This window comes from Vanessa atalanta, chromosome 6 (assembly GCF_905147765.1).
Source record: "Vanessa atalanta chromosome 6, ilVanAtal1.2, whole genome shotgun sequence".
Lineage (NCBI taxonomy): Eukaryota > Metazoa > Arthropoda > Insecta > Lepidoptera > Nymphalidae > Vanessa > Vanessa atalanta.
This window is the reverse complement of record NC_061876.1, coordinates 8,308,759-8,452,937: the sequence shown is the minus strand read 5'-3', so window position 1 is coordinate 8,452,937 and position 144,179 is coordinate 8,308,759. Positions and strand designations below refer to the sequence as shown.

Genomic DNA, 144,179 nt, shown 5'->3' with positions numbered 1-144,179 from the left:
CAAAAAAACAGTACAAGTGAAACAAAATTAAATGTAACTATATGTTTATTACATAAATCAAATATGATCACATTACTAGCGTTGCAGAGAAATTACTCGCATCACATCCGATGCTAATAGCAACCGGAATGACATCAGAAATGAAAATTATTTTTAATCACAACCAATTTACAGGCTGCGTGACGGGGGTAACCACTAGCTAACCACTGTTGCATAGGAAGCCGAGCGTGACATTAATTAAACGTTCCGCGACCGTACTTGTAACTGATCAAGAACTTACGTGACTTATTCATATGTCTGAGCACGTTGATTTAAACTCCGCAATCTTTGCAATCCCTTAATGTATAGCAATAGGAAGCTTCTCGTCTTTCGATAAATTATTAATGTTCCAATAATGTTACGTGAGAAGACGAGAGCAGTGTAAGTTTAACAAATCAAAAGATTATTTATTCAAGAAGGCTCCTAAGGGAATTGAATCGTCATGATACAGTGTTGAATTAAATGTAAAGATATCGCCGCCGGTGTGGATAGTAGATTCTATGGAAAAGAACCAGCAAGAAATTCAGTAGTTATTAAAAAGAACGGTGTAAATAGCTCCTTACACTTAAAGCTCTAAACGCGTAACCTAATGTTAAACAAAAGTAACGGTTACACTTACGGTAAATTTCACGTTTTATTCATGAAATCAATATATATATATATTTTCAATGAACACTAAGTAAATTTTAATGCTGATAAGCTACGATAAATGCTTTAACTACTGCATTCTTCGTTAGAAAGCTTAAAAATATTTGTCGAAATTATCTGTGTCCTTTGATGCAACTAAATTCCTAATGTAGGTAGGTACCTACTATGTTAAAAAATAATTTGATAAATATATATATATATAATGACCTAAGTTGAACTCGTTATCTAAAAAAATTGTAAAATAATTATTGTTTACTATAAGTTGTTTTTTTAAAACAAGTTCCAGAAAGCATAGGCCAAGGCAACATGTACCTTACCTATATTAATTTTAAAGTTAACATTTTTTATCATTTTATGATAACTGAGTCAATAATAACTATAGAATCAGATCAGAATAAAATTAAAAGGAAAATAGATTACTATTAATACTGTCCCAATTATAACGTCCCCCGTTCCTTATTTGATGATATCTTAGTTATTAAATGTGACATCTCAAGACGTAGATTTATAAAACTTATCTAAGTATAGCAGATAGGTACGCTCAGTACCTGCTTCTATTGTTTATCTAATTGTGTCGATGAATACAGACCATGACTTGATACTTATAAATTAAATGATATTATACCAGTTTTTAATTGGAGCGTGTAAGTGACTTCGATTCTAATTATCACGCAATTGATTTTGGTTATTTTTTAAATCATGGAAGTTGTAAATCTATGTACCGGAGGTAGCTTTGTATTTCTCGTTGTAATTTCAAGATTAAGTAGATTAGATTTTTTGGAATTATAGGTATTAGATATTATCAACTTCTCCTACCCACTAACATTATATAAGTAGGTACATATGATTGAATTGATATCCTCCTCAGTGATTCAGTCTCAGTGGTCACTGGCAAGAGAGGATTCCGAACTGCGTCGGTCATTATACTAAGTTCACAAACACAAAAAAAAAGTATATTTGCAAACACAATTGCAATCTATATTATTTTACTTTCATAATCCAATGAAAATTCCGCAGAAACTGGAATGAGTTGACGCGCAAGACCAACGGTTTTACCTACGTGTATTCTGATTCAGAATTTCTGAAGCACGGGAGTAGGTATTGCCTTTGCCCACTTCCAGACTACGGGCTGCTACTAGACAATCATTTAGTTATACTACGTAGAATAAAAAGTCTAAAGAGATAAGCTAATTTAATTTTATAACACTGTTTTTCATGTGGATTATTATTTTTAAGAACATTACCTACTTTTAGTTACCTTTCTAATTTAGCACGTCAATATGCGTTTTCCTTTTTCTCTCCCTTTATGAAATGTTCTGGAACGTCTAGTTATATTACAAAAGCATAATTTTATGACTTGTAAATTTAATTGTATGTATATATATTGGTAACTAAAGGTAATCAAAATTGGTAGGTACTATCTAAATCACGACAGATGAATGTTTTTGTAGGTACCTATCTACGTATATAGGTATGTACAATATGTCTAGGTATATGATAGCTATAAGACATTCATCTAAAAGGCTTTTACTATAAGTTATAATGTTAAATTACATACTAAAATGCTAATATTAACTATTTTTAGTAGGTACCTACCTAATTTTAAATAAAGATTTACCTATTTGATTTTCCGTTAATATCGGTAACCCTTCTCGTGTTCCATACCCTACTGTAGGTAGGCAGGTAGAGGGAGACAGATGCATCAACGATCGTCAAACTTTCTTTTCGTTCCAAACTGAATTATTATTTTGATTACATTTAATTTGCATATGGGCGGCGGAGTGTTCGCCGCGGGCCAGCGCCGCCCGGCGTCGTTAAGACCCCTGTACTTTTCTGTAATGTTTTCGCCATTTTCAACAAAATTCCGCACAAATCATATAATCTCTGACATTATCATCGTTATTTCGAGGAGAACCCGCAGTCCTCGTATTATCATAATAGGTCGACCGATGCTCAAATTCTTGATAACTACGAGTAATCAACATAGAATCTGCCCCGGCAGGTTTAATGGCTCGATGTCTTCAATTATTGGTAATACCAGGTCTTTAAACGATTTGAGGAAGCTGACTGGCGGGTTCGTAGAGATGATGAGCCCGCTTACGTGTTCTAAGGTCACAGTCTTTACGAACAATTTAATATAATTTTAGTTATTTCTTAATGTAAGAATTATGTCGGTATCATTCATGTTAAAATATGCGAAGATTGTATTTAAAATGTGATAACCGAGTCATGGGGACTACTGTTCGGCGCACGCGCATTGGCGCCATGTGCTCCAATCGGCGGCCGCCGTCACGCCCACTCTATAAAGTTTATGCATGCTCGGATCATTCATCCTATTTACCCCTTTTTTGTAAAACCACACATGACACATATATCAGATCACGGTAATCTACTCAATACTTATTTTATACTTTTTTTCTAATACGTAATCATTAATCTTCAAATTTAGCATAGGTACTTACGTCTCAATTTCGATATGCTCGAGGAAAAAAATAAAAAAAAGTAAAGTAAGTACAAAGAAATAACAAACACACTTTTGCAATATTGCAGACTAATAATTAGAAAATTTGTTCGTTCATGTGAAATGTCCACGTCGCCCATGGAAAATATATGTACCTACCTCGTATTAATAATTATATATAAGTATTAATAAAAATGTTTCATTTTCGAAACAAATAGCTGAATAGCTAGTAGGTAGATATCTTATATATCTATCTTTAATATTTATTAAATAGCGTCTACAAAATTATCTTTTGTATCATATAATTTGACAATGGATTATACAAAGACCATCATGCTTCCTTGCTTTGATATCAGGTTCGACCGAAATGATTTTTCGGTCTATAGGACAGTAGGTATAGGCACGTATCGTATTAATTTGATTTTCTATAAGATCAACCTTCATGCTAGGGTAATATCGTAAAATGATCTTCGGATGCTAATTTGTTAAGAAAAAATAAGTATGGTACTTATGCCTCAAATGCAACATCCGTCTTTGTTTGGTAGGTACAATACTACTTACATTTGTTCCTGCTTCATTACCAAATTGTAGGGCCCCTCGATGAATTGTAATTTGAAACTATTAGGATAAGTAAGATCGTATATTATATAGACTTATAATTCTATACCTATGTAATTGCTTAACACTGATAGAGCAAACAATTAGGACCCTTTTTTGCCTAGGTATGAACCTAGTATTTAATCTTTGTTTGGTATACTTAGGCATTTACTATAGTTGATATTTAACATTATATTTATAGTCGAAATATAATGGGTACCTTTTATATGTTTCCTAAAACGAAAAGCAATGCGGACATCGAAGACAATTGGGACGGCGCTGTCGGCTATATCTCGACTGATATTTTCAACGGTTTCGATATGCGAGATTGTCCATCTAATGACATAATCGGAGCCCGCGGCGTGACGGTCCATGCTCTGATAACTGTGATCGGAGCTGGCGGAAAGCAGGGACCAGTCAGTGTTGCAAATCAATTCGATCCTCCGGGCACCGTCTAAGCACACCTGACTATTTTGAAAACCGTTTGATATCGATTTTGTTTTGATGTCAATAACACGCCAATTACTTTATAAGTACTTAACTATAGCATTTAAGAGTAATCTGTGACTAGTTTAATGACGTGTTTCATGATTTGCCTACTTTGGATTTTCACATAATTAGAAGGGAAATCGACTTTTAAAGCTGAATAATATTTCCTATTTTTCAATTTTGACAACTGTAATGAATATATCTTACGATAAATTCTTCTAACATTTTGCAGTGAATGGTCTTGCTTGATAAATTTAATAGTTAGGTATTATGTCGTCACATAATATAGGTCCTTATAGTTGGTACATTTAGTAATAAGTAACGTCAAGTTATCAAGGAAACGTATATTAATTTTAATAAGAGAATATGGAAAACTTAGTATTAGATAATAACTTATTATTGTTTTAATATCTTCATAAAACAACTTAGTACCTATAACGTTTACGTTTTATGGTATTAGTAGGACAGTTTATTACCACCACAGCATTCGATCATTTACCATCAGTTGGTGTGACGATACCGATAGAGAAATATTAACCATTACATCGCAAATGCGCCACCATTTTGGCAACTAAGGTGTGACCACCTTGCCACTGCAGTTACACTGGCTTACCCGAAAACCAAACAACCGAAACCAAACAATACTAAGTATTGCTTTATAGTGGAGGAATAGAAGAGAGGGTGGTACCTGGGTAGGTAATCGCCTGGGAAGGGTAAAATGATCTATCTATTACAAGTCCCATCTACTGTCTTTTCTAAGTTAGCGTCGGTAAATAAAAGTTTTTTAACATTGACATTTTCACTTTTAAGTTTACTTTAAATTCGTACATATTTTAAATGAATAAATATTATTTAAACCAAATAGAGAACAATAACAAAAGTTATAACAACATACTTGAACATGATACCTGTGTACCTACTTTTTGCTAATTAATTATTTTGAATGACGACCATATTACAGACACCCTTCGAATTTGCATAGTGTATTCCTATTTAATCATTAATTTGTAAAATACAACATGCGCAAATACAAAACCAATAATACCAGGCTACAGTTAAAATAAAAATATGTCAGTCGTGAGAATTAGCCGTAATTACCGTTACAAATTATACCTTGGACACACAAATGTCACAACAGTGGTCTTTTGTTTATGAAAAATGCAAATTACGTATCCGTATGCATTTAACAATTCTTACTAGTGAGTGCATAGGAGCTACCATCGTGTAATATGCTGTAATGGCGTTTGATATTCCACGTAGCAATAGCTGGAGTTTTTATTGTCATAACCAGTGTTTTCTATGCATAATAGACTCGTCCGAGATTACAGAGCCAGTGCTTGCTGTATTTCCGTGGGACTTGTAACGGGAATGTATTAACAAAAGACGCGATTTGATTACAGTCTTCGTTGACATGCTATTTTACTGATAGAAAAATACTTAAAGTTATATTACAAGGCACGGAATTATCTTTTATATTACAAGGACAGTACATTGAAGTTATAGAGAACATATAAATAATTACGTCAGCAATTTTACTTCGGAAATATTCAGAACTAAATCACATAGCTACTAAGCAAATATCCTTAAAATTATTTCAACGCAATTTCGCGTATCATAAACGGCATATTAAAATTGTACTTTTGTAATAAGTTGGCTGTATTTTTTGCAGTATCATAAAATTGAATTGAATTGATCATATAATATTAATACCGAATTTCTGGAGATTAACTAACTGTCCACCAAAATTATTAGTATGGGATTAGGTACTTATAAGTAGATAATATTAGGTGGATATGATATTTTGTTTTTATATATATTTATAGCATATAACTCGGACGTAACGACTAAAGGATATACCTATAATATTAGATATATATTATAGTATGTAAAGTTAAACGATTCGAGTGTGTTTTTAACACACGTACCTATTTATTTATCTGGGCCTGCTAAAGATAACTTTTGTATAAAAGATTGCTTAAAGTTCAAGATGCAATGCAATCTAACATCATATTCGTAAAATCATTTCTGTCGACGACTATATTTCATAACTAACATTTTCCCCATACTTACTTCAAGTTTTAATGTAGACATAAATAAGGCAGTGTGTTGATAATCACTTACACTGTTTTTTGTTTTATAATAAATCAATAAATTTAGTTGTAAATTTAATATACCGTATGTTTCATTTGTAAATAAAAATAATACTTAATAGACGAATGCATCTCTTTTTAAACGTATTCTTCAAGAAATCAAAATCAAAATATACTATAGGTATAATATACAAGCAGGCTTTTACAAGCACTTTTGAATCATCATTTAACAAACTATTTAAAGTAAAGCTACCACCGGTTCGGAATATAGATTCTACCGAGAAGAACCGGCAAGAAACTTAGTAGTTACTCTTTTTCAATATCTAAAAATACAGTCATGTTAGTTAAGTACAATTATACATGTATGTTATGTCTCTTGTCTGGAAGTCAACAAGCATTAACTCCACACTTTTTTATCATCAATATAATCTTGTATCGAATAATATGTCTTCTTTATCAAACTTACCAATTCTCAGAAGTATAATTACTTAAAAATATCAATTCAAAAAGAGAACTTTTTTTAACTTATTATATCTAAAAATACGATAATACATATGATAGGATCGTAATAGGTTGTGGGTAGGATAATAGGCCTAATGTCCTTATGAAACGAGTCCTTTTGCTGATAATTACACGTTATAGAGACCGCATCATCGTAAATGCGACATTAAACTCTATTTTATTACTCTAAATTGACACAAATTTGTCAAAAAGAGCATCATTATCGAGATAGTTTTGGAATTAAATAGACGTTTATATTGCGACTGTTGTATGAAATGATATAATAAGGGAGACGGGATTCAGACGCCACCGAAAATTAAAGTATATTTTACTACATTACATTTGTTACTAAGCGTGTAGCTTTTATTTATCATTATAAAAAGATAACGCATATTATTCGATAAAAATATACCTAGGTATGATAAAATAGTGTACAATTAGTCCAACTCAAAGATTTTCAATCAGGATATAAAACATTTAATTGTAAGTACAAGTATTAAAAATATATTTAGATTAATAGATACTACCTAAATAATTATGTAAAATAAAAATTGTAAATAAATTCCGTAGAAATACGACGGAGAATGGTAGCTAGAATGTTAGCAGCATTTCTCCCTCGAATCGTCATTTTCTGGGCGAAAAATGAAAGAATGTCAGTAGAGACGACAAGACAAAGAACTACTACCTATTTCAAAGTGCAAGTTTTTAAGTGCACACGGCATAAATACAGATTATTCCTCTGCGGGTCCAGTTCTTAACATCGTTTTCATGATTTCAACGCATATTAAATCCAAGTAGCAAGAGATTAAGATTAATGTACATGACGATATGACGCCCTCCTCACCGATTTCGGCCTCGCCAGAAATTTTCAATGGAGATTAGCCTATCACTTTGTTTCACTTAGCCTATCACTTTGTTTTACCGTCACTTTGTTTGTCAACTATAGAACCAAATGTTCTAAATATTTTTCGACTCCATACTGTAATCGAGAATTACATTTAAAAAAACATTTACTTTATTGGACCCAGAATTAGTATTAAAGACCCCGCTATAAAAAAATATAGCCAAATTATGCATTGCACGTGCAAATAAGTTGAAAACATACTGTTTGGCTTTCAGGCAAGATATATTATACAAAATTGTGTTGTAGTCAAGTGACTTTGTATTTCAAATGTTGTAAAACAGTAACTACTGATTTTTTTGGCGGTTCTTCTCAGTAGAATTTACGTTCTGAACCGGTGGCGGCTAGCTTTACATATAATTCTATAAAATTCCAATTCAAAAGTGCTTGTAAAGACCTACTTGAATTAAGTATATTTTGATTTGATTTGAATTACAATGTAGAAAGTATAACAATGTTTTATACTAAGTATATGGTTATCGGTACTTATTTTATAAACAATTCCATTTGTCTTTGATAACTTTAATAGATTCAACTATACGTAAGGCTGCCTTTTAAGGCTAAGACTAAGGCTTTGTTATCGTTTGCCAACGTCCCGCTAATATAAAAAAAAAAACATATGGCACTTTCATCTTTTTGAATTTAGAATTCGAAAACAAAAGATTGTTTTCAGATTTTTTGAATAGTTTGATTGTATCGTCCATTCAAATGTGACATAATTTTAGTCATAATTTTCTACAATTTTCAAAGAAGATTATCTAGACTTTCAGCCAGACAGTGACGAGATTACTTCTGTGTTTAGTGATGCAGCACTATGTCTTAGGGCTGTAGTCTTCTGGTACTTAGTCAAGTAAGTAATCAACATTCTAGCCGCAGTGACAAGCAACGTGAGGGTCGTCCAAAGACCGCCATGACGGAAGAGAATATCGAAGCCGTGGAAACTAATCCTCGAAGATCGTCATGTGACGTACCGTGAAATTCAGGCATCCGTGGGCATTTCAGAGACGACTGTCCAAAAAATCCTGCAGGGAGAACTTGGCGTAAAAAAGTTGATCTCTCTTTGGATACCATATTTGCTTAATGACGACTAAACGACGAAAAAAACAGCCCGTGTTAGTTGGTGTCGCAAAACTCTGTAGCGATTCATCCGGGGAGAATCAAAGCATGTATATTATATGATTAGTGGTAACGAGTCTTGAATATATGCTTACGATCCAGATTCTAAGCAGCAGTCAACTGTTTGGATCTTCCAAGATGAGCCAAAACCCACCAAAGTAATACGCTCACGGAGCACTTAAAAAAAATGGTTACCTTGTTTGTGGCAAAGGGGGGTCATGTCGCCACTATTGTACTAAAAGATCGCAAGACGGTTACCGCTGATTGGTATTCCACTGTTTGTTTGCCACAAGTCATCGAATTACTTGTGGCAAACAAACGGTGCAACATGACAATGCAAATTCGTACACCGCCCGCATAACAAAGATGTTTTTGAGCACCCAAGTCTAACGATTTTTTTAACGTCCCCCAAAATTAAGCAAAGTCTTCGTGGTCAACGTTTCAGCTCACCCGAAGAAGCTGTGGACTTATAAGCTAATTTTGTATTATAAGCGTGACATTTTTGTCTTCGGCCCAATACTCGGCGTGGTTTACTAAAAAAAAAACACTCGTTTAATTAATAATGCGCTATGATAGGAAGTCAAGCCATTGTTTAATAGATAACAGGAATAAAAGTACGTTTTGTCTTTAGCTGTTATTTCTACGTAAAAAATTTGACTAATATTCAAATAGAGAATGCGGATATTCAATCATTATTATGGCAAACAAAATCAAAGGCAGGTATCGTAAGTACTTAGAAAGTTGACATTATCTGTCTTTTTAAAATAAAATTTATATTGAGCAAAGGTCTGTTAAAAATACTATTTTTACTACTGAAAGATTAGTGGAACTAGATAATCAACCACATTTAACAGATTGAACCCAGCATTGCATCAAATTACATATTTACCTACTTACAAATTTTCATTCGTCCAAAAGCATGAAATATTTTTTAAGAAATTTAATATATATAAGTATTTATATTTTTAGAATGTAATTTAAAAAAAAGGAACATCAAAGGAAGCAAATTAATTTATTGAAATATGTACTTCTATTACATTCTCGTAACATTTGAATTTATACTAAACGTTCTACTTATGGCAAATTTATAAAACTACATAAGATTTTAAGTTACGAGAGATTGCCTAAGCATTTGTTTTGTAATTTAAGGTGTTGTTTATCATAGTGTTTTTTGTTATTAGAACATTTTATTACAGTAGTACCTTAGCGGGTGTAAGTTTCTACTACTCGTCGGTAGATGGCGTACTTTATAAAACATGATTTTACATTTCATATATTTTATAGTATATAGGTAACGAAATCAATAACAAACTTTAAATACTAAACCACAAATGATTAAAATTTTACATTAATATTTGATATTTTTACCAGTGTACTTAATATTTATTACAGATATTTCTATGTATTTACTTCTATTACTATTTATATAAAACATGATTGTAGGTGCATTGAGTAAAAATCTATTCAATTGTAATTAAGTGTACTCATCGCAAATAATTAATTATAAAAATTGTAATAATTTCTTCGTGATCGAGTTTCGGCCTCAGCGAAATTAAGGACTAGCCAGCTTCGCAATAGATGTTACAGTGTCCGAGTCGGTACGACAACAGTACATACCTGTCGGCTTATCTATATTAAGAGAAATATAAACCTTCTATTTGCTATGTTTTGACGGCAATTCAATATGACATAAGATATGTTCATGCCTTTTGAAGCAAGGGAGCTTACAAAAGACTACTTACTCATTACTTACTAACTCCAGGTTGCTTGAGAAAATAGAAAATCAAAGGAAAAGTCTAGTATAAGCAATTATTTTTATTTATCGGTCTTACTAATAGTAGAGTCAGTTTTATTACAAAAAGTAAAATCGAATACAGTAAAATAATGGACTTTGCCAAAACACAAGAGCAACCCAACTGAATACCTAAATTTAATATTCCTCTTCGTCTAAAAAATAGTTGAATTATGCTTCGAACTCTAGTAAAATGTAACTGATGTTACTGATATAGTTCTTCAATTCTTCGTTTAGCTTGTTGTACGAATGCGGTAACAGTTTTTGTACTGATCACGTGCTGGCTGTGCGGCAGCTGAGGGGGCGGTCAGGGCGGCACCGACCCGCCTCGCAGATCGCTCGGGCACAGCCATGGTAAGCCCCTTAAGTATTAATTTGGTTACGCTTTTTATTATTACGGTTATTGTGTAATCCAAAATGTATCCGTGTTTTCAAAATATACAATTTTTTACTTATAAAGGTTGACGTATTACTTTAACAGTATGTTATACGTCAGATTATCGTAAATAAGAACATATACCTACATAGTTGATACGTAGATGATCATTCATTCAAACAATTATTAACTGGTCGACTTATATGATAATTCATCGTTTTTCCGCTGGAAATTAAACGGATTTCAATTTTTAATAAGAGTTAGTAGATATTTAGTATTTTATATGTCCTAAATCACATTCAGAGGATAAATCAAAAGCAATTATATTTTAACATCTAAGAACTGAGATGGTCTAGATTTTATGGCATGCAATTTTAACCGAAAATTGTGATTAATCGCTACAAAATTTTAACGTGCCTAATTTTTTTGATAAAATTATATCATAATTATTGGCGGATGAAAACATTTTGAGGAAACCTTCACATTCACTTGTACCTGTCAATTATAACCCTCATAGAAGTAGACTAGTGGAATTATATCAATACTTTCTCGTCGAAAGGAGACCATAGCTGAGAAGTTATTTTACAAGCTGTTATTTAGTCATTTACAGTCCTAAAACAGTTAGGTATATTATTAACATAATTTTAAAGACATATAACCGATCATAAAATATATCGCTGCTTAAAATAATATACGGCCAATATTTAGAAAGAGCATCAACCAACAATCGGTCGTAAGATGCTCGCAACAAAGTATTCGCAAAGTCATCGTGTAATACACGATGTTCAATCGTTCCCGCAATAAAACCGACGAAATTTTACAGCTCCATAAATAATGGTCAATATGTCGAGCAGTATTGTCGATGCTGACAAATTGCCCCTCTCGCTTGCCGCCGTATTGTCGACAACCGCCGCTAGATTCTTTTGTCATCGGCGAGCACAAAGCCGCGACATTACCCAATAGCCATTGTTTGTATCATTTTCACCTCTGGTAAGGAATGTTGCGAATAGCTTTTTATTGTGCCTCGCGGGTCAATGACAGTTTCTTTGATTTGATTAATGGTACATGTTTGACTTATAATTTTAAGCCCAGTGTAATATGAATTGTTATTTATAGGAGTTGGTTTAGTGTTCGCTTTGAATAGATCATGTTTAGTTCAAACATAACTGAAGATAAAAGCAAATAAGACTATTTTATAAGCTGTGAAAGAAACGCGTGTTTACCTGAGTGTGTGGTTTTTAGATTTGTTTTAATTTTCAACCAAAGTTTATACACTGTTGATATTTAATTATTTACTAAAGTATCTATATCATGTTATGTTTTTGCAGCACGTATTAAATATAGTGTCATAGAAATCGTTCATAGATATTCAAACTACCGATTTTACTTTATTAATTTCTACAGAATATTACTTAAGTATATGTAATTAGTATATTTATTATATTTCATTTCGCACAAGTTTTATTAAGTTATTTAATTGAAAATGAACTGAAGATTATTTATTTTAAGTTATTTAATTGTAAGAGTTAAAGAGGGTGTGAACCGTATCCCCGGCACTCCCTCAAAACTCGCACATATTTGCTTTAAAATCGAACTGCACAATGACATTATTGTGCCTTTACAAAAATAAATTACTGTGAAAATGAAATAAAAACTACGTCCCCTACTATTAAGTGATGATGTAGCGATACTGCGCGGACGCAAACGCGAAATATTTCGATGTTAGCTGAATTCGTTCAAATATTTATTACAAAATTGAATCTTAATACAATGGAATTAGAGGTTTAATTTTATTGCAAATATTAGTTGTATCGTTGCAATGAAATACAATATCTATAGTAAGCGTGACGGGTGAATGGAGCATAAAAAATACATAAATCAAAGTCAAAAAGGCATAGAGAATGGCCAGAGCGGCCGCGAGATGTTTGTCACCAGCTGTTAGATGCGTCGATGTCGATCCCCAACAATAATGAGGGTAATTTTGTCGCATTAGACGACTCGACAATTGATGTTTGGAGAAATCTTATTTTTGAATGTAATACTGATCACGACGCAGAATTATTATTAGCTGTATATTATTGATCCATTTTATATTTTCAAAGTTTTATTTTTTTATTATTAACGAACAATACATAGGTAGTCTTCGTTTCCGTAGGCTGATGGAGTATTCAAAAGAATATTCCATCATCATACGTGGAGGATACGAAGGCAAAATTACTGTAAACTAAATTAAATTTCGTCTGTTATTGCTGCCTCATGTCTCAGAATCGTTTGTCGTCGTTTACAGATAGTATCTTCTTATTTAAAACGATCATGGCTTAGGAAGAGTCTCGCTCGCATACCTACATTTCGCAAGAAATTCGGAGATCTGTGTGCCTAAAAACACTTCGATTGACGAAACCATCTTAGCCCGTTAATCTGATAAAAGCGTTGTGGGCAAAACAATGATAGCTGTAGATTTTTAGTTATTCTAGAAAATAGATGTTTGTGTGCTCATCATTCCCGGGTAACTTCAGTATTCGAGACATCAATACCATACCACAACAGTTGATCGCTTTAAATCTTTACTAGGTACCTACTTACCTTACGTTTATGTCTGTACAATCTATATTTTCTCTTTACGCTTAAACTGCTGAACCGAATTAGATGAAACTTGGCATGGAGATAGTTTGAGTCACGGGAAAGTAAAATGAGGGTCGACGGTTTGTTTGCTATAGGTAGATATGCAGGTAAAGCCGCAGGTTCAGCTTGTCTTCTATTTATCTATAATATTATATAAAGAATTCTTATTTCCTTTAGTCAGGCCACAATTTGAGAAAGACTTTACCGATTTCATTTTTTTTAAAGTTTTCTATTACTTTGTACATGGTTTTTACTTATAATAAAATGCGAAGGAAATTGGAAATTTTCAGAAAATAGATAATGAAAATAGGTACCACTCATCACGAGATCTGAAACTAAAATACTAAAGGTTCGATTGACTTGAAATTTAACAAGCTTACTCTTTTCGTAATGTAGATGCTCACTAATCAAAGATTGTTGGAAATTTTAACTTCAAGGAGAAGAAATGGGAGTAACTATGTATGAATTTCATCCTTACTTGCGGGGCGATAGGATAATATATATATCTGTAAAAGTCTAGACATTCTAAACGTCAAGGGAGACCATAAAATGAGATGAAATATAATAATATTAATATTATAATATTGTAATATCTGAGTATAATAGAAAAGAGGTCGGTGCGTTTCTTTCATAAGATAAATTAAGTATAACATTGCTTATTGATATTTTCTTATTTATTTGTATGTTTCCTTTGTGAACTTAGACAAAGAAATTAATATTATTATTATTTAAGAAATCTGCCAACAGTAACAGTTCGTTTAAATCCTGTTACTAAGCTTTCATCTTAACAGGTTTTTGATTTTTAAAATTTGAAAGTATATTATACGCTATTACACAAAGCATTATAATATATTTAACGTATTTATTAATGTACATAAAATCCTTCTTGCTGTGTAGGTAGATTTTATGCATTTTAGTGACACTTTTGGACGTAAAGACTGGATTATTTTATTTCTCATTTGTTGTGTTTTGTTGTACATAATTGTAATTGTTGTATTAAAAATCTACGATATGGAAAATTCCTATTTTAGAATGTAACGTTTTTTACCATTGTCAATGATTTTTTTATTTCTAGAAATTACTTTTTTTCAAGTAAATTTTTACAGTAAAGCATATAAAATAGTACCGAAAAACACTATAAAATACAAAAACATTATAAAATAAAACACAAGTAAATTCCATCAAATATACAAAATGTTTAGTTTAACATTGCGGTATAAAAGACATTTTAGTACGACATATGTGAATTCAACATTGATCACCGGAGTGTTGCGGTTGCGTACAGCGCCATCTGCCGCCTTAATTACTTCCTACGCTTTCAAAACGCTCCTACCTCAACTACCGGCTTTTGTTAGTGCACGTTTAATATTTTAAAAGGCAATTACGTAATAAAGAAATAAGAAAGTACACAACACAATGACAACGGGTAGAAAGTTAGCCGTTTTAGTTCCTGTCAAAATCAAACTGCCGTAAAATTGATAGTTTGCAACTAACCGCAATACAATTTGACATAAAATAATTATACATTAGACTTCAAACATAAATAAACGCATGAATGCAAATACAGTTTTAAATATTGCTATAATACAAAATATATATACTTAATTATAATGTAATTTGTAATATTACCTGGTAACGACGTTGTATACTTGCCTAATTCGTATTAGGTATGTTTATAAATTTTCTCTACAATAATAAGTAATAATATTATGTATAGCTGTTAATGTAATGTTTGAAAATATTTTAATAACAATAATTGTATTATTATAGTTGTTATTAAAATATTCTTAATTACTTAAATATTAGTTGATGCTATTCGCCACTAGGTGGCAGTTGTCGTCAAGTCTATAATCTGGATCGGGATTCGGGTGTTACTGATTACGAAAATAGTCACTAAAAAAATATTATTGTTTTTAAGAGTTTTTTTAAACAGTAGTTTGAATTTATTGTTATCTTTTTGTAATTATTATAACAATTTTATATATGCAGTAGGTACTTACTTGGAGTAGTTAATAATGGTTCAATCATTAATTCATTTACGTATACATATTTAGCGTGAGAACAAATAGTTATCCGTTGAATTAAATAAGCCGTGAATAATTATTTTAACATCCGTACTAATTATATCACACACCACGAGTGAGAAACCGCGATCAAGAGAAAAAACAATCACTATAATTAAATTTGAACAATTCAGTTCACCTGAAAACCAATTCAATATGTGTGTCCAAACATTTACGCAACGACGTGTTCGTCTCAACTCGAGCGATATAATTCAATTAATTTATTTCATCCACCAATTAATAGAACAACAGCGAAGCGACCGAGCGCTGAAAATGCATAACAAAATAAGACTATTTATTAATTTCTCTTTGTGAGTCGGCTTTGGAATAAGCCTGGGCGGTGCCGGGACACAATGGACGGGGACCTCTATTATATCGATAAAACAATAAGGGCTTTATTAAAAAGACATTCAATAAATTATTTTATTCATATTTTATTTGCAAACCGACTGGTTCGAATAAACAAACGTGTTCAATACAGCTTCGGTAGATAAATTTGATTATATTTCCCAAAAATTTTTTTTTTAAATATAGCTTCAATAATATTTACTAATTGTTTAAGAATATTTGGTGTGTTTGCTGTATAGTTTCCAACGGGAAAAGGAATAAACAAACCTTAAATTGATATCTACAGGTATTCAATGCGATTTGCTAATAAGTAGATCTGCACTACAAACAGCTCTTTGTGAATATGTGTATTTTTAATTTTACTTCCAGCTTCTAATGAATCTTCACCATCATTTAAAACGGCATTTGTTCTCGAATCCATAATGTAAAAAACAGATTATTTTCGACCTCGACCAATAAATAGCCTCTAAATTCAGCCAGTAAAAAATATTTATTTATCTTTTGTCGTCCTGTCAATCGAATGGTCTATATTATGTACACACCTATACATATACATATGTAAAGCTACAATCTTTAAAAGTCCAACTACTATTTCTTTTTTGTTGAGGAGGTTTGGATATAATTTATCTATGTTGCTATAATGCGGATCGGTGGATACTGGATACGCCTGTGACATATTTTCATCCGAGATTCAGAGGTTTCTTTTCTATGTTTTCCTTTGCCATCGAGCACAGGCCGAGCTCAGCTATATCTAAAAACAATTCTATAACAAGAAAAAACACTATTACACTTAAATACAAATCTTTACTTAATTTTACTTCCAAAGTTCCGATAACAGCTTCGTCGACATTCAAAGCGACATTTTGTCCATGATCCATAATGAATATCATAGATTTTATCCAAGCTCTAACCCAATGACATCGCCTCAATTCGATGTCAAATGTTGTTTATTTATCTTATGTCCTCTTGTAATTTAGTTCAATTTAATATTACTCTAGTATAAATACCTAATTGTATTATATTTGCCTTTTGATCTTTATTTGATTAAATCATTTGATTTCAGTTACAAATAACGAACAATAACTATAGTAATTTGAGTCCGTTTGCTTTACAAAGCAAAAATATACTTTTAAAGGGCGTGCACGAAACTCAAGCTAGCTATTTAAAGAATGTGCTAACAATTCACGTCGCGCGCCATCTGTCAGGAGCGGATTGAGACATTTTTGCGAAATACCGCTATAATTACATATTTCCGCATCCGGAAGCGCGTGCGCAGACGTCGCCATCACGCCCATCGTGCTTAGGAAGGAAATTCAATACTTTTTTTTACATTATGATGCTAAATGACCTCCGACGTATGGAAAAAACTTTATGCGATATTACCAGAATTAATGGCAAGTAATCAACACCTTCAGTAATAAATTACGTTAATTAATTGCTCCTTATCTTTAATTTTCACTTGTCTTCAACAAGAAAATATTTTACCTTTTTAAAGATACATACTTCCATGATGAACGACGTCGAATTAATTGCAAATGTTATAAATAGATAAAAAACTATTATGGCATTACAACGAGTAACATTATCATTATTATCAACTTTGTTAATTCAAAGTGTAATTAATTAAAATGATCATTAATTGAATTAATAAAAAAACATGACACCGTCTTTATCTTCATTGTAACTGTTTAATTAATATAGATGAAACTAATATATATTGTCTTCGCAATATTGTTTTTGTAAATATTGTACAAAAAGTCTAACTGCTTCGTCGGTCTAGTGACTAAAAATTTCTGAGTCTTCGTATAGAAATATTCTCAGTAACAGCCGGAAGTATAGTATCGAAGTACACTCCCGCGCCGCCGAAAGCACGGTACTGCGCTAGTAATCTTTCCACGTTTTGTGTCGCATTGGATTATGATAGTGAGGGAATAGAGTGAAGTGAGTGAGTGAGTGAAGTGAGTTTGTGCACACACTTGTGCATTATAATATATCTTGGGTCAGGTCTACTTTGAGATGCCGCCATGACCGAAATCAGTTTGAGTGACATCATCATAAAAAGAGCGACAAATCTCGTTTCAATAATTGCATGGACTAAGTACTTAATTTGTGCCCGGATTAAGGAGAAGGAAAAGTGGGATAGCAACGTAACAGCCTTCAAATGTTCAGTACTCTCGTTGAGGATAACGGTTTATTTCATCACGCTGTTCCACGGCCGGTTTTGTTTCTTTACGTTATTTTTCCTTACCTCCATAAAACAGTTTGGAGGTTTCATAATATCCGCAGAAATACCACAGGGTGTAGAAAGGCTTTCTGTCATGTAAAAACAGACGACTCGTAGTTCAACTTCGGTGTTCCGCCTTAAGGAATTAAATTATTTTGATTTTATTCTGACACAAAGCAGGTTTCCTCACGATAAGTATTTTCTTCTACTTGTTGCGGATTTAAACACTCGGTTATTAATGAAGACACAGTCGACCTACACCACTTGTTTGTGTACGAGAATTCAAGTTGATCGATTTTATAACTAAGTATGTGTGAGTCAAATCTTCAAAGTCAAAGATGAGGCTGGTAAGGTGTTATGTAGAGATGAGGAAATAAAAGAGCGATGGAAGATTTATTTTGAAAAGCTTATGAATGAAGAGAATGACTGGAATGGTATTCTCCAAGAGGCACAAGTAAATAAGGGATTAGTAAGAGAAATAAGCATGGATGAGATAATGACAGCAGTCAAAAGTATGAAAAATGGGAAGGCTTTGGGTCCAGATGACATACCAGTTGAAGTATGGAAGGTGTTAAAGACTGACGGATGTATGTGGTTGACTTTATTCTTCAATAAGTTGTTGCATGAAGAAACCATCCCTCAAGAATGGTGCAGTAGTTCGCTAGTGCCCATCTTCAAAAATAAAGGGGATATACAGGATTGCAACAACTATAGAGGGATAAAGCTCATGTCACATACTATGAAAATATGGGAGAAGGTAATAGAGAGAAGATTGCGAGAAGAGAGTGAAATTGCCCAAAATCAGTTTGGGTTTATGTCAGGTCGAGGGACAATGGACGCTATTTTTGCACTCCGCCAATTGTGCGAGAAGTACAGACGTGCTCACAAGAACCTGCACATGGTATTCATTGATCTCGAGAAAGCCTATGATAGGGTGCCTCGTGAAGTGTTATGGTGGGCATTGAAAGAGAAAGGTTTGCCTGGGAAGTATGTGGAGTTAGTCCGTGCTATGTACAGGGGATCCTGTACCTACGTCCGATCGTCTGCCGGCAACACTGACCAGTTCAGTGTGGCTGTAGGGTTGCACCAAGGGTCGGCTCTAAGTCCTTACCTCTTCCTGCTGATTATGGACGCTCTAACGGCGAACATACAGGAGGAGGCACCCTGGTGCATGCTTTTTGCCGACGACATTGTACTGGTTGGTGAAGATGGACCTGAGATCCAGAATAGATTGGAAGATTGGCAACAGAAACTGGAGAATGTTGGCTTGAAAATCAGTAGAACGAAGACTGAATACATGTTCTGCGATTTCGGCGGTCTCTCCGGTCCTGAAGCCATAGCGCTTGATGGCGTAGCCCTTCCAGTCTGTTCCGACTTCCGGTATCTCGGTTCACTCATTCAAGGCGATGGCGAAATAGATCGAACGGTAAAGCACAGGATTAACACAGGGTGGATGAAATGGCGGCAGGTTACGGGAACAATTTGTGACCCCCGTATTCCCCTTAGACTTAAGGGGAAGATCTATAAGACCATGATCAGACCTGCTATTCTATATGGATCAGAGTGTTGGGCTATAAAAGGGATGACTGAAAGACAATTGCATGTGGCGGAGATGAGAATGCTGAGAGCAATGTGTGGTGTTACGCGAATGGATAGAGTAAGGAATGAGTACGTAAGAGGAAGTTTGAAAGTGGCACCGGTAACCGAGAAGCTATCTGGAAACCGGCTGTCTTGGTATGGGCATGTTATGCGGAGGAATGAGGACCATGTTGTGAGAAAGGTTTTGAGTATGGATGTGGATGGATATAGAGGTAGGGGACGACCCAAGAAACGATGGATGGATTGTGTGAAAGACGATATGGTTAGAAAGAATGTTACTTGTGAGATGACGTCTGACAGAGAAGTATGGAAGAAGAAGACATGCTGCGCCGACCCCAAGTAAAATTGGGATAAGGGCAGGAGGATGATATGTGTGAGTCAAATCTTAGGACATTATTTTAAGACAGCTGCACGTAATTTAGCTTAGTTTATTAAATATTGATTCGTTCCGATTAAATAAAAAAATAACCTTATTTTAAAAGAAAATAATTTTATAAAAGATAATTTCGTCGTTATAACTCAAACTTACTTTCAGTATTATAGCTTAGAGTGATTAACGAGTTTGTAATATAAAGTTCAATAGCTTGTAAGTATTTTCATAATAGAGTTAGCAATTCTAAGACAAAACGGATATTCAATAACAGATATTCATCATAATAAAATAGAGGAATGCAGCGCTTGCTGAAAGGAATTCACATGACAATTTAAAGGTCTCGCGAAACTACCACGTTGCATAACTAAGAGATTTATTATAACCACGTGGAATGTTGGTTTTTGTCCCGACACACGACAGTCATTAACAGTTTGACACTAAGGAAATAAGTTTAACAGGGGCCTACAACACATACGTACTTTAACTTGAATAATAATAACCTCGAGTAGAGAATATTATTGGGTAGAATAAAATTTTAAATCTAGAACAAGAGCTTAATGTACTTATATTGTAATATATGTATCAAGTGGTGAGTGGTCGCCACCACCTATTGGCACTATAAAAATGGTTGTGCATTACACTGACTCACCCAACCTTCAAACTGTAACACAATAATACCAATTATTGTTGTATGGGGGTAGAAAATAATAAAATATAGGTTTGAAATATAAATTTTATATAAGACCATATTAATTTATGACGTGCTAAAAAATGTTACTTAGAAATTAGTGGATTGGGTTAAATTGAAGAACGATATGCCATTTACTCAAAATAGTTTTACTAAAAACCGGAGGCCGAATTCAAGTCTCTATGTTAAGTTTCTGCGTTGATAAAATCACTTAGTCAAAGTTATATAGAATGTATATTTAAAGAAATAAGTATAAACATTTAGTTACTAAATTGTTTCGTGTAACTAAAGTACTGTCGAGTTACATTGTCAGTGAAGTTTCAGCAAATAGCAAGGAAAAGCGTAACAATATTCAGTTCATCCGTCAGTTACCTTTGATTGGCAACAGTTGCCGACAAAGGCGAAATTTGCATCCACTTTGTCATTCAGGTCGTACGCCAACCTCATTCCTATTCCAAACCCAATGTTGCTATGGTAATGAGTTCGTTCGTTTACCAATTTCTTATTACGTCACATGTAGGTATACCGAATTCATTTTGTAACTAAATTAAAATATGCTTAAAATATTTATCTTAACATATAAGAAAAGTTAATTTTACTATCATACTAACCAGCGAATAGTCGTCACACTTGACTCGTCAATAGATTCAATTTAAAGCTAAAACTGCGATGCTCGGCTATTCGTATAATTAACTGTAAAATATACTAAAACCTTCTCTGAATCAGTATGTGGTAAATAGTTTTATGTATATTGCTTGAATAGTTTTTTTCAGTAAAGCATTACAAATAAAACATCTATTAGTATTTACATATAACAATTGATAAGTTATATTCACGATATGAAATGAAAAATAAATATTGAAATGTGTTAATAAATAATAATAATCTTTATTTATTTTTTTATTTAACCGCAAACGAATATGTGGTAGGCTAGAGTTAGGTAATAAATGACTAGTAGTATGACCGTCAACTGTTGTACTAACTAAATATTCATAATATCGCTACACGTAAAAGGATCTAATATTTATCATACTGTTGATAAATATTAGAAAACTAGTTGTCGTCCGCAGCTCTTTTCGCGTTTTTGTCTTTAAATATTAGGTATAATAAGGTAGCCTCTATTCCTCCTTAGGGTTCAAGCTTCGGTTCAACAGACTGACAGACAGAAAGAGTCACTACCGCATTTATAATATTAGTATTTAATCGCAATACGCCAAATAGATAGAACATAAATAATATATATACCTATCTATATATTAATTGTAAGGTCTTATGAAACATATAAATATTTTTTAATTTAAATCTAGGACAAAATATAAAGATTAGAGGTAAAATTATACTTTAAATAGGTAACCTGAATAAAGAAAGCAAAAGGTCGCAACAAAAGTATTTGCACAAAGCGACGCGATTGCTTTCAAACATCAAAAAGAGCAAAATGAAGCAGAAAGTAATAAAGTGACGCAATAGGAGATTGCTTTAATGTTTAAACCCCAAACGAGGGCTGATTGAAACGTTCCCCTCGCCGTCAAATGAGCCTGGTCTTCATTTTAGTCAATAGATGCGCTAATTTGCATCGTCCTTTGACAAAATTACGACTCAGAATTTGCTTACCATAATAAAGTCACGTTAACTGCTATAAACATACAGAGATTAAATGTTATTTCACAGATAGAATCAAAGGTTAAATTTGTCATGATATATAATTTACTTATATACAACGAGTTTACATTACAGAAAATTAATAATACTACTAGTCTAATGATGGAACATTCCCTTTTTTTTAATTAAAATTTATAATATTTTTACAGCCTCTAACCTCTTTATGAGACAGGCCTTTCACTTTAAGTTTTAGTTAAAAAAAAAAACATTCCTACTTATTTTAAACGAAGGACAAAATGAGCATTAAGAAATGTTAACAGTTAATGTTTATTTTTGTATATTGTGTATTGAGAGAAAGTAATTGAATATTAAAAACAGGTGTACAAAATCGAAAAATGCGTTTACATCAAAAATTCTTTATATAATTTGGCAGTCTTCAAGTTCGAGATAAGTGTTCGCGAAGGGGGACGCGTCGGCCCCGGGGCAATTTACTGTCATTATTTTATCACGTCACAAAAAGACGAGTGGGATTTGCGTCGGCGTATTTACAAATTTTAAATTTGCCAGACAGTGTGTGTGAAAACATGACGCCCCACGCTTTTATTGGAGTCGGCTCGAATTTATTAGCTAGTATTTGTTTTCGACTGGCGCACGGGGTATAGATAAATTGTTTGTTTTTCCGCTAACGCTTCGTCGCACTGTAATGTTTCATTTGAACGATATAAACTTTGAATGACAGAGAACATCCTTCTTGTGTATCATTTTATTGTAACAAAATTCTTAGATCTTTATTTGATGTGTAATGACGCTGTGATATTCAAATTACTGAGAAGATTTGGAGCTTCTCACAACACTCTGCTCATGAGGATTGGTGGCTACAACTGTACCAGATTTTAATCGGACTTTGATCTTCCTTTTTTTCTTAAGATTTAAGTGTTCTAGTCACTAGGCCCTCTCGGCTCAATCTCCGTAAAATTTTTAAATATAAATCAAGATATACTAATATTAGAGTATAAATGCGAAAGTAATTCTCTGTCTGTGTGTTGCTATTTCACGGACCAATCAGCGAACCGAATTTGATGAAGTTTTTTTATGAAGCAAGCTTGAATTGAAAAGAAAGGTATAGCTAGGCTTTTTTATGCATAACACGTGATGACCAACCCTTAAAACGCGAGCAACGCTGCGGGCGACGGTTAGTTGTGATATGAAATTTGAATTAAAAAAAATAGGTATGGCATGATAATAAGTAAATAAGATTAGGTTTGGCTAACGATTAAGTTGTTTTCCGACTATAAAAGGAGGTTGTATAGCAACGCAGGTTTCTTGTGATATAATCTGTGGTAAGGTAAAAAACTTAATGTTGTAAACAATTTACATTTGAAAGCCAACAATGCATAGCAAGACAGTGTAAAGGGTTGTTTTCATTTCCGTGATTAGTGCCGCCAAGTCGCTGCAGATTTATCATCTCTCAGAAAACGAGTGTCAAGTAGCGGTGGCGGATATGCCTTATGACGGAGCGCGCCACTAAATTATAACATTTAAACATGACAGCCCGTGTCACGCTTATATAGAACGAGTTTTAACGGGGATTTGCGTTTGGAGAATATTAAAATGAATGGACACTATATTTTACTTAAATTATTACAATTTAGAACTTTAATTCTGAACATTTTTATAAATGTAAATGTTTTAACGACTCTCAACACATAACACCTAAAACAATTAAGTGTTTTGTTAATTGGCTCGTGTAACTTTTTTAATAAATTAATGAAATAAAATTTAAGCGTTTATTAAAAACGTGTATTTACATTTTGAACAGCTGCAGTTATCTGATTGGGTGTGTTCAGATTTCTGCTTGTGCTACTATGCATGAGTTTTGCATGTGTTTAAATCGGATGATATAACCTCTTTTATTTTTATAGTCCATTATAGATACAAACTTAGTTTACACAGGCTTGACGAACTATTGTATAGTTTAAATGATTAAATACATGATTTTTCAAACGTTCTTTTATCCAGGTGACCCACGCTGAGTCTAGCTGGCGTAATTTTTAGTTATAGCATAACTCAAACCAACTGTAACTAAATTTAAAAACTGTGTAACTAATATAAGATCTGTGTTTGTAGTAAGAGTTTGTAAAGCCGAACATAATCCTTTGTTACTTGTAAGTAAATAGTACAAATAAATATCATCTTTCTATTATTAAGATTTTGTGATGACAGTGTTAGTTTTATAAAAGAAATTAATGACTGTAGACGAGATTTATTTTTACTATTATTGTTTCAGTGCTCAAAGATAAGGACCTATATTAAATATATTACATAAATAAGTTACGTTAATTATTTGAAAAATATATAAGCCTAATGTTAGTCCGATTAGTAGTAGGTAAATATATTAATTTATGACTAAAATGTATAATAGTAAATAGTTTCACTTCATAGGGTGGAATTGGTTTAAAATTAAATTACGAGATATAACCCATACATACTTAAAGCTCCATTTATTAGCTTTATATAAAAACCACTCAATCGATTTAAATGACACATACTATGGTTGTATTCGGGATATTGACCTAGAAAATAAGTAGATAGGTTTCATGCTAAGTGACTAGCAAATCTAGGTATATATTAGTAGACTCTTTATTCTGGAAAACTAAAAAGTTGGCGGGGAATTATATATATATTAATAGCAGGAACAAATTATATATAATATTAGCGAAAATGAATCGTTTATAAAAATCCAATATAAAACATTCTCAGGCTCAGTCTACGGTTTCGTTGTTCCGCCAATAGCAATATGTCACTGTAGTTGGGAAGTTCGTAGCTACTGTTTTATGAAGCATGCTGACAGTTGCAATGGATGTCTAGTAAAAAAAAAAAAAAACAAAATCATATGAAACGTTGAATTTTATGTTACATAGGCTATTATCGTAATTGATCGAATCCCTATTATTATTAAAATTATGCGAATATGAAAACGCTGGAACTTAAAATATTATTTGCAACAAAGCGAGTCCTTTTGAATATTGAGGAATGGCAGATTAATGTGTGTTCGAAGAAGTCGATATTACTTCTGAAGGGGGTCTAAAAGTTGTGATTTACTGCGACCGGGTTGCTGTTAAAAAGTTGTAAACTGCCTGTGTTTCCGTCGTTCTTTGCAACAATGTTTTGCCGTTTATTTTGCTATCACAACCATCCTAATTCTGTTTGAAATGCCTTTCTGATTTGCAATTATATTAAACGTTCCATTTTCAAATAGGATTTTATTTAAATTAATAAATTGATTCCATTAATTTGTATTGTTTGATAAATGGAAAAAATATTTTATATCGTTTTATTAAACGATGGATGCGTATTGCTTGCACATATAATGTACTAAGGCGGATATATAAATAATCATTTGGAAATATAACATTTAGGCATAAGTATGTATAATAATTGTTGTGAATTCATAATTGGTCAAACACCAATGATTTTTTATGGGTTTTAGACCTTTTCCTAAAAAGGAGAGATCATTCCAAAAATAGAAAATTTTCATGGCTATTGTGTTCCAAACGTCCCTGTATGAATAGTATATCGTCAAACATAAATATAGTATCGGAAGAAAGACGAAATAATTCGACACCAATATAATACACTTGTCTCTAAGCCCATACAGTTCTTTCAAAATTATAATTTTAAAGCATATTATTTACCTTAAGATCATTGCCAAGCTTCTTGTAAGTCCCTCATAATTATAACAAAAAATACGAAGAAGAGCATTTCTTTATGGCATTTTTAATTAGCAACAATATTCAGACTGGCAATTCGGTCAAAACGTCGATAGTTCTAAGAATAACATACACACATGGTTGGCGGCGTCTCTTTGCATCGAAGGCGCCAAAATTTACGATCCCTTATTAATCATGCTACTAAATTAGTGTAATATGACACTTCTCGGGATACTTTTACAACTAATATCTTAGTATAAAATGACCACGTCGTATTAAAATGACCATATTAAGAATATATTCTAATGGTTTTTATGATATTTAACGTAGATAAAATAAATCTATCTTAACTATTGGGTACACATAAGACCTAAAAGGATTTTAAATTTATTATAATGATTGGATTTATGAAAAAAAAAAATTAATTAGTCGACTAATACTCACGACTAATTTTGTAATAATCGTGTTGAAAGATTTTTTTTCTAGTACAAATAAAGTTTTATAAAGAGAAATATCAAACGTCATATCCGTACAAAATCCTTGTTCATGATAAACGTCCTAAGCAATTTACTAATATCTACACCTATAAATATTTCTGAACTACCTAAGTACTAAAACCCACCTGTCGTTATAATCTCCTTTGGAGTTCATTCCTTTTGATGTTCTGTTCCTTTACGTTAAGGTACACGAAGAGCTATAATATTTGAGGTATTGACTTTTACGCCACATGTAACACAAACCTCAAAGGCCAAAACGGATGAATCTTTAAGGTAAATGCTTGGAACATTACAACGCTTAAGCAATTGCGAGTTCCGCGGAACACCTGTTGAAACATAAACTTGCGTTGTGTTTAATCTATACCTACATTGTTTTGTGTTTAGATAAGTATTTATGCGTGTTTTTTTTATCCATTGCTGTTTCTATTATGTGTTTAAGATAAGTATGTATATAAAACCAAAATTGAATTAGCCGTGAAGCCATAATATCGTTTAACAGCATGTCAATGTCTCATGGTGGAGGAGGGGCGTTTCTTCTGTTGAGTTAGTATTTATTAACCTCTGTGAGAAAGTTATTCCATAAATGCAAGTTTCCTAATGATTTTTTCGTTATTGAAGTGGAAGCTGGTCTATATTTGAACCTGCGATTATTATTGACGTTTAGGATCTTAAATATGATTCATGCCTCTTTTTATATTGGCTACGTATGAGTAAATCCAAAGAGTTACTTTACGGTTGAGATGTGTTTCTGGTGTAATATTTATAATCCCTATTTGGTCACCGTTTATGAATGATAAGCAAATATTATTTTTATTACTTGTGAATTATATATATAATTGTTGAATTATATAAAATTTGCAAACCTTAAGCACAATATGTTATTGATAAAAAGCGATTGGAACACTAACAATAAGAACACTTAACGTAAAGCTGAGCACAATTTTACTGTTTATAAATCCTTAGAATAATTATTTATTATCGTGTAGTAGACTAGTGGCAGTTTTATAGTTAATTAGCCATTAATAATCTATCAAAGTTAAATCGGCGCCGATTGAAACTTGTTCTTTAGTTTGAACGTAATTGAGTACAAAATTATATCGTATTTAAAATATTAGTACAATCTCTATTTGTGTTTATCAATACTTAGAGTATTAGCTTTTGTGGCTTCACTTAATGGTCCGTGTGCTCCATCTGCCTTTTGTTTAATAATCTCAAAATAATAACAAAAAAATAATTGGTGAATTAAATTAATAGATTGTCAATTGTTTTTCGGTACAATACACAAATCGGTGGAAACGTTTGACGAATTACCAAGAATATTTGACTTTGTGCAAGCTTTGTGCAAGCCCGTCTGGGTAGGTACCACGCGTTCATCAGATATTCTACCGCCAAACATCAGTAGGTAGATACCTACTTAGTATATTTGTTGTTCCGGTTTGATAGGTGAGTGAGCTAGTGTAACAACATGCACAACGGGCTTAATATCTTAGTTCGCAAGATTGGTGGCGCATTGGCGATGTAAGGAATGTTAGCGCCAATGTCATAAGTTGGCCCATTTGCTCGTCCGTCTACATATACCATAAATAAAGCTTATTACTCAATATTACATATACATATATTTAATTGTATACTATGTAGTTGACTATTTAATTTAATTTAAGAAAAGCTTAACGTTCCTTACGTTTGAGTTCATTGTCAGATTGGTTCTAGTAGGATGTACATTTATTGTAGCTTCCCTTTAAATTTAATACTTAAATAATATTAGTTTTAATAATTTTATTACGGAATTATTTTATAAAGGAACAACACTGGTTTTTCTGGTCTGTAACAACTTTGTCGTCCTAGAAAGTACGGTATAAAACTTAAGTCAGGAAAATAGTCCCAAAGAATAACCAAATTAAATTAAAATAAATATAATCGGCGTTATTAAAATGTTTGTTACGATTGAAATACTAGAATGTATTATAAGCTTAACATCACAACAGCGAGTCTGTTCACTTGCCAAATATGCGAGGGCTGTCATGACTGGAATACGAAAGAGCCGATGGGAAGCAAAAGACACCCTCATGCTCAATCAGTTTACGAGTAATTCAGTTAGGGGTGATAAATCTGTGTTTAGTCGTGGGGAATGGGCTTTAATTTTATAACGAAACGACGTAATACCGTCCTACTTCATTTGATTACAAAGGTCAGTAAATTAATTTTGGTCTCCGATGTGTTTGTAAATTTCGTTAAAATGATCATTGTTTTAATTAAATATTTATTAAATTATATTGTTACTATGTTGGATCTGTGGGTAGAACGCGTGAATTGAAGATAGCGGGTTCGAATCGAAGCTAGCAATACTGAATTTTCATGTGCTGATTCATCTCGTCAAACCTGCATTTGTCAGGTAAAATTCTACCTCATGTCTATCCACCACCCCGTATCGTGGCGGAATAAGCCTCAAACGTCTCATCCTTCTCCTCAAGGGGAAAGGGCCCCTTAGCTCAGAAGTGGGACAATTACAGGCTTATTACAGGCTACTTACTTTTATAATTTTTGGTTATGAACGATGACAGTTTGACAAATGGTTGCATTTATCAGGTTCATAAGATTATTATACAGTATTTTTATATACGCAAGTAGATAATATATATTTAAACTTCATTACAATCGCTTACCATTACATAGTATAAAACAAAGTCGCTTACCGCTGTCTGTCCCTATGTATGCTTAGATCTTTAAAATAACACGGATACAACGGATTTTGATGCGGTTTTTTTAGTAGATAGATTGATTCCAGAGGAACGTCTATATGTATAATAAATGCACAATATAGTAGAGAAACACTGATCATTTTAGAGGTTTCTGAAGTGATGTCGTAAATAAACACATTTTTTGCTCTTACATTGCAATCGCTGGCTGAACCCTACGAGATAGATCAAAACAATGTACTGCAGTATTATAGGTACACCTTAAAAAGGTCTTAAAAAAACCATTTTTTATCCTTTAGTTTTTACGAGAAATAATGGCTTTTTTCGAAAACATTTTAAGCAATACAGCATTAATCCTTATCCGATAAAGTACCTTAAATACATTGTGCATTTAATATAGATTAATATGGCCCATTACAGCATGTAATTTAAATGAATATTTTCGAAGATATTACAGATTTAAAACGCAGGGACATAGCGGTTCGTATTGTCTAATAACTGAAAAACTGTGAACGTTGTAAGACATTCTGTAGTATATTTAGTATCAGCATTGCACCCGAGCGAAGCCGGAGCGGGTCACTAGTACGAAATCTATTTAAGTTCTGTGTCCATAATAATAAAGTCCACGTTCCTTTGTAATAATGAGGCATCGAGATCATTCAATTTAGAACTAAACAAATACTAGATTAAGCTCCCGACAAAAAGTTTACCATTCAAGCGAATAGAGATATCAATGGCGGTCGAGCGTCAGACCACCGTCGCGCGCGTCATTAATAAAGTAAGATTAAGCTAGGCCGCGACACGAGCGCCGTAATGGAGTCTGCGGCTTGCAGATGACTTCGGTTTACTCAGTTTTTCAAGCACGAGGTGATGCCCACCCGCGGAGGCGACACTTCCCCTCTCCTCATTATTTGTGGTTTCAATTCGCTTTTTACGATGAACGTCGCCCTCTTTGCGGCGTTCAATAAATTAAATTCAAACGACGTAATTACGTTCCAGTGTGAAATGGAAAGCGCCATTTTTCGAATGTCATAAGACTCAGTTTTAAATGTACCTTCATGATACTTACGATCATTCTTTAAAACGAATACACCGAATTTTTGATTAAAAACTGTAAATATCAGAAGCGTGTTTGTGTTGTGTCGTTATATTAAGTACTTAGTATCCAAGTAAATATAATTAACTGGGATCACTCTTTGTCATCAAAATTAGTTACGGTAATTTAATTAGAAACGTTTGAATACTTTAATACAATTATTATCCGGGTAATTTTGATTCTAATAATTAAAAATGTTAAAAATAAAAATATTTTTCTTATATATTTTATTTGATTCCTATTATAAGATTCAAATGATGACAAGAAAAAATACTAGTACCTAAAACTGTTTTTCCTCGTGCTTATTTTTAGTTTATACTTATTTCATCTCGTACTTAGCAGTGGAGCAATATATCGTAAATATATATTATTCTGTCTGTCCGTATTAAAGCAATATGGTAGAATCAACTTTAAATCTTCTCCTTCAAATGAGTAAAGGAGACCTATCACGAGCAATTTGTCAGTTAGGTACCGAAGATTGTACTGTATTTCGAAGAAATTGTAATTATAGAAACATAATTATCTAATAATTCTAATAATAACCCAAAGTTATATTTAAAAAGCATCAGTAGACTAAATACTGTTAGCAGAAACTCGTAACTCAACGGAACACGATTGTGAAATATCACAAATTGATACACGCCAATTGTGACATTGTTACTTCATAATTATAACGTTTAAAATAGCATATCATCGATAGTCGAGTTGCAACATTTCATAATTTCATCTCCTCTCAATGAAAACACCAGGTTATCGATATAAACAATTTCTTTGATATATTTTAAATATATAAATAGAAAATTTCTCGAGTGGCGATCAAGTAAGCGAATTATTCATACTCTTACAATTTACAACGAATTCGATTGTCATATTGGCTGTCCAATTCCTCATAATCACACACCTCACATTCATCGATCAACAGTGATTTTAATTCACAATAACATGTTACAAAAACAAAATAACGAGGTACAAACAAATGAATGACTGTTTTCAAAACTAAAATGTACCAGCTAAATGTTAATTATAAATTTGAATTTGGAATTCTTAATCAAGGAGGAGATGTTTTAGTTCAAAGTGGTCAGTACGACAAAACGCTAATTTTATATGTGAGGACCTAATATAACTTTTTTTTTTTTTTTTATGTTCTGTTTGACGTCATAATTTTTTCAACTAATGTAAGTAGGTAGTGTGTATAGATACACCATGTTCCTGTTTAGGACCAGCATAGCTATGTAATCGTTGGCTTAATAGTATTTAGTTCCTAGTTCATAAAGTATAAAAGAATTGATTAATTTTCTTGAAACATAAGTTACTGAAAATAAAGGTAAGTCTACCTAACACTAATATTACTTAGGTACATAGATGATTTCAACGCTGACTTTCAATTAACATTTTCTTTAAATTTTTCATGTATTGGAATATAGCTTTCTGTATTACAGATAGTACCTACCTACCTATTTTTTTTTATTCAAAAATTAATTTATAAAGCTAAAAATTATGTTCGCTTGAACGATTAAAGATGATTCGTTATAATGTAAAAAATATATGGTCAGGTACTTTTTATATCATGTTCATAAATAATTAACGAATTACTCAGATGATATAGGATGATTTTTTTTTTTTATATTTATAAAGTTGAACTTAGTTCTTCGTTGCAAATAAACAGTAATTGATAAAAAAAAAAATTTAAATATATATGTCGATTCTCGTCTGTCTAAATTTGAATGATATTGTTATTACTTTTTAAGTTCACTGATTTTAACTATTACGTTTACTATTCTAAAAATAAGGTTTATTAATAAATAAAAATGCAAATATCCACTCGGAAAATATATTCAATTTTTATAAAATCATATCAGGCAATTTTATTCGCACAATTTTGTACATATTATAACAAATATTAATTTACACATAAAACTATGAAGCTATGAGAATAGCAATTACATACCGAAGTTTTGTATGAAGTTCACATTCACAAACCAGTTTCATCGTTTCGAGTCGTTGGACGTTGATTCAACATAATATTGAATGCAAAAAAAAGTACACATCGTTCAATAAATTCATTCGCTTTGTTCTTTATTTAAAGATCGAAAATTATCAAACATTTAAAAAATTTCTACTATTAGGTAGGTATACATTTATCCACAAATATGAGCTAACGTTATTTTAGTTTGTATATTTCTTACGCATCCCATTTCTCATTCGTAAAATCTTACTGAAATATTGATATTACATATAAATTAAAACTTCTACTGTGTTTAAAACAAATGATAAATAAATATTGTGTTTATTTTTTTCTAATGTCATTTGTTGATTTGAGGTAATTATTATAGATATATCTTTACAATAAAAACAATTAATGAAATAAATTACAACTGCGATTTTGGACTAAGAGTGTGATTCTACTTAATCTATTTTACTATATAATATTTAGTTATTATATAATAGATAATATTTTATAATATCTATACTGTACACTTTCAAGTCTCACCACAAACACATAAACAATGTCGAGGCAGTGACACACTGCCGAGTCTTCATTTTTTTATTACAAATTCACTTTAATATACAGTGCTTGATATGTGCTATGTACAGACGAGAGCGGCGGCAGCGTCATGTTCTCGCGGCAGCGGTATCACAGGAGCGTTGAGGCGTGGTGCGGCACTGCGAGCGCCGCGCTCCCCCGTCACACTAGCGCCCCCGGCTTCACGTCTAATGGATGCTCGGGAGACCTACCGCCACCACCGGTCTCACCCTGACTGTTCTCTTCTGAATCTGAACAAGATTCAGAGCTGCCTTTTTTGCCACCGTTGTGCGTTTTCACGTGCTTTGCTAGATGGTCTGAACGCATAAAACGTTTATTGCATACCGGACACGCGAACCTCTTTTCGCCAGTGTGCGTTCTTAGGTGTCGCTGCAACTCATCAGAGCGTGTAAACCTTTTGCCGCAGAAAAGCCAGTTACAAACGAACGGTCTCTCGCCGGTATGCCAGCGCAAATGAGCTTTTAAGTGGGATGTTTTGCCATAAACTTTGCCACATCCTGGTATGTGGCAACTGTGTATGTTTTTCTTACGAAGATGAGCCCCAGCAGGACCGAGTCGCTCGGCTTCTTGGCAGTTGGGACAGTCACATGTAGCACGACCGGCATACCGCCTTTGTGATCGGGGTGATGGTGCTTGAGCCGGCGGCGCGGGCGAACCCGGACCGTGAAGACCGAAAGATCCTTGTGTGGGCAGCACTGATTTATAAGCGTCTTGTAATAGATGAGGTGCGGGAGGCAATAAGTGTGCTCCGCCGGACAGCGAATGTGTAAGTTGGGAATAATCTTGACCAGCATAATTTGCCATCTGTCCTCCGACGTCTAGCCATCCACTATGTACGTCCCACCACGTACTTCCAACCGCACCGACGCCCCCCATTTCTGCTGCCTTCAATGCGCCACTGCTACCACCACTTCCAACATTGAACGGCCAAGATTCATAGGGGTGTCTTGAATACATAGAACCGAGACTTGCACTTGATTCACTCTTTCCGAGCAGCTGATCGCCGGAGGACGGAAAGTAGAGCTCATTGCCATATGATGGTGCCGCAGCGCACGACGTGGGTGCCCGAGCATACGGCGCACAGGCCTGAGCCTGGGACCGCGGTGCGATACCAGCGCCAGGCGGAGAGTGGGTGCCAGGACTTTTCTTCCATGGATGGAAACCTTTGCCGACGGCTGCGTCGGCTAAAGGCGGAGGCGATTTACTTGAAAGCTTGTTACACTGAGCTGCAAGCATCGCCAAAGGCGTGCCGCGTAGACTCGGGTGCTCCTGCAAAGATAGACAATTAATAATTAATATCTTCGAATGAACACTTTATTGAGGTTTAATTAAGGAACGACTTTGAAACCGTGGGAAACGTCCGAGTCTGATTTATAGTCTAATATATATGGGACCTAATACAGTGGTGTTCAGGTCGAGCCCGAGGCGTTTAAAAACAATATAAATAAATTGTAAGGAGTTTATAGGTAGCGTATTTACAATTAGGCAGAGCGGTGACAGCTCCGAACCGCTACCGCTCGACGCCGCGGGACGTCGTAATTAATAAACGCTGTCTGCTGCGGTCGGTATTACTTCGGTCCCGATCTTATTATAATACATCGGTTTTGTTTTATTCCTCTCCTATGCAAAGGGCGCCAGCGAGAGGAGACAGAAATGTATGCGTAAATCACGAACAATCCTTTCGTCGGTATTCATTTCGCGTACAATAAAATGAACGGAGAAGAAACATCCGACCGGATATTTCACCCTAATATGAGACAAAGGCTCGATAAAAAAGCTTCATTGTACGCAATAATATAATCCGGGGATCACGAGTCGCCGGGACGGGGCGCGGGACCACGCCCATTACATTGTGATTGGCGCAGCTGTCGCCGCCATGTGCGCGGATTTACAACTGCTGAACTCGATCGAATTTTAGACTACTCATAGCAATCGGCGACACTACATCGTAGATTTGGAAATACTTAGACTCTTTCATAGGTCTGTTTTCATATTACATGGTTTTATGCACGATTTACACATTATAATGCCTAATTAAGGTCGTATATGGAGAATAACTCCCAATATCCGAATATCTGTAAGTATATTTTTTAACAGTGAGTCGGAACCAGGTCAAATAACTTAAGAATATTTTCCGTATATTTATAATTGCTAAAATAAAATAAAAATGTAAATGATAAAACCATTATAAGCTAAAGTTATAAAAAATCAGTGACACGATGCTTATTTAGATAAATTTAAATAATTTTTAATCATTTATTCAGACACAATCACCATATAGGTACCTATCTACATAACATAATTGCAACTTGAATGGCAGCGTATCGTTATATCTATTTATGAATGTTGATACAGTTTACCTACATGGTTTTCTATCGAACCTTACTATGTTTCATTTTAAAATTAAAATTACTTTATTATATTATAAGTTATGAAATAAAGGTTTCAATAAACTCAATAAATTATTACTTAAATAAAAAAATGCAACAAAATCACACTCACTATGACAAAGCCTTAATTTCATTCTTAATGAAAAACATTTGTTTTATTATATTTGATAACATATTTAATAATATATTATGAAGCATACTAATAATAAGACAATAGTAAAACGACTCTAAATACCTTGTATACTTTAAAAACTGGCAAAATTTTACATACATTTTATCATATTAACGTGATTCACACCGTTCTAGACAATAATTATGCGTATGCGTCGATTCGATGTGAGCAGTGAGATGACTGAAGTCATAATTACGCTAGAGATTATGCTCCATTTGGGCGCGGGTCGACCAGAATGATATAGGTAATTGGTCGTCAACTGACTCAACTAACCACAGATTGGATCAAAGCGTAGATGAGACCGAGCCGACACTCCGGCGCCATACGTCGCATTATAAACTTGATGGCCTTTTCCTTGTCAAAAATGACGGAGATCATTGTCATAAAAAACACGAACCGGAATAAAACGAAATCATCTTACGTGAGCACGAAATTGTAGTATCGGAACAGGTAAGCCGGTCAAAAATAATGTGCCTCTCGGAGAACGATACGTGGTGGAGTCGAGTGGGTTTTTTACTGACAGCCATAAGTATGTTCTGTATTATTTTGTAAATTTAATTATTAAGAAAATAAACACTGAATCTGATACTTTAAAGATCTCACTTCGGTGAATAATATAAAATATTGTAGGTACACGTTAACATAAGCTTACGTAATAATATAAGTCATAAAGTTATTTACAAAATTACCTATGTAGGTAGGTATGTAGAGTTTGTTAGTCAATTTCAACTGTTTACAACAATTTCAACAACGTCAAAACTGCTAAATGTGATCGACCGAAAATGACCTAGGAAGGTCGATAAAGGATTTATGATAACATTTTACTGACTTAAAAATAAAATATTGTATATGTATAAAAAAAACGTGGACTAGCTAGGTAATAATTACTATATAATTAATAAGTATTGAAATATTTAAAGTAAACATCTTTCAATATTATGTCACTGGCTTTTACAATTATAAAATATAATTTGCAGTTGTTTAATAAGAAAAATAATAAAGCAAATTATGTGGCTTGAAAGGTAGCCGGATGTTTTAAAGAGGCCAATAAATCGAATTACTAAATTGCGGGCAGGCTTCGCTATTAACTAGAAACGGGAGTTATTAAGTTAATCAATGCGTACTTAATACATCCTATATCGTATTTGTATACTTCTATAACTACATAATAACAGTACTTTGAACGACTGAAGACATTTTGTTTCTATTATATTATTTTAAGTGATCGAAATAATTATTGTTTTCATTGTAATTATATGTAATGTGAAGTATTATTTTTTTTAGTTCGTGTGATGCTCATATGATTTATATTTTACTATCCTTACCTATCTAACTTGTATTTAAAAAAAAAAACAATATAGAAGTAAACAGTTTCTTTTTTTTAAATTTGATGAACATGTTTATCGTACAGTTCTTTAAAAACACACAATCAAATAAAATGTATGCCAATAAAGTATTAGTGTCAATAAACAATCATTGTCATGTCATAACATCTCTGATTTATTTTCGTTGAACTTAAGTAGAGTTAAAGTGGTGAAATTGCAGGAAGCTAATTACCCGTTGCTTTACTTTGCTCAGACACTGAGGAAATATATATATTTTTTGTAATAGGTAGGTGGATGAGCCACTTGATAGTAAGTCACCGCTCATAGTCATTGGCACCTTAAGAAATATTGACCAATCCTTACATCGCCAATCCCTCACCATTGTTGGGAACTGAAATGTTATGTCCCTTGTGCCTGCAGTTACACTGTCTCACTCATCCTTCATATCGGAATACATAATACTAAGTATTGCTGTTTGGCGGTAGAATGCCTTATGAATGGATGGCACCTACTACTACTAGGTATTAAGTAACCTTTGAAGTCTTACTTTTCCACCACGCCGCACTAGTGCAGACTAATTAGTAACACATCTATCTTTATTAAAAAAAATAGTGGTTCGTATTTTTAAATTATATTTTTATTAGATTAGATATTATATATTATACCTTACTATAAAAACATTGCAACAAAAAAAAATCGTTTACGATTATAAATGAGTGTTTATTTATCACAAAAACATATAACAGCTTAACGCAATAAATAACTTTGAGAAAAAAATTATCGGAGCACATACGACGCTGGCGCGGTTCAGATTGGATAATTTTAAATTATCTACCAAAATTATGATGAACCGAAATGAATATTCAAGCGAAACGCTTAGCCCTCGACGTGTTATTAAGATGATCGTGAAGTCGTTACAGAGGAAATTGTATTTCATAAAATTCATAACTATACTTATGACCTAATATTTTTTCGACAACACGCCGTTGAATATAATGATACTAGTAATCGAGTGCTCACAACAAACTCGAATTGGATATTTATTACAAGAACACGTTATTTTAAATTCTTTGTTTATATAATCTGTGTAACATACATGGCAAGTCTGAATTACTGTATCTACCTACTTCTTTTTTTAAATGTATCGATGTCAAAATATTTGAAACTTTTAAATTCCATTTTCAATTATTAATGTCATACATAGATAAATAAAAATGAATTCCATTTTCAAAATTAACATAACAGAAACGCCATATTATAAAATAAATTAAAATGAATAATTTTTCCTTGACTTTAAATAGTTTCATTTTATAATCTTGTACTAACAACTATGACTCCTGTTCGATATCTGAACGTATAACGAAATAGCTCGAGTATAATTCAATGTCGATAATCCGAGAGCAAATTGCCGATGGCTAATTGCGCTATTATAGTATTATCCAGTTAATTCCGGGTGAAATCGTACGCTTCGGAGTTCCGCCGTCGCGGCGCTGTGATGGGAAATCACTGCTCATTTTACACGTTAAAGATTATATGTTTTTTTTTTTAATTTAGTAAGTTTATATATTTGCATAGCTATTTATTTGTCTGTGATTATATTTTTATTTAAATTGAAGTTTGCTTAACCTTAACCCAGGCCAAAGCGTACCTACTTATTGGGGGCCGCATCGCCGATAATGGTCAAGTCTTGGATATGATAGGAGAGGCTAGAAGGTAATTTAAAAATATTTTTTTGGGGCGAGGGGAGATCCCCAGAAAACTGCTTGCATCTGGAAGCTTGTTATACTAAAGACAAGACTGGTTATCCCTTTATTATGAAGGTTTAATGATAGATTTTTTTGATACTATGTCTATAGCGATGGAGGAGGGATCCTTTGGAAAGGGATAAGCGAACAAAATATAAATTTATTAAAAAAAATATAATCAGTTGGTTTTTCCGTATACTCAAATTTTATATAGATATACTGAAAAATGTTAAACAGATAAATGGCGAATGTCAAACACATAAAAACTTAAAATAATTTAAAACATTGCTATAATATTTTATTAATTAATATTAATAACATTACGGATTACTTACTTAAATTGTAAGTACGTTGCTTAGGATATATGAATACTTATTATTTTGTTTCCAATTAGAATATGACATCAAATTACGGAATTATTCGAAGCTCTTCTATAATAAACTGCCTAATTACGAGCAAGGATGACGGAAGGGGTACTATTCCGTCGCCAGTAATTCGACACATGAAGGGGATGTATTGATTAGATGTGCCATCCAGAATATCGTGTGGTAGATACGCTTTGTATTATTTGTATTTGATGATAGAAGTCCACTTCACAATCTCTGTTCATGGAATACTCAATAATAATATTTTTTATTATATAGTTATGTAGAATATATAATAATGGGATTAGTTTTTTATTCGTGAACAGGTCAGTATTCTTTGAGTAATTTCTAAATGGTATTAAATATAAAGATGAATTTCTTTAATTAACTATTCACTAACCTGGGTAAGGTAGTCATAAAAGCAAATATTCTGATGAAATACTATGTATTTTCATATAAAAAGTGAAAAAATAGTAAGGAATAAACTTAATTTTAAAAATAATAAGCATACAAAAATAGATCCTAGTTGTGTCATAAAAATGGTAACAATGAATATAAATAAAATAACTAATAGTAATATAACAACTCACTTCATGACTCAATGATACTCAGAAACGAATAAAAAAGTTATAAATCAACAAAAGATTATTTAAGGTTTGTTATTTCAGGATTCTTTGTAAAACTAGTAGTTTGGAATTAAGTAAAAGATAATGATAGCGAGGCATTATTTCGACATTAACCGACATCACACGCGAGCGACCGACTGTGAAATGCTGTCGCTGTAACGACTTACTACGTTTATTTGTTGAGTATAATATAATTGATAACAATATTTATTTCAAATATTTCATTTATTTCAATGATTATTATTAAGAATGGTATTTATTTTCAACGGTTTAATAATTAAGAACTGCTATTGCATTTGGCTATTAAGTCTATTTTTTATATTAATTTAAAATGAAATGAATTAATACAATTTTGTAAATAAATAAGACAGTTTAGTAATTTTTTTCGACAATTGTCTTATAGCCTTAAAGAAAATATACTGGTAGTTTTCAAAATGGTATTCAACTTTAAATCTAAAACATCTGTTGATGAAAAATATTAAATGAATAAATATATTCAATGTTGATATAGTTGCATAATATGGTTAGTGGTATTTTAAGGAAAAGATAAACTGTAATGATATCTACCTACGGACTATACCATTTAAAATGTAGAGCTAATTAAAAAAATGTATATTTATTGGATATATTCGACCAATCTGAAAATAAATTTTGCAAATTTAAAAATGGAATAGAACAAAGTCAAAGTTGAACATTGTCAATAGACCGTGACATTTTCAATCCGGACACAAAAACGAGACCCTCTGACGCATATGTCGTTTGAATTAATCACACATGCGCGTGAAAAGCGGACGTCACAAGTCGATAATTTCCATTTAAATAAATAATTTGTTGCGGCACAATTCGAGACCGCCATGTGGGCGCGTGAAGCGGTCTAATGACCATTATAACTAGCGTGGTTTCACGCCTTCACTCACCAGAGTAGTTTTAACAGACGTTAAAAATTGTACTATGTTTACAAAAAATATTTGTTCCAGCTAATGTAACTGTCATATAACGTATACCTGTATCATTTATAGTGTTTAAGCAATTATATTTTTAACATATTATTGTTTTTCTTAGTCATTGATATATTTAAATTACAATTTGAATTTTTAGGAAAATGATTATAGAATTTGTTTTCGGCTACAAAAAATATCTAGTAATATTTTGCGTGATGGAATCTGCTCCAAAATTCTAAAGTGTCGGCCGACCTTCACCGGCGGAGTGCAGATAATAGGAGCACCAATTTGATAAACCAGTTCTGACACTCGGTAAAAAACGAGCGACGAAATGGAAACAAGGGATCCCCGTCCATACTTCTTTGTTCTGTAACATCATATCATTGCTCGATATTCTTCACGAGAATTAGTTACGTTGTAAAAGTACAATACTATATAAATTTGACGATAAAAAATGAAATGATACGTAACAAGATTGATAAATCCGCAATTATAACTATGAGATTATGAGATATGAGATAGATATGATTACTTTATTAAAATGTTATTTATTAACGTCCAGAGTTCAGTCAATATTGCTGCGCCCGTGAATTAATTGTACCAGTATTTTTTTTTAATTTTACTGTCCTTTCGAAACGATGTTGATTATTTTTTTATCTTTTGCTGTATTCTAATAAAATTTAAATTCAATAATAATTAAAAACGATAAAAAGCATTTAATTCAAAACTGATTGGCCTTATATTAAAAGCAAAGATAAGTTCAAGGTTGATGCAAAATAATTCTTACAACATTGCGTGCGGTTCGACATCGCCTTCGGCCGAGTCTCTGCAGTTCCAAGAAAAGATCGTTAAACTCCATTTAAATTCACGTATTTTTTGGTAGCAAGATAATTCCAATAATTTTCACAGAAATTATAATAATTAGCTCCATTTATGATAGTAACAAACAAACAAACGAATAAAATGTTTCGAACACGTTGCCTGAGGCAATCTCAGTCACTATTGTAAGATCCGACTTATTTATGGCGGTTAATGTCTTACACTTGCACATATGCCGTTTAAATTCTGTATAACATCAGATACAACTTTGTCATTTAGGTACTTACCAACGTAAAAATGTTAAGAAACCGCAACGATACAAACATGGCAACTACAAAAGTAGGAATTTAACATGACATTTTACGCGATACAATAAAACATATGACGTTCATTATTTTAATTGATGTTTAAGTACAGTTAATTGTGTTTTATACAGTTTTGTTTTAATTAAAGCATTTTTAAAAAATAATTTGAGACGAATTACTGTTTCAAAAGCCTTCAGGGCCCAAACCAAATGGCAAAGACAATGATAATGATTTGTAAAGCCCATCAATAGACAGAATAATTGTCTCACAGTCATGTCTCATAATTTCAAACAATTATACTCGCTTCAAACAATATAAAATTCATAAATGTAGTAATTTTTTATCCATGTTTAATTAACGTTGTTTTTATCCATATATATATTTTTTCATTTTAATGGTCTTTTGATGAAGTTGATACGTGTCCGACAGACGATGTTTGAAATTGATATAACATTCTGATATCGAATAACGTAATAAAGTCGGTTAAAGAAGAACATAGTTCTTTGTAACAATAGCAATAATTAGGCAAGTAATAAAATAAAACACTATAATTTGCCGTCACGAACAAGAGTGCAACAGAACAATTGCGGCGCGCGGGTTAGAGAAGATAGCGAGCGATTACAAGGCGCTGAGTGTTCGATCGTCACGTACTTACAGAGCGGCGCAAGAACAAAGCGGTGATATTAAACAATGAAAGGCCACAAAAAGTCCCATAATTCAATTTGCATCCCGCTAGATGAATGTAATCGTCGACAAGAACTGTGAGTATCGGGGCTGTGGCCGCGGGCGAAGCTCCATGAGAACCGCTTTCGCCACTTTTCACACTTCTGCGAATCGATTAGATGATGCCTCTCCGTGACTCGACAAGATCGCTTCAAAGCTTAAACTATATTTTCTGGCGACTCGCTGTAACAAGGTTTATACGATGTTGCTTACATGTGGTGCATATTTAATTCTGTAGTCATGTATCGTTTGTATATCGGATATTGAGCATGTCGACACCGTCAAGGCGCGTCTGCGAGGTGACTCGCGCATTATTATGATAATGCGGGCGGAGTCGATGGTATCGCTCGCCGCTATCCGCTCTCATAACACAATTGAATTAGCATAGCGCAGTGTCGGCCGCAGCGGGCGGTCTAAGCCACGCGACCACCTAAGTACAACAGATTCGTTTCCATTTTGTGTTTCTAACTCTTATCGCAAACGCTCTCGATTAAATCAATACTAAACTATATAAAGTTATTAAAGCTAATTTTGATGCATTTAAAGTATAAATGCTCTTTAATTGTGACCGCAAGTGGTTCTAAACTGTATGTAATGATTCTACTACGAGTGGCAAGTTGCGGCTTGGGTCAGTTATGAATGAGTAACATCGGACGTGCTGAATGAACTGACCGCAGATACCACAACGCTATAGGTTCGTCGTACTTAACTTAAAAGATAATTGTGAATAAGCGCATAAGACGTAATTACCTAGAAACTCGCAATGTAAGCTAAATATTTTTTTTAAAATATTAACTATCTGTTAACTAAGGACCCTTCCAGAGATCAACAAAGTGAACGTTGTGACCATTAATGGCAGGCGCGATTCAAAGCCCTCGAGTGAAGTGTGGAGTATTCATGGCGGTTTGTCTGCGTCGTAGAGGAGCATAAAATATTTGCGGAGGGAGCTAATGGTACCATTACGACCCTCTAATATTAAGTATCCTGGGATTTGGGATCGTTTTTATTTGAAATGTCAATTTGTTAGTTTTGTTAAATAGTGTATTTGTTTACACTTAGTATTTTAATGTTTTTTTTTTACTATGTACCTACATATAAATTGGCAAAGGCAAAAGAGTTCAGTGCCTTCACTGTTCGTCAACCTTTTTTTTGTTTGATTTTTTTTCTCAATAGTTACCTATTGAAGAGCATAATTGTTATCAATAAAAATTAAAAATAATGAACACTAGAAACAATAATGACCTCTATGTAAGCACTAATTATTATTTTTTTGATTAGAAAATAGAAATTTACACAGACTTTATAATTTCTTCTATTCTTATCTAAACTATATAATTTCGTTATAGTTTGTCAGTAAGATTTATGACTCAAGCAAGTTAAGTTAATAGTAGCTCAAACAGAAGGAAATGCCATTTGTTTAAATCCGTCAATCTTACACAATAACAAATTGCCAACGGAAAATTTACAGTTAAAAGCCGGATGCTACAGTTGATAGTTGCAATTTCCGATAGTACTTATAATGGACATAATGGGACGTGTGCAATGGTTTTACAGTTTGGTGTTGTTGCGGATTTATGAGATCCTTTCAATGTTATTACTTTACCGTGCAAAATATAAACCGATGAAATAAAACTGTTTCTCATAAATGTACTCTAACACTTCAAAGGGGATTCTTTTTTAATTTATCGAATAACAATGATGGTAAGTGATGACTAATATCCTTAGATATTGGTATATAAGAAATGTAAACCATCCCGTATATCGGCAATTCGCAACCAACCTTGGGCCTTATGTTGTATGTATCCCTTTTGCCTGTTCACTGGCTGTTCAACAAGCGCAAAACTACTACAAACTAGAATTGATATTTGGCGATATATTATAAGATAAGTAACTGGTAGTCAGACGTTATGTCCCTTTTGAATTTCAATTTCAAATTACAATGTTTCCCTCTAAATACAAATATATAAACAGAAATGGTTATAAATAATTTTATTGTAATTTTTTATTTGAAGTTTTTAGAGTTGTGGCAAAAGTCTAAAGTTGTCCTAAACTACAGATAAATAATATCTAAAAGAATATATTTGGAAATGCAATATGAAAAAATATTTTTAGAATATTTTTTTAAAGACACTTAAAATTTAAATGTAAGTTTTGGTCCATGTTTTTATAATAGAATGCATAATATACCTAGTATGTATAGATAATATAGAATGGGATTCGTAATAAATAATCGACGTCACGCTCGACGACCGCTGTATAGAAGGATGTAAAGTAGACATATTCGTCAGGTGTTTTGAACAGTTTTACTCCACATAACGTTAGTAAATATAGCTAATAATTAAGCTGGTATAAAATAATACGACTATCTACATGTTATATTGACTATGTGATGGAAAAAATATTTTAAGTTTTTACTTGGTGGAAGGTCTTCATGCAGGCCCGTCTGAGTACATACAACTACCCTACACGCATCATATACCCTACGCAGCAATACTTAGTAGTTTTATCCGGTATCAAAGGTGAGCCAGTAACTACATGCACAGAGAGTTGGCTACTCCTGATTGGCCATGGGTCAAGCCGGGTACGGGCCTCGAGTCATATCTCCTTACCCGGGCTTGTCCTCAACGGTAGCTTCTACTACGGTGTCAATTGACCCAGTGGGTGAGGGTCTAATTGACCCAGTGGTGTGTCCTATCATGCACAAGAGGTATAACATCTCAGTTCCAAGGTTGGTGGCGCATTGGCAATTTAAGGAATTGTTATTTTTTTTACGGCGTCAATGTCTATAGGCATTGGTGACCACTTACCATCAAATGAAACATTTGTCCTGAAGCCTAAGCATGCCAAAAAAAATATTACACTAACGAAATTGAAAGAATGCGTCAACTATTTTTTTTAATGTGCAGATAGCGTTGCGAAATAGAACAAAGTTGGATAATATCTGTAGATGCGAGTCACTGTTAGATGGTTTATATCGAATCCGTTACGGTTATTTGATAAGCCAGATTAGTTCGAGTGACGGGGACGCGGCGGGCGGCGCCTGCGGGGTGCCTCGGCCTTTCTTTTGTGAACAACGTGCTAAATTAATTGATGTCTTGACACTGTTAGCGACATTTGAAACGGGGTTGTTAAACAAAAAAGGTTTTACTCGTCATAAAATTGTATTATTTATATCCTTTCTTATATAAGTGATAAAGAGTTTTTGTTTTCATTTACATATTGGATTCGATCTCGTTTTTTATTCCTAATAACCATTTCGTTGGTCAAATAAATAAAAGCAAAATTATATAAATAGTCATCAGCCCCCCATTAAACATCCTCGTCCATATTTCATCGATACAAATAGGCAACCGTATTGGTAGATCGCGTCGACAGTAGAACAAAGAAGTTACCGCTCCTTCACTTTTTATAGACCAGTGGGTATTAATTAGTGGTGCGCCTTTGAAAATAACCTTCTCCGCTGTCGAGGCATCACGTATTGACAGGGCGCGATGACGGCGCGGCGCCTCTACCCTCATGACTTGCATCTTACCTTCATTACCGCTGCCCGCACCGCGCCACTAACAAGCCCGGCTAATGCAATGAGTTGCAAATACCCTACAAGCCCTGCCACGCGATTATCGCCTTTTATGATTGTGACTATAGGTCTATTTTTCCATACAAGTAAAAAGTTACCTGTAAACACAGAAGCCGACTACAGCCGATTCTGATGACATTAATGATGACCGAATCAGGCACTTTAAGGAGCTAAAACCTTATCAGAGTTTATAAAATTGGCAGATGGAGTATGTAGTATACATTTTCATTTAAAAAAAATATCATGTTCTGTTTAAAAAAAAATTGTCATCTGTACCAAAATTTCAGCTCATTCGGTTGGTTGAAATTAACTTAAGATTGAGAAAAAAGATTGGCCACACATAATATTAAGTGAAGTTAAAAAAAAAAAACTTATAAAAACTCCATTATTTGTATTAAAATTTTTTTTAGTTACTCAATTCATTTTATTTGTTCCGGATGTATCTTTAAAGAAAGAAAATTAAAATTGTAAGCAATACAATTACGGTTGTTGCATATTTCATGACATGGAGCAGTAAAAACTTAAGTTGAACATGACGGTATACCGACATACGCAAGTAACTTTGTATTTATTCGCAGACTAATGATTGACTACAGATTATAAACAGTGAATCATATTAGTGTGTAATTGACCGGCGCGGTAACACCTTGCTTTTCTCCCGTGTATCATTATGCTAGTTCGTTCACACGTACCTACATTTCCTGAAGAAAATTCGATAGTTATATAAATAATATTTATATACAAGTAATTATGGTATAGAACATTATTTTAATAATTATTTTTTTATATTAACCGGGTATAAGACTCTACTCGACGTGATGGTAAGCCCAATCGCGAAGATGGTCAGTACAGTCAGGAGGAATGAACTGCACTAGTCGCCCTCGCCATGCAAGCCCGTAAGATGCCGCTTCACGCCTCGTTTGAAGGAATTCAGGTTATAAGAGGAGGGGAACACGTATTTTAACTAAATTGATAAATGTCACGATATAATTTGCTCTACTTGTCGAACAAGTACATAGTACTTTATATATAAGAGGTATATTTAATGATTCTACCGGAAACTTAGGTATAAGTTTTTATTATAATATTTTCAGTGTCTCAGATAAAGATATTTTTATAGGCGCTAAACTCAGGGTCTATTAGACCGATTACACTAACTTCTTTGTCTTAGACACTCAATTTTTGAGTTGTAGGTATAAAGGTACTTATAACTTTACTCTATGAAACTTAAGAGCAAGTTGTCAACATAAATGTCAACCAATATAACAAGCTGTATGAGCGTTTAGCTATAGATATAATCACAAATAATAGCGAATTCAAATAAATCTAGTTCCAGATAGGTACCGGCTTCGCACTCGTATAATACAAAATAAAAACTACATAAAATGTCTATGTTGAAGTACAATCACACCTACCTATATAACTCATCAATGTTATATTATAATCGTCGAATGACTACAATGAGAAGGAAAAACATAAAACACCCATTTTATTATAATGATAAAATAAAATAATTTCGTTTCCAATATTTTTTTGACACACCTGACGTGAAACAACAAAATAGAGCTCTATTATCGTGGTAAAATAAAAATCAGAAATCAGTAAGGCTATTCAGTAAAAAGAAACTCGAATCTCACCGTAGAACACGAGTTTGAAATATCAAAATATAATATGTAACATTGACTGTAATAATTTTAAAATTTGTAGGATACACGTATCTTAATGGTGTATCACTTTAAGTCGCTTGTCAACATTTCAAAAGTGAGATACAAAGTGAATTCTTACATGATTCAGTTCAAATTTCGCAATAAGTAAAAGAAATGGCATATCGAGTAATTTATTTTTAACAATTTACCATTTCAGGCTAAAACTTTCTTTGTAATTTGTGGGTATATTTTACATTTGTAACCTCGAGAAATTTATTACAGAGTGAAAATTGTAAGAATTCGAGTAAACTATTCCTTGCAGTACAGATTTGCAGTACAACCCTTGTGATATCTAAGTTTGATTCTTAAATTAATAGCATAAGAATATTTTTTATTATTTATACATTAATGTAATTTTAACAGCTTAAAATATGTCAAAAAATATAAATATTGTTTTTTAAAAAACCATGCTTATAAGCCCAGATATGTTCAATACGTTGTGTGTTTATATCTGTCATGAACAAAAATAAACTTATATTTGTATACAACATAAAAATCTTTCAGAACGAAGTCAAAATAGGAAAAGCATGACGCATGTCCAGATATTATAGAATGTTTAACTTAAATGATACTAAATGACGTCACAAAATAAAGTCATCAATAAGAAATAGCATATTTTTGGAAAATAAGGATACTTAAGTCATTATCTAAGTACGTTAAATTTCATGTCATTTACTTGACGTGTGTAACAATCATTATTTAGTATGCTAATGGTGATATTATATCCAGCACCTTTCACTGTTGAAGCAGTCAGCTGTTTCCAATCTTAATAATTATATGACACAATTTGCCATCAATATCATCGATTCATGAGTCATTAATATGTATAGCCGGGTATTTTAAAAGGTCATTTGTGGCGAGGGCAGGAAACCGTAGCGTCCCTATGGTCAAGCTGTTTGAGCTGTTTTTACGCTTTAAAACCGCAATAGACATGTCCTGAATAAATTACAATATCCATTCTATAGCCCTACAATACAATATTATACATTCAAGCGATATTCACACTTAACACACTGTGATACAAGTCATTTTTGTATGTATTTGAAATTGTTATAATCTATACTTCACATTATAACGAAGTATGCAGACTTTTAAATGGCTTGAACATAATATACATTTTCTTTCATCGTTTTTTGTTAGTGATAGTTAAGTAAATTAAACAAGGCAAATTATGAAAGATGCTTGTTTGAAAGGAATAATTGTGAATTAAAAATTAATAACCTTTGTAACACAATAATAAGGAACCTGGAAAGTTCACATGTAATCAACGTTACGCCGACTGTCATGAAGTATGTCTAGAAATAAGTAGGTAGGTATGGTAGTGTGTGGTCGGCTTTATGTACCTATCTATATAAATAAAAATGAATACTTTTATGATTGTTCCCTATGCGTTTCTAAGGTATTAATTGAATAAGAATCTTTGGTGAGGTGTTCTGTACGACAAGGGTCAGATCGATCTAAGTATACTTATAATAATATTTTTTGTTGTATATTTTTCCTCTTTGTAATTCGTTATTAGATTGCGTTGCAGCATTTTAACTTTTGTACCGGTCAACTGATCGAAATGTAAATTGATATCAATAAGCAAGCAGGACTGAACTGTTTGGAACTGTTTGGTTTTGCTGGTACGATATTAAATGAATTTTGGTATATTATTTCAATTTAAGAAATGTTTTTTAAACGCAAAAGTAAACTAAGTTTTGTCTCTCTCCTTTCAATACATACATATGTATGTACAAAAGAAACAGAAAGCACATTATTTCGTTAAAATGAGTCCGAAACCTATATTTTACCTGTAATGGAAGTATGAAGTTGTTACATGTTTTACGAAGTTTGAATAAATTGAGTGACTTCGTATCGGACCACCCAGATGATACGTGGTAATTGAATATAACCATAAAACATGGGAACACACGGCATGATAATATACGGCTATATACCAAATACATTCGTCATAAATACACAACACACACATATAGGTACATACCTATCTACACATTGAATGAGAGCTTGGTAGGTACAATATATTTCCCGAAGTCATTTATTATTAAGTATTAAGTACTTTATTACAATTCGCTGTTTTTGTAGAATATTACCGATAGTAGTTTTTACTTATATTTTTTTTATCCAATGTAGTTCATGTGGTCAAATCTGCGACATTTACATCGCTAGGCTGCTCGTACAGATTATTAAAATATTTCAATTAACAAAAATATTGACTGTTTGTTTAAATGAAATAAATAATATACCCATTTGTCATTAGAATTATGTAGTAAGCTTTACTACGGAACCTTAAAATGTTAATTGAATGATATCTCAGGCGAAATTGGGTGTAAAATTATTTCCACCAAAAGGAGTTCGAGTTGCTCGATAAATTTCGTAAAACACATTATCTTGACAGATTCGCACGTCATTATCGAATGTTTTTTCTGCGTATTGTGTCTCACTCGCATTGTTAAATTTGTCGCGCGACAGACGTTTCGTTGACGGATGCTAGCATAAATAACTTCGGGAAGATTTAATTAACACTTCATTTATCTTTACTGACTTGAAAAACATTTTATTAACGGCTTAGCTTTGTTTTATCTACATTTTAACATCATTATAATCTGATTTTACTAGTCAAAACAAAGTAACATCTTTCTAATTAATGAGTTATTAGTATTGGCTAAAGTTAGAGGTTACACTTTGTGCTAGCCCTTCTGAGTATGTACCTACTGGCGTTAGAATATCTGATGAGTGGGTGACTCATCAGATATTCTAACGCCAAACGGCAATAGCCAGTAGGTATTGTTGTGTTCCGTTATCTTACTTCCCAAGGTTGATTGCGCATTGTCTATGCGGTGGTGACGACTTACCATCAGTTGATCCATTCGCTTGTCCGAATAAACCTATATCATACAAAAACCTAGAATTTTGTCACTTAAATAATGGTATAATTAAGTACCTATATACCTACATCCCTTATAATATACCTAAGTTTCAAGATTAACAGATTAAAAATCGTATGAAATTGAAAACGAAATCGAATACGTTCCAATTTCAAATATTACCGACAAATCTAAAAGCGTAACAGAAATCACGTGAGCATTTAACGGTTGGTCGGTATGTCGTTGAGCAGTAAATATAATTTCCTCGACAGCTTAATTTAAATACCTTTTGTCAATGAACGGGTTAAACACGTCGTTGCGGCGATAAAAAAGATATATGGTGGGGTGCCGTCGCTACCGTCCTCGGAACGGATTTATTATTTTCATAATTGCTTCATGAGACAAATATTTTAATTAGATCATTTCGGATGAAGTGTTAGTGATTTCTTTGCTTTCTTTTTATATTGACTGTCAACATCTCGTTTATTTTTTAGTATATTCTTTGAACAATCCTTCATTGAGGTGGCAAGGATTTACTGTGATGAGAGTTTGGAAATCCAGGCGCCTAATTCGTTCACGATTTAATATTACTTTTATTGTCCAATAAATCGTATTTATATACCTACCTACTTAGTAAAGGCACTTTGTTGTTGATTTGAGTGGATTTGAGTTGATGGTGAAGTTATGAGATCACACTTAAAGTACCTAAGATAATTTTCTTTTGCTTACATAAACGAGAACTAAAAACATTGTTTTTTTTTATAAAGCTAATTTTATTTAAGTAACCAGTAATATTTTGTCTTTGTCCTTAATCTCAATCTCGAATAAACTGTATGACGGAAGTTACTATTTGTCCAATACTTTACGATATAGATAGGCGTTGTTTTTTGTTTAACGTAGTAATGATAAAATTAAAATATATTTATTAAATTAAATATAATAAAAACTTTATAAATATGTAAGTGAGTGTATGTGTATGCATGTGTGTGTACATATTCAATTAAATCGAATATGCAACAGTAAATATATTCTTAAATCTTTTTTATTTCATATTAAGCTTAGTGTAAGTCCTGGTCTTATTGAAAACTATAGGAATGGGACTGCCAGTTCTTTTCTTATCAAAGGGCTAGAGTACTCTTAAGGTATCTACTTACTATTGTTTTGTGATATTAAATAGTTCCCGTACAGATAGTTCGTTAGCCTTTGAATAAAGTAAGTGTGGAAATCTAAACTTAATAAAACACCTTCAGGTAAGCATTGTGCGGCCTCTCCAAATCTATAAGGTCGAAAGAGCTTCAATTTTTAAAGTTTAGATTATTTATTTTAGGTAGGACACTAGATTTCTTGATAGATTAAAGGTCCATATGTACCTGATTCAGCCACGATGGCCTAGACTATACCTACCTACTATGACAATTAAATAACTAGGTATAACAATTTTAATATAAAATAAATAAAGTATAACCTAACATTTTTAAAAATAATTTTAAAGTGCATCGAACGTAAACACTCAAAATGACCGTAATCTCCGTTTAAAGTGTTTAATCTCAGCAACAAAAGTATCTCTCCTATCAAAAGTGACAGATCTCGTAAAACCTTTGTGCCATTTTAAGCTAATATAAAGGTAACTGTACCACATCGGATTTGTCCATTTCTAGCACTTGGAAATGACAATGCATCAAGCACCTTAATCCCGACAACAGCCATTTAGGGGCATTACAAATAAAAGTTTGTCTGTCGGTTCGGCTCAATGCCACAATGGCCATTGACGGGGCTCCACGCTGTGAGCGCTGTGAATGGGCCAGAGCTAAAAAAATCTATTAGACACGCATAATGGATTTGATGTATCGATGTGTCCTCATCGATTCACGAATGTTATTCTTAACTCTGTGTTGATTTTATTAGAACTATTTAATGTTAGCGGCACTTCTGTGATATTCTTAAGACTATGTTAGTGGTATTTGAAGAATTAATTAGTCTATTGTCGTGTTTTTTGCTTAGTGGGTTTTAATTGTTTATGTGCAACATATGTCCCACATATTCAGTACTAGCGACCATGCCCGGCTTCGCACTTCGCAAGAAAAAGATAAGAAGGATATCTAATTTCTATAATCATTGCACGTGACAAAACGAACACGTTTGACCGATATAAGAATCCTCTAAGACTCTACATCTTTGTTATTTTTTTTACTAAAGTCTTGCGAGAGATCTTACTATTTATGTGAGCATTATTCAGATTATTAGGCATATCTACGTATTAATCCAATGTAGTAGGTATGGTAGTATGTATATGTGTGTGTGTGTGTGTGTCTGATATTTGACGTCCTAAAGGCAACTTTTTTTTTATTTATTTAAATATTTTCGAACGTTCGAACACATACCGCCGATATTTTTTAAAATCCTACAATTGTTATATAGGTAGGTAGGTAATAATATATTCCGAATAATAATATCAAATGAATAAATAAACCCGTATTCAAGAAAGTGATAAATCTATGCAAATCGATCACGATAATAAAGTTCATTCATTGTTCGTGAAATTATCAAATAAATTTGTAATAATGTTATATAAAGATAACTTTCAATTGTAAATCGTTGGAACAATACCGTATTGTTCTACGTTTCAACGCTTCATAAATCTAATAACCGCATACTGACTTTCAAATAGAAATTGATATCCAATTGATACAGTCAGCAACAACAAGGGATTTCTATTCAAATATATATTATTATTATTAAAAATCAAATCACCACACGTGGCGAACGAGAGCTAGGCAAAGCTAGGAGAGTAGTGTATGACTTCTACCGTCACGATACTTTTTATATAGGTATACTTGGTGATGTAAGGAATGGTTAATATTTCTAACAGCGCCATTGTCTATGGGTGGTGGTGACCACTTACTATCAGGTGGCCCATTGGCTCGCCCACCTATCGATACCAAATAGACACAGGACGTTTGAGGAAATTAATCTTATTGTGACATTTTTTTTAAAAAAATTGCTATATCTTTCTTATGTGTAGGGTTCAAGAGAATCGGCAATATTGTCAATTAATTGCAAATCTTCGCTTCGTTCGATTTATAAAAATCACACTCAATCTCACGAATCAAATTTATAATTGATTGATAATTTTACATCAATTTCGCTACATCAATCATTATACATCATCGTTATTGACTTCAGGAAGGTGTACGAATTTTAGGCATTGTTTGCATTAAAGTAAAATGAATGACAATACTACAAACCCTGCAATTTTATGTCATTTTTTAGATTATTCTAATCAATACACTATAACGGAAATTACGGGAAGGATTGTACAAAAAAATATGCAAAGGGCAAAGATAAAATAGTAACATATTGTTCTCTAGTGAGAAAGTGAAGGGAGAGACATTTCTCTCTCACACATCAATCGTTTTTCTTTATAATTAAGACTATAATAATAATAAAAGGTTAAGGTATAAAGTTATAACCCAAGACTACCTAGAGAATACATAGAGAATATTTAAATCATTACTACCTAATAAAGTAGGTATATAATATCCTTCAAACTTAAAGCGAAAGTGCTCTATTAAAACAATATTAGGTAAGAATATGAATTTTCTGGCTGACTGTACTTTAAAAAGTTCTTTTAACGGTGACAAATATTTTGTCGAGGGAAGACGGATAGGGTGGGAACAATCGCTAATATGCCACTTTCTGCTGATTGACGTGCTGGATTCTATTTTCAAATCTGTTGACATTTAACTAGACACCTCATGCATCGTACCTATGTGTCAGATATTTTAATAATTTTGACAGGATGATTTTTTTTTTGTTCGTAACTCATGTCTGCTTAATGTGGTGATGACTTCTTTGTTTCATTCTAAACTCAATTTCACTCAACCCAGACAATTTTCCAATAACTAAAAAGATTATTAAAAAAAAAACCACAAAAATGCACCTACAGCCTAGTTTTGTGCAATTTATTTTGATGATTATACCTATTGCAACCAAAAAAGAAATAGATAAGTTAGTTTTTATTTTGTAACAAAAGTGTCTTTTATGATTGATTACATTATCTACATTTTTAATATTGAATAGGAGTTAATAGGTTATTTTATTAAAATATAGGTACCTAGATAGGTATAATTTTAGATAGTTTAAATGTACAGCGCATTTTCAAAAATAATCCTATAATACCCGATTTTTTAAATATGTAGGTATGTACTAATCTTGTTAACACTCAGTTTATACCTACCGGAATCTATCAAATAGAGTAACTATATGTGCATCCAAGTATTCAAGTTCCAATGTACATATTTTATGACTTATGAAAACTACCTACCGACGGAATGAAACTAAAGCTATGTATATGCTACCTTTACCTATACCCAACCACTTATTTAAAAATAGAACTATTAAACATAATAATATTTATATCTAAGAAGGTTATACATATTTCCTATATTCAAGCTTAATCCTATAAATCTGTGTCAAATCATGTTAAACTTCAATATTTTTGCAGGTATCTAATAATAAATAATTTAAAAGGAATATATTTTTAATTTTGTCTATTTTAGTTAGTTGGATATTCAAATGATATGTCTAATGTGCAGTCGTTAAACAAATTATCAGAATATTGATAATTTCTAATATAAATTTTGATCATAACAAAGATCATATGTTTTTGAAACATCTGATTGTGTCAAACCATCGAAATAAAGAGTACATTAAATAAGATAGATATTCAATAAGGACCTAAATAAAAACTTATAGGTTTGTATATATTCAAGTAAGTTCATTTATAAATGAAATATAATTTATTATTTTAAAGAGTAGTTGTAAACATTTTAGTATTGAATATTGTATAAATGTAATGTAACTTACGATATTTTTGTTCGGAGGCGCCGGCAGCGGCGCGTACATATCGGTAATCATTGTCCACTAAACGCACATTTCAATAAAACCCAAACAAAATGCCTCTACACGATAACTATTGTCACTCGGAGGCGCGTCGACATGACGTCTCTCGTCGCGGCGCGCGAGCATACGTTTACGAGTGCGGGCGAGCGCGCTACGTGGGGGGCGGGGGTGGGCGGCTCGAACCAATCCCAGCCTCTTATTGAGCCCCGCCTACGACGAGCCCCGCCCACAAGGTCGCCACGTATATCGATCGCACGCGCGACTCCATTTTATTTCGGCTCCCTCGATTTGCATAAACTTTTTTGTTTCAAATTGTCGATAAGACCTCGATTATTGCCTACTTTGCTCTAAGTATATGTCTGAAGCGGCTATAGGTACCTACTTAGGTACATTTTAGATTTGTGTAAGTATATATTTTTAAGATTTCTTGATTTCAATGTGAATAGGTAGATATTAACCTTCTCTGTGCTAGGGTCATAGAATCAGCTTTTCTGTGTAATAAAGTTGTTACTTTAATTTTTAATGCGAATTGGTTTACTTTTGTATGAAAATGGTGTTAAAATATAAATTGTGGTTAATAAAATAAATAATGTAACTAGGTAAGAAGAGATTAATACTTTCGACCACAATTTTTTTCTTTTTTCTTTTTTGGCTGGTAAGTACCTACCTATGTAGTTACCTATTACCTAGATACCTACTTAAATTAGGACCTAGTAGACCTAGTAATCTACTTACCTATACTTTATTTTTTCTATCTTTATTTAATGACTAGTAATAGGTTGCTATCCACTTATTCATCCTCTATCTACCTATCAGTTACTTCCAGTAAAAGGACATCTGTTTTTTCGACATCTACGACATTATTTCGCTTCTAACCTCATTTACCCGCCAACAAGGTGCTAAAGATAATAAAGTAAAATACTCCACACAAAAAATAAAAAACACAACCAAATAATAGGTAGATAATAACACAACAAAGGTAAAACTCCACCTGAATTAAAAAAAAAAATGGGATAGCGCCCTTCCGCACCCCAAAAAATACATCGAACCGCTAAATGTATCCAAGAGAAATGTCGACGCTTTAAGAATAGCTTAAGCGGCTAATAGTTTTATGACACGCATAACACGGGGATCCACAATCACAATTACAGCATAACATCCCTTTTTACGTCCATATAAGGTCGAATATCCTATTAATATTAAAACGGAAATAACAGTCGCGGAGCATTATAGCGACATTAGACAGGGGAGCCATCCAGTCCGTAAAGTAGTAAAACACTAGGTGTCCGGGGTGTGGGGGGATAAGAAATGGGCGTGTCCGGGATAACGAAATAAAACGCCCGGGGCTCGACCGTGCGAACTCCGCTTAACGCAATAAACATTTTAATTTGAACACGAAATTCACGCTGAGATGTAAAATTACAGCGCGAGTGGGCGGCGAGGCAAAGGGAATCGAGTTATGATGATGTTTCATATGCAGAACCCTTATGAAAGTAAATAGGTATTTTTTTAAACGAGATTTGAGTACGAATTGAACTGTCGGTAGGGCTTTGTGCTAGACCGTCCAGCTACCGATAGCTAGGTACCATCCAGTCATAAGATACTCTACCGCCGAACAGCAGCACCTACCCGGTATTATTGTGTTCCGGTTTGAAGAGTGAGTGAGCCAGTGTTACTACTTGTACCTGACAAGGAACATAACATCTTGGTACCCAAGGTTGGTTGCACATTGGCGATATAAGGAATGGTTAATATTTCTGACAGCGCCATCGTCCATGAGTAGAAGTGACCAGTTACCATCAGGTGGCCCATTTGCTTGCGAAAACACTTGTGTACAATAAAATCTTCAGCGCAGAGCTAATTCCCATTTAATTTGACCACAGTGACCAAAATCGGTCAAAAGAATATTACATATGTCGCACATGCATAGTAAGATACAGATAGTCACTTTGCTTAAGGTATTATTAATGTCTTGCAAACACCACGAATACCATACCTTAGATAGTTATTTATATAGTTATTTTGATAGTTTGACGATGTTGTGTAGAACCCATTGCCTATCGGCCATGGTAAGCACATCTAGTCTACTTTCTTTATATAAAATAAACTAAAGAGAAAATAAATATATTACATAGATACTATTTGAATCGATAGAGATGTATCTGTGAAACGTTATCAAGATTCATTGATACAGAGAGTTTAGATTGGGCGGCGACCGGCGACACAAATGACCGGCGGAAGTAGCGGAAGTGAACGACGCCGGAGCGTATCATCGACTAACACGTATCACGTGTTTATGATAGATACGAATATATATCACACATACTACACGATCAAAGACAGATTTCTAATAAAATGACAAATGGTTTGACCATCAGATTAGGTACCTATTACCTTTTAAATAAACGTATTTCAAGCACGTGACGTTCACGAATATAAAGTTTAGTTACAATATATCACATATTTAAATTAATATATTAAAATACACAAATAAATACGTTTATAATAAAACGAGAATTAAATGATCTCATAATAAATGTCAGACACACACACAAAGCTGTAGTAAATATCACACGTCACAGGACAAAATCCATTTCAAATCGTATGACAAGTAAGTAAAATAGCTATAATAATGTTAATAACTTAAACGAAAGTATTTTAACACTCTCGTGTGTAAATTATAGATATAACTATATCATAAATTTATATTATAAAGATTCGTTACTATTAAGACGATGAAGAAATTGGCTACTGATAAAGACATGACAAAGAATGTTTAGAGATGGCAAAACATTTTAATTGTCAATACTCCATCAAAAATTTGTAGAAAATATCCTACAACGTACGACTGTATCTTATAAGAAATTGGAAAAATAAATTGTGTGTGTGTTTGTTCGAAAGTGTTCGTAATAAATAAAGGGACAATTAGACATCTCTGTTTATAAATATTGATATTATAATAAACCCTGATATTAAAAAAAATCCAGCCATATCTTTAAAGTTACTATTCCCTGTCATGTCGGGTTCAGTTTGGTATTAGTTCGACCCTAAGACTTCTTGGAGGAAGGTGAAAATATTGGTGAAAAAAATTGATAGAAAATATTACACAAAAGTGATTAACGTCAACCTCTTCAACAAACCCCACTAAAGGCACACAAACGCGGGATTGACAGATCGCTATTACGAATACAAACACTAGTCTTAATCTAATTGAGATCATTTGTGATTCGACTTTTTAATTCCTTCATATTATACGGTCAATTTGAGACCAATCATACGAAGGTCACGGATTGAAATAATGCTATATTGAACGTGTAATGGTCACCTAAGTCAGTTCCCTCGTGATAATAATTACTACTTCACTCACCTTAAATACTAATATACAGCTTTATAGCTTCCGATCACCATGTAATAGTTGTATACCTACTTGTAAAATGAAGATTTTAAAATCTATGAAGAAGTAAATTTACATGATTTTTTTTAGTGCTGATATTGTCTGCATATGTAAAGTAAAACCGAATTGTTCTTTATTAGTATGAGTTTAAGGGTGTTTTTTTACTAAGAAAATATATTAGTTATCTACAAATAATTTGTCTGTTATTTTATTTTATTTTATTAATAAATGAAACGAAGTTGAAATTTAAAATCAAATTTATTCGGAACTTCAATATATGTATGTTGTAACTTTCCCATATTGGAATTGAAACTAATAGGTAATCTAGGCAGTAATAATGCAAATGTAATTTTATTTCACTTCCTAATTACTCAACCAATCATCATAAACTTTTACATAAACATGGCCAGGGGTACAAAAGAACATAGGATACCTGACACCTGCCTGACCCCTTACACGACGAAGCCACAGACGGAACTTGTACGAAATAAATGAGTAGTTCCTAGACACAAACTTATACCTAAATACCTATTCAAATAACAACGTTATTATACAAGTCGTTTTATCACACAATTGTTTATTGTTTTACTACTAACTACTCCATGGTAAGGCTTCGCGCAAGCCCATCTAGGTAGATACCACCCACTTATCGGTATTTGGCGCCAAACAGCAATACTTAGTTTTGTTGTGGTCCGGGTTGAAAGGTGAGTAAGCCAATTAATATCTCTTACAGTGCCAATGACTATGGGTGGTTTTGACCAATTAACATCAGGTTGCCCTTTTGTCCGTCCCATTAACAATGACATTAAAAAGACCAAAATTTAAAAATGAATACGCAAAATATTTGGATTCATATTAATTTAAGCTATTATAGCAGGCTGCAAAAGGCTAAACAGATTAAAAATAGAAGGTTGTGACTTAACCAAAAAAAAAAGTAACATAAATAAGTATCTAATTTATGTATTGTTATATTTCTGACAGGACAAATTATAGATTGTTTTTTATTTCAGTGACCAAAATAAGTTTGTTTTTAACAACCATAACTTGTAGTTAGCTAATGTGTGTAACTTATCATTTAAATAAAACTAAAGCTGCTACTGAGTACGCTCTCGTATTCGTTTATTTCTAACATTCTTTTAGTAATATGCTGTACAGTTCAAGAGAACGCGTGCATCTAAACCGATGATTACGGCAACCTAGGCAATCTTAACCCAGGCAAGCACCACTGAATTTTCATGTACTTAATTTGTGTTTATAAGTCATCTGTCGATCAGCGGTGAAGGAAAACATCGTTAGAAAAGCAGCATGTGTCTAATTTCAATAACAAATCTACCAAATGTGTTAGATACACCAACCAACCCGCATTAGAGCAGCGTGATGGATTATGCTCTAAACCTTCTTCTCAAAGAGAGAGGAAGCATTAGCCCAATAGTGGGATTTACACACTTTTATGCTGTACAATAACTATGCCTGCCTTATTGGTTTGGTGGCTAGCTTAAAATTTGCTTAATGGCTGCATTAAAACTGTATTAAATTGACTCTCATCAAATTCTGATTAATAATAAACTAGAATTAGAATGTTAGCAGTTAGGAGAGCACGTTAAACTATTGTTCTTGTATATGATTGCATATATCGTATTGTCGTCCTATTTACTTATGAGCGGGATATCATTTTTCGCATATATGTACTTGTGCATCATTTCTTGCGCTTACGGCAAACTTCGTCCGGGAGGACTTCAGTATGAGCGTAATTACATGTCTTGTATTGAGTGACTTATGAATCCAAATACCACTTAATTTGTGTTTATTTAACTCGAGCTGAAGGATAAAATTGTGAAATTTAGAATTAAGAATAATCAAACGTTCGATGAAAAAACATTAATTCAGATGATCACTGTTATGAATAATATTTCTTAAAATGTTCAATATGTTTTACGCCAGAGACGTTCATTCTCAATTAGTTAACGGATTTAACTAGAAATAGCTTAACTTTCTTTATTGTTATCAGCGATATGTAATCATGTTAATAATATCATTGATTATGAACAGAAGTGCAGTCAATTAAATAATTGATTTTTTTAAACAAATTATCAAAATCGCTCTCTAAACTTTATTATATCTGTGGCAAATAAACTTGCTCAAGATATTATGTGCGAAAAAAAACAGTTTTTACATGTCGTAGAATTTCAGACCTTACTAGTGTATCCTTAAGGCATTATTACCAAAAATCATTTCTTCGCAGCTTCTTCGTAAAAGGAACGTACATTAAACCTTTTAGCTATGTGTATGTAAGTATATAATTTGATTATCAGCGGTACCTAAGCATAGGTACACATAAGTTATCCTTTACATATGTTTATACCTAGGTGTTATAGAAAAACATGTATCTAGACTAGATTAAAAACATAGATAGTCTACCGATTAAATAAAAATAACAAAAAGGTGTAATAATATTTTTAAACTTAAAATTAGAGTTTGAAATATTCAATCAAATGTATATTTTATTTTATAAAAAAATGCATGAAGGAATCTTGTTTGAAATACCGGAATAAAAATCTACTTCTGAAATACGTTCTAGTCTAATATAATATTTTAACTATTTTCCTTCTCAATATAACCTAACGACTTAAAGTGACTTCAACCTCCAACATTTCCCCCTTCCTCTTAAACCTAATCTACGAAGATTTAAGTTTAATCCTTAAGTTCATACAAATAAGGTTTAAATTCGAAGTGAAGTGTATTCACCTCCTCACAATACTTTAACCTAAGTGATCCTTACATCAATAGTTATAAAGGCGATATTCAAATGGCAATTTAGTTACATATATATATAGAGACACTACAAGCACTCTTGAGTAAGTCAATGTGGTACCCATGAATTTTCTCTGCATTTTGTATGTGTCATGGATGGCCACTTGATCTTCACTTAAGGAAGCGTTGAATGTACTTTTAGATATCTAAGCGAGATGGTTTGCGTTCGTTCTTTTACTTTAGCACTTTATTTTATTACGTGCATAAAGGAGTAACCACTGAAAACCGTAAATGATTGTAAATTGTAATGTTACCACGTTTGTATGTAATTTATTTAGTATTCTGTCTTCTGTATTGGTGCAAGCTATCGGTAAAGTTAGGAATGTTGCGCTCGCCACTACGTGTTTGGTACTACGGAGAGAGCTCAAAGATTAATATTACACGCCTATTTAGTACTTACAGATATAAAATATATTTTTACTTACAGTCTATATTTATATTTACTTTACTTTATTCTTGTGATTACTATATAACAGCCCCTAGGCTAACGAAAGCTGACAAATTAGGAAAAAAGCCTTAAAGAGTTTTGTATTGTACCAATGTTAATGAATTTGTAGAATCCAAATATTTCCCCATTCGAATTTGGTAATGCCGTACCCTCGTAGTATAAAAATTAAACATCGTATTCATAAAATTTAGTTTTGGTAAAACTTGAATATATTATAGGAAGTTAGAAAGGGAAAAACTGATCCCGAAATGTTCCTTGCCTAGGAACCCCGACATGGTTAAATCGGTCTTGCGTGTGATCATAAAAAATATTCGTTCACTCCTCAGACAATCAAGTTGTTTCATTTGCACATATTGTATAATATGCATTGTTTTAGAACAGCAATAAGAGTAGGAAACAAAAAATAAAGAAAGCCTACTTAAACAATGTACAATATTGGAACTTTTGATATAAAATTTTATACAAACTCATTCCAAAAAACAAAAATTACGCCGCGTGAATCAGACTCTTTCACAAAATACGTAGGTAAGATCTCTTTTACAAGTACGTAAGCGGTAAGTATTTGTAAGTAAATTTTAATCTCTCAATTATACAATGTAAGAAGCAATATATTTCACATTTAAAATTACAATTCGGCCACACGCGATCTATTGAAGCCCGCAGCGCATGCGCAATGGCGGTATTCACATTGTTCCTTAACATTCACTGCTATTCCGTTATAGCCCTTTGAATTGAATATCTTCACTTCGATTGAATTAATGTTAAAATAGCTTTCAGCGTACGTGCTATGGACTTATTTGTTTAAACATTGTATAGATTTTTCATTAGTAAGTTAACTAATGTAATTAAATCTAGGTATTTGTAAACGTTAGAACTTAGTTGCCAATCAAGGATGATATTTTAAACTGGGCGCTGATATTTTAATAGCTATTGGTGACAATACTCTTAAAATTTTAAATTAACATGGTTTTTTTATTACTACAAGTATTTAAAACGGGATATTTACTGTGTTTTTATTTGGTGGAGCTCGAATTGTGCTTAGATAATGTCGAAATAACGAGCTCAACCAAATAAAAATAAAAAAAACATGTTAATTATCCCGTATTAAAAACTTGTAGTAATACACTTAAAGTTCTAATTAAAATATTTTACAAAAATATCTCTCAGTGTTTAATGTTGAAAGAAATATTAAATTTTAATTTAATGTTGTAATGAAGACTGCGCGGCGGGCGCGTGTTGATGAAAATAAAATTAAGCATCATTCCGAAAAAGGCACGGATAATGTATGAATCAAAGACGTATTACATTAAAATTCGACATTTTCCTTTAGTACGGCCATCTCAAGATTTGATCTTTATTAGCGACACTATCGATCGGTGTATCGCATAGAGATTATGGTTATCGTCGATTTAAGGATCGAATTAGATTCTTGGTTGGGAATATTGATTTTTCAAAAAATTAATTATCCTTTTTTAGTTTTCATCAAAATCTTTTGAGTAGTTTTTGCTATTTTAAAATATAGATTTTTTTTTTTATTCTTTATACTTTGTATAGCTGTACTCTTATACCTTGTCTGCAATGTCAAGTCAAGAGGGGGAAGTAAGCGACGATACAGGTATGGCGGATACTAAATTGAAAAGACAAATATCATTCCATCGATTGCAAATATATGACATAAGGAAAGGACGAACCAATGACGAAAGCACATTTTTTATCTTTATAATTCCATTGGTCTTAAGTCGATATTTACAAAAAATAATATATAAAACTTTTGAATACATTCTAGTAGGTATGCTTAGAATTTAATCTCATGTTTTCATGGTTAGATTCATAGCCCAGCTTGGTTAATCAGGCATCTTAAGCGTACTACTCCATATTTAAATAAAACAAATGAACGGAGTCAGTCTCATCTACACTTAAGGTGAGCATTTGCAATTTGCTTAATGATGATGCAAGGAAACGTTCGCCTCGGGGTTCACATTTTTTTATCTAAATACAAAGTGGTCGAGTAAAAATAATTGAATTATTTAAATATGGAACGAATAAATGAGATAATCAATCATGAGTGAACGTGAAAATATACGTTTTTTAGGAAAAAAATATTGTCGTTATAAATACTGGTTTTATGAAACGCTTTACGTAAGTGCATTGGGTGATTATTGTTGAAATCATGGTTATCTTTGAATAGTTATATAATATGAACGGGACTATGATCTTATCGAACCGAAAATCAATTAATCGAAAATATATACATATTTTTTTCTGTGATATGTACAAACTATAGAATGTTGTCTAGTAAACAAAGTGAGCGAGTGAGCGAGTGAGTGAGTGAGTGAGTGAGGAAGTGAGCAGTCATTAGTTTTACCCGCTAACCGCCGAATTTCAAATTTGTAAGGGTTAAAGTTTCTGAGATTTCGTGATTAATCAGTGAGTGGTATTTCGCTTTTATATATATACTCATTGAAGGTATTAATCGTTATAAAGTAGTTACCTACAAACGAATTCACAAACAAGACTTATGAAGTAAGCTTCATTGCATTACGTAACTGCAATAATATGATTCAGTATTACCTGTAGTACCTGAGATATTTAACCGAGCAATTAAAATTATAATTATTGCGTCAATAATAGTCAATATCATATCCAACCCAAGTGTTCAGAAGAAAAAACCTCAGTAATAAGAAGAACCGATGAAACAAATTTAGCGGATTATTGCCTTCAATTGTGTTCATATTGGTAGAAATATATTTATTTATATGAAAGGATAATGTCTAGAGTGTAAACAGTGAGAGCAATTCTGGAGTAGGTTCGGAATAAGGACATCTAGGTAAGAATTGCTAAGAACCCTGCTCCTCCTATCTAGTAGGTTACAGCAGTTACAATGACATATTTAATCTCAACTGTTGTTACGTGTCACACCAATATTGTGTAATTATTGGTAACTTTCAGAAGATTCATATTCAGTTGTAAAAACATAAATTGCAAACTATTTAAGCTAAAATGCACAGCTTAACCACGTTAAGCTATTAAAACCTCAGTGCGAAAAACGTGACTTGGCCATTACGGACCACGGTTATAAAATTTTAAAGTATCATTTATATGAAATGTTTTCGAAAAAATGTATATATCAAAGAACGCGATCTAATCAAACTTTAATACCCATTTCGAAAATACATCTACACCGAGACAATTCACAATAATAATCGTTATTCTATCGCGGTGTTCTTCATTGTCCGTGTGTCACGTGGTAATGCGACCCGTGACGAATGAATTACTTGCACCTCAGTACAATAGCCGTTTCACAGTATCGACGACCAATCAAAACAAATTACCGATTTCGTCATTCGATATTCGTTCCGATATAATTTCCTTCGTTCGTGTTCGAAAATCGCGATAGAGTCTTGGACATATTTTATCATGGCGGAGAGAACAGAATATTGTTTTAAATTAATATATCTAATAAATTTCCTAACTTACTACAGATCAAATCTTAGAAATTGATTTAAGCTCTTGCTTAAACTCATATCAAATATCTCTACTAATCATAGCACTTGGTGGTAGGGGCTTGTGCGAGCTTCTCAAGGTAGGTACCCACTCATCATATATTGTACCACCAAACAGCATTCTTTATTATCGTTCTGTTCCAGTTTGAAGGTTGCGTGAGCCGCTGTAACTACGGGCACGAGGGACATAACATCTTAGCTCCCAAGGTTGGTGGCGCATTGGCAATGTAAGGAATGAAAATTCATATCTCTTACAGCTCTAATGTCTATGGGTAGTGGTGACCACTTACCATCGGGTGACCCATAAGCCCGTCCACCTACCTATACAATAATAAATAAAAAACCCAAAATCTTTATAAATATGAAAAAATAAATTACGACGCGTTTTAGTAATAGTTGATTCATCTATTAGATGTTTTAATTCTTAGTTATTTAAATAAGTAATGATTATTTCAATATTTTAGTCACCAATTACTATCTCGCTAACGTAATTAAAAATATATTAAAGATAAATTAGTACGTACTAAAGTTAATATTACAATAATTGTAAATCGTGATAAGTTTAGTACTTACTAAGATCTTCATGTCCTTGGGATCCGCGGACACGGGGTCGATACTAACCTGGAAACAAAATGTTAAGAATCAGCTAAGTTACTATTAACTTTAATCAAATACGGGGTGTTTGTTGATACCTTTATATTAAGTATTATGAGTGTACACTATGCTCTTTACATATATTGTACTTTTTTTAATATTATAGAAATTTTTACCAACATACATCATAAAACTAACGCTCAATATCCAGTAATGAATACGAATGAATTTAAAATAGCTCCATATGCAAAAGGTTACCCGACTCTATTTCAAACGTAGCATAAAAACAGAAACTAATTAGAAAGTCCCTAAAAAGTTATCATAAGTCCGTGGGTACACGAGCGAATTTAATTTAGAAGGTTTTTAATTATGGCTGCGGAGTCGGCCAGTTTCGGCGCCGAGCGGCGGCAGCCCTGTAATTATGGCCAGTAATTGCGAGGCAGAGGCCGAGGCCGAGGCCGTAGTCCCTACGCCGACCGTCTAGCTTTGTATTATGCCACTGAAATTAGGATGCACCCTTTTTTAAAGCTCCGCTCTACTTATCTTTGAGTTTTTGATTAAAGTCGTGTTGTAATATAGGATAGGTGCCACAAATATGTTAATATTTTTTTACTAAAACTATCAAAAATAAACATTAAATATCTCAAAATATTGATCAAATTATTTTAAATAAATATAAATTTCTACGTCGCAAGTAATTTTTATTTTATTCAGTCGATTTCATTAGCTCAACTTAATATTTTTTTTAGATTAATGAAAAAGGTGAGACGTTATGATGATAAATAAATATTTTTAATAGCAAAATGTAGATTATTTATATACTTACCTATCAGATTTTAAATACTTAATTAAAAGTTTTATATTAATTTTAACCTTAACTTAAACAAAACTAGCCACGAAACTAAACTTTATGTCATACATATTAAGCATATTTGTATAACTGTTATTGAACATAAAAAAAAAAAAAAAAATGCTCCATATTTGAAGTGATAATGTATAACACATTAAATTAAAATAGCCTGGGTGAGTAATTTCTTATGGGGAATAGAAAAGTGTAATTACAACCAGGCCTACGTAATGCATTCGTCCGGCCATCTTTGTATTACAAGTGCATACTAATAACAGTAATAACACAGTGACAGATGTTTGTCTGTACGTTTTAAAGAGTTCGAGTGATTTTGAATTATACATCAGAGTAATGGTTTCCTTTTTTAAAATATTTTATTAATTTTTTTATATTGCTTCATTCGCATTTCATATGTTTTTAATTATTATAATTTTAATTAAGCAATTATTGGTTTGAGGTTTAGTTGCATAGTAATAAAAGATCTGTATTGGAGACGTTTAGAATACATGTATGATATGAATCTTAACAGGGCTATCTTAACGATTATTAATTTATAATATAGAGTTATGCATTTACAATGTACAAGGAAACTTTAGCGTTTTTTTTTTACTTAGGAGTATGGGCCACCTTACAGTAAGTGATCCTCTTCACACTGTATGAAATATAAACCACTTCTAACACCATCAATACGCAACCAACATAGTCCCTTGGGCCTGTAAATATTCACTCAACATTTAAACTGAAACAGAGTATCTGTTTTTATTAAAAATACCCGTTTTTATGAAATAATTAGAAAAATAACAGAATATTCACTCAACATTTAAACTGAAACAGTTACTAAAAATACCTGTTTTTATTAAATCCTTCAAAAAATAACAGATAAGTTTCATAAAACGTTGGAAATAGGAACATATATATTTAATAGTAGCTCTATAGCTTGGAATAATATAATATGTCAGGAATACACATGAAATTTAGATCACTGTGTTTAATTTACACTCACACAGAGACAGTCTTACACACACGAGTGTTAACGTATAATAACTAAACGATCTATTGTCAATCAAAAAAATAAGATATGGTAGTAAGATGTATTAACACGTGTCATTATAAAACTTGCATGGGATGTACATTACAAAATTGTAGGAAATCCAAAGATGGTAGGTACTATTTACTATATATAGGAATGCGCGATGGTAGCTGCTAGAATACCTGCGTTATAACCACATATAATAAGCCATAATAGGTTATTAGCTCTCGTCTCTTCTGAAATTATAGCTAACAACGCAAAACTATTCGAACTATATCTAAAGTCAACGCACAAGATGCTACGCAGGTGGAGTCACAAATGGTTACTAGCTAGAGATAGGTTAAAAGGATTGCATTTAATTATGATGACTGGCTTATCGTGCACCGAAAATGTGTTTTAAGTCTACATTATAATAATTATACTCTCAGATACCACGCGAGAAAAAACATGCCTACTGTTTCTGATCTATGCTTTTTGTTAATGCTTAGAATTATATTTGTTTTTATTTTTGTTACATCAAAAATACTCAGAAACAAATATATTGTACTACTTTTTAATTTGATTATCAAGAAGTAACGCTTCTATTGTTTTATAGTAAACTTGAAGTGTAAAGGAGAATTAATTTTCAAAAGTCTCCATGTGTCATTGTAGAATAAGGTATTATAGTACTTTCTTAGTATAACTAAAAATCGTTAACCTTCAATTTAGTTTTTTTTTTCTTGTATCACTGAGATTTGATTTCCTTTGATACGATGAGTGAATTATCAAATACAAAAACAGAATCATAGTATTTCTTAAAAAAAATCCTGTAGCTGCTAGGTCAGCGTTCAACCAATAAATTTGTTAATCTCACTTTTATATTTTTGACATGAATGAATGAACGAAAATAAATAACAGACTAAATATGAAATCACTTAATAAAAATATTTATTATATACCTATATATTACTTCTATGCGGTGTATAAAAGTTTGCAACGAAAAATAAACCTATAAAAAAAATTGTACGTCATATTAATGTCACAGAAATAGAGTTTTATAGCTGCTAATAACATCATTGTGTACGTATAACAAAATATTATATACCTAATTAAAATATACATTTACTAAAATTGTATCAATTTCCTTACAGATTATAATGACGGTTATAAACTAAAGAAAAAATCTTGGTAAAGATCTTAAAACGAGATCGACTATACGCCATGTTAATGCAATGAATTGTGCTTTTAAGTACTCGCATTACTTTTACTTAGTAATAAAATACAAATAAAACTTTTATACGCTAATAAAAGCATTATCGTACAAAACAATATCATTCAGTGTACAATAGCGAGTAAAGGAACTCGAACGGCTCTTTTCGTCTAGTGTGACGAGTCGGCGGGAGGTGTTTGTACTGTAATCACTCATAATCATACCAATTAAATATTTTTATTCCCATTCGCCCCTTTGTTAACTTCGCTTTGTTGATTCGCTCTTGTGAACGTCTTTTGTTCGTATTTGGTTTCGCGTGAACTACCTAATTTATTTTTCATTCGATATTTCGTGAAGATATCGTAAATTTATACATATTATATTACTTTTAATTCCGAATACGTTATGTATTCATCGCTATTCGTTTGCGTTACTAAATATGAAATGTTTTTATTTATTTATTTTGTACTTTTGCGTCCGAGTCTTTTAAGTTCTCTTTTTTTAATATCATTTTTTATCTTTCAAGCCTTAAAAGATCTCACTATGAAATTATTCATACCTAGATATAGTACACCTACACCTATAGGTTTATTATAAATTACTTAACGATATGAAATTAATTGATTATTATCGACTTTATTACAGGATATAATTTACCTATTAAAATGTTATCTATTATTTATCAAATGTTTAATGTATATTTGTTAGTTTATTAGGCCTTTTTCCGATTAACCTATTTTTCATAAATAACCTAAAGATTACAGTCATTAGTCAATGTAAATTGCCTATCGATAAAACACGAATCGATGTGTCAAGTTGTCAGGAATAGGTACTTAATTGGTAGGACTAAACCTTAACGTATTGAAGTTAACTTGTATAAAAATTGCAGTAATTAGTGCACCTATCATTAATCAACTTTGTACGGAAGTTCTGAGTTATTTGATATATTATAATCTGTGCAAACAATTCGATTAATCGTTAAAAATTATTTCTTTTCAAATAAATATATTATAATATACATACACGATACAACATAGCACATAATCGTACGTCTTAAATAAAGTCTTAATGTACCTATGTGAAATTAGTCATTTAATTTCGTTGTCTTTAAACATGACTGAAATGGACTCACCATTTTTAGTTAGTTTATAATTTTAAGATTCACTTACACTTTTAATTTTAAAAAAGTCCGACTAAGAAGAAATACGAATGTTAAAATTTAAAAAATACATATTATATACATTACATATTTGCGTAAGCTTTGAAATTGAATTTCACAGAAACGATGTTTAGTTAGAATTAATCACTTATGTTACACTATTTAATAATTTAATTTACCTCGTTGAAGTAATTATTGTTGACATTATGGGTAGCGGGGTGCGGGCCCCCGTGTTGCTGGTAGTACGCACAATTCATATCAGCCCATCCGTTTCTTCGTAGCAAAAAGTCACGTCAACACACGCGACTTTAGATTTTTATTAAGAAATATCCACGGATTATCTCGTAACGAATCGATGCCGCGGCCGAATCTCGCCTACTAATTGTAGGTTTCGGTGGTCGACTGAACGCGGCGGCGGTCTCTCTCGTACATCGTGCGTTTCATTCGCGCATTGCGCTGCCCGCGTGTTTGTTTACGCGCGGGGCGGGTCGCGCAGGGCGGCCGGTTAGGGCGGGCTCACGCAAAACTAATACAAGCCGATAACGCGCTTATTACTTATTGTTGATGTAATCGAAGCTTTTCGAACTAAAGATACATTGCTATTGTTAAATAAATTATTCAGCTGATATTGAAGATAATGCACAAAATATAGCTACTTTCTTTATAAAATTAACATTTTTATCTTGCGTTGTTTAAATGTTACCTTCAAAATTATTTAACTGTCGTTGTTATCAAGAAATAACTAAAAATAAGCTTAAAATGTAATCACACTTTTAAAAAAAAACTTGTTGTATATGTGTGTCTGATTATATCTATATATTTTTTATTTACTTGTCAAGTTTAATTGGATTCTAAAGTTGAATGTTTAATTATTATTGTATTCACAAATATGAAGTTTATGCAACAATCATCATATGTCAGCTGCCACAATATTAATCTATGCGGAGGGTTAAGGTATAGAGTTTCATGAAAATCGTTTTTTTTTTTCCTCACAAAAGTAATAAATGTTTCCGGTTTATAATAAAGTACATTGGGATCGTTACCCCAGCGCTATTATAAAAATTGGTCCATTTTTTACGTCCCCAATCTGTGCGGGGGCGGATACGCCTCGTATGACAGGATGCACTTTCCTGATATCATGCGAAATCTAGTCACGTGATATGAGAACAGATGTTTTATTCCTTTACATATATTTAATTAATTTATATATTTTATTAATAAGATAAAGTAAGTACTTTTGTCTAAAGTAAACGAATATTATGTCATAATTGTTACCTTTACTTTAAATGAACAATAGTTACGAACTTCTATTGGCAGCGAAAGTAACCATCAATATTTACGAATTTTTAAAACAGTTGTGACAATTTTAGCTTATTCATGACTGAGTTTCTATATTTTATTTATGCGATAGATAGGCAGACGAGCCAATAGGCTGCTTGATGGTAAGTTGTTAATACTGCTCATCATCATATTTCTTACATAAGCAATGTGCCACCACCCTTACGACGTGAGATGTTAAGACTGTAGTTACACTGGCTAACTAATCTTTCAAACCAGAACACCACAATATAGAAGAATAGAATACAAGAAGCGATACTTAGTAGTATTGCTTTTTCGCGGTAGAATACCTATGTAATGAATGGTGTTACTGCGGACTGACACAAAGCCCTACCACCTAGAAATATCAAGGGTAAATATTAAAGTGAATTCGTTCTTCTCTAGGTATCCCGGAGCTTTTGTTTATTATGTACCACGATCAAATAGGAGATCTAATAATTAATAACCTATTGCAACATAATTGAGAACTTTTGTAATAACTTATCTAGATATTAAAAAGGGACACATGTAGAACTATTCGTAAGTATGTTTTCTATATACCCTAAATTGTATATTTTAATGATTTAATTTTTGGGAAGGATAACACATAAGTATTTAGGCAGATCTAAGTTTAAGTTCCTCTCTCTAAATGGTCTCTTACAAATTATTTAATATTAATACATACTCTTCTTTGTTTAATATAATTAAAATAAATTAATATGTTTTTTAATTGAATACATAGAAAAATATTTACTATTATTCACACTAAAATCTAGACACGGAGTACTAAGACCTTAGTAAGTAAATGTATAGATGAGATGTTTAGAGATGCGATCACGTTTTGTAATTTTAACGAACATTAACCACGAACCGTTTTTCAATCATTTCAACAACAAAGCTTAGATGTCGTCGCGATAGTACATATTTTGTGTAGAATATAGAATGTGTAACATGTGCAAATGATAGTGATTAGAGCGCGCTGGGCGCGGCGCGTGTGCGTAATTATTATAATCTGCGCCCGCGCAGGCGTCGCTCCCGCGCTCCTTGCTGTGCTGTTTCTATTATTGTTACTATTTAAAGTAAAATAAACAGTTTAAAGTACTTAATAGGTTTATTATTTTTTTATATTGAAGTCAGTTTTATTATTATTTACAAATAGTAAAACAGAGATCCGTCCGTAGTACTTTTTCAATGAGGTCATACTTAGTTAATAGTTTTTATATTTATAACATACTCCTGCAGATTTCAAAAATATAAAACTCAGGTAGGTATTGAATTATGTACCTATTCATAAATATAACATGAAGCTAACTAAATTTTTGTCAAAATATTTCGTAAATATATTCGCAAATAGTATTATGAATTGCTACTGTTTGTAGTAATTATAATGATTTCGAGGTAATGTGTGGAGCACGCGCTGCGCGCACGCATCTGGTGTCGCCGCCCTCTTCCCGCCCAGGACCATGAAAACTGTAGGTTTCAAATAACATTCACAAAGACCTAGCACATTGCCATTGTAACCTATTGTTCAGGTATGTTATTATATTTTAAACAGTTCTATGTAATTATAATAAAACGAATTTGTAGTGAGTTTAAATTTTGTAATCTTGGATAGAAAAGTGGCATTAGAATATACCCTTTTTAATGAATTTTATCACAATTATTAATTACTTAATAATGAACTACATCGATAGATTGAATGGTAACCTATGACATCTATTTTAATTTAATGTTACCTATAAGAGATTGTCAATATATCAAAATCTATTTTTATTACGAGGTAAGTATGTATAACGTATTTCTTGAATAGAAGTTTTTAAAATAGTCAATAGGATTAATTATGTTCAATTGTACCTACTAATACCTATACTAGCTATGCGTCCCGGCATCGCATCGGTTTCGCGTTTTTGCATCGAATTGACACGCGCTGCTTTCCGTAGTTCATGTTTGTACAAATTGTTCCATATGTTTTATTTCACATATATAAAGATTATCTAAATTTAATCACAATTACAAGCAAACCTAAAAAGCACTCCAACCTACTGTAATCATATCTAAAAATTAAATTGGGAACAATAATTCGAATGTTTTTTAAAAAGGTTTTAATGGCTTTAAAATAACATTAAAAATGTGACTAAATTGCCATAGAAAAGGTAAAAGGAAATACAGGATTATCTACACTATAAATATAAAACTGAAGAGAGATCGAACCGTATGATTGGTAAAAATCTTTTTGCGTTAGATAGATGATTTATTGGCCTATATACTATATAACAGCCCGCGGCCTCGGAGTCAGTAACGTTATAAAAGGGAAACTGTAACAGCAGTTAGTAGAATAAAAATATTATTTATTATTCTTCTAAATACACAATTACACATAAGAACCTTTTGCAGTAACAGGAGCGAAATGGTATTTACACGTATATTGAATACGTATGTGCAAGTAATTGTACGTGTATCTCTAAATACTATTGTCGAGACGAGTCACCTATGAATGCAAGGGGTGCGACGGATCCTGTTGCAATCTTATACTTACTTCCGACATTGACTCTATAATACTCGTATAGAGTGTTAAGGACAAAGAACGCTGGTGTTAATACACCTTGATTTACTCTAATATAATTCGAATATTTAAAACGTCTGATTTTAGAATTTCTTTAGAGCCTTTTTTGTGTGTCAAATACTTTTATATGTATTATTGAAATAGAGTTTACTTATCGAATATAAAAACATACATAAATTCAAGAACTTTTTGTTTTACCCGTCAATTAAACAATTTGAAAACAAGCATCTTATGAGTTTTAAAGAAATACATAGGTATATTAATACCTATGAATTTCTTTAATAAATTCTTATTAGATAATTACTTACTTCAAACTTACTTATTACTTCAAATAACATAACATTTAAAAAAATATATCAACTATTAATTATTCAGTCGTGTTTGTAGAGTCGGCGTGAAAATGTAAAAATAATCTATATATAGAAATTTTGAATAAAATGCTTTACGTTAAATGTGTAATCTGGAAACTAGATTTTTTTTTTAATTTTGGCTTTTATTTGTGCCGAGGAGGCACCGATTATTTCGCCAATGTCACGTGCGATGGAGAAAATACGTTGGCGATTGAACGGTACGGTCGATTTTACAGGCTTAATTTAATAGTAGTAGACTCTTTGTTAACCCATAGCCTAAACATAACACAATAGTAAATAATTAGATAAACATAAATGTTTGTTAAGATAGTAACTAGGACTTATAAAATCAAATAAAAATTTAATTTGTATATCTACCTTACATCACATTAAATAATTACGAATGAACAAATATATATATTTTCTTTTATTTATGTGTTTTCTTTTAGTAATAATATATAAAAGTATTCACTAAGCATTCTTCATTGCAAGTAGGATAATTGCTATAATAATGATTTATCAACTTAAAAATGATAAGTACTTCAAAACACATCTTCAGATTACTTAATATACCTAGGTCGGATAATCCCGTGTTTTATAACCAAAATATTGTCCAAATTTCATTCACAACACGTGTGATTTCTCCTTTTTGATACGCTCATTGTTGTCGTAGTCCGCTTAGCGCTATTCATTGGGCTTTTCAATACCTTCAATGGGGACATTTGACGACCGTTTCCTATGCAAAATTCCGTTTAATCCCGGAATAAAGGTGCGCAGTCGAATGCTTCCGCTGAGCGATTTGTACTAAATGCAAGTGTCAACACAATGAGGTCGCGATGTAGATGCTCACTTGATGGAGACATTGAGACGTCAGTACTTGACAATGTTTGTAGACATAATAGGATTAGCAACGACGACGAAATTTTGTTTTGAAATATTAATACTTTTTCGGATCATCTTTTATTTAATAACGTGTGAGAATTTCGATACGTCTATTGTACATTTAACAGTCGTATCGCGTTTATTATCTACATATTGATATATTTTCAATGAAATTATCATTTCGAAATCATGGTTACGTATATCTGTCGGCTATTTTCTATACAAACGATTATAAGGTAGTCGTGACTGATCGGAATCAGAATCATAAAATACCTAAGAAAATAATAAAAATTAATACGAATAAACAATTTTACGTAATCAATGAACGAACGCGTTTTAGCTTATCCGAATGAATGACGGCGGGGATAGCATTAATAATTCACAATGTCCAATTTTTCTTTGAACTTAATATAAAAATAATATATAAGAAAAAATAATAAATAAGATAATCTAATATTATAAGCGTCTGATATTCAAAATGTCTGCAGAGAGAGTCTGTTCATATTTCAACTCATTTCATAATATAGTACAAATGAAGCAGTTGTATACACTGCACTGCTGTAAGTGAGCTCGCAATGACGAGGTTGAAGAGATGCAGCGCTCGCAACACGAGCAGACTGGCGTGACAGCCAGCGTCGAGCCGTCGACGCGATGCGTACAACAAAATAAACCAGCAAACCAGTGTAATAATGGTGTTTCCACCCTGTAACAATAACTACATAATAGTCGAGAGACTTTACGATCTTTTGTAAGCTTGTCGAAGCTTCTACTTGCTGTTTTTTGTTATAAATGCCGCTCGTTGCGCCTTACACCGTTTTACGATTGGGAATATTTTATTGAATACTTACTCCGCGTTTAAAGATTCTTTCATTGAGTTGAAAGAGGGTCTTAAATCCCTTTACCGTTTGTGCCTTCATCGAAATGCTGGCCACGTGAAACACTTTCTCTCGTTGAAATTGAATAAAATAAATCATTGCAAAATATTGAATATTTTCATTTCGCCATAAATCTAAAAGCGTTCTTAGCAACGGAAATAACTTAAAATTGTTACATTATTTGTTTTAAGAATAATTAAATTTTGAAAAATAAATCAATCATTAAAATAATGATTCTTATCATTAACTTTAAGCTCGATAATGTGCAGTAACGTTATTACATGACATAATTATTATCATGATGAATACTAGTTGGTAAGAAGACATATAGTTTTAATAGCGTTCGTCATGAAAACAGTCAGACCGGCGATTTACACTTTGTCTTGACTATAGGTTTACTGAATAATTAGGTTTTTCAGTAACTTGGAACACCTTTTATTTGCATCGTTGCTAAATGATCGATATGGGTAATAAATTCTAATTGTAGATTAAATATACCATTGTGAAAATAGAAACATGCCTCTTAATAAATGTCTGCAAAAATGTCATTTTTATTGTTTGTACGTTTTGTGAATAAGTTACATAAGTACCTAATAGGTATAAAGTAAGAGGAAAATAAACCGACATATCTAACTCTAGCTTTAAACAAATAACTGTCAAGGCAAAAAACCTTTTAATTAGAAATATAAAAAGGTATTTATAATTTTGTTTTTTTTTTTTAATTATAATAGGAGGGCAATCTGGCAAATTGGCGACCCTATGGTAAGTGATCACCAGCCTCCATAGATTTCAGCACTGTAAGAATTATTAATCATCCCTTACATGATATATGCGCCACCAACTTTGTGAACTAAGATGTTATATTTGTATCGGTAGTTATACTGGTCTATTCACTCTATAAACCGGAATACAACAATAATAGGCATTGTTATATGGCGTTAAAATATGAGACAACCACCCACTCAAACAAACCTATAGGGTTTAATACTAATAAAAGAACTAATCTATCGTTTTAAAGTCATATCGGTTCCCGAATGTCTTTTGTCAACGCTAAAGTTAAAAATATGTCTAAAAAATTATCGTTATCAATTTTCTAGCTTAGTCGTGTAAACGCAAGACTTTCGCATTGATATATAAGTACGGTTATACATAATGTAGCAAAATTTTAATGTAAGATACTGCACTTAAACAGTAAAACATGAATTCCTTATACATTTCGTATCGTTATGGGTGTTCGATACAAGATAAATTACATCCATATACAGCGGAACATGATGGTCGAATACATGACATATTCATAAAGAAATTCATTTAACTTATTGAATATTTTCATAATTATACATGTATTGAAATTATTATTTTAAGTCCCAGTGAGTTAACGGCATATTGGCAGTTTAGCAATGTGAAAGTCGCGGGTTCATATATGACCCGTTGGAATATTTTTGGAAAGACAAGCATTTTAATATTCTCCATTGAAAAAATTAAATAGCCTTGTGTCATAAAATTAATTAAGGTGTATGTATTTCATACATTGCTGACCAAACTATGGACTGTTAACACAAATTTGACTCATTTAAAAGTGTATAGTACTGTTATTACAAACCGCGATTTTCTAAAACGGTGGATATACGTCGTTAAAATTGTTGTTACCGATAAATATACTGCGTAACCTCACACTCTCTCTGTCCTGTATTTGCATATGCATAGAAAAATGTCACAAGTTACATCACGATTTGCATTTATCGATGACGTAAAAATGAAGCAAGAATTATAAAAAAAAAGGTATTCTGTAAAAATAGGCCGAAGATCCCCTTAGTATAAAGTTACTTAATATTCCAATGTAAATAATATAATCTTACAACAGATCGATTACAAAAGAAAAGCTAATAATAATAATATCAGAGAGTAGCAGATTGCAGATGCAGATGCAGAATTATTTCTGTTATTTCAAATCAAAAAGTACATATATATTAGTTATCATATATATTTTTAAAGTATTTCCTGTTTTTACGTACCTAAGTAGGTAATTACCTAGTGACTACTTGTACTAGCTTCATTGCACTAATACTTGTGCTTCCAATTTATCTGAAAGTGCTTAATATATTTTTTTATTCACGTATTATAATTATCTTAAGTACCCCTAGGGATTGTATTGCGGGTCATTAAAATAACATGCAACTGTTAGTAAAGCAGCACTCAGTAGGTACCTACGACTGTACAAAAATAATTGTCGAATTCCACACACTTTCACAATTAAATATGTAAGATAAATAATAATTCGGCTAATAACATAAATAATTACATAAACATAATTCCCGGCGTTTATTTCAACTAGATATTAGATGATATCGTAACGTCGCCGCTCGCTACGAACAGTCCGTCATCGAGATAAAATTAATAGCTGCTATTAAACTGCGAACTGTGCGGAAGACTTCATTAATTTCCCGCAACGACTACGCCTCGAAATACTCGAGATGACCGATAGATTTATTAATAATTAATCATATTAACAATTTTGTTGTAACTTTTAAATGCGTGTCAAGATTAATCTTCAATTTAATACGATTTAAAATTATAAAGAAAAACAAACTTACGCGCTTATGTATCCTCGACCTATGTCAAAAACTCTCGCGTTCTTAAACGATGATTTTAAACTTAAATTAATTGGAAAGGTTTTTTAAAGAAATGAGAACGGCTGAATAAAGCTAAGGGGTAGAGGGGTGGTTGATAGCCGTTATAAATTAAGATGTTATCTGCGTGGGCATTGCCTCGCCGATACCAAAGGGTAAGTCGCCGCTCTTTATCGGATTCGTACGAAACTTATTATGCATCAACAAAATTACACAATTAAGCGTATACACAGGTAAGACGGCTTTTACTCGATTCATCCAACTAACATAAATCGTACGGCAACAGCCGTTCCTGCAATATTAGCAACTTTACTCTCTCGTATTTCAATCTCCAATATATATAAATTCGAAATATGCCATTGTAAAAGCAATAATCAAACGCTACAAGCCGTAATTATAGACTGCGATATATAATTTTGAAGCTATTCATTAAAATTCAACTAAAGATGAAAACAACGAAGATCTGGGAGAATCACAAATCAAACGAAACTCGGCGATGGCCGGAGGCGCCATAAATCAGAGGCGCGCTTAGGCCTCTTAGCTTTTCTAGATAGAGATTTATCCCGTAATAACATGTTGCTTTTCACTAAATCAACTGCCGAATTATCCGGTAGAAACAATGATTAATCGCGTAGCTGCCGGAGTAATGACGGGACGATAGCGCGGTGCACGATACAATTGTTCATAGCGCAGCTCGTTGATCGATCTACTTAGTAGATTCTACTTGATAAGCTTCTATAACAAGTCTTGACAAATCGTAAATCGATGTCCAATTTATTCACAAGCAATTTCGAGCAAGACTTATGCAAGTTTTTATCTTGTATTTTAAATCCGCAACTATTTATTACACTCATTCCAAAAAATGTGATTTAATAATTATTATCTACGTATCAGACATTTCTGAAATATTTATGATTTGAAGTAAATTATTCTTTTTTTAAATTTTATATAAAAAAAAACCTGAAGTACAACAGTTCTACATTAAATATATATTTTTATCTTTTAATCTGTTAGTGAAGGTTGCTTCAGACTAAGCGCGTACAATCAAAATGTAATTATGATTAGCCCATACGCCGTCCTCGCATCTCATCTGGCTATTTAACTGACCTACGATTCACTTTAATTAAACGTTAACTTTAATTAAAGCACAGACGATAATTCATAAAAATAAAATACGTTTGTAGTGCACCTAGGAAGTCTTTATTAAGATTGCGACTGCAAAGAGGCGGAGCCATTCACTTGTTCGGGAATTTGAATAATTGCATTACAACTAAACATTATTGAACAACAAAACGATTTCGACATCTAATTATGGTTCAGTTTAATCATGGGATATATAGAAATTAAATAAATTACTTTTATAATTTAAATTTATAAGATCATTTACAGTTGAAAGGTTACGTCAAATTATCTATTATGATGACATAATAAATCGCACGAGCTCCAGAGATAAATCTAAAGAATTCTGCGAATACCGCAGTTTGCATACATCTCGCGGCTCATCGGCCATATTTCAACAATAATGATAGCGGACGAGCGTGATAATAATTGTTATTACTATGATCCACATCTGCTATTATTTTATAATTGAGGGCTTTTGGGTGAAACCCTGCAATTATAAGAAGAGCCCCGAGCCACAACAAGCAACATGCAACGAAAGCGTTTTTGCCCCGTCCATCGGCATCGGTTTCCCAAATTAGGCATCATGCGTATTATATCAAAATGATTTTAACCTCTCAGAGAAGTCTCAAGCTCGCGACTCAAAAACTAATGCAATAGTTGGGAAAATTTACATAATCAAACAGCATATTATTTCCTTATGCAACATAAAGCCCACAGCGTGATCCTGAAGTAATGTCATTGTAACATTTAAATTAATTCGATAAAAAATCGATTCTTGGATCTACGTTATTTATTATCTGCGAAACAAATAGCGATCATTTGATTAACACAAGGATTAATCGAGTAAAAATCTATAAGCGGTAATCTCGCGGATCGAGAGGAGAGTTCATTATTTATTATGAATATTAGTCAATTTTTATTTAGTCAAAAAAGTGGGGAGCGGCGGCGGGTCGAGCTGCAATTAACTGAGGCTACCCTGTAATTATGGTCAGTAAATTTCTGGACGCGTCCTGATCGGGGCCCCTTACATTGTTCTATCTGATACTATACGGATTAGCTTACTGCTGATACTCTTCATCTTAAAAGTTATGAAAGCTAGAAATATTACTATAATATTATTGATATAATTTTACTGTTAAATTTTGATATACTGAAACGAATTTAATTTTTCTTTAACCATTGTACACTTTTAAGTATATTAAAACAATGAAAAATATAATTAACTTTTTAAATTCAATTACTTTTTAAATGTAAACTAATAGTATATTTTAATGAGTGAAATTAATTTAAAATAACCGTTTATTCGTTGAAAAGTTTCAGCTGGAATAGAAACATGGTGATAAAAAGATATTTAATTACATACTATCCGTTTTATCTTCATAAACATCTTGATGTATTTGGTTTTTATGAACGTCATAAGAATTATAGTTCTTATATATAAACAAATAGAAATCAGAATAAAACGAAAAATTATGGCATATATACTGACCACTTTGATCAAAAAAATTAAAACGCCTTTTAAACTTTTAACGTTTCAGCTTAAAACGAAATAATTAAGAAGATAAAAATAACACTTAATCTTTAATAATATTATAGTACTATTTGTATATATAGTTTTTAAGTCTTTGATATTAATAATGAAAATAGTCGTTGGTGTAAAGTTAATAATTCAACGGTAGACTGGCTATACTGAGGCTGATATTGAAATTGTTAAAATTTTTCATTTGATCAATGTATTGCAAATTTACTTGTTTTTTGGGAGTTGAATAGTTTTAGACCCACACAAAAATCGGATTAAAGTCGAGATGGCCCAGTGGTAAGAACGCGTGCATCTTAACCGATGATTTCGGGTTCAAACCCAGGCAGGCACCACTGAAATTTCATGTGCTTAATTTATGTTTATAATTTATCTCGTGCTCGGCGGTGAAGGAAAACATCGTGAGGTAACCTGCATGTGTCTAATTTCAACGAAATTCTGCCACATGTGTATTCCGCCAACCCGCATTGGAGCAGCGTGGTGGAATATACTCCAAAACCTTCTCCTCAAAGGAGAGGAGTTCTTTATCCCAGCAGTGGGACATTTACGGGCTGCTAATGCTAAAAAAAAAAGTAGATATAATTCGGGGACAGCTGTTTTAAATATTTTAATCCACTTTCTTTTGTTTTTGCCAAACCTCCGATCTATTGCAATTTCTCTATCATAAATTCTCTATATATATATACTTATATATATTACATGAACTACGTGGTTGTAATTTAATATTTTGTACTTTACATTAGCATAACATAATATGATATCCGTAACGTGTTAGGTATAAAAGCTGTAACGTGTCGATCTCTGACCCTCATTCATTCACAATCAGAATGATGTCGTGACACGTAATGCTTGTCGTTGTGTTCCGTCGTGATTTCAAGACACAATGGAATTCCCGCCATGACTCGGCAGATTGTTAGCCATTCATACTTTGCACCACATACGAGTGCCGTTTGACTGCCGCTACGATAAGTCTACTTCAATTTAAAAGTAAAATATTTGGAATGCGCCATTTCATTTTGTGCAATTGCGGTAAAGGGGTGAATTAAATCGTGCAAATATGCAAATAAAATCGAAGCTTCTAGAAATACTTTATTTTTAAGTGGGGTCCTCATTAAGTATCCATTAATTGTACGGATAGAAATCCATATTAATAAAAACGTTTATTTTATTCGAAGTGAATACGAAACAATCCAAATGTGTAAGGAAAAAAAAATTGAATTATTTATATTGACGTTTATGTATATACATAATATACCAATTACGATGTATAAGATACTACAAGAACCGTCATACAAAAAAGAGAAGGACAATCAGGGACGCGAATAGCGACCTGCGACCCACAATTTGCATACAATGGCCATGCGTGGGCGCATTCCCGAGCGCCCGGAGCTCGCTCTCAGTCGTCCTTTTTCATAATACATCCTGTGCACTCTTTTGACGTATGTATACAATAAGAAAAAACAATGAATGTACATATTTACTTAACATAAAAACATTTTTTTGATCACAGAATATTTTATTACAAAATGTATTTGTAATTGAGCGAAATAAAAGTTATCGATATGAGACGTTATATCGTGCATACAAAAATGTAAATCCAAGCAGATAAGCGAGATGATTAGACAATTATAGTCGTCAACTGACGCTGCCTACCGTGACGCATTTCATTGCTTGTCAGGTTCAGTAACACCCAAAACATAGTTTAATATATTAATAAAGAAGAAAGCAATTAGCAATAATATTTTAACAAAATAATTATGGTTTTGAGAAACTGAAGCTAGTTTTCTACACTAACGCACAATGACTAAATGTCTAGATATTTATTCCAAATATTATTTCTGATGAAATCTGTGATACATTAGGTACGGATGGATTATAATTATAAAACCAATTGCCTTTCAGAAACTTAAGTATGTTTGTTTCACAATTTTCACTGAAACACTTCTAAATGATTCTTCGAAAGCTTGGACAATATCAGCAACCAAAAATATAAGTAGGCGTGATCAATGTGGCATGTTTATTTCAATCGGTAATTTTTCAGCGCGTTCGTACCGCAATGCAGTCGCCGAAGATTTATCGCATCAGCTCACCCTCGTACAGTCTCGAGTCGAATCAAGCTGTGATTAATGGACTGATCTATTTGCTGCTCCATCTATTGTTGATATTGTAACTACTGTCTTAAAATCAACATTAAAATATACTTTGAAGTAACATTTCATTGTTATTAAGCATAAAGTTAAACGAGGTATGGAGTTTCTTTTGTAATGTAATTGGTAGGCGGACGGACAAATGGACCACCAGATGTTAAGTGGTCACCACCGCCCATAGACATTGGCGCTGTATAAAATAGTAAAAAATCCTTAAATTACTAACATGACACGTCCGTTATGCTTACATAGTTACACTGGCTTACTCACTCTTCAAACCAGAACACAACAATATATGTGTTCCTTTTACCGATAAAAACCGACAAGAGTTTCGATAGCTCCTAATTTCCACGAATTAAATACGTAACATAATTAATGACATTTAAGTTATTACAATAAATCCCGCATTGGAATCAACTAATACTAACCACGCAATTTATTCATCTGTATAATCGATCTCTTATGAGTAACACGCTTTATTTACTAATATATTCTAACATAAGATTTATATGTAAACATTGTTTGCTGAAGGTAAATTTTAATAATACGGAAGTTTGTTCATTTTTTAGCGTCATACTTGTTTAAGAAAACTAATTGTATTCAGTTTAGATTTACCACCTTCCATGGATTTTAATAAAGATTTATGCCAGTAAAGATTGTATTTGCATTTGCAAAGAGGTTTTTAAATGGTCTGTAACTTCACGTTTTTCAAATTAATATAGATAGATACTTATGTACCTATGTAATCTTTTTAAAACTATTTTTTTTTTTACTTAACAGACAAATTTAAATGATATTAAAATATGTTTTATTGTTGTTTAATAGAACGCAAACTACAATAGGTGTTTGTTTTTTGTTTTATTTTTAAATCGTTAGTTAAAGTCTAAAATAGGATAAACTCGTTCGAAAATAAACAAAGCACGTTGTTACTACATATTACCAGAAGTACTTAGCTAAAGCGTATCAATGGGGAGGCTATAATTTCCCATAGCGCACTCGAGTTCCCATCGCATGGGGTACGGCTACAGGGAACGCGTTGACCGCATTACGAGCGCGACAAAGCGGGGTGCAGCCCTGGGGACTATTTATCAAATGATCATTTGATTTTCTTGTGTTTGATCACTGAGCACATTAGAATTTGCAACAGCAACGAGCGGAAATAGAGATGGGAGATTTTTTTTTTTCGATAAAATAAAAAATGGCTTTTATTTTTTATAATATATTTCGTTATGATAAACTAAGATCCAATTTTCTATTTATTATTTAGTATATTACTAACTTTCCATATTATAAAACATAGCAGAAATAAATTATTAAATACATATTAATGCAATTTAATATTGCTATTTATTAATATTGACTGGATCGAAAAAAAAAATATTTTTTTTATATTAAATTTGCATCCAGAATCGAACAGCAACACTTCAACTAGTTACACGGACTGAGTCATATCCGATTCTGCACCCTCGCCCTCTATCGAGGATACGTCTTATAAAATACGATCTGTTTTGATTGTGGCCTGGGGCACAAATCAATTAGGCCCCCCAAGCCCCCCCGCAGCGATGCGCCCGCGACATCCGAACCAGTGGCTCATTTTATGACACGTTGCTCAACGGCTCGCCTGATTAACATTTACAAAATTTATTAAGACCAATTCACGCAGACCCTTTATAACGTAATCGTAGTATTGATTAGTTATTTTATTATGCTGATCAGCCGTAAAGGCAATAAAATATGGTTAATATACCTTGACCACCAAGATACGCAAGTTTTATTGGTATATCTAGCACTGATTATTTGCTTAGGTAACATAAACGAGTATCGGATTAAACAAGTCTAGTCGTCATAAAAATGTTTGAACGAATTGAAATGATATTTTTTTTTCCACATAATTTAAGTTGGGTTAGTTTATTCTCTCTATTATAAATTTAAAATAAATATATGTTGTCATAATTATAAATAAACTTAAAATAAATAATACAAGTACACGCGGTACTTGTGCGTGTCATATACGAAATAATTGTCTAAAAACGTACACTAGAATATAAAGTTACTCCCCCCCTAAGCTTCCCACTGCAAGGCAAAGGCCTCTGACATCATTTTAACCATCACGACGTCTTCTTTAATAAAATGAATTATAACCATAAAATGAGTATAAACTCAGTTGTGCTTGCCCGGGTTTGAATCCGCGATCCAATCCGTCAATTAAGATCTACGTGTTTTATCCAGTGGATCAATTCTGTTCTCTACAATATATCAATTAAAAGATAATTGAAATTATATTATTAGATAGATTAATCTAATAATTGATTTACACGTTATTAAAGTTTTTTAACAAATTTACCTCATCTTAAGTAATTTCAAATCATTTATTTTCAGACAAATATACTATTATAAAATTGAACGTATTTATAAATAGCAATATAATCTGTAACACTTATCTTTAATGCAAAATAAAAAAAAAAATTAAAACTTAAAAATCATATTAAAGATATTGTAAATCACTTCGACATCCAGACTTCATAAAATTGAAAAGATATCTATCTCGCGTAGTCTTGTCCGAACGCTCAATAAAATTTAAAATATGGCCGCGTAGCTGTATCGATTTACAATTAATCTACGTTTTAATATAAAATCTAATAGAAAATAATGACGTAATAAAGGCCGCCGGCGACAGGGTCGTTTCCCACGCCGCTACGGACAATTTTAAGTCTTTTTTTTACTTCAAAATAAATTAAGTTTCGGTAATCAGGCGCCGCTCGATTCCTGGCCCGCTTCTTCGCAATATTTCTAAAACGCTATTACAAATACATTTATATTACCACCACAAAAAATCTCTCAAGCAATTTTCGCCACATAATGAGGCCATTACGGGGAATTTTGTTTTACCAACATAATAACACCGCCTTTTATTCGGGCGATCCTGTCCGCAAGGACTCGGTTTAAAAGGACAATATTATTCCAGAGTTGATGAGATTTTCGTGCTAAAATTTTAAAACTAAATTGCCGTCATTATGTGTTTAACGTCGTGGATTAAAACTGAAAGGTTGAATGAGTCGATGACCTGAGCAGATCTTCCCAATATTTTTTTGAAATTATGCTTAAATTTTAAGATTAGATAAATTATATGTTTGGTAATTTATTTATTATTTTAAAAAAAAGTTGAAAAAATAAATGAATAAAACAGTCACAATCTGCATAGGTATTGTCGAATTCGAATATATTCATCATTAAAATAAATCTTCATAAAATATTATCAGTAAATTAAATAAACAAAAGTCATGTATCGTTAGTTTAAAATAACATAATAGAAGCAATTAGGACAGCTTAGGTAGCTTGGTTGCAGTGAAGTTCACGCACAGCATGCGCCCGCGCAGGAACAACTGTAATGGGACTCGTGAAACAACCATTACACCGTCACCGAGCGCACCCGAAGCTTCCGAGAGCTCCCGACTATTCTAGATCACGATGCAATGTCATTCTGCATGTGGAAATATTTTGTATAGTTAGACGAAGTTAGTTACCTACAGTGATTTCATATATTTAATTAAAATATTATGCATAATATATTAGGTACACTTGTTTGAAGTTAATATTTCGTAATAATTATAAATACATAAACTTAGTTTGTGTGCAATTTGTTCTGCCTACACAATCAACTTTCCATTTTACGCTTATTGAATTGAATATCGTCACTGAAGGTGGAATTAGACGGTCGGAGAAGGTCTAAGCAACAAAAAGTGACAATTAAATGAATCAGTGCTCCAACAATCTTCGTTATTGGCATTTTGTATAGAAATAAATATTCACTATATATACCTATGTATATGTTATATGGGGCATATGATCTAATTTCTACCCATGAAGGTATAAGTAGATATAAATAATTTGAACTCATTTCAAGTAATGTAACTTCGGTTTATGAATACATAAATAATTCATTCATTTAAATAACATAAAAATATAAATGTTCGTTCATTTATATAATAATACATAATTCGTCAATATTTATTTAAAAATAAAACATATGTTATTAAATAGAGTGTTGGTGTACGGCCATCTCACTCTATTCTATAAATCTTTCTCTATCATTTGAATAAAATATAAAGGGGAATTGAAATTTCAAGGGTTGGCTATAAGTTCCTTCCTAAGAAAGTGACCAATACATACATAAATATACAAGTAAATACACGTAGATATGTAAGTGAGATGTGTTGAGTCAGAAATAAAGTCGACCTTAGTTGAATTTGTAGAACTTTGATGAAGCGAACCGGTAATATAAAAACTTATAAACGTGACTATACACAATAAGTCAATTTCCTGAAACACTAATGAATTTCAGATTTATGCATTTGTTTTGTAATTGGTCGATGGCAGCCGCTATACGCGACCAATGAGCGGTCCTTATTTAGTCAGATTAGTAAATTTTACGAACTCAAAATACGGGCAAAATCACTAGCACCTAGTTCGTGTGAATCTATATCCAACCCGCATTAACTACACGTGACTAGTACCGAGCAGCTTAGTGAAATAAGTTTCAGAAATTTCTACTCAAGAGGAGAGTAACCTTTCCCAGCAGTGGGATATGTACAGGTGGGAGAGGTCATAAAAAAATCTGTATATTTGCTACAAAGTTAAAGTTTAACCGTAACACATATTCTATAAGAGCCGAGATGGCCCAGTGGTTAGAACAAGTGCATCTTAACACAGGCAGGCACCACTGAATTTTCATGTGCTTAATTTATGTTTATAATTCATCTCGTGCTCGGCGGTGAAGGAAAACACCGCGAGGAAACCTGCGTGTGTCTAATTTCTACGAAATTCTGCCGCATGTGTATTCCACCAACCTGCATTGGAACAGCGTGGTGGAATATGCTCCTAAACCTTCTCCTCTAAGGGAGAGGAGGCCTTAGCCCAGCTGTGGGAAATTTACAGGCTGCTTATGTAATGATTGTACATATTCTATAAACTTATTAAGAAATCGTTTGTATAATTTTATTCTAGATGGCACTCCATTCGGTAATAAATTCACATTCTATATTATACCAATAAACTACTAACAATATAGTAAGTATAATGTTCATAAACGTCTATTATTTTAAAACATAATGTTCCTTGCAAGGAAGAACCTACACTAGTACAATAATTTTCTTAATATAACATTAAGCTCTATTATATATTTTCGCAGTTCGTAAGCGCTGCGTCTCGTGCGATGTGCGCTCCCGACATCATCTTTGTAATTGGTGATTTTACGCAATTTATGGCGATTCGCTCAATTTACGAGCAGCGGACAAGTGGGCGACGCTCTGTACTCGGCCTGTAGCGAAATTGAGGCAGAGTTTCAATTAAAATTTTATGTTTCGCAAATTACCTGTCAATTATATCCTATTAAAACTTCGAACGACGACACAGTCTATCCTCTTTATTACGAGTTTATTGATATATTTTATTATATATATTGATTATATTTCTAAACCTGCTTTAATTGCTTTAACAATTTTCGAAACTAGTTAACTGACCGTATTAGAGAAGATATCACGAAATCGCACGAGGTCAGTTCCGGTCTCGTCAAGTGCATTTTCACTGGAAAATATATTTGGCATGTCACGTGTTGACCTAATACCTATATTATGTAATAATTATAGTGTTAATTCATATCGCATCAATGCTCGCTGCAAGCTAAGACTACTTACCATCACTATTTAAATATAGTGATTGTCGATTTATTTTGCAGAAAAGGTTTAAATGTATATAAATATACTACTTGATTTATTATCGCGTATTAAGTAATTGGCATATGTATTAAATAATTTTGACAACAGCGAAGTTCAAAACCACTTCGAAAATAATTACTGTCGAATACATTTTTTGCTATAAGTTAATACAATTTTGTCAATTTTTCGCAACCGCTTGTAATTACACTCCTTTAAAAAGTTGAGCCTATTTCAGATTCCTTAGAGTCTGTATGTCGAGGAGACGCAGTCAAATGAAATGAGATTTTTATAAAAAGAGCTATATAACAAATGATACTTATTAAAGAATTTATGAAATAATTGTTTTCATATTATTTTATGTTAATTTAATGCCCTTAAGCAATAAATTGCACTTAATATAAATGGAGAGAGGTGAGTGATCTTTATGTTCATAACTGCGCTGCGTCCAAGATAAATATTGCATGTATAATGTTACCACGATGACCAGCTTTTATAAGTATAATATCAGGGCTGCGGATAAATTACATAATAATACATATTACACACTAAACCACTTCTTATTAATACTAAATACGAAATTTTTAATTTTACACTAAATACGGCTTAGTGTAAGAATGCGTTAACCTGTTTTTATCTTGTACAATGCACTATTACTTACCTCGTTGCGAACAGACGATAACTAAAACTAAGTATTAATTTTCTATTTCAATAAACCTTACATAATACTGGTGTATACGCAAGTGAAGACAGTCACGGCCTCTGGTATCCCATAAACAAGCTGATGCTGTAGTCGCAAGTCGCGGCCGAAATAGCCCGGCAGATATCCGTTCCTATGACGCGACCGATATTTATGTCGCGCGGCCCCGCCCATCGCCGCGGCTCCATTCAGCCTGTTTGTATTTATTTCGTGCCTATTTATTTGTATTTGCCTTCGCTTTTGAATAATGCATGAGCTGTACGTTTCCGTCGTGCGTAGGCAGCGTGACGCCGAACTAAACTCTCGCTTCTTAAAGTTTTTTAACATTTCTCAAAGATAACTATATAATAAACGGAAAATATAAAGATATTATATTAGCAGTCGCCGATTATAAGGTTATAATTTTTTTTCTTTTTTTAATTACCCCAAGTAGTCCTCATTATGCCAACAATATACTTTATGATTGATTGAAAGTTTAATATAGAAACTCTCTTATCATTTTGTGAAAATAATTTAAATTTACGATAATGAATATCAGAATATTATACTGTTAATTATATTTATAACGGCATTCGTTCGATGTGGTATTTGGTTGGTAAATCACTGGTATCGGGCGTATCGGATCCGCCCCGATACCGCGGGTTGCGTCAACCAGCTTGCGGTGATGTCACGTTCTACACCGGGACAATGAATGTTTAATAAATGCAATATTAATAAAGTAAACTAAATTTCCATGTAATATACCTACAATTTAAGAAGTCGATATTACCCTTTTGAAAGGTATTGAATTGGGCTGATTTTTAAAACATGTTTATATCTCAAATTTCAAATGTCCTAAGTCATATACTTATTGTCTGGAAAAAATCACTAGAAAGCATAAAGGCCGCCTATTGTGATTTACTTTTTTTCCATATCTATAAATAAATTATAGGTTGTTTTTTAAAAGGCATAAATTAGGTAGTTTACAGTTAAAGTAAATCTAATCGCACCGAAAACGCTTGCCTTATTCATTAAATAATTATCGTAAATCGTTATCCATATTTGTACTTCTCAAGCTAGGTATACGCTCTTTTTGTTATCATAATCGTTTGATAACAACAAATTCAATTGTGGATCTTGTATACGGCAATATTATATGTAACAAAAATATTTTTAACCGAAATGTCCATGAGCATGTGCAATTAGTACATTACGTATTACGAGATAAATAGTACATATTCAAATTTATAATTTCAGTGTTACTATTTAAAAAAATGTATTAAACGATAATAATGAGCTAGAAATATCATTGATCAACATTTGCATAATGAGACAATAAGAATATTCGGTTAAGGTTAACGCTTAGACCATATGTGCAATACCTGCCATGAGCTATAAAAATAACTGCATAGTAAAGACCATTACAAATATATTATGAATAAATATTGACACATACAATTCATGGTTCAGTCAAGGTTTTATTATTATTATTATTATATTAAGATAATTTATTTGCAATTCATAATAAATTCTGCTCTTACATATTATGTTTTTAGTTATAAGTGTTTTAGTTTTGGAGAATGAATGTACTGTTTGTTTCCCATATAAAATAAAATAAATATAAAAAAAAAACTAATGTTACTTTTTTAGTCTTGTGTGTTTTCCTATACTTATAATTATTAATTATGTATGTGTTCATTCAAGCGATAGCAATAAAATATTATTTTCTGAGAAGTTTTCTGAATTACAAATACAACTAGTATTCACGGCATTCGTTTCAAAAATTAACGCAAAAAAAATCTCATTCAAGAACTAGTATGCAATAAATTGTCAAATTAAATTCATGATTATCAAATGTCACGCACCATTGCATTACATAAATCACACTTCAAGTAAATTAAACTTCCATTTTGTACGAATTACAATTGATACCGCCTCAGATAACTTATCTTGAGTCTGAACACCTTCAATTACATTGACAACGTGCAATCGTTCACTTATAATTGTGGCATAATCTGATACAAGAAGAACTATTTGATAAATCATCTATCGACGGCTATGTGTAAATTGTTTAATACGCAGTTTTTTTTTTTAAATAATTAAACTATAGCTGAACTGCGGAAACATTGCGCGCGATTTTTTTCTTCCGCGATGTAGGTAGATGAGCCAGACTTTTAAATTGCAATTGTATGTATACCGAGACATATTATATAATTTACAAATATTAAATACTTTACAAATATTATATACTAGCTTTTACCTGCGTTTATTCGCGTAAAAATGAAAATGTCGGTACAGTCTAAGCACATTAGGGAGCTGTTTTCAGTATTCACGCTTTTATCAGCAAGAGTGAAACGTTAGGTAAAAGTACGTAGTAGGTTATATAATCTTATTATATAGATTAATTATTTTATATATAATTCATTATTTTTTTGCGGAGTTATTTTAAAACTGTGGAATCATCTGAGATATTTGTTGAAATCAAATGATGTAAACAATTTTATGATTATTATATTTATTTGGATGTTGATCGATTTGGATACGATAGTGATCATGCTTACAAAACACCTTTTCAACTAATACATTGTTTTAGAACAAATTTGATTACCATAAAAAAGGTCATAGTGAGTCTATCTTAAAAAAATAAAGTATATTCTGAAACGACCTTTTTTTAAGAATTTTTTAAAGGGGAACAATTGAGTCGTGCTTTATATTTGCTAAACATAAACTGTTTACGCAATGTACTCAATAGAAGCTGTCAAAAGAAATAAATTAGTAAGGTTATTCGCTGACATAGTACGACACAACTAGATGTCTGATTATGCTACATCTAAGTCGTGTCGTACTATACTTATACTTATATCCGCTCCTTTTGACTATAGCGGGCTGCTGTAAAGCCTTCCTCCATAAATAGGCTATCTAACAAAAACTATTTTTTTTTAATCGGAATTTCTTCCTGAGATTAGTGTGATCAACAAAACAAAAGCCCTTCAGATTTAAAAAAATAATATATAATTTGTATGTGTTTTACATTCAAAGGTTATTCATAATTAGGTATTTAATTATAAACAGTTATTATTAGTTATTATTTATATTCCATAGTGTTTATATTTTAACTACTTAACGGTGTAACATAAAGTAATGAAATGATTGTACAATTTAACTAACGAATGTATAAGTTTAAAAAAATAAAAATGTAAACAGTTTATCGTGAAGTTACACGATAACAGAGCGACATTGCCACAAATAGTGACTAAGATCTTTTAAAAAAAACATGTTGTAGCATACATTACTATAAAGATAAACTTAATAAAGTATTTCAATATTCTTTTACAATATATTAAAATTTTGTTTAAAATTATACTATATAGATATTCTTAGAGTAACATGACATTTTATTTTAGGTAAATATAAACTATATTTATGTGTAAGTATTTGTTCATGTAGGTATGGATATTCAATTAAAACAACAGGATTTTTGAGATATTATTTTTTAATTATTTAAATAATAAATGATATGATATATATATTATTTAATTTTCCGTCGTATGGTGTAGTCCGAAAGAAACGACCAATTAGCCATGAAACCGCCTTGTCCTTCAAAATTCAACGATAATTTCTTAGGAAACCTGTACATGTCAGAAAGGCGTCAACCACAAGTGTATTTACTAAATTCACCTATTCGAATTGGAACAGCGTGCTGAACTAAGCTCTATACCCTTTCTTTGAGAGAAAATAAGGCACTAGTCCAGGAGACACGTTGATTTAGACAAAATGTAATATCAATAGTAGGTAAGCTTGTGTGCTTATTTTGTTATATTTTAAAGTAAAAGTAAAAATAAAAATGTCGTTTACATTTAATATAATATTGCAAAAAAAATGTCTCGTTTTATTGTTTTTAAATAAACTGATAATTTATTTGTACCAAAAAAATTCATAACATTCTGGTCTAAGCGGTATTCGAGGCAGCGAGCGGCCTATTACCGCCAATAGCCCAGACAAGACAATGAACTTTAAGATCATCTGACAACATAATAACCGCAACAAAAAGCAACACGTGCTCGCATGATCCCGCTCATCAACGGTCTCTCGGCCTGATTTCGACTACATTGATTGTTCTCAGTTAATATAGAAACTACGCTGTGACTTCTTAGAGTTATTTCGTTGCCAATCAAATTGTTTTTATTGTATTCAATTAGCAGATATTAAACTGTATTTATCATTCGATATTATATATATTTTGTACGAAAAATATAATAGATAGTCCAGTGGTTAGAATTTAGAACACGGTAATCTTAACCGATGTTCCGAGTTGAAATCCAGGCAAGCGATATTGACTTTTTATCTGCTGAATTGTTGTTTATCATTAATATCGTGCAGTGAAGAAATGTCGCGAACATACGGTCTCGAATGAAAATTTGCTTGATTTGTAATGCATCAACCTGTATTTGAGAATCGTAGAATAAGCACCTAACCCTATCGACATAAAAAAGAGACATATTCCAGCAGTGGAAAATATATAGGATTATATTTACGTAAAGTATGTTTTTTTTTCGAATAATATAATTTAATCTTTTTTTTCTTTTCTGGCGTATATCTACACTAATTGAGTGCAAAATATTCTGCCAATGTCATATGTAAAGGAGACACATCTGAGATTAATCGTTTTCAAATTTTGAAGAGTTTAATGATGATGATGTTGAGTAGAATAATTTAATCTTTATATTATACATTATTCACAAGATATTGTCTAGCAAAAATAATGTTTTGAGACGTTGCCATGGAAACACGGTATCTACCGGTTCTGTACCTTCGAAGTTTATACGTTCATTAAGTGCCCCAAGCTTATTTATTCCCCAACGGTCTATTGTTCGCTGTAGGGGAGATTAGGTAGCACTTTGTCTTTAGCTGAATTTGCACTTTTGCCGAGAACTCACCGTAGCTCCTCCTTATTAACGTCCGTACCGAGAAAATTGTAAGTATTACTTTTGAAATGTATTTAGGTGTCTGACACCAAACTGTACACGCATTACTTATGCTACGACAAGATATCACATTTCCAAGTAAAACACATTAAAAGATGTTTAAATATAATCACCATGCAGCGCGGGACAAAGAAAACAACCAAATGGCCAATTTTTACGCCTCATCCGACGACATCTCGGAGTGTATCTGTCACAAATATATGATTAACGCTTTGTGCCGCTCACATTCCTCGTCGGCCGCCGCCCGTTACAAGTTCATCCCATTTAAATTTAGCGCGGCGCGTGCCGTACGCGGGACAAACGGGGGAGAGGGGTGCGGAGAGCGGCTCTATGGGCGGTACTGGCTACCATCACTCAAGTGACGAAAATTGACGGAAAATGGGCGGACACCGCTTGCCCGCGACGTCATCAATTACCGCGTCCCGACGGACACCGTGCGCTCTCGGCACTACAGACGCATACCTAATATCCTTACCAAAGTCATTATTAGTACGACACATTTAGCCATACCCGACTTCGTGCGAAATATTTCTATAAATAGATAAAATGCGTACCTAGACAAAGCATCATAATGAGCAAATAGTAGCTAGGCGCACGCTCGCTGGCAATCTTGCACGATAGCTCGAACGAGCATTATTGAGATGCAATCTAGGAGCTATCGATCGCACTATAATTCGCTCTACTGCATTTGTGATGGCGCAACTACTCATCATATAAAGCCAATGAGTTTGTTTCGAAGATCCCTTATTAAATGGAAGCTAAGGAAAATCCTTTTAATCCAATATTAAATCTCACGTACAAACATACTTGTACTCGAAGAGTAATTTAAAAAACTTATTTTATTATAGTAGGATATCATTAATTACATATTTCTTAAGCGAACGTGTCTTTAATTCAGATACACTTCATCGGCTACTATTTCTCTCGAGAACGACAAAATGCAGGAAGCCACAAGCAGTGCAAAAGCTCGACGATCGATTTTGAAAATTACCCATAATTAGCATGTATCTCACTCGTCCGGACTGTGCGTTTTAAACTGGGAACTCAACCACAGGCTACATGATATTCCAGTAGCGTTTACCGAGTAACGGCAGGCGACGGACACAAATTGCCAGAGGAGCTGCAAGTTGCCACTACGCAAATTGTAGTGCGTCGGCCCATCGATTGTTCGGACATCTCAGAGAGCTCTTCAAATGCCACTGCTAACCTGCCCATGTCCAGACTGATTGCACTTTCTTTTGTTGGTTGCTTTTAGTTTACTAATAAATTGCTCCGGCTACTGTTGCTCAAATAAATTTCAACTTTATTGCTGCAATTTGGAATGTTCACCCATACTAGTAATAGCTATTTTTATGAACTGTAATCACGTTCAAATTATCAAGTAATGAAAAGGAAAATTAAAGGTATATCATAATAAATATTCAATGAGACCGTTACTATCGTCCTTGATACAGGCGCCTAGCGGTCGCTCATGGATAATTTGCATTGTAAGATAATGCATTTATATTGACTGCATTGGCAGTCACGTCTGAGACATTTGATCGTATAACAAGAGTGTATTTGAGGAGTGGGCCGGTAATACGACGTAATTGCGCAGGCATTATCGGGTGACCCCATATTTGCGGTCGAACGGTGCAAGTAGCCTGCGGCAAACCCAGCGGATCACTAACATAGATAAGAATTTTGCTTGTATTTATCACGATTAATTTAATTTGTTCAAGCGCTTAAACAAAATCTTTTATTAAGTCTACATTTTCTTCTAAATTATTTTAAAGTTTTTTGCAAGTTAGTAAAAGTAGGTCATGATTTCATAAGTGAAATCGTAAAATGAAGATAGTGGTCATTTTGTTTTAATTGGATTAATAAGTTTAATTTCGAAAGGACATAAAGTGATATCGTGAAGAGCGAACGACGCAGTACGGACGGAGCGAAGTCTTTGATGTCTCAATTAGTAACGGGAGCGGGTAATTGTAGCGAAAATTAATTCACGCTCGGTTCGACGAGGGAATGTGCGACGTCAACAAATAAATAGAATGGCACTCAAATACGTTGAATGTGTTCTTAGTGTGTGCTAATCGGTTTCCTTATATAAATTAATTATCTATCGATAAAATTTTGCTTCGTAGCAAAATTTATCGTTACTTATATATAATAATATTGTTAGAATTATATATAAACTGCATAAATAAATATCATCCCTAATATATATATAATAAGGGCCGCCTAGCTATTTAAAAAGTCGCAGGTTTGATACTGACATTGGGCTAATGTCATCCCAACTCTTAAAACAAGCTTAATTAGAAGGGTAAATAGGAATATTAGTAATTCCTTAAAATAGTTTATATGAATACTTATGTTTAATAGTTAATAGGTAAGATTAGCAGCAACAGAAGTGTGTACAAAGTTTCAGCACGTTCAATTGGACCTGGTTTAGAATTCAGGTGCAAGATTGGATCTAGAATACCACAAAGTAAATTTGAATAAATGGTTATGTATTTTATACATTTGCTGAAACGTTTGTATGCGAATCCTTAATATATATGGAATTATATTTTTCTATGGAAAAAAAGTTTTGTTCCTTCTAACGAGCTATTTAACAAAGATCGTCGTTTCGAAAATCTCAGTCATGACAGTTTTTTATTCATATTTATTAGTTTGTCTACAGATTTTACGTCCGTGTCCGTCCGTTTTATATTTTAAATTGTATCTCTGATTTACTTTTTAATACTACTAACTCTTAGTACATCAAGTCAAATAAGTACTTTAATATTCGTAACTGAATTATATTTATTGTGGAATTTGTAACAGGAAGTGACTTGGCATTAGGGCGTATAATATATTTCACACTTAGAGAAGAGCTTCAATAAAGTAATTCGGTTCATTACCTAATGCGGACCGGAAAGGGAATATTACTCGCTCATCATTACGACCGCAAGCTCCCCATTTTAAATTACATTTCACATTTAAAAAAAAAGTGAATGCAATTGAGACTGACAACGCAGAGGTGTCCTAACTCACACATTTCAAATAAAATACATTTCCTTAATTAGAAGAATATGTTATATGTTAAACTTGAAAACTCACTTTTACGATTAATTTACGTTGTATTTATTTTTCGCGATTCAAGTAAAAACTGCTAACCCGATTGATATAGTATTTTAATTTATTTTTTTGTTTATATTTCAGGTAAATTTATCTTTTAATATATAGTTCAATGTGTCGTAACCGGAAAGAAAAGTGTCGCTCTTGGCGCTTGCGAAACGCTGCCAGAACTATAACAGTTACCCAAAAACTTTATATCAGAGATCTATAAATCTCTAAAATATTAATAGCATGTACCAATTTTTTACAGATATCATATATTACTTATTTATACATTTAAAAAAAATAGGATTATTTTAAAGAAAACTTCAGTTTAATTTAAATGTCACAAAGTGTATTCAATTATTAATTCCTATAAATTTTAAACGTTTCATGTAGATAAATATTGCCTTTAATATTATCCTAAGTGATGAAACAGTTTTACTAATATTACGAGATATATATTAAAAAAAATACGCTGGTCGTATTTTACGATGCCTTAACAAAGTACGGGAGAATAAATCAATTAGTTAATGTTCTTGCGTCCTTGCTTAAAAAATATCACGGTATATAATCCTTATTTCACCCGTGCTAAGCCGAGACGGGGAGCCAGGATATAATATAAAGAAAGTCACTAGGTCTGTCTAGTAGTTTCACACGGCTAAGCCTAAAAATAAGCGTCGATAGCGTAAATAGCGCCATGGCTTTCGGGCTATTTGTTTATGTTCACTCAATAGTCAGGGGCCATCTGAAAATCAGTGTTGTGCATTAGCACAGCATATACTGAGATGAACCCCTTGCTACCTGCACTGTTTTATTATATTGATTTTTTAAATATTTTAATGTATATTTAATTGTTTTTCTTGAATTAAATAATTTTCTTGTGTACTATCGTTGTAATGTATGTGTATGAGTAGCAAAAATAAATGGTTTAAATGGTTTAATTAAAGGGGTAAATAGGAATATTAGTAATTCCTTAAAAAGGTTCATTGCTACTCCTCTTTAAAAAAAATAAAGGAGTACGGCGCGGATGTTATGTACCTTAATATGCCCTTCTCTTTATCCCTGACTACGTGTATGCAAAATTTCATAAAGGTCGATTGAGTGATTAAGGCGTGAAATCCTAACAAATAAATAAAATAACTCAATTCTAACAATAATATTACTTAGAATTACACTAAATCATTTTTAATACTTAGTCCACTTATGTACAATGAGTTAGTTTGCACGTTTGCTGTATCACTTTCGTTTATATTCAGTAGATCGCGTGGTTTTTTAAATAAAGATACTAAGTTGCTTGTGGTTGTGGTGTGATGAATGGAATGGGTCATTTGCAACAGAAATGCGGCTGTCGCATAACATATGGCTGATTTACCTCCGTATGACCGAGGGTTCCAGAATTGTAAGCGTATTGTTTACATGTGCAACTGTTTTTTTTTTAGTTTAACTTTCCGAATACATATATCGATGCAAAATTACAGAATTAAAAAAAAATACGTTTACTTCCTATGTATTTGTATCAACTGATTATGTTCAAGGTTAGTAGTCATTTCTCTACACAACCTTTAAATTTTAAGATCTTATGAATATTACAAATAAATTTTTTACTTAATCATCCAAAACGATTATTATTTAAAACCTAATCTACCTCACCTTAACAAACCCTTTCGCACGCGGGCAAAGTCTCGAGCGGAATCTAGTCTTATATAATGACTGAAACTATTTAATGTTTAATTTAATAGACGTTTTATATGCCGTAGCAGTGTTTAACGAAATGTTAATTTCCTTCATTCGAAATCCTTGTAACTTTTGCATTATCTTATTAAGGTTTATGCATTATTAGTTTTTATTATGACTATTATAGTTATACGAGTCGGTGTTTGAATAAATAACAGTAATTAAATATCGCAATCTATAGTCCGTTACACATTTCATACCTTGTAAAAGTAGTTTAATAATAATTACAAACCAATTAATTTTCTAACATACCGCAGAGAAGCTTATTTGAGGCGCTATTTTATTAGAAAATTTCAACTGCCTATTAATTAAATTTTCCACTCTTCCAAATGACCGAACATCAACGATATATTATTTACTACAAAATGAATTTTAAATATAACACGGACTATAATCAGAAACTATAATTCAGGATAAATGGAGCAAAAGGACATAATGACAGAAGTGGATTTAATTACAAGCACTTACGAAGGAAAAGGTGTTCGTTTTCACGCGTAGCACGCGATAGCTTTGAGAATCTTACAACTTTAATTGCAATTCAATTTAATTAATAGCCACGCTACGTAAATATTTAAAGGGAAAACTGATACACATGGTACGAATAACACAAACCGACATTAGTAACATAGGATAATAAGACCCGTCTTGGCCGTTTTTAGATACGTTAAACTTTATTAATCAACGTTATAGATAAGTGTTCGATAAATCATAATATGTAAGTTATAATTAAAATCACGAAGCAGTAAGATTTGGGAAGCTAGTCTGTAATTAATTTCTCTGTTTCGTTAGATGAATCGCCGATGATTAGATGAGAGAGGAAGGATGCCGTGACCGCGTGGACGCAGATGTTTAATTTATAATTACCCATTCTCAAAATTAATGATCTTTTCACGACTCGAAAAAATTAAAATAATTACATAAAATTATGATTACTAAAAATGTTTTAAGTGTGCGGCATATGCTCAAAGCGTAGCGCTATTTGAATGCGAAATGATTTAATGGCTAAAGCAATATGGAACTATCTAGAATGATTTCCATATCTAAATATGAATGTGATTCTTGAAGTTATTTCTAAGCATATAAACTCGTAAATATCCCACTGTTGGGCAAGGGCACTGCTAAGAACGTACGAGTAAAATATTTTAATATTACACAAAAAATAGGTTAGTCTCATTATGTTAAATATAAAACAAGATGAATTATGTGCAATAACTAAATCTTCCAATAATTTCGACATTAATCTTAAACAACGTCCATAAATCAAGTGAATACGCTATAAAATTGTTTTTTCGCGCGTCCTTATGAAAGCGATTATACGAAAATTATAATAATTGTGCACGGCATAATTACGTGATGTTATGTAAGGCCATCGATATATAGCGGTCACTTTGAATTTATGTAAAATAACGTGCGATAAATTTACATTTTATAACTCGTGATCGGGATCGGCGCTATCTGTGTTTAGAATCAAGCTCATATCTGGTCAAATACTTTGAAAATCTGGTGCCGGTTAGTACACAACACAGATAATATCTATATAATAGATATTGCAATAACTTAAAAAAAATAATTAATTTTGAAAATTACTTGCGACTGTGATTTCGTATACTATAATGTATCTTTAGTAGTTTACTTGATGGTAAGGCTTATGCAATCACGTCTGGGTAAGTACTCATCAGATATTATACCGTCAAACAGCAATACTTAGTATTCTTATATTCCAGTTTGACAAGAGACATAACATCTTAATTCCCAAGGTTGGTGGTGCATTAGCGATGTAAGAAATTGTTCATATTTCTTACAACGCCAATATCTATGGGTGACCACATAACATCTGGTGGCACATTTGCCCGTCCTCCGACTTACATAATAAAATAAATAGTTGTTATGTGATGCGCACAAACACACACAAAGCGAGTAACGATTATATATACTATTTATTAAATTACCTCCACGTTATGGTTGTAACGCGTCATCGTAGTTGAAGCAACAGATAATGATAAAATTATGTATAAGAAAATTAATTTGAAGACCATGAGCCCACATTATTCACAAAACTGGTGTATTATTACACAATTACTATAACCGATATATGCCGACCGAATTGTTTTTTAACACTATATTCCGACATACTCTTATCATTAGCCGTGAAGTCAGTCACGTTTATTCAAATCTCATACAATCTTGGCATAGATCCCTGGATAACCAAAGTAAAATATACCTAGTATGATAATGGTTAATTCTTGACATATTTTATATAATGCGGGCCCGAGGCGAGTCAGCCGACACTATGTCTAATAAATTTATGGACCTTCGTTTTAATGTTGATCGGCGCTCGAAATTATAATCGTCGCGCTCGGGGCGCGGCGCGTGAGTCGACATCCCTGACGCTAGGGTTACCAGTGAGGCAGATACAGTGAAAATATATGTTCATCCAAGTCGAGATTTCTTAGTGACTTATTTATATTTCTTATTCTTGGACTAAAAGTGGCGGGTTCAAACTCGTGCAAGCAAGCCTTCAAGGAAGAAACTTTAATTAAAAATGATTTTCTTAAATAAAATCATCTCAACAATGAGATATTAGGTATATCGTAAATCCTGGTTAACTATTTTTTTTATTATATCCACTATAATGAGCTCTCCTCTAAACACGCTTGCGTCTATATATTGCTCAATCTATAATAATTACTGATGTAATTTAGACTGATTTCGGTCAAATTAGCCATATTTAAGGGAGACTAAATATGACGTATATATATGTGCGCAAACAGAAGTGCTCTATCTATTCGTTCACTCCTAAGATCCGATACGACCTTTACTTGAATTACTAGTAACGAGAGTGTAAGCACTGCCAAATTCCACATGAAAAACACAATGCCACTGAGAATTTCTTGAATGTTTTTTTTCTTCCTGGTATCTCTTCCCAAGACCTCGATATTTGCAGCCTCATAAACTAGCTACTAGCCCAATGAGCCATTTAAATTTCAAGTGATAAACTTATTTTGAAATGTGTAATTAATAATTAAAGACATTCAACTGTATTAAAAGAACATATTCGATAAATAGTACAAATGTAATGTTGATAAAAAACGAATAACATACAAAATCTGCATTACGGAAACGATAACGCGATCAATGGAGTAGAAACATTCGGGGCGACAAGATTCATGTTGTGACAAGAGAATTAATAGAGGATGGAAATGAATGGATAAAAGAAAATATATTTATTTTTTATTTCATGTCATTCGGGCTGGCAAATGGACCATCTGATGGTAAGTGGTCACCACTGCCCATATATTAGCGACGCGTAAAATTTTAGCCATTTCTGTAATAACCAATGTGCCTCTAATTTTGGAACTGAGATATTACATCCCTTGTCCTCGTAGTTACACTGGTTTACTCAAATTTCAAACCGGAACACAACAATATAACATGATGTTTGGTTGATACTTTAAGATTTATTAATCATTCCTCATATCACCAATGCCCCACCAAATTTGGAAGCTAAGATATTTAGTCCGTTGTGCCTGTTGTTACCCTGAATCACACGCCCTTCAAACCAAAATACAAAGCAAAGCCCTGCCAGGAAGTAAATGTATGTTAAGCATCACATTATAAACTTATGACATAACAGATGATTAAAAAAACTATACCTATCACTAAACTATATCTACAAAATAGATACAAAAAAAAAACCTTGGAAAATTTAATTTAAAAATACTGTTTACTTTTACTGTTACAAAAATATTCAAATACCGAACGGCTCAATATACATTTTTTTTTATTATTGTCTTTAAAAACAATGGGACTGAAATTTTAAAATCAAATATGACTTCAACAATTCGATTTGTATCGTCTCTGATGCAAAAGTCTTTATCGAAGTAACTTACATATAAATAACATTCAAGGAACAATTGAGACAAAATTCGATGAATGATTTCTTGATACGTTGCATATTTGAAACAATGTAAGTTCGGAGATATTATGAAGGGCAGCGAATCGCAAAGGTGTCGGAAACACAAGATTATACTGATAAGATGCTATCAGCGCCAAGGAATATAACCGTTCAGATACCACCCAAGCAGAGCTTCTTTTTAGCAGCATGTTAATACTATTTTTTTTTTAATATATTTATAATATTTTTTATATTGAAATTTTATTGCCGAATAGAAGTTTCACCTACATGCCACTAAGGCTTATTGAAACACTTTTCATTTTAAGACTTCTGTTTGCAAACTTAGTGCTTAAATTTTCTTTTTTTTTTTTTGGATTGATCAATTCAGTGTTATTGTCTAGTATACTTGCGACTTATAAATAAAATACTCTTGTTTTAATTTTGTCAAGAAACAAAATTGTCAATCAACATCAAAAATAATTAAATATTTTTAATTTATTTGCTTTTAAATGACTTATACTATACTTACATCAAAAGAAAAAAATGTTCAAGAGTTTTCAACGACAAATACATAAAACGTATATACGAAACATCAAGTCAAATGTGTAAAACGTCAACATTGCAAAAAATGTGTTTTGAAGAAGTAACTAAAGTCATAAGTCAAAGTCTGCGATGTCAAAACTTTCCATTAAACTCGAGAACGCCACGTGTGCCAACGCGTTGACATACACAAAAAGCGAATTGCCATTTTATGGAAATGCGTCCATTTACCCAGGAAAATAAATATGCCCAGCGACAAAGCGACTTGTCCCGGAAATGATACACTCCAAAGAGTAGGGAACATCTTTTTTTATTCACTGAAACATTACTTTTTTCTGACAACAATATCTTTCGTATAAGTTTGTTCGTAACGTTTACTATAAATACTTTTAACTGGCAACGGTAACAATTAATTGAATTGAACCTGGTAACATATTTGTGATTGTCATTTTATTATTATAAATACATATTCTTACTTATTAGTTGTTATTTAATCAAAGTTAAAATAAGAACATAATTAAGTATTTAAATTTGTTCTTACATAAATAACATATTGATAGCTGTTTTAATTGACAAATATATTTCAATTACGAATTAGCGATATTATATACTTTATGTATTTATGTATGTTAACATAGGTAATTGTTGATACTCAATTTATTAAATTAAGGAGATACTGTACGCAAAGGTACATTTAACTCGCTTTATTGATTTATACACTTTTATAAATAAAATAAAATGTGGTTATACTACAAAAATAATTTCGAAATGTTTCAATATTTGATGTTCGCCCATATTTACATTAGTTAATATAGTAATACTCTTTAACGACATCTGATTGTCAGAACCAATGATCCGAAGCAATATTCAGTTGAACGCAAAGGCAACATCACCAGCGTATTTAAATGGACAACATAAAATAAATCTCACATTCATTCAGACAGATACATCTGTTCCGGTCATGCGTTGAACCTGTTGGACAGGTCGTGTTAAGGTAGCCGTCCATCGGATGCGAAGCAACCCAGATGCGAGACTATATTAAATCGAAATCGATCAACTTATAACTTTGCCTACTCATTGTATAACTATTGTCTACGGTATGTCAGTCTAGCGATCACGAATATATTTTATGGGTTTTAAATCGATAAAAATCGTAAACATCGTTTCTATTATTCAAATAATATTTACCATCCTAACCTATAGTAGTCTAGTCTTATAGAATCTAAGTGCAAAACTCGCAGTGCAACTTTTATTTATTCGATTTGGTTCTTCCAAATCCGATGAATGAGCGAAGCGCAGTAATGCGGGCGATTTATAGCGTACATATCTATGAATTCACTGGACGGTTAGTGTATTAAATCGCTTCGCATGTGACGTCAAAGGACCTGTTCCGAGTTGACATTACCAATGAATGGCCGCTCCTTCACCATTGGTCAGGATCCAAGATGCTATCTCCTTTGAACCGAACTCACCTTTTTATTTCATTAGATCCTCACCATGGCTTATCTTATGAACATAAAAAATGAAAATACAATCGACAGACGCCCTTTTAATTACTTTTCTTGTAAATTAATAATCATGTTTTTTTCTTTTGTATGAAGATAATCCTACTACCCTACTAATATTTTGAATGTGTAAGTTTGTGTGTTTGGATTTTGTTACTCAATCAAGCAATCAAATATTAACATCCCACGCCTCTTCTCATGCATGCGAAGCTGTGGGCGGAAGCTAGTACAAATATAACGCTTCTAGAAGTTGTAATATAATAAAAAGAAGAGCGAGCGTTACAGTAGTTGCCAACGCAAGACTTATTATAGTGCATAACTGTGAGCGCATACACAAGTCATACTCAAACACTCTACCTCACTCTCATAACCCATAGGAAAGCAAGTCTGACACGAGCGGAAATAGTTCAGGCCTAGGATCAACAGTTTTACGCACTTTTATACATATATAATTGTATTTGACTAACATGACTGTATTTTTTGATATTGATAAAGAGTAACTACTGAGTTATTTGCCGGTTCTTCTCGATAGAATCTACATTCCGAACCGGTGGTAGCTTTACTTTAAATAGTTTGTTAAATGACGATTCAAACGTGCTTGTAAAAGTCTGATTGAATAAAGTATATTTTGATTTTGATTTTGACTTGCCGAGGCACGGGGTGTACAAACATCCAATATATAGACTCCGGGCCATAACTATTATTTTATGGATAGGAACGAAGGAACTCGGGATATTCGGTTTTATATATAAATAACAAAAACAAAATAAAAATAACAAAGACAGAAAAATCTTTGAGATACAAATATGAAATGAATATAGAGTTTTTTAGTAGTACTATTACGTCCCGACTTTGTCCGCGTGAAATAAGCATTGTATTAATTTCCCGATAACATTTTTGTGTGTGTTACCCAATTTCAATGGGTCTAACCGTATAGTTGCAGTTTAGTTACATACACTTACAGAAGATACATATCTGTGTATAAAGATATATTTGAATTATTTAGGGAAATTATTTAAACAATTCTGTCTAGTGATATCTTATATTCAAGTCAAATTAAGCCATATAGAGGATCGACATTACAACTCTCCTCGATCGACCTTCCCCTTAAGTAATTAGGTCTCCCCTAGATAGCGTTTAAGCTATTTTAATAAGTGGCAATAGCCACTAACCACTAATGAAGCAACTAAAGAAAAATTGTTAGGAGGTGTCATTAGCTACATTGACCATAAGATTTAAAAAAAATCATTTATTTTGTATGCCAATGTTAGGCGGACTGGCAAATAGATCCTGATGATAAGTGGTCAACACTGCCCATATAAATTAGCGCTGTATAAATTTAAACCATTATATACACCGTCAATAAGCAGCTAACCTTGGCAACTGATATATTATGTACCTTATGCCTGTCGTAACACAGACTCACATTTTAAACTGGAACATAAAAATACTAAGTATTGCTACTTACAACTGCTACTTGGCAGTTGAATGGGGAGTTCGCGGTATCCACCAATGGTCCGATTTGAATGAGATTTGATATAAATGACTTATAATCTGAATTCAAACAAAGGTTGCCTAACAACTGCTCACTCACATATGAGGTAAAAGAGGCAAGCAGACGCTAATTTTTTTTATATTCAAGAGAATAATATCAATCAGTCGTTCTTCGCATTTAAGTTGAAATACATTAGTCAATTCACTATCTGCATAAGAATCTCAGTTTAATAAGTAAATTAATTGCCTGCTGGTGGCTATTGGAGATATAATTGCTACAACTGGTTCTGTGCCCACTTGAATATTTCAAGTCGAAATTCTCATCTGCGTTCTCTGATTTTAATACGCGTTAGTGAATGTGGAAGAATTAAATTATGAATATAATTTGTTAGGTTAAACACTGTGTATACAAGCAATTGTATATCTAATAAGTAGGTATATATCGTATACATCCAATATTTGATATTTATAATATACTATTTTAGAAGACATTTTATGACCACTATTGATATGATAATAGAAGAAATATATCAATAACAACTTAAACGGTAGCAAGCTTTTGACGTCAACTTCGATGACTTGCATACCGACTAGATCTAAAATACTAAAGATATAAAACATGCGCACGCACTCACCGTTTACGCTATTAATGCAAAATAACAGCAATTTAGGCGACGCAGACGTTTGGCGTGTTCAGCGTTCAACCGCCGGCCTCTGGAAAGGCGACGGAAGCCTGTCACAGGCGCAATTACAGTACCGAGAATCGGCATTAGTTCGAGCTGAACTATTTATGTAAAATAAGAGCAACCTCACGTACGGGGAAACGGCGATTGCACGCATCGCTCATTAAGCACTTTAGAGCAATTTGTGGAGAAAAAGTCGGACGAGACGAGGCACAACATCGCGTGGTCAATTAAAATGTAGCTGCGCGACTGCCGGCAAGTGGCCAAATCAACGGTATTCCATACGTGGCGAGTTGAAACTGGCCTTGCTTCAATTGCTCGTATCCTGCTATCTAAATAATTGTAGAAGGATATCGATCCGTCGCTACTCGCTACTGTCAATAACTACCATGTCGCCGTTCTAGCCAGCATCTTATTAGCGGAAGACATATTCAACTTTTCTAGAATTACATAAATTTTCAACTCTCTCAGCTGTATTTACTCCAAGAGTGATCGATCATATTTATAATTTTTCAAATAACTTTAAATCAAACGAGCAAGTATTTTATATTCATTAATTATATATCGTTAAATTATTCCGTATGTAAAATTTATTATTATTTATTCAATAGACTTGTTTTATCGTTAATAATTATGGTTATTTTCTAAATATAAGTGCAACTTCATTTTGTTTAAATTAGAACACTTTGAGAATAAGCTAAATCCGTCCCGTCTATTGTTTAAAAGCCAGTCATTCTGGTAGCCGCCATTACTAAACAAATATTCTTCTATTCCATTACACCTGAAGCACGGAGAACATCGTGACTTGTAAAATGCAAGCGAGACCTGCGCCTACGCATTTCGTGGTCACCGATCGGTTCCAAAGAAACATGTTTCGAAGTTTGAAAACAGTAAAGTGGTAAATCGGCGTTAAACATAGCAACAATATATGTTATTTGCGTGGTTGTAGTAATTTACTTGTTGTTATAAAATACTTAAAATCATTTTTACATTCTTCGTATTATACCTAAATAAATATTGTCATTTATTATCACTGTTAGAGAGATCTATATTTCGGGCTAATATAAACGAATAATATGACTAAAATTAGAATTAAGACCTAGTAATTAACACATTAAATTTCGATATTAAAATAGCTATAATAAATGTTTATAAATAATAAGTTAAATAAATTAATAAGCGTTAATATAATAAAGCATGTAATAATTGTATAGTCAATGATCTTTGAAAAAGGACATCTACTGATTACTTGTCTGACTTAAAACGAATCTCAGATACAAATCTATATTTTTTTATAGTTCGGTCAGCGTACATTAGTCTGTTTCAACATGATCTAATTGTGCCGTCCGACACACATCAATCACTTACGACGTAACAACGAAAACACTGTTAGTTTTGCCGCCGAATTATTAATTACATTCTCACAAAAAACTCACACACGATGCCGAAACGCATAAATTTCTTCCTTTTTCACCGCACAAAGGAACCGAGCGCTCTACAATACAACACTAAACAGATTAGCCGCGCCCGACACGGCCGTCGCCGCATAATTTTTGGCGCCAGTAGTCCTGCCTCTAGATTAAACTAATATGAAAAGGAAATTGAGTAGAAAATGGATGAAGGTTCTATGTGTCATTAAGGATTGGTTACGGACCTCGAACGTCGATCCGACCTTTATTTATTTGACTACGCTTAATTGAATTAGCATTTCGGTAGTTTTACGAGCTGCTAGTAACGTTCGGAACAAACTTTAATGGGCAATTTTTAGATAATAACAATAACATATATGTCACAATTATTACTTTAAGTATTAATAAATGTCGGTTTTAAGTTTTTTTTTCCTATTTACCTGATTCCACAAGAAGTTTAAGAGTGGCAATAAAATAAATTGGGATAAAGTATATTTTCAAAGACTTTTCGATTTCAAAATTTGAATTCAAAATTTTATTGAGATACGAATTTGTTTATACATAAAATATTATTTTATACAAAATATATATGCAAAAAAATTGGTGCACGTTAGAATAGGTACAATAAAAATGGGATGTTAAGTAGAGGACCATACAAATAGTTCCGATAAAATGTTTCAGCACGATGACTCCGTCGGGGCCACTCGACCCGGGAGGGCCTATGAATAGTAATAGAGGTTAGGGCTCGAGGGACCGGCCTGTGCCGCTTATGGTGCGTGCTAAATCGACAATGCCCTAAAGCTCGCTGCGACTAATAAACTGTTTTATGAACTCACTCATTTTAATCGTGATTTGATCTCAATATTAAAGTCTGTAAACCATGAAATCACGGCGCTAAGAGCGGCTTATTTAAATGTTATTAATTGTGATATCGTTACATTTACTGTAACGAACGACATTCTAATCATTAGGTAGGTAAAGGTCGCGAGTTTATTATTTTAATATATTATATTTGAGACATGACAATACTACAACTACATATTTTGACAGATAAGATACCAGAATCGAGTGGAAGGAGATGGTATTGGTGTAGGTCATGGTAGGCTTTAGATGTATGGGGGGCGTTTGACAGCGCGCTGAACTCACATTCATGAGCAGGTCCGGAGAGGAAGAACCCTTGCCACTCATGGCGCTGGAGATGGCGCATGTCACTCACTCACAGCACTCGCGAGGCGCGGCGCAGGCGGCGCGGGCGGTCTGCGTGCGCCGAGCGACCGCGACTGCCGCACACCGGCCCCCACCGCACCACGAGCCCCCACCGCTACCGGCTGCCTCATTTCTCACTATAATTTGCGTGCTGCTCGTTTTTTACCATCATTACTCCCTCGTTTTGTTTTACGTATTATCGAGTGCATCCCGCTCGCACCGGCCGCCATGCGCGCCGAGCGCCGCCCAGATAATAGCCGCGTGCAATTACGCCTTGGCCGCGCGCTGCCGTCGCGAACCTGCTCTGATCCTAGCGACTGTAATACCTAGCGACATCTCGTGACGAGAAGCCATAACATAAAATCATAATAGAAATCTAAAAATGGCTTAATAAATACGAACAACTAACATTAATAACTAAGGTTAACTTTTAAATTTATCTTAAATATTTTACTATAGTATACTATGATGGAATAAAACTAAATTGTTACAATTCGTGTGACATCGAATTATAATCTATCTATCTACATACTACCTCCACACTGGGACTGTTTCGGAATAAACCGATACCAATCATAGTTATAAAAAAAGTGTAGTATATAATAAATACTACTATAGATGCGTATAGATAAAATAAATACTATAGATACGCCGTCTACGGTTCACCGTAGCACACAGCTACACAGCTGATTCGTAGAGCAATAAGAATGCTCATAATTATATAAAACGTTCATATTTAACAATATTCAAAACAAGACTAAATAAGAAGACAATCCATCTTTATTTGAAAATTAAGAACGTTGACTGACGGTTAGTTATTATCTCATTCTAAGCGCGCTCTGTCAAAATATTGCCTGTCTTTTTTAATAATATAGACCCTCCCTTTTCCTCCATAATATAAAGGTAAATATTGCTCTTGATACAATATCTGGAAAGAGTTAATTCCTACCAAACAATTGTTGTCTTATAGGACAAAATAATCAGAACTAATGACAATAATATTTTAATACTTATGACTGGATTGAAACTGATTTTTGCGTCTGAAACGTTTTATTTTGCAACGTTATCTAAATAGCTGTTTGGCAATCATCTAAATAGCTGTTTAACACACATAATAAAAAATAACAGAAATCTATTTTGTGGTTAATCCGGCTTGTATATGTTAATAAATCGATATCACAAAAGTTTGCAAAAAGTGTGTCTGTGTGTGTGTATCGGCAGCGACTCGATAACCTAAAAAGGAGTAAAGAATTGTTAAAGATAAAATAAGCAATAACGCGAAGTAAATATTTAAACAAAAAATTAATCTCTTCTGAGAGTTAAGATATCACATCTCTGAACTACTTAAAGCTGAAAGGAAGATGAAAATCGCATGATTTTACATACATATTTCAAAACATAATTATTAATGCAATTAATTCTTATTAGAGTTAATATTCAATGAGAAATTATGCGGAAGATAATTATAATATTGTTACTATTTTAATCTTAAAAATAATAAAATAAATCGTAACAATTAAGACTTATAAAATACTCTCTGATACTAATATTGGAATAATGGTAAACGTTTTCCAATATAAATGTTTGGATTGGTTAATTTTTCTCAATAATTCTAGGTATATACGATATTCATATATTTCTAAGGAAAACTATTAATAAAGTTGGAACCTGAAATTACGAATATAATATGTTTGTGATGTATTTAATAAAAGGTTGTAATTTTATTGGTATCACTTTATATTTATTTTTTATTTATTAAAATCAATTGAATAATGCTTGTATAATGGCATAAATCATATTGGATGTTATAATAATATTAAAGTACAGAAATAAATTTAAAAGAAAAAAAATATCTTAAACAAATCTAAAATAATTTTCATCACGCTCAAACTGAATTAATAAGTTCATCTCTATGCATTTTTAACTAATAGGGATACATAAAAGACATATTTACGGTAAAAATATTTTATTTAAAAATTAAAAAATATACATCGAACTAAGAAGGCACATCACATTCCAATTTACATGGTAACTTAAGGCTTATAATTTAACAACTATATGTTATATTAACTTAGTTCACATTGCTTAAAACTAAAGTAACATTCGTTTAGTTCATTCACTGCATGCAAAAGTTTAAGGCACGTGCACAAACTATTTAAAAATTTTACTGTCCGATAGCAACTGGTGGTTGTAAATTATAATGTCCTTGAAAAACTGCATAGTTATCCTTCGACGCGCACTGATATGCCGCGAGTGGTGTTGGATATTGTTGGTAAAACCGTGGGTCTCTCGCTTGCGGTCGAGCATAGAGAGCTTCCTGACGTACATCCTGACACCAACCACTTCCGTACATGACACTACCACTTCCAAATACAGCACTGCTGTTGTAACTGGTTGGAGCGCTGTGCATCACATGAGGGGCCACTGTGGCGTAGTTTAGCATTTGTTTCGGTGCCGCATTCGTAACTGGCACTGTCCCATAGTTTGAACTTCCGACTGACACGGGAGGTGCAGGCGCCAAGGCTATTTGATTTGCCATCTGTGGCGGCTCACTTTTATCTTCACTTGGTTTTGGGGTTTCAACTTTTTCTTCTTCTTTCGTTTTTTTAGATTTTCTTGATACATTTGCATGAGTTTTTACATGTTTCGCAAGATGATCGGAACGCATGAACCGCTTTGTACATAGTTGACAAGCAAATCGCTTTTCACCAGTGTGGGTGCGTAAGTGTCGTTGCAATTCATCGGAGCGAGTAAAACGTTTACCGCAGAAAAGCCAATTGCATACAAACGGACGTTCACCAGTATGCCAGCGGAGGTGAGCTTTAAGGTGAGACGTTTTTCCATAAACCTTCCCACAGCCGGGAACGTGGCAAACGTGTTCTCGTTTCGCGCCGTCTTTGCCGTAATTAGGTCCAAAACCTGCTGCCTCAGTCAGGCAGTTGGGGCAACGACATTTCGCACATCGACGTTGAAGCTCTCGGGCATCTTCTGTATTAGTACTCGGTGGCCAATACGCCGGGTATTGCGGGTAGGGTGGGAACTCTCGCCATGTGCTACCACACCAAGTACCCGACGAAGCACTGCTACAGGACGATAAATCTGATGCTGGTGACAGCGCGTCACTTCGCCCATATCCACACCCGTAACCACTCATTACGTTCATCATCTGTAACAACAAAAATAAATTAATCACTTTTATTTTCACTTTGTTTTATTTAGTCCAACTCTACTTTTATAGTAGGTACATTATTTTAAACTTTAAATGAATTTTCAAAGATTAAATTATTTGTTTCAATAACAATTATTCGTTAAAGCGTCAAATAATAGCAGAGGGCGTAGGCGGGCGGACGGACCTGTTGTGCGGGCGGATCCACGTATTGCATTTCCGGGGACGGTGGTGACAACGTAGCGCAAAGAACCTTCAACTGGATAATTACAGGGCGGCACTCCGCTCGCGCCGAGACGTTTTTAATAACTGGCTTGGGATAAACGTAACGAGCGGTTGTCACCTCGCCCCGTGCCCCCCGCTCCGGCCTGGCACCGGCGCACGCGCACCCCGGCCCCAGCCTCCGCGTCCCTCGGCGCAGCCTCTGCCACACCCCTCCCCGCCCGTGAGTTATGAGTTTATAAGACTTCATAGCGTCTTGTAATAGGAAAAACTAATAAGCATTACCTTTATGTGCGACGGCCCGCCCCGTATTAACATAATGCCAATATTATGTGCTTTCGCCTCATTTCGAAGGCAATTTAAAGGTGAAATGTGAACTGATCGCTATAGATTTCTATCTGTTAGCATGCTTTAGTAACGTTTTGCGTATAAAATTTAATTTATTCATTTAACTTATTGTATAAATTAACGACTACGTATGTCTAGATGTTGGATAGGACTCTACGTTTTGTAATTACAAAGAACTATCTCTTAGTAAACGCCTTCTTTTTTCTTAGACGAAATTAAAGAAACATTTCCCACGCTTGGTTAAACAGATTTCAAACCAATACCCACACAACCGACTCCGAAGTCTGAATAGTTATTATTTTTCGGTTTGTATCTCAGACGCTTAATGTTTTTAATTTTTTCTCTATTTCGGTCGGCAGTTCGCGGCAGACGCATGATTTATGCATATTCGAGCGAAGCCAAACCTTTAATTACACGTTGTTAAAATATAGCAGTTTGTTAAATCGTTTGCTTTGCTTTTGTTTTAAAGATCACCGCTCTCTTATAGATCTAAATTTTCTTTTCTTCGAGCGACCTTAGCATGTTTTTTATTTAATGTCCGATATGAACGTTTTATGTTTTATATTAAAAAGAACACGGGGATATGTGTCGAATAATTTTTGCTTCTAAGTAATATACTTTTGAATCTATTGTTAATATAAAATTTCATTTAAACAATTACGCACACGTATAATCTGATTAAAACAATAAATCTGAAAAAAATATAAAGAACCAATCATCTATAAAAAGACTCTAGAAGACATAAAATGGTAGGTACTTGATACTTATACTTTATACTCTGTACAATGTATAAGTACAGGTACTACCTGTAAACTTTTTAGTTTTCTTATTTTAGACATCAATTAATAACGATCCATTACATTTTCCCAGAAGCAAGTGGCTACTGTTAAGTTGAATGTTCAAAACTTTACACCCTATGGTTAGAATTACAAATGCAATAACCTGTCGACATGTTTACGACTCTATAGAACAATAGGTCGCAGATTTACACTCAATACCCATAAAAGCGCTGCAGCAATGCCTAAATAACGTAACAGAAGCTCAAAGATTCATTCAATATTTTAAAGCGCTTAAAGTGTATTTTTTTTAAGAACTGTGACAAAACGTCTGGCATGCTACTGTCTTGCACCGCGGCAGTTCTTCAAACACAAAAGTCCCTTAGAGTGGACAATAGTAACTACTAATGCGCGATGATCGTTCGCCTCACGCCATAAATCTTGACGGCTACTGTGTTTTTGTCAACGGCAAAGGGACTCAAAAGATGCGAACGCCTAACAAGACAAGACAGCTATGATTGACTAATTTCAATAGATGTATAAAACATATACAAATAGCAACTTAGCAACTTAGCAACTTGCAACTTAGCAACTTATAGCAACTTGTGAAATATAGTAAGCTAATAATTTCAGCTTGTGTATATTTATAAAAAAACATATGCATACTTACCATCATATTATCTAAACTATGTAAATGTTCTTGCTAAAATATTATTATAAAAGACTTATATACTTTGTGCTTAGATCCTTAATAAAGGTGAAAGTTTGTATGTATGGATGTTTGTTACTCTTTGTATCACAACACATATCTATAATTTATAAAGATATTGTGTGAACAATATCTGACAACCAACCCCTAAAAAGCGAAGCCGCGAACGAAAACTAGTAGGTATATTTATATATCTAGATGGAGTGATTTAATTATGTTGGTGTTACGTGACAGTTACGCTTTATACATACGTTATAATGCTTTATCAGTGTGCGTGTACTGATTGGCCAATAGTTAGGCACTATTTTTTTCGACGCGTTTTTAGCTTTGCCAGTCGATCAAGACATCAATAATCAATGTTTCGTATTTGTGGTGGAGGTACCTTTATTTATATTGTGCAGTGGTAATGGTATAGTTATTTAAGTACTAATACCTACTATAAAGTCCTAACGTAGTGAGCATACCATACATTATTGTAACCTGACGACTACGGGTTAATTTGACGTCCAAAATGATAACTTTTAGGGAGCTGTTCGGGCAATTTATAGTTTATTAGATGATATTAAATCGTCACGAGTTACAGATGATGATAAATAATTAAACTGACCTGATACCTAGCACAAAACTTATAAAAATAAAATGATTTTAATATGCGGTCAACCATGGTTAGGTACATATGATCAAAAACTCAATATTAGATAAAATTTTAATTGTTTTATCGTAAAACGAAACTCACATTGAAGAATATGACACTATATATTACATACATATGATGAAAAACTTATAACATGAACTTTTCGACTCCAAAAAGTCGAACAAGGGCAAGGTAATAGTTTGTATAAGTATGACACCTTTTTTCTCGGACTTTTTTTGGCAAGCGAGCCAGTTCAATTACAGCCACTGGACTTACTCTAGTGATTGACGGCGTAATATTTTTTATTTCTAAGAATGTTACGTTGGTGTTAGGGCTTTGTGCAAGTCCGTCTGTGTAGGTTACTACCCACTCATCAGATATTCAGTCAGACATTCTTACAGGCCCAAGGAATATAACATCTTAGTTCCCAAAAGTATTGACGAAATATGGAATGGATAATATTTCTTACAGCGCCAAAATCTATGGGCAATAATGAGCACTCACCATCTGGTTTGTTTGTCCGTCCACCTTATATAAAAAAAAAGAAAAAATAACTAATTAGGTAGGTAGTTACCTAAATAGGTAGGTAATTATCACCAGGAAGATTGTTTGGTCGTTTGCCTTCAAAAAAATTTAAAACTGATTTTATTTTTATAAGCCAATTAAAAAATACCTACTTATAATACGAAGATCTGAAGTAATGAAAGAATCGCGCAGGGCAGTTAGCTTCCGTTCGAAACTCGGATATTTTACACTAATTACGGGTTTCATATATCGGGGGCGGGTAATTGGTTCTATCGTGCGTTGTCCTTCACTTCCTGTCTTTTGGCGGATCTTGAATACAGCTTTGTGGCAACTTGCACAAAGTACCGACATGATGTACTGGTGTCGAGTTGCACCCATTGTGGCGCGCACCCACGATACGTAGCAATGCTTTCTTAATAAAGATCATTTGGAATTTGGACGCACAAAGACTAATATCGTATGAAGCTATGCCGTTAAAACGAATTTGTAACGAAAATTGATAAAATTTAGATAAGTAAAATGTACAATTTATATAACTACGTATAATTTTTTAACCATATAAATCTGCTTACATGCCATTAAGAATCCCTAATGTCATAATAGTAACTATCTTATCAAATGTGTAAAATGACACTCATACGGAATATAGAAAAAAGCGCATTTTTCATTTTTTAAATTTCAATGTAGGATTTTATTCCGATTTTTTTGTGTCCCATGATAGCGGACGCTGCTGTTATCTGATCGGAACTTCGCTCAACTTTACTAATCTCTAAAGGAGTGAAGAGCGTTTCATCGCTATTGTCAATATGTAACAAGATCACTTGAAGTACCTGTTACATGACAATGAAGCACAGGTTCGCACCAAACGCTCCCTTTTCAGTCTAAAAATGACGATTCTTTTGTAAAAAAAAGTCGAAAAAACAAGTTTCAAATAAAAAATAAAATATGAAACAAGCTTGTTCTAAATCGCAATATTCTCAGCTGTCGCATTTCACACGATCAGTTATAGCATTTATATATTAGATACATATCAAAACTTGGTTATTATAATTTAGTTTCAAATTATTTAGATTACTATTGACGTCAATAACAATTTCGTTTATTAAATTAAAAAATAGTCAGATACAAAATTATTAAATATAAAATTTTACGAGTTATTACGCAAAAAAATAAAACGTAGGTAAAGAAATTCTGCGGATCCAAGACACCCTGTGGTGTAGCGGCAGCTTCTAAAAGGCGCTCTTTCTACAGAGTGACAGCCGAAACGGCCCTACACGAGAAAAAAATCTGTCCCGAACAGTTTGTTTTACACAACAAGAAAGATAATAGATAAGCAGTTAATAACACATTTGACATCGCTACTAAAAAAACTATAGTAATATAAGTATACTTATATACCTATGTTTAATTTTTAAATTGAAATCTTTGCCTAATTTTTCCGTGTAGGCATTTTCTCATCTTATTTAACCGAGTCGGCTCAAGAACCAGGATCCAGGCATCAGGCGGGCGACTATCTGAGGCGAAACCTTCAGTAACTTCTGCACTTCGTAGACCTATGGCCAGTAGGCCGCTGAAGCAGAGGCACCTAAAAACAAGTATTATGCTAACTCAAATAAATTTAACTTCGACTTAATGAGGATAATCACTCACTGTACAAACAGCACCTCTTATTTATTACATAAAATTTGTGCCAGACTATAAATAATATATTTGTACACACTGTACAAAGAAATTCTCTTACAATGGGGACGCAAAATTCAAATTCTGCCAGAGGCGCTCATGAACTCATGACCACGATGCTGGCTAGAATACGCGAAACTTAACCGAAGTTTAAACGCGGTCAGCACCGCTGAATTATCACGAGCTTAATTAATAACATTTATCATTCATATCGCGCTCGGCGATGCAATAGAACATGACGAAACCTGCATAAATTGATTGATATTAGGCCTCCAACCCAAGGAAAGGGAGGGAGTACTTAATTAATATAACCTCTGCTATACGTACCTAAACCTAAATGGCATAATGTGAATATAATACTAACTCATTCACATAACTTATACTATTCTTATATCTATTAATGCCCGGTAGGTATATGTTGCAATGGTTTTAAAATTTAAAACAAAATATTCGATACGAATTGTCCCCGACCCGACCTGCCGACTCCCAATATAAGTAGAAGTAAGAAACAACCACGAAACTGGCAACAAAAACTATGAAAAGTCTTAATATACCTTTAAATGTATTTATATTTTCAATAGATGTGCACACATTTTTGAATGAAAGTTGTAATTAACTAGATACCCAATTTTGAACAGATACAATAAAATGATGATTTACCAAATTATATATATTTTAAGTTAGTAATACAATATTTAAATAATAATACAATATCTTAGTGCCAATGCGTCCTTCTATGGAAGTTGACATTCGTAGACATTTTTTTGTTTATAACTAACTCTATAACTATTCCTTAAACTATAGTTCCCAGTTACAACCTGTAAGCGGTCGTTTTTATTCAGATAACAGTTTTATATCATATTTTATTCATCTCTTATTACAATGGTTTATATTATGTCTATGTAATGTACCTAATTCCGGTTTTTTCTGCACACATTTTATATATGTACATAAATAAATAATAAGTCTATTTATTCGCATACCTATGTGTATAGTTAAACGAATATTTTTAACTTTTAAATCAGATCAGTAGGTAAGGGTTTAGACACGTACCTAATAAGCCTATTTATGCAAAGGACGTCATTCATTTTGGGGTAAATTTACAGGAACCGGCCAAAAAAATTTAACCACATTATGTTAGAACTAGTCAATCAAACTATTTCTTCTTCTTTCTTCTATGACACCAAAGCTGTAGATCTTGGTTTTATTTGAATTCAAAAATCGGATATTTTTAGATTAAATGAATTATTTATTAGAAGCCTTTTTACATTTTTTGGCTGGTTTGTTCTTTTTAAAATCATATAAAAATATAAACGTAATATTGAGAATTTTTCTCTTAAATATGCGTATCCTATAGCTCCTATTCATAATTCCACATACCTACCCATTCTAATAACGCAGTCGTTCAAATAAGTTAAATATAATTTCTTTATAAGGTGTACAGTCTAATAAAAAGTAGTAGAAAGAACACTTACATCGTAAACGTTTGGCCCAATAACAATATCCTCTAAATGAAGAGGAGATATGTCTCATAAATGTCGAGCATAGCTCATTAACCACAGGGTGAGAATAACCGATTGTTATTTTGTATAAAAAAATTCTGCATTAATTCTAGGATGAGTGCAAAAGGCCAGATAATTAGAATCTTAGAATCTAAAAAAAAAACCTTTCTGATTGTCTTTGTTCTCATCCTACGATAGGTATATCTATGACAATTTATTGATACCCGTAAATTTGTTCCCTGTAAATCATGAGATATCAGGTACTCGGTATTGGAAACACTGTTCAGAAACTCACCGATTATTCTTAAGTAATTTTTACTTTTTTATACATGTAGGTTACATTGCCTGCACTCCTATTTTACCTCGATCTATGTATATGTGTTAACAAAAAAAATTAATCATACATAATATTCTACCCTAGTTAACCCACAAATGGGATTAACTTCTAATAAAAGCTGTCTTTAACTCAGTAACAGGAAACCTAAATACCTATATATCTAATACCTATTTCTAACATAAAAAATAGCGAACTTTCGAGCAAAATTATTTCCCCCTTGCCCTTTTAACAGGTGAATTAAAAAAACTATATTATTCGTAGATTTTCTTATTTATGTCTTAGCAGGGTCGAAATATTCATATTAGATTTAGATATGACTCATAGAATACTTTCTTTTAATATAGTAGAAAAACATCGTAATGATACATAAATCTGTGTTTTGATAGATCTAATATATTTTAGCAAGATAAGGGTTAACTGACTTTTTAAATTCAGCTGTAAAGCATATTTAATAGTTGCTTGGTAGGTTTGGCCGTACAAAACTAGAAAGCCGTCAAATTTGATTTTCAATTATCGGACCCAAATAAGAGGGTAATTAAACGAATACATATTCATGAATTATTTCTTGTCTTTGAAATGAAATCTATACACGAATTAGTCAATTAAGAAATTTAAAGCTCATGTCAAAAAAACGCTGATAAGCCGCTGATATTATGTACTCAATACAACTATATATTATTGATACATGGACTTACAATTTATTTATATAATAAAATTAGTTGTACTTTAGTGACATACTATATAATTGGAATGATGGAAAAGAGTAACTACCGAATTTCTTGTGGTGTTTCTCGGTAGAATTTACTTTCTGAGCCGGCTTTACTTTAATTACACAGCAACATGGCGATTCAAAAGTGCTTTTATGTCCCTAGTTGAATAAAGAGTATTTTGATTGTGAATTCAATAACACTATTTTTTTGGTTTTAAGGTTTAAATTTAAAATAAGTTTAATTTTAAAATTTCTTAAGGTTTAATAAAATAAAAAATTAAGGAAAGATACGAATCCCACGAAATCTATCGTATTTACATAACCCGTATTATTATTGGGGCACAGATTAAAGAAAAAACGAACTATTACTGAGGATCAAAAAGTTTATTCACACGTCACAAAACATACATTTTGTACATTATTTTTTCATCATACACCGTTAAAGTAAGTAAATATTAACTAAACTGTTTCCGGGTTTAGGAATGTTCCCACTGAAAACAAATAAGGTTTTAATAGGAATAATTAAAAATGATTTCATGATGTACCACTTTTATACTATTGTAACGGGTAAAAAACAAATGACGGGTACCAGGAATGTTCACACTTGCCAATGGTGTCGTGGAATAACTACTGACTCGCCTTATCACAGGAACACCAAAGTATCACTGTGTACGGAACTTGCGTAAGTGTGGCACCTACATATAGATCTGGCACCAGTTATTTTTAAATGTTCATACCGATACATTTAACTGAACAAGTTCAATTGCAAATAAATATATAACAGCAATAACATAACATTATTTGAGCATGAGACTTCACTACTCGGGAAGTTACTTTAATGATTTTTAAACGATCAGATTACGTTGTATAATAGAACAACTTTTTTTAATTAGATCCAAGCAAAGCATAATTAAAACTAGCAACAATTACTATAATTAAATTATTAAAAATATCTATTTTCAATGTTTTAAATATATTTCGCAATTTAATTTATGTATAAATAAATACAATGTATAATAGAAACATTCCAAAACAATTTTTAGACACCGAAATATTACTCATTATTAAATGACGCTATTTGATTGACCAATAAAATTAAAACTGACTACACATTTACAATAAAAAAAAACTATTCATAATAGATACTGTAACATTTAAGTATCATAATTCAAGATTAACCCATTATGTAATTTGACATAACAATAGCGTATAAGCGAGCGAGCGTATAAGTATAGTTAAAAAAAAAACTTAAACTTGACGTCCAATTGGAAATTTAAAAGTTTAAAAATAAAATTAAAAAAACAATCAATCATATTATTAGTTTTTTTTTTATTATTTGCGTAAATATTCTTTAGTAACGCCCAAAGTATTCTGCCAGTGTTATATGTGGTAGAGAAGACACGAAGAATAATCGGTCACAACACGTATATAAATTGACAGCTTGAAAAATATTAACGAAAATCCATCGTTCGTTATTCAGGTTGTGTCAAGATGGCACAGATTATCACGCAAATGTCGCGAGGAAAAGATTTCAAATGCGAGCACTGCAATGTTCATCATAATTACTGAAATAATATTCGCATTTAAATTGTTAAACTACACGAATAGAATGGGTAAGTATCCACCTTTTAAAGACAATCTTGTACATCATATTGTATTAGTCAGTCATATATTATGAGAACATAGATATTATATAATCAATATGAAATTGAAATACATTTATAATTATTTATTGTTATAATACAATTATAAAATACTTCCTTGTTAATGATAAAATATGTATATATTAACTATAGAAGTCTGTGGTTAATTTCAAAAGAATATGTACAAACTTGTTAAAATCTCTTAATATTTATTTCTATGTTCAACTAATTCTATTGAAATAAACTATACGAATTTTAAATTGTTATGTAATGAGAAATTTAAAAACAGATAATAAGAGATAAGCTGAGACATTAGGGCTGATTCCGTTGTACACATTCTAATCTAATGTCTAATAATTTTGTTATCCCTTATCTATCTTACGTATGGGTTTAAAAAGCATGTATGAATTCGTTTAGATTGTTTACCGAAACCACACCAATATATTGCAACAAAAAAATTTAAACCGGTATATTAAGTATCTAAAAATGGTCATTTTGTTCTTATAAATAAATTAAATGAGCTACAGAAAACTTTTAAATGATTTTTTTTTAAGTGAATTAAAATGATTTAATATTATGATTTTAATACAAATGGATTAATTTCTGGACATTAAGTTATGGACACAATTTATTAAACTAAAATATTGAATATCAAATATATCTAAATAATCTGTAAATTTTAAATATTCGTGATATATGTACATTTTGCAATATAATACAAATTGTCAATGGTAATAAGTTTTTTTTCTGTACCAGACTACAGATAAAGAAAAAATCGTAATAAATAATAATAAAAGACAAAAGTGCAAATAAGTGAAACATAAAATCTAGATAGGAAAAAATATTGATTATCATGTTTTAGTGGCAAACTGATCTATGTAAATAGTAATAGTTCTTATAACTCATCCCTGAGAAGGGTGTATCGGTTCTTAGATGGAGCTAGCTTCTTGAAAGTTGATTCCGGAGGAGTTGTAACTTTGATATCATTTGTAACAACTTGTGGGTTCTCAGGTCCATAGTGAAATTCTCTGTAAATTTAAAACATACATACAGTTTACAATGAATCTTCTAATAACCTAAGAGTTTCGTAAAAATGTTGAGGTAAAGACGCTAATGGCTATTTAAGGATATAATCTAGTCAAACAACACATAATAATAAATCTCATACTAGCCTAAGGAACCAGTACAACTTTTAATATAAAGCTAAGCAAAATACTTGTTTACATTATGTAAAATTTAGTCACTAACACAAGAAAGTATTATTGTCACATGTTCTTTTGATAAACAATAATTAGTTTAATCAAAATCATATTATTCATACTAAATTCAAACTAAAAATGAATTTTGGAAGTCATTTTGGAGTTCAATTATCCATATTTATAATAGATAATTTACGAGTAGCTTTAAACATAAATACTGCTTTGGAGAGATTATAATTTGAAAAAAAAACTTACCTGTGTAACTTGCCTGAATACAGGTCTTGTAAAAATTCTTTTAATTTTCCAGGTATTTCCATATCACTGTAATTGGGGAACAGGTACATGTGTCTGAAGGAATCTATGGCAATCAAAGGTAAATCTGACACAGACTTGCCAAGGTGATGCAGAGGATGTTCAAAACGTAAACCATCAGCGGTCAGGAAATTTATTTTTTCTGTAAAAAAAATTATTAAAATATAGCGTATAATAAAATAAAATTAAAGTAATTTTCAAAATAATATTGCCACTTAAAATGTATCAAAATGTATGCAGCTCTGTATTACCTTTTTCATCTTGCAATTCCCGGCTAATTATGTCCTTATATTTTTTTACACTTTCTGAATCAGTAGGATGATGGAACAAGATTAAGAAAGGCAATCCTTCTTCAGTCAACTCCTCAGCATTTTCAAATGTTATCTCCCTAACAACAGGGATGCATTTCTGTTGAATCCAATGGTATAATTCATCAAAGTTGAGTAAATTTCCACGGAAGGTCTCATCAGGCTCCGTGGAAGTCTTTGTATCAGCTCTAAATACAACAACGGGTTGACCTAAAATTTTTAATACAAAAATATTATTACAGAGCATTTGACCTTTGAATTTATAGAAGATAACGCATTCAGCCTTTAAAAATTAATATTCCTACAAGGCTCCCAGTTTATTTTATATAAGATATTGTAAAGAGAGATATGATGATACATTATCATGGTTTAAGGCATGGCAAGGCAAGTTATATGGCTGCTACTCAAATAGATCTTGTAACAAAGATTCGTCATAATGACCAACAAAGACAGAGAGCAAACCTTCTTGACCTAAATGCTCTTCATAAGCAAATATTAGGCAATCTTTTATCATCTCCTAGACAAAAGAATTTTTACATTAAATGTGCAAATAATTCACACGATCCAGATGTTCAAATAATTTTAACGAAGTCAAACTTTTAATTCATGAAGATTGTTTAAGATATATTTTGTTTTTAAAATTTCTCTTACCATTATTCTCGACACACATCATGTGTAAAATTATTTTTCAAAAATATGTATAAACTAATGTAACAGTAGCAATAGATATTGTAAACCTAACACCATCAATTCACTGCAAACCGTAAAAACTAAGACATAATTTGGGCTTGTAAATACAAGCCCAAATTATAAGCCCAGGGTAAATACCCTGACTCACTAAATGAAGATTGACTTGATAATTGAAAAAATGCAGCAAAAATAATAACTAGTGGCACTCAGACAAGTTTGGATGAAGGTGTTATGCGAACCATTTATAAATACAACTACTTTAAACATAATAATTATTTTCACAATCATACCTGGAGGATGCATTTGTTGTGATGCATCTCCAAAGCCAGCATGGAATATGCACTCATCTTTAAGATTGGCAGCTACTTTTCTAAGCATCTCATATTCAGGTTGGTCTCGTCTATCCATGTATCCAATTATGTGCCTTTTATCTTCAGTAAGTTCCTGGAGTTCCTTCAGAGATGAGAATGTTATGATGGAATCTGTCAGCTGTTTCTTTATAAATTCTGCAAAAGCTTCAACAGACCGTTGACCTGAAAATATATAAATGCTGTATAAATATTTGAATTTTTCATTATACCCTTGCTATTTATATGGTTAAGGGACAGTCAATAACATTACATAAACTCTGTTCAAAGAGAACTTTATGTGTTTCTAGGTGCCACCCACGCATCACATATTCTACGACGAAACAGGGATACTTAGTATTTTTGTGATCCATTGTGAAGGGTGAAGGACCCAGTGAAGGTACATGTAGAAATGACATAACATCTTGGGTCTCAAGGTTAGCGACTCAAATGCAATGTAAGGAATGGTTAATATTAATCTTACAGTACTTTTCTATGGGTGGTAGTGACCATTTACCATCAGGTACTATTTGCCCTTGTCCAATTTAAAAATAAGACTTTTGAAGTTATTCTTATAATGAATAGGGCATTCATTAATTTTGGGTGGTATATTGTTAATAGGCAAAAGTAACTATTTATTTTAAAGGCTAGCCTATTATTCAGACTTTTAATACCCACTTTTTTGCATTCACTAAAAAAACATAATTTCATTACTCCCTTTTAGTATTAACTATAAATACAATTTTATATCTATGCATACAATTTTTTTTTGTAAATATATATATATATATTTTTTTTTGTTTTATCAACATATTAACAGAAATTAACAAGTTTACCTCTATATTCTTTCTTAGCTGGTAATCCATTGCGGAAAAGTTTTAGGGTAGGGTACTTTGAAATATGAAATCTTGTGGCAATACTGGCTTCCTTGTCACAGTCTACTTTCCCCATTACGACTTTGCCAGTGTCGTACCCGGCTTTAGTCACTTCTTCAGCCGCATCATCAAAAATAGGCATCAACATATTGCTGAATTTGCACCATTCGGCATAAAAATTTATAAACACGACTTCATTCGACGCTGTGGAAAAACATTTATAGTATTGTATTATAATATAATGAATACATAACCCACTTTAAACATAAAGAAAACGAATAGTTCTTACCTAGTACCATATCTATATTGCTCTGTGTAATTTGTACAGCACCGCTATCAGTTGGATTGTAAAAACTATAGCAAATCTAAAATAAAACAATTGTAAATCAATTACTTTTAACAAGTCGTTAAATTAGCAAACAGTAGGTACGTGTACCGAATGTCTTTATGTATTTCATTTTATTCTTACCAAAATCATTAAAGAAGCTCTTTTGTAACTGAACATATTTCCTATATTATTTATATACTTTTAATTTAAAATCTACCCCGAAGACAGTCCTGTAGAACGTTGGAAGTTTACATAAATAAAAATGCAGTCTTATTTCGTTTAAGCTGAAATATCTAGGCACCGCACCACTTTTGACTCGTTTTCGACGAACTTAGTGTTGCCTTACTATCTCTATTCTCTTATAACTTTTATAAGTGACGTCAAAAGCCCTAAATCTGACATTTTGTAAAAAGTGGTTTGAATAAAAAAGTATGATTTTAATTAAAATAAGTAAAATGCGAAACTTATAAAAATATCTAAAACAAGCCAATCCCTAATAAAATCCAAGCTATTTTTTCCCCTCGATTTTGGAAACTGCAAATAATAGTAATGAATGAATATAAAAAAAAACGTTTATTAATTATATAATAATTATTATGCTTCGCCCATTAAAATGACTGACCACAACCTAACCTACTATTGTATTAAAAGTTTATAATCTTCAATCAGTCAACACTCAAGCTCAACTTTATGGAACTGATTGTCCATGACGTTTAGTTTAATCTTATTTCAAATTAAAAATTGTTTGCTGCCAAACAAAGTTAGCCACACCCGTATTACTTTTATAACTGATTATTTGTTTAAGAAAATAAAATTTTACATTACAGATTGCACTAACAAGAAGATAAACTTCAATATAATTAATATGTTAACTAGAAGTATAATATTCTTTTCAATTTTGTCATGTACTTACTTTATTGGAGGTAACACGAAAAGTTTATTAAAACTTTGCATGTAAGATATTCCTGTGTTTATATTATGATTACTTTTTGCAGTAAATAGCCTCGAATGCTATGTTTGTGAATCACAAGAGGACAATTCAGAAAAATGTATTAAAACCATTAAAACGTGTACCAACAATGAAACTGTTTGCCTAACTGAAATAAAATGGGGAACGGCTCCATACTGGTCCCAAGGCGCAAAAAAACAATATTATATATCAAAAAGATGTTCTGAGAAGGAAGAATGCATTATTATGAGGCAACGCAATATGCCTCTGTGTACTCATATTTGGTATCAAGACTGGGTGTGTTCAGATTGCTGCCAAGGTGATAGATGCAACTACTACATAATTGTAAGTAAAATATTGCAGACAACCTTTATTAATTGTAATCGATGAGAACTCTGAGTATTTCACAGGAAAAAAATAATATTGTTTAATTAAGAGATAGTAAGCATACTATTGAAACCATCTAAAACAGATAGTAAGCTCTAAACCACATTATTTTTATAATTACATTTTAAATTACCAAGTAATCACTATCATATATACAAATCATGCTTTTTTTATTATTTCAATTGATTTTGGTATAATTACTCAAGGGATATACGCTGCTTATTGTTATAATACAAAAATTATCCTTTCATTTACAGAGTGGCAGTGGAACAACTAAACCTATTTTAGGTGTTTTATTGGGAGCACTGTTAATTATAAGAAGTAAGTTAATAGTTTGAAAATCAATAATTATCTATTGACTTATGGAAAAAAATGAGTCTTTGTATTGAAAAATATGATTATAATATTAAGGATGTTTCCATAATATAAAAATTGCCTTTAAAGAAAACAAATGTATGTCACTTAATAACAAATAGTATAATTAGTACAGTATAGTATTAACCTCTGAGTTTTCTCAGTAATCATTACCTGTGTCTGATTTAAGTCATTTGAATGGTTCGCAAATGAGTTAGTTTATTTCGTAGAATGTCATTTAAATAACAATTGTTGATCTATAATTTTTTTTTGTAATTTGTTAATGTTTTGATAAAATTTCTAAACATTGAGACTTAGTTTAATAATGTAATTGACTTTCTTATAAATCTCCATTTTTGAGGTTTTAGATGTAATCTAGTTGTAATAATGACTATTATTATTTTATCCATTGTATTTTATATTTCTAAAATTTAATGTTTAACAATTCACATAATTATCAAGATATTTTCGATAGATATGACTTAATATGATAATGTACTATGTACTCTAAACAATATCACATTAGTTAATATATATATATATATATATATATAAAGAATAATAAGGTTAAGTAAATACATAATATATATTTTTATATTATGTGGCATTTTCACTGCTTTGCAGTCTGTGTTATACATATATAATAAGAATAATAATAGTTTTATTTATTTGGAATCTCAAATCCGTCCAATTACAATTGTGTATTTTAAGTGTTCTATGTTTATTTTTAATTAATTACAAAGTATTTTTACTTTTGATAAATCTGTTTTTCCTTTACCACCCAGTAACATTCCTTCTATACCGTTTTTATAATTTCATAATTTTAAGAGCATGTTTATAAAATACTGTTAGAAAAATGCCTTATTACAAAATGAAATAATATAAACATAATATAAGCAATGCATTAAAAATTTTTTTAGCATGTTCAAATATTCAATAAACAATTAAACATTGACTTATATTATTATTTTAATTTTTTAAGGAAATGGGCGCATATCGCTTTCTATCGGTAATAATTGTCAAATATTGATCTTTATTTAGTACTAACTTCTAACTACTTCTCATGGGTGCAATGATGATATTATAATGTCTTAATATACAAGATTCACTACTTATTTGTCATAAAAAAAATACAACCCGGTCTGTCCCTGCATTTAAAAACTGTGATGTCTTCGAAAATAAGATAAGATATATTCTTATATATAAAATACACCTGAAAAACTTAAAAGTTATATATCAAGCCTTTACATTTGATTACCATTGATTGGGTTGGTTTAATCTTTTTAGACATTTATTCATAAATATAAAGCCTCTTGGATCTCTTATCATTATTTTGAATCATACGTGAGCAGTCTCGCAGCGGTAGTTTTGGCGGCCACTAGTGGTTTAGCTGTGGCCGCTACTGGTGGCCTTGGCCTAGTGTGTAACATTAATATTTAATTTAATAAGTTCGAAAGCTTTTAATACCTAACTAATGCAGACTAAATATTGTTTTTGTTTTGAAAGATAAATTGGAAACGTTTTCATTTGATAAGCAATAATTATTTTTTTTTTTATATTTCTAGGGTTGAGAAATATAAAAAAGAAAATATGTACAATTTATTGTTCAATAATTCTAAATTGAAGTCGCGAAAGTAGTGTTGCCGTTAACAAAATACGTCAAAAAAAGAAAGTATCGATGCTGCATGTAACGTTGTAACTTGTAAACACATACACATATTAAAACTGTGTTGACGTATGTCAAATGTCAAATTTTTGTATAATGGGACACATACATTTTACAAATTTCGACATAGGAATTTGCAAAATTAATTAAGTTTAAAGTATCAAAACATTGCAATTTTAAATTGATCGACAGGTCTAAGCAAACTTCCATATGGAAGGTATTCTGTGGAAATGGACAAATTACTGGAATGGTAATAATTTTCGAAAGTATTATTACCCATGATATAAGAAAGCATAATGTGTTTGATATTATGATGTAATTTCTTATTACAGGTTGGCAAACCAGATGGTTTGTTTTAGAAAATGGAATTTTATCATATTATAAATCGCAGGAAGAAGTTAATCAGGGCTGTAAAGGTTCTGTAAAGGTGTCAGTCTGCCAGATTAATGGTAATTTTTATTCATTTATTCTTTACACTTAAAATAAAATAATATTCTTTATAATTTTATTCTAAGTGGATCTATACTTTTATGTCTTTGGTAAATAATTTTTATTTTCATTACAGTTAACAATATTGATAATACACGGTTAGATTTAGTTATACCCGGTCAACAGCATATGTACTTGAGAGCACCATCACCACAAGATAGGCAGAAATGGCTCGTAGCACTAGGCAGTGCTAAAGCTTGTGTTGACTCAGTATTAGATCTCAAAGGTATACATTTGAAATTAATATACATGTGTTTTCCTGTATTTATATTTTGAAGTGTCAATAGTGCAATGGCTTACGGGCAGCCTAGCAATGTTAAAAGTCACAGGATCCATCCTGACCCCTTGGGCTATTGTCGTACCTACTCCTAACACAAGTGATAAGCTTAAAAGGAGAGGTAAATAGGAGTATTAGTAATTCCTCAATTAACATGGGCCATTGCTACTACTACTATTTAAAAATATTAATAAATACTATTTCTTACTTGTAGGATCAGGATATGAAGACTCTTTAACTCATAAGAAATCTGAATTACATTTATATTGTGATTTACTGATGCAACAAGTGCATGCAGTTAAAAGTGCAGCAACATCTGAGGGAGGACCCGAGATTCAGGTTTTATTTTATGTAGTTTTATTTAGTATTGTAAGAAATAACTATGAATATTTAAATGTACAATTCAACATATTATTATTATTTTTTCCATTTGCAGGAAATAGAAAATGCATCTAGTCTGCTTACCGCAACATGTGACACCTTTATAAGGACCCTTGAAGATATTATGAAACTCACTATCAATACTGGAATCAATTCCACTGTCTATGAAATGCCAGTTCCTAACTTAGCAATGACTAAAAATAATTTGAACAAACCAAAACCTGTTAACAGGTCTCTATCACAAGAAAACAGATGAGTGAATATAATTAATATCTTGTATGTTATTGTACTTAAATATTTTTTTCTTTTTGTAAAAATCTGTACATTTTTATTAGGCATGTAAATAGTGAATTAATATATTATATTGAATATTTAAATGTATATGCTTCATGCAAGAAAATATGTATTCACCATTAAAAATGTTATTCTTTCAATATTCAAATGTAGAATATATAAATATGCAGACTTTAAACACTATTTGTTTTGGTTGATTTTTTTCTGTGATAAATTGTATTATTTGAAATCATTCTTGAGTAATTTTTACTATTAAAAATATCAATGTTATAACAAAATTATCAATTAACACTAATTAGATCTGCTGGTTAAAAAGTATTTAGGTCTGATAATAATATATGTACTTAGTGCATTAAGGTTTAATTTAGAAATTGTAATTAAGTACATTCCAGTTTTATTCTCTAATATTTATTCCATTTACAAAATTTATACTTTTGTCCAAAAAATAAAGTTATTATAATTTAATGTATTTTTTTAATTTATTAAAGAAAATGAAAGGGAATAACATGGGGTAATAATGTTAGAAATTGTTACTACCATATTGGCTCCCCAAATCGTAAAACTGTTTTTTCTTGAGAATCTAATTCCATTCCAACTTTTTTCCTCATATAAAAAATTGTACAATCCCTATTCGTACATAATACTTCCTCATGAAGACTTCCTTGACATCTTTGACATTCTGTCCAGAGCCTAGAGAATTTTTCTTGAAGTTGCCTTTCTTTAAATACTTCTGTAATATATAATTGACCTTCTTTTTCTAAACAGTGATTACATAAAGCTTTTTTGGTGTTATCAGGCATTACTGTCTTACATCCAATGCATTTTTCTTTCTTTTTCGTAAAAGCAGCTAAAGCGCCAACTTTAGATGTAACCATAGCCTTTGTCCTAGTATGTTCTCCTTTAAGTAGCAGTGATTCTGCTTTCTCTCCGAGAATTGGTTCAAAAATTCTTAATAAGGGTTTTGATAATTGGTTTTCTAAATAATAATTAAAATCAATTGGTACACTGTTTTCTAAAACATATATAGGATCTTCTGCTTTCATGTAAGCAGGTGTATTTTTAGCTGCACAGCAAAGTACATAAGGCACTCTATCACCCAGTTTCGGAGCTGTACCTGCATCACGTTTTTTCATCTTATTTGCCAATTCAACATGAGCCTGCTTAGCAGCATAATCATTCTTGGTAAGTTCTTTTGTGATAACAAGCTGAGATATATCTATTCGATTGCATAGCAGATCTGATATTATTTGCTTAGCATAATTTACTGCTCCATCTGGATCTCTGTCTATTAGGAGTTTCTGTAAACAAGTGTTCATCATATTTGAAACTAAAGGACAATTATCTCGTCTCACAGTTTCAATACCTTTACAATCCATCTTATCATATTTATCTGGCCTTGTAAAATAGAGACCTGCATATCTCTTTTTGTTAATAAGTAAGTAGGGGTAATAGACTTTTTCGAATTCTAATTTAATTGGCTTAACAAACTTCGAAGTAACAAAATTAGCTGCTTCTTTGCCTAATTCCATACTTTCCTCTAAAGTCTTAACACCAAACTTAACCATAACAGAATCAGTATCTCCATAAATAACAATAGCATCTTCTTTGTAACCATTCGCTTTTGTATATTTTTTTTCAACCTCAGATTTTGTAAATTCAATCATAGTTCTCCCATATGCTGTAACGCTACCGGATATTTCTAGACAGGGCAGCTTGCCCACTTGGGCTCCTGTGAATCCATATACTGAATTGGCACTTATTTTTAATGCTAATTGTCTACCATCAAGGACGGAACGTTTTAAAGGATCTTTTTCTTCCTTTAAGTCAGCTTTTGCTTTCTTTCTGGCTGCAAGCAAGGATTCCAAGATTTCTGGTAATAATCCTTTTCTAATATTTGATTTCACAAAGGTATGACTCGAAGGTGTAACTGTAAAATCATTAGAATTTAAATTGAGGTCTTTTTGTAAATTTGGTGGCACTAAAGTTGTATAGCACAAATTATGGGCCATCATTATACTTGGGTACAAAGAAGCGAAATCTAAAGTAGAGATAGGATCTGCATAATAGCCTTTTCTTGGTTCAATAACTGTAGCTCCTTCAAACTGATCATCTGAACCTTGGCCATGGTAAGCGGGCATTAAATAGCCTGCATCTTTAGCTTTTCTCAGTAATTGACTTACAACTTTTATTTGCTGTCCTCTTGTTAGTAAGCATGATAGAGGTACACCTGTGACCCTAGCCATTTCCATGTAATTTATAATGCACATTAACTTATTCAAAAGTTTGAGAGGCAAATATGCATCTTTTAGACAGTACATAGCTAATCTTCTTCTAGTTTGTTCATTTTCATTTTGTAAATCAGTTATTATACTGTGATGGACATCTTCTTTCTGCTCTTGAAGGAAATGATAACTGACAGCATTTAATGTATATGATCTCAATTTATAATCTCTGACTAATACAAGCAATAAGTCAAATGGAACTCTTCCTTCAAAATTTATACTTTTATTTTCCCTTCTACCCATTTGTTTTGATTGCAAAACAGAATCTTTTATAACAGACCTAATGTTTCTGATTCTCCCTAAAAAGTCAAAATTATCTACCTTCAGATGTTTTGCTCTATTTATCAGGTATGGCCAATCAAAGTTATTTATATTATAGCCAGTTATTATATCTGGATCTAATTCACGGAAAAAGTCTGACCATTTACTTAACATTTCAGATTCTGTTTGAAAACTCAACACATGTGAGCCTACTATAGGAGCACAAGTGTTCAATGTAAAAACATTTCTCAAGTAAGGCTCAGTTTCACCTTGTTTTATTACCATTGAAGCTATTTGTATGACTGGATCTTTGTCTGGTTCTGGAAAAACACCTTTTCTACCAGCACATTCAATGTCAAAACTTAATATCCTAAAAGGTGCAACTTTAAGCCACTCTCCTTCAGGTTGATGAGCAATGAATGCATTCCAAGCTATATCAACTTCTATTTGACATCTTGTTTCTGGCTTAACCAAACTATGTTTTGATCTTACCGACCATTTTCCGATAGGTAGTTCAATCCAGCTGCAGCCAACAACAGAAGTATCAACCATAAATCGAATGTCAAAATCAATATTGGTCTCATAAAATAATGGATCCATTAACCCAAAAGATGTTGGCTGTCTTTCAATCAGTCTTTTGGCTGGTGCTATTAATTTTGGTAGAGCAACTGACACTCGAGCAAAGGTCACTTCATTATTCCCTTTGTAATACATGATAGACTTCGCTTTTACCAATTTCACTTCTAAAACAGTTTCTCTAATATTATCTTTATTTGACCGGAGATCTTCGAGAATAGCCTTGTTTAAATTCGTTTTCAACTCATGACAAGAAGATTGATTAAAATTTATAGGTACTGTGACATAAAAATAGGGTGTAAAGCCATGTACATAGCAGCAAACGGAATTTCCGAGTAAATTAACTCCATACATTCTCATAATAGGAACAGGACCTAATTGTGATCCAGGCATACCTTTTAAAGGTTGTCCATTGTAATGATCAATATCAATTTGTTGAAATATGAATGCTTGCTCATTGGGTTTCAATTCGGGTGGATTTGGTCGTGACCATTTAATATTCGTTGTCTGGTTTTCCGGACCGTCTCCAAAAATTTGTGTAGAATCAAATTCACATTCCATGCCTGCAAGTTGTTCTTCGAAACTGCAAGGGACTTCGTTTTCATCGTCCTCATCGTTAGATTTAAACCTTTTTGGTGGCGGACCTTTGTTTTGTTTCTTTTCCATTTTAAAAAAATATAAATGAAATAGACAGACGAGTATCTAATGTGTCAGTCAGTAACTAAAGTTTCCCGCCAATTCGTTTAGATTCTTCAATTGAAGGCTGCTGTTAAGTCAAATTTACGTTTACACATCAAAATATTCACTTGTCTAAAACTATTTGACAAGCTTTTATTAACTAAGTAATTTATTTAATTTTAGAAAATGTTTTAAATATTATCTGTTTTAACATTTTGTTATTGTCGATTGCTTTGAACGCTGATAAAAGTGCTAAGTGCTAACTGCTAATATAAGGAGTTTTGAATTTAAAATCAAAGAGTTAAAATGACACATGACAGTGGCAACTGGCAGGTTGATAGTGACAGATAACTTTTGTTTAATAATAAAGAGGAAATCCTCATAGAAAAGATATTGCATGTTACAGCCGAAAAGCTAAACAGAAAAAAAAAATTCTTTGCGAAAAATATGAGCAGGTAGATGTATATGTTTGTTTTATATTTTATTAAAATGACATCGTTAAATAATAATGATATGAGCATATGAAATAATGGAGACGGCGGGTCAAAGATGGATACTCACATCCAGGAAAGAATGCTATTCCTTATAGAAGATACCCAGATACTATCCATTAATAATTATACTCTGATTATAGTATTTCCGTTAAAAGATTCCATAATTTTAATTATCTGTACACTTTTGTATAAAATTTAAATTGGATCGTTACAAAAGTAAAATATTAGTAATGAAAGTGGGTGTGATGTTGAGTTATTCATTTCAGGTTGCTTGTATATGTATTAATAAAATCAATAAAATCGACGAAGAAATTTGAAAACACCTATGTTTTCACATTATGCGATTTATTTATTTCATGTTAGTTCATTTTCTAAAGATGGGCTATCTAATGATAAAGTTGGGTGGATAGTTAATAATAAAAAATAATATAAAAACACACCCAGACGGCGTATTAACACGACTAATTTTTGTCTAAAAATTGTCAGTATGAAAGAAAACCCGACAGCATTAATTTATTATTCATCATTGACGTATAGCCTATTCAAATGGAAGTAGGAAAAAAGGTAAACAAACCTTAGATTAACATATTTCATGCGATTTGCTAATAACTGAGCTATATTGTGCACTATTAAGAGTTTATGATTTATATATCTTTATTTATATAATACAACACCATTGAACTTAACAATTTATTTTCACTTTAATTTTATATCCGAAATTCCGGTAACAGTTTCGTCGACGTTCATAACGCAATTTTTGCGCAAATCCATAGGGAATATAATACATTAATCAAGCTCTCGACCAATAATATCGTGTCAATTTGCTGTCAAATTTCAAGATAAAAAGATGGATTTAAAGCTTTTTTTTGGCATAATCTGCCCGTCACATTGTATTAATTACTTTCTTTAGATCTATCTTGCCAATGTTTTAATTAATTATTATATGGGTAAAGCCATATTCTTTATCATACAGTGTCTTCATTGTTTGTAGTAAATCGATCGTTTAATTTCAGTTGCTAAAAGTCCAGGGAGGATTTGGAACTTTGGCTGCCTATGGAACATTGCTACCTTTTTGGAATTCTTAATAATAACGATCTCTCTATTGCGAAGTGCTATGAATACATTTTTGTGTTTTAAAAGGATATCTATTTTTTTGTGAATTAATGTATGATTTAGTAAAAGCATATACAAACAACTAAATTTTATTGATAAATAATAGATGTAATAGATAACGTAAAACGAGCAACATTTTCGAAATATATATGTTGTTGACAATGCAAAGTTGTGATCGGTATGAAAAGTAAAAGTAACCCACTATAAACGTTCTATTGCTAAGGTTATAAGGTTTGGAGTTAAATACACCACACCGATCTAATTCGGATTGGTGATTACACATATGGCAGAATTTTATTGAAATGAGATGCAAGCATGCTCTCTACTTAGTTTCTGTACCAGCCCATCTGGGCCCAACCACACATAATTTAGTATTGCTGTGTTCCAGTTTAAAGTGGGAGTGAGCCAGTGTTAGCCGGTGAGTGATCCCTGTAGTAAAGAGAGACAAGATACATAACATCTCAGTTCCCAAGGTTAGTGGCACATTGGTTATTTAAGTATCTAATGCCTAAAATTTCACACGTTATCAATGTATATGGACAATGGTGCCCAATTACCAGCTGGTGGCCATTTTTACAGCCTACCTACAGATGCTATAAAAAATCAGGAGAAAAAAAGCATGAATTTATAATAAGCAAAAATTAAGCAAATGAAAATTCAGTGGTGTTTGCTCGAACTTGAACCCGCACTCATCGGTTAAGATGCTGAGCTCCTAAAAAATAAAACGTAAATTATTATTATGGACAATATTGAGTGTGCTGTAAATCTTCTCTAAAAAAACAACTAATAGTAGTCTTATGAGCAAGATTTAATCTAATATGTTAGTGGTTCGCAAGCCGTATGTGTTTAGCCAGACTGGCGCCTCTATTATCTTCGCCGAGCTGCGGACTGTAACCACAATTCGCAACTTGGAATTTGTCCTCCCTTTATAATTTTATTATAATAAAAATATGGATCTTAGGTTTTTATGTTTGTCTATATTTATCTTATAAAGTAATAACAGATTAATTAGAATATAATATAATAATTATATAATAAAATAATTTGTTGTATTCAAATTGGCAGATACAATATACGTATGTGTTAACGTCTTAGGCTGAAAAATACGGTGTTAAAGGGAAATCTCAAGAATCTATTGCTTCATAATTGAGTCAAAAACAGAACCATTGGGCGCTAAAAATGGGCATTACAGGGGGTTACATTTTTGTTCCTTTTCAGATAAGGGGGTATGATTTATGATTCAATAAAAGATTATACATATATAATGTGATTTTTTTTTTAAATTTACCTTTTTTTAATTAACATAACAGTAATTTTATCAGTAGAATAAAGTGTATCGCCGCTTCTTTTCGGTATAAGTATATATAGATTTTGGTGATCTGTCTTGATTTTTGTCATTGAGATTTCTTTTATTAGGGCTTAAGTTATTGCACAAATCTATTGAAGGGATAAGCTTGTCATTTTTCCTCTTTTTCCAAAAGTATAAAATGACCACCTATTGATCAATTTTGATACGTTTTACATTACCATAACTCTTTTTATTAAAAAAAAAACAAAAAAATCCTTGCATTTTCAAGAAAAAACTTTCTACGCTGGCTAGATTAAATATTATATACATTAAATATGTACTAATAATTAAGTTAATCAATGAGCTTAGTTATATAAATGATATAAATATTCCACATTGTTAATTCCATAACACAATTTGATTATATTTTTCATAAGAAAGGAATAGTAATAATATGAGAAATAGCAAAATAATAATTAGTTCCACTATATTTATTTAAATAAAAATATTTTAAATTTTATTTTAAATTACCATCCGGGTAGTAACACTTACGTGTTATGGCTATACCTAAGAAATCACTAAATAAGTATGAACTATAAAAGTATATTATTTGTAATTTTATGTAATGAGCGGTGAAAATTAATTCTTACTATACAATATCGATCGTATTTTTTAAAAGTAAAAGTAATTTACAATAAATTTTATGGGACATAAAAAGTAACGATATTTATATTCAAACTTTATTAATTACAAAATGTTAATTGTATGATGAAATTTAAGCTTATAGACAATTATTATTTCGCATCATCTGTTCCGATAACTCACAGAGTTAAGATAATCAAAAGAGTATGAAAACTGTGTACTGCCATTTGACGATATGATAAAATCACGTGTATTGCGCATGTATGCGCATACTATAAAACGTGTAAATTTATATTGTAACACGCAATGTCAATTCTCACACAATTTTTACAATGTTGATTAAATACACAATTAATCAAGTAAGATGCATTTACTTCTTCTAATATTCATTGTCACGAAACATTTTATTTAAAAAAAAAACCTCTTTTAATTAACGTCTTATTAGTGCAATGATTATTGTTTTGTATCTTCATTCTTTTGAATATTCAAGCTGAGTGAACTGCGTATGAATGTATGCTTTGGTCCAAGATTAAGAGGCCCAAGCCGAAGACGCTTCCGAACGCCACGGAGCCTACAGAATCCTCGATTCAGAACAGTATTTCCTATATTATCTTTCCTGTCCTTGCCTAATCTAAGCGTCTTCATCATTCTCTTTACTTTGTACATGTTCGTACGTAATAACAGATACTTGATACCTTTACACGCGTGGACTAATGAAACCCGTGCGATATGTCGTTGTAACCTATTAAAACACTGCTTCGTTCATCGGCCTTTCTGTGTCTAAGGGTAATAAGAGGTCTAACTCGATATAACCTTAATCACACATGCAGTGTAAAGCCATTATAGCAACTACAGTGATATACAGATTTAATATTTTTGTTTTTGAACTTAATTTTGTCGATTAGCGGAGTCAGTTTTTCAGACACGGGCAGTGATTATTAAAAAAAATATTCATTATTCAAGTATGTTCTTAAAAACACTTGAATCGTCATATTACATAAAACAACAAAAACCCACATTGTTGTAATAATTATACAGCGATGAAAAATTCCAAGTTTGGATTTGTGGTTACTGTCCGAGTCTCGGCTTAGATAAGCACCCATGGAGGCACCAGTCTGGTTAAATATATACGGCTTGCGAACCACTAAAATATTGGATTAAATGTCTTGGTCATTAGTATGCTGTCAGATGTTCTTACAGAGAAAATTTGTAACACATAATGCATCACCAAAATAGTTTTGCCTTGTGTTTAATATTTTAGACTGTCATAAAGATTGTTACTAATATTAGATACATTCTTACCAATATAATTCTGTATTTTCGATTATTTTTTTTACTAAACAAATTTGTCTAATATAAAACAACAAACTAACTGCTACCTAACTCCGAGGACCAGCTAACTTATGTTTTTGTTGTTCCAGCAAAGCAAAATAATGTCGAAATAAATGATATATCAATAGTTTTAAAAGTCTGATCTTCTTAAATACCTACATAATTGTCAGTGGGTGAGGATCTAAATTCATAGAAATATTGAATAACCAAACGATAAGGCGTCGATGAGACAGCTAGTTTGCTAAATTTTCAGAAATACTTTTATCTGTTTATGACTCTGCAAGTTGCGGTGAGTATTAGCCATTTTGCCTACACAGTATACACATAAAAAAGATGTGTTTGTAACTTCAATTTTAGCTTAGATATGTAACAAGAGCTGGATTTAGCTACGCAGAGGGCTGGTGTGAGATCCCAGGGAAAAAGCAGATACTCTACTTAGGGGCATCAGATAACTCGTGAAGTTTTTCTGAATTATAGCGGATATTGGTAAAGCTACTTTGGGTTCGATCGAAGATGAGGCAGATTTAACAATACTTATAGATGGTTACGAGGGCTTTATTTTCTATTTTTATTCGGATCTTATTCAACCTCATTTGCGCATAACGCTGATGTCTCATAATAGTACTAAAAGCGTTCGCCAGGAGCCATTTTTGTCTTGGTACCCGAAAATTGGTATTCGATGAAAACTGTTAATTAATTTAACAAAAAAACTTATGAATATAAATATTCCATGTAATTCATTTTATAGCCTAATTTGATAATATTTATCATTACTAAGGAAGTGGTAGTGCCATGTGCACTCCCGTCAGGGTAGGTACCACTCACTCATCAGATATTCCGCCAAAGAGCCAAATAGCAGTAGATACTCAGTATTGTTGTGTTCCGGCTTGAAGGTTAAGTGAGCTAGTGTAACTACAGGCCCAGGGGTCATAACATTGGCTTTGGCGATGTAAGCGCCTTTGTCTATGGGCGGTGGTGACCCCCATCAGATGGCCCATTTGTTCGTCCGCCAGAGAAATTAAGTATGTATTTTCTGCATTAATATAGTCGCTATTTAGTTAAATAATAACTCTGCAAATTATTCTCTTGTACCACATCTAAGCTCCAAAATTGCTGCAGTACAAATCGTGGTCATAAGTGTTCTCACATAAAATACAAATTTACGACGAACAATAAAACTGTTGTTCGGAAAAAAATATTGCATTTTGCGGCTGCTGCCTGAGAACAGTGTGTAATAAATTGTGCTCATAAGTAACGTTTTTATTGAAAGGATTAATATTTAGTGTTGTAATGTATTTTATAACATTATTATGACTAATAAGGCAAAATTAAAACTTGACTTGGTTGCAATAAAATTTTAGCAAATATCAGAAGGTGGGTGATCTGGTGGTCAGCCTTGCTCAAGTGCTGATGCTACTCTTAAGTAAATTGTTATATACTGGTGACCATGGGATCGAAAACGTAATTTAGCCCTTTACATTAGCAGATTATGTTTGTAGACTTAGTTTTTTCGTTTGGATTCAAGTTGTAGAATTAATGTCAAATAGATCAGTTTTAACTGAAGATTCTTCGCATCAGTTACACTCACACAACGTGATAGATTGAGTTCAGTTTACAAGATACGATATTGCTTTTCCATGGAAAATTCAGTAAGATAGAAATGGAGTGTAACGTAACAGCATAATATATTGCAATAGTAATGGGTAATTACCATTACATGTGACAATTTTAAGATAATACTTAAGATCTATGACTAAAGACATTTATTACTCAAAAGATAAAATACCTTTTAATTACTTAAGCACTAACTCAGGGATTTTTATTCATAACTTCGATATACACAATTCATTTACGGTTTTAAACGTTTGATTCTGACTATTAAAAGAAAGGTGTTACACAGTACAATTCCACTATAAAAAAATCTATTTTCAAATTTTTAAAATATAAGATATCTTAATATCTTTTCTCTCATTCACATATCTCAATCTCTCTGTCTGATGGGTTGACAAATCTAACACGACCGAAAAGAGTTAATGTAAAATTTGACTATTTGCAAACTACTGACTGTAACTGAGAATTTCTGAAAAGAAAACCCAATAAATAGCTCGGATCGGGATTTGAAAGCAGGACCTCCGGATATTCGGTCTTATAATTTAGAAGCTAGCTAATTGTCAATCAGTCAACGTGACTTTTCTAAGTGAGTCGCTAGCCTACAACCACTCAATACAAAATTTAAATATAGGAACCCTATAGGAATTATATTGCATCGCAATTCATAATAAACAGTGACTTAACGTCAATATGTATCTTATTTTGTACATGATTTCATTGGTGGGTAATTTATGTAACATCCGCTAGCAAAACATAATAAATAAATAAATAAATAAATAAATATATTTATATTAACATGGAATGCCCTATTTTATATTTGTAAAAAAAAAACATGTGACAGATAAATTATTACAACTACATACATACATGTATACTAATATATACATATATACCATTAAAAACATTGTATCTTTTTTTACGATATAGGTACCTACATAGATGTAAAGTGTATTTATATAAATATTTTTCATTATCATACGAACTGAACCAGAAAATATAGTCTTTTTGGATTTGTTTCAAATACAATTTGTAACGGATACAATTACATTTCTTTCAGTATGCTAGTTAAACTGTACAAATATCAAACTTGGTACACAAAATTTCAGATTCGTTCGAGCTCTTGTTTAACAGTATGTAATATCTGCACGTGCGTACAAGCTGTGCAAACCGGTAGCGATAAAAGTCTAAACGACAATTACCGCTTGACTTTTATGCAATACTAGCTAATACCAACCAAAATACAAAGACTATTTTTTTGGAAAAATATCTCATAATATCTGTATGACATTTATTTTACGTTGACCATACTATGAATGTGTCAACAATGACTGTTCTATGAAGCTTCAACTCCATCGCAAGTAGTTTAGTTTGAATTCTGTGTATAGGCAATAGATATGCCTATTTCCTATACACAGAATTCGAACTAAGAAATCTTCACTTCACTTATTTCTAAGCAACTTCAACAGTTTCATATTTATTCTCTTTTTTCTTCGATCCAATAAAAAACAATAAGAATGATTATTTTATATAGCTAATATGATATAAATATTTTGTGTAAGTTTTAAGATAGCTTGTTTTAAATCTAATTAGCCTGTACACTAAAACTATGTTTTGGTATAAAAATGTAATATTAACTCTTGTCTGCCCATGAGATTGTTGTCACCCCACTAAAAGAACTGTCACAGAAATTTGACAATTTGAAAACTGAAAAGTACGACTGCAGACATGGTATAAATTCTTGAATAAGCAGTATCTGAATATTATTAAGATTAATACAAGAAATCGTTGTAGGTATGTATGGGTCAAAAGTGTTCACATCATTAGCCCGTGTGAGTCAACTATTGGACGTAGACCTCTTCCATGGCACGCCACTGAGTTTGATCCTCAGCCCTCCTCAATCCCTACCCGCAGCCTTATAAAATATACATCTATATTT

The 144,179-nt window shown here is 32.4% G+C and overlaps 6 protein-coding genes across 10 annotated transcripts; 2 read left to right on the top strand and 4 right to left on the bottom strand.

Annotated features, from left to right (window-relative positions):
- Window positions 1–33,039: 33,039 nt before the first annotated feature.
- LOC125064645 (transcription factor Sp9) lies at window positions 33,040–110,909 on the bottom strand. Of its 5 annotated transcripts, none has more exons than XM_047671800.1 (3): window positions 110,800–110,902; window positions 66,266–66,313; window positions 33,041–34,339 (listed from the first exon to the last, which is right to left on the bottom strand). In XM_047671800.1, the coding sequence occupies exons 1-3, from the start codon at window positions 110,839–110,841 to the stop codon at window positions 33,212–33,214; spliced, it is 1,218 nt and encodes a 405-aa protein (XP_047527756.1). In that variant the 5' UTR covers window positions 110,842–110,902; the 3' UTR covers window positions 33,041–33,211. The 5 variants fall into 5 exon arrangements, with proteins under 5 accessions (XP_047527757.1, XP_047527756.1, XP_047527761.1 ...); XM_047671805.1 differs by having other exon boundaries at window positions 66,266–66,308; window positions 110,800–110,897; XM_047671801.1 differs by lacking the exons at window positions 66,266–66,313; window positions 110,800–110,902 and adding an exon at window positions 70,691–70,768 and having other exon boundaries at window positions 33,040–34,339.
- A 2,088-nt stretch (window positions 110,910–112,997) lies between these two features.
- LOC125064646 (transcription factor btd-like) lies at window positions 112,998–114,272 on the bottom strand. Its single transcript, XM_047671806.1, has 2 exons — window positions 114,213–114,272; window positions 112,998–114,025 (listed from the first exon to the last, which is right to left on the bottom strand). Exons 1-2 carry the CDS (start codon window positions 114,240–114,242, stop codon window positions 113,024–113,026), a joined length of 1,032 nt encoding a protein of 343 aa, XP_047527762.1. The 5' UTR covers window positions 114,243–114,272; the 3' UTR covers window positions 112,998–113,023.
- Window positions 114,273–121,832: 7,560 nt separating this feature from the next.
- Window positions 121,833–127,504, bottom strand: LOC125064782 (endoplasmic reticulum resident protein 44). The gene is made up of 7 exons (XM_047672007.1): window positions 127,311–127,504; window positions 127,131–127,206; window positions 126,803–127,045; window positions 125,910–126,152; window positions 124,873–125,139; window positions 124,565–124,763; window positions 121,833–124,138 (listed from the first exon to the last, which is right to left on the bottom strand). The coding sequence occupies exons 1-7, from the start codon at window positions 127,344–127,346 to the stop codon at window positions 124,006–124,008; spliced, it is 1,197 nt and encodes a 398-aa protein (XP_047527963.1). The 5' UTR covers window positions 127,347–127,504; the 3' UTR covers window positions 121,833–124,005.
- Window positions 127,505–127,864: 360 nt separating this feature from the next.
- LOC125064777 lies at window positions 127,865–129,371 on the top strand. The gene is made up of 3 exons (XM_047671999.1): window positions 127,865–128,092; window positions 128,165–128,463; window positions 128,763–129,371. The coding sequence occupies exons 1-3, from the start codon at window positions 127,876–127,878 to the stop codon at window positions 128,841–128,843; spliced, it is 597 nt and encodes a 198-aa protein (XP_047527955.1). The 5' UTR covers window positions 127,865–127,875; the 3' UTR covers window positions 128,844–129,371.
- A 1,221-nt stretch (window positions 129,372–130,592) lies between these two features.
- On the top strand, window positions 130,593–132,063 carry LOC125064767 (pleckstrin homology domain-containing family A member 3-like). The gene is made up of 5 exons (XM_047671972.1): window positions 130,593–130,775; window positions 130,858–130,974; window positions 131,091–131,240; window positions 131,506–131,630; window positions 131,728–132,063. The coding sequence occupies exons 1-5, from the start codon at window positions 130,736–130,738 to the stop codon at window positions 131,926–131,928; spliced, it is 633 nt and encodes a 210-aa protein (XP_047527928.1). The 5' UTR covers window positions 130,593–130,735; the 3' UTR covers window positions 131,929–132,063.
- A 301-nt stretch (window positions 132,064–132,364) lies between these two features.
- LOC125064766 (DNA polymerase delta catalytic subunit) lies at window positions 132,365–136,021 on the bottom strand. Its single transcript, XM_047671971.1, has one exon. It carries the CDS (start codon window positions 135,749–135,751, stop codon window positions 132,500–132,502), a length of 3,252 nt encoding a protein of 1,083 aa, XP_047527927.1. The 5' UTR covers window positions 135,752–136,021; the 3' UTR covers window positions 132,365–132,499.
- Between the last annotated feature and the right edge of the window lie 8,158 nt (window positions 136,022–144,179).

Coding starts and splice junctions, on each gene's coding strand:
- LOC125064645 (XM_047671800.1), bottom strand. CDS start 110,841: ATGAGTGGCAAGGGTTCTTCCTCTCCGGACCTGCTCATGAAT. Junction 66,314..110,799: donor CTCCGGACCTGCTCATGAAT/GTGAGTTCAGCG, acceptor TTTTGTTTCCAG/GTTAGTATCGACCCCGTGTC. Junction 34,340..66,265: donor CCAAGGACATGAAGATCTTA/GTAAGTACTAAA, acceptor CTATCTTTGCAG/GAGCACCCGAGTCTACGCGG.
- LOC125064782 (XM_047672007.1), bottom strand. CDS start 127,346: ATGTTCAGTTACAAAAGAGCTTCTTTAATGATTTTG. Junction 124,764..124,872: donor GGAATTGCAAGATGAAAAAG/GTAATACAGAGC, acceptor TTTTTTTTACAG/AAAAAATAAATTTCCTGACC. Junction 124,139..124,564: donor TATTCAGGCAAGTTACACAG/GTAAGTTTTTTT, acceptor TTAAATTTACAG/AGAATTTCACTATGGACCTG.
- LOC125064646 (XM_047671806.1), bottom strand. CDS start 114,242: ATGCAATACGTGGATCCGCCCGCACAACAG. Junction 114,026..114,212: donor TGGATCCGCCCGCACAACAG/GTCCGTCCGCCC, acceptor TTGTTGTTACAG/ATGATGAACGTAATGAGTGG.
- LOC125064777 (XM_047671999.1), top strand. CDS start 127,876: ATGACGTTTAGTTTAATCTTATTTCAAATTAAAAATTGTTTGCTGCCA. Junction 128,093..128,164: donor ATGTACTTACTTTATTGGAG/GTAACACGAAAA, acceptor TACTTTTTGCAG/TAAATAGCCTCGAATGCTAT. Junction 128,464..128,762: donor GATGCAACTACTACATAATT/GTAAGTAAAATA, acceptor TTTCATTTACAG/AGTGGCAGTGGAACAACTAA.
- LOC125064767 (XM_047671972.1), top strand. CDS start 130,736: ATGGAAGGTATTCTGTGGAAATGGACAAATTACTGGAATG. Junction 130,776..130,857: donor ATGGACAAATTACTGGAATG/GTAATAATTTTC, acceptor TTCTTATTACAG/GTTGGCAAACCAGATGGTTT. Junction 131,631..131,727: donor AGGGAGGACCCGAGATTCAG/GTTTTATTTTAT, acceptor TTCCATTTGCAG/GAAATAGAAAATGCATCTAG.
- LOC125064766 (XM_047671971.1), bottom strand. CDS start 135,751: ATGGAAAAGAAACAAAACAAAGGTCCGCCACCAAAAAGGTTTAAATCT.